Source organism: Homo sapiens, chromosome 1 (genome assembly GCF_000001405.40).
Source record: "Homo sapiens chromosome 1, GRCh38.p14 Primary Assembly".
Lineage (NCBI taxonomy): Eukaryota > Metazoa > Chordata > Mammalia > Primates > Hominidae > Homo > Homo sapiens.
In genome coordinates, this window is record NC_000001.11 from 56,715,630 (window position 1) to 56,854,415 (window position 138,786).

Below are 138,786 nucleotides of genomic sequence, written 5' to 3' on the forward strand. Positions count from 1 at the left end.
CTGAAAACCAAAGCATTGATAGGGCTGGGCTGTGGAGGAGAATCTGTTTCCAGTTGCATTGAGTTGTTGGCAGAATTTCATTCCATGGTGCTGTAGGATTGAGGTCCCTGTTGCCTTTTTGGCTGTTGGCTAGGAATCATTTAAAGCTTCTAGAGGCCATCATCCCTTGGCCCTTGGCTCCCTTCATCTTCAAAACCAGCAACAAGTGGCTTATGGGTTGGATCTCTTCTTCCTTCTCTTCAACTACATGTTTCTGACTTGCTGAGACTGACTTTACTGCCTTCCTTTTCAAATTTTAAGGGCTTATGTGATTAAGTTGGGCCCACCTGGACTATGTGCTTTTTGAAAAGCATACTTTAGCCCTCATGAAAAAGAAAAATGCAAGCATATTAAAATCAGGATATACAGGTAAAGATTTCAATTTGCTTTTTCTAAACTTGAAGGAAAAGAATGGATTTGTTTTTATTAGTGAAAATATTTTTTATTTCCTAAATTGCATAGATAATAGATGCTTCCTGTAGGAAATTTGAAAAGTGAAGGAAATTTAAAGAATCAGAAAAATCTCACCCATAATAAGAGGCAGCCACTTCTTAGTTTTGTTATTGTATGTTCATATTTTTCCTCTTCCATTTCTTCCCCCTAGAATATACCTTTTAAAAGTTTTGAAGATTTGCAGGAGAGGGCCTGGTCAAGAAGGTTGCTATGACATCTTAGAAGAGTGAGTATATCACAGAGAAACTCAGAAGCGGGAAGGGAGGTCTTGGGACATCTTAAGGTTGCTGGAGGGCCTGGCCTATATGTCAGTGAGTTTATGAGTAGGCCAGTGTTAAGCCTCTGTTACAGTAAAGTGCTTTAGTATGCTGCCTTTTATCTGATGATGCCATTATCTTTACTATATTTTTATACAAAATTGAAAATAAAAGGTAAACTTAGTCTTTCCATTGAAGCTTTATGCTCAATTAGGGTTTCTAGGAGACAGATGACATCTGCTTAGAATATTACTGAAGTCTTAGTTATGGTGTTTACATTTTGAAACCTTGCAGATTAATAATGTGAAAAATATAGTTTTGATGCTTTGATTCCAAGAATGGAGGAAATGTGACTGATATTAGTGAAATAGAAACATAACTGCATTAAGTATGGATAGAAAGGATAGAAAAACAATCATTTTTTTCTAAAAACCTATACCATATCAATAAATAATAGTTAGGTACTAGTTTATATTAGACAAAATAGTTTATACTTTAGTATACCATATTTAATAGGCTTTTAACCCTGAACATTTTTCTGTCTATGCAAAAAAATTACTTAACAGCCATTCTTTCAAGTCTTACAATTTGAATTTTAAAAATGTATTTTTGTTTTCAGCATCTTCCAACTTCAGAAAAAGCCAGGTACAAAAATGACACCACTTATACAGTAGTGTGTATTCAGGATTTTAGACTACTTTTATATTATTACATTATAGCATAACAACTACCCTGTGAAGTAGACGAGATGAGAGTTATTAGCTCTGTTTTTTTTTTTTTTAATTATTATTTATCTTTTTTTTAGACGGAATCTCGCTCTGTCACCCAGTCTGGAGTGCAGTGGCGTGATTTCAACTCACTGCAACCTCCGTCTCCCAGGTTCAAGCGATTCTCCTGTCTCAGCCTCCTGAGTAGCTGGAATTACAGGCGTGCACCAGCACACCCAGATAATTTTTGTATTTTTAGTAGAGACAGGGTTTCATCATATCGGCCAGGGTGGTATCGAACTCCTGACCTCAAGTGATCCACCCACCTCAGCCTCCCAAAGTACTGGGATTACAGGCGTGAGCCACTGCGCCCAGCCTAGCCCTGTTTTAATAATAAGGAAATTGAGATGCAAAGAGCTGAGTCAAATTAGAACAAGGGGCCATGTAATGAGGCAGAAAGTGCAGGGGACAAACCTATCTGAATTCAAATTTAGTCCCACTGTCACTCCAAGATTTAAAAGGCTTAATGGCTTGGTGAAGTGGCAAGAGTGATGTATGGTATATGATTCTCTGTTGGACAGGATTACTGCATGAAAGATTTCTGCTCAACATAGTCATATACTCTTCTTGCCCACAGACCATACTTAGCCTTGTCTTCTACAGTGCCTACAATTATTGTCCTGGAGAGCAGGAGAGGGCTGCAATTGCCTCTCACTGGGTAGTAGATTTAGTTCAGGGGGTCCAAACAGAGGAGTTTGGTCTCTAGTCTAAGCAGAAATAAATTTCCAATCTTTGGTACCAGCCTTAATTTCATCTCCCAGAAAGGAAGTCTCAAAGCCATTCCCTAATTCTCCTCCTCTCTCATCGCTACATCTAATTAGTCACCAAGACATTCTGTTTTACCTCTGTAATACCTCTAATGGGGCTCCTATACCATATATTTCTGTTGCTGCTGTCTTAAGCTGTAATGCCCTTTTGCCTAGAATATTGCAAAAACGATTACTCTCTCCTCTATTATCCATATTGGTGATTGCTTCCCATCCCCCAAATATTTGGCATTTTCTTCCTGTCCCCCAAATAATAACTGGCATTTTCTTCCTGCTTAACCCTTAAATGACTCCTTACTCTCTAAAGGAAAAGGTACAAGTGAAGTCTGTCACATTGTAGCCCCACCTTACCCCATGCCAAACAAACAGCTCTTGCCATTCCCCACCAGACAGACATTCTACACTCCATTTACTTTGAATTTCTTCATAATCAATCAATCACCAGACAGAGCATGGATCTTCCATCAATCATCTCTGTGCCTTGTCTAATAAATAAACATAACATATTTAAAGACGAAGCTTCAGTGTTACCTTCTCTGTAAAATATTTTTTAATCCTTTAGCTGTTCCATTCATATCTTGTTTAATTACGTTATTTGTAATAATCTCTACAGATCTCCTTCTCTAAACTCTGAACTTTTTGAATATCTTTGATTCCTGTCTTTTAGAATAAGTTTGGCCTTTATTGACAAATGTCATTTGGAACATGAAAAGGAAGATAAAAGAACCTAGAAGCTTAAAAAAAAAATGGCCTCAATATAAAGAACAAGGCCATGGAAACAAATTCCATCACACTTGTGAAGGCCAGAATAACCCTGCTTAAAGAACTGAGTGAAATTCTTCAGTTTTTCAGCGCTGAAAAAGCCACTTTCAAAAATTTTAAACTGTTAAATGCATATGTAGAATTTATTTCTCTTATTGACATGCAGTGCACCTCATTTAAAAAACAGAATAGATGTCAGCTTTTAAATTTTTATTTAATTCCATATAAATGAAAGTACATATGAATGCTATTATTTGAATAGTTATTTGGGCATAGACAAAATAATGACAATTGTTCTTATTTTGGACAAAAAGATGTTTTAAAGTAATACAGCATATATATTATTTTGTTAAATACATTTGGGCACTTCTTAAAATGATGGGTGAATTTAGGAATAAATTATTTTTCTGCAAACTATTCCCAAAAGAAACAAATGTGGAACAGTATTCATATGAGTTTATTTTTGTGATAAAGTAAAAGGACATTTATACTTTTTTAAAGACTGAGCCATAATTAAGATTATACCTTAAACTTGAGTATTTAAAAGACCTTGGTTACACTGTTTACTGTTCAGAATTAAATTATACCAAGTTTGAGTGCACAACATCTAGAAATTACAAATGCTCATATACTAATATTAGAAGCAAACTAACCATCTGCACAACTGACTAGGTGCCATAAGGCATGATTTCTAACTTTGGATATGGCTCATTAAATAAGTGCTCAAATGCTAACACATACTGTTTCACATTCTCTTGAACTGACAGTGAAGTAGATACTGAAATAGACATTGAAAGATAACCTTTTAGGAGTAAAACCAACATCTAAATGTTGAGGATTTGTTTTTATTTTTCTCTTTTAAGTTCAGAACGAAAGTTTCCACAGATTCCACCATCTCAAAATTTTGACATGTAAACTGAAACTGATGTAACGCAGGACTAGGATCTTAGGACTAGTTCTCCTTTGTGCAGTCCATAGCATTTGATCTTGATTTTTCTAAGGTGACCAACTTTGATGCCTGTGAAAAAATAAAAATATGCAAACATTTTAAAATATAGGACAATGAAACAGTTGAGTGGGAGATTTCTAGGGAATTTCTGATCTAGTTTAATATGTTTGTGTTCTTTTAAAATGTTTATAAAGCTGTGTAGAGAAGTTTGATAGCATACTCAGGAGAGACAGTAATAAAGTCTCTTCCAACATAATCCTTATAGAATAGGGCACTGCATGTCTAATTTTTAAAACTTATCCTGAATTTCAATAAATTCAGTAGTCTTCTCTTGAGACTAATGTATACAACAATGTATTAGGAACTCATGATTTAAAGTATAAAATCAAACAGCTTACTTGAAATCTAGATGTTCAATGAGCACATATCCATCTAATAGAAACAAAAGTCACCGTTAATTTGAAAGTTATAGAGAAAATGTTTTTTTAAAGCATTTTAAGATTTTTTAAAAAGAATGAAATATTATGAAAGATAAGCAAATAAACTTACATTTGCCTTTAGAATTACGACATATCACTAGATTTTGTTCGGTGGTATCAATGACTTCCAATTCTTCTCCAGGACTTATTGGCAAATCAAATATTCCATTTCTTGAATTATTGGAACAGGCCACTGCTGTATTGATGACAATAATCTCTTTGTCGTACTGAAATGAGAAATTACTAATCAGACCATTCTTGCATAGTTGTTATTTTTCATAACAAAATTAATGGAGGATATAATATAGTAACTTCAAAATTAACTCAAGATACTATTGACTAGTTAAATAACACATACAGGAAGAGAAAATAGGAAAGTATGCAGTTAAAGGAAAGTCGTTTAAGAAAATAATAGTAAAATGGTGCAATCTCACATTTGTTTGGTATGATTATACTTTCAAAGTGTTTTCACAACCATTATTATTATTTTTTCTCTCAAATCTTTTTTAAAATTATTCTTTTTAGGTATGGGGTACATGTGCAGGATGTGCAGGTTTGTTGCATAGGTAAATGTGTGCCATAGTGGTTTACTGCACCTGTCAACCCATCACCTAGGTATTAAGCCCAGCATGCATTAGCCATCCTTTCTAATACTCTCCCTCCCCGCACCCTATCCCCAGACAGACCCCAGTGTTTGCACAACCGTTATTTAATTGTACTAGAATGAGCCCTGCTGGATGAGGTTGTAACATAGGTATGAATTAAGCACCATAGATGGTAGTTAACTGTTCCATTACTAAAACCTCTGTGTAGTGCCTTAAAGCTTATAATATTCTTACATACCTATCATTTCTAGATGACACTCTTTCCATGCTTTTTCTCTGTGTGAGCTTATGTATTCTTATATATAGCTATACTACATGTTATTTCAAAGTAGTAGGAATTGACTGTATCCAGTTGGGGGCAATTCCCAGTCTCCTTTTGTATTCACAGGCAGGCAGGCATTTTGTTAGAAACTCCTGAGAAATTCAATTCCTGACCTTGGGTATCTTTTCCTGACAAACTGACCTATACATCTGCAGCACATCACTTTCTAATGCACTGAAATCTGTTGACCACAAATAAATAGTTCCAGAATACGCAGCTTAGATTACAGGTACCTACTTCTCCAAATTAGTGTGACCAAATATCTCCTTTTGCCCAGGGTATTGTCTGTTTATAACTAATGTATCTATCTATAACTATTTATTATTATGATTAAGAGTGCCTCCTTCCACTCTTAGAAGTGTCCTGTGTTTGGATCATATATTACAAGATCAACCTATACCAAATGAGATCAGAAATACAAGACAGATTTTTCCTTTACTTAAAGTAATCGCTTCCTTACTGGCTTTTTTATCCTTTACAGGCCATTACTCACTGTGAATTCATAGTGATTTCTTAAAATACAAATCTAATTGGTCACCCTTCTATTTACAAAGTTCTAAAAACTCCTTATTGCTTTCAAGATGAGATCCACACTGCTTAGCTCGACATTTGGGGTCCATTGCATACTGTCATTCCCCATCCCTCTATCTTTGTCCCCTTTACTGAAGCTGCATCAAGCTACATGACAATCCTTGAATACATGCTGTTTACTTGAAATACTCTTATGTCTCTTAACCACTTCACATGAAGACTGTTATGACTGCCATATATAATTTACTGTCTTAACTATGCTTTATATCTATTCCTATTATAGAATTTAATAACATACTGTCTTATCAAATGAAAATAGTAGACAGTCTTATTCATCTTTGTACCCCCAGTGCCTGGCACAAGTGAGCTATACAACGTTTTATGATTTGAGCTGGACAAAAATTATTGAAATGGCCTATCAAGGAAACCCACTACAGGTAATAAGAATGGAATTATACACATATACAGGAAATGGAATATCTTTCACACATGAAACAATAAAAAACACACAGAGGTGGAAAAAAGGATTGGATGGAATATAAGGGTCTTTTCAACAAGTAATTGCCTCACTGTTGTTTTTCAATTAATCAAGTAACATCAGGGTTGCAGTAGATAATAACATATCACAATTTCTAGATATAGTAACCCCAATCAGCTTTGGTTCAAACAGGAATTATCAGTGATGATGAGAGATTTGTGTACATTCCTATTTTAGTTCATCTCAAAAAATATTTTATGCATGTTTACAAAATGCTAAGCAGCCTTATTATGCTCTGCACATGGATATAAACATAAATAAAATAACCATTGTCCTCTAGGAGCTCATAGTGTAATATGATGAACATGTAATTCCAATTACTTTAATGTGTGATAAGCTAGAGATTGCTCAAGTATATAGGTAAACAGAAGAAGAGTAATTTATTTAATTAGAAGATTTGGGCAAGTCTTCCTGGAGAAGAGGAGATGCCTCGACTGGGTCTTGATAAATGAACGAGCTAGTCAGATACAGAAAAGTGCAAAGGTGTACCAGAGAGTTGGAATAGACCAAGGAAGCACTTAGAGGGATGAAATAGCAAGACAAAGATAGAGGTGGAGGTTCATTCGAGGGACAGAACTATGAGCAGTTTGTTGCCAAAGCAGAAAGTGCAAGGCAAAGAGTGGCAAGAGATAAAGCCAGGAAGATATGCAAAGATCAGGACATAAAGAGCTTTCTATGCCATGTTAAGAAGCCTAAACTTTAACCATTTTGCAAGGGGGAATTTTTGAAAAATTTTAGGCAGCATAGTGACTATGAGGAGGATGCACACTTTGTCTCTCTCAGTCCAGTGTCTAGCACATGGAAGGTGCTCAGTATGTTTCATAGTTAATAATCCTCACTTTGACAATATATGAAATCAGGGAAGTTTGAGCTTTAGAATAATGAAAAAATGTCCCATGGACTCTTAATAACAGAATAAGAAGGCAGAGAGCTTCGGATGCTGCATCATTCATTTGTTCATTTTGTCATTCATTTGCTTGTTTATTTAGGCATTCATTTACCAAACACTGTGCTTACAGTTTTATGTCAGGCCCTGGGGAACAAACTTGAATGAGACAGGGTTTCTTTCTCAAAAAGGACTCAAGAGATTAATTAAAGATTCACAGACACACACACACACACACACGCACACACACACACAAATGCTTTAATACAACTAATCAGTGTTACAAAAGACGTGTAAAATAGACATATAAAATGTGCTGAAGGAGTAACTTAACCTGGACGAGTTAGGGAGGAGTGGGTGACATTTGAACAGAGCCTTCAAGAACAACTTAGGAGTTTTTCCAGGAAGAAGGAATAGCATGGACAGACATAACAATATAGAAATGTACCAGGAAAAAATAGGAATGAAATGCTGGCTTTTTGTGTCAAAGATCATGTCTGTATCTCAGAGAGGCAGAGGCACAGCATACTTACAGATTTTTTTTTTAAATGAAAGCTCCTAGCTGTTAATATTGCTAATTTTTACCTTCAGAAGAGAACGTACCTTAAACCTTTCTCTAAATAGTTTTTCTTCTCTTTTCATTCTGTTCTTTTCTAAGTTTTGCTTCTTGGTTTTGAAGAAATTTCTAGGAGAGAAACTAGCAAGAAATGTGCAGGTAGGGTAAAACGTACTATAATAAAACTTTTTAAGTTTCTGAGCCTACGAAGTCACTTCATTTCAGGATAAATTCAGGTATAATTTTTTGTGATCATAATTTTATATAAAATAATACACAAAGTCACGCATCTGTATTTGTGTATATGTACACACACGTATGTAGGTTCATAATACAAATACACACATATATTTCCATTAGAGCAAATTGTCAAACAACTGATCAGGGTAATGTCAATTGCTTTTCGCTACAATTAAAAAAATATTTTTGATGGCAAGATAATAACGGGATAAAATCACATTGGTTAAACAAATGAAGGTAAACAAGAAACTTGTCTGAATGAGACTTAGAGATATAACTTTTTCTTTTTTTTAGGTTTAGGAAATTTATAAATGTTCCCATTCACCTTCAGACTATTTAATGGAAACCAGTAAGAATAAGTAAGCAGCTTACTTTGTGTGGTTTTCTAAGTTGTTAAACCTAATTGGGGATCACAAGTCTACATGGTTCAATCGAAGAGCTCTCCAGTTTGCTGAATGTTTTGGAGGATGAATACCATTAAGAAAATAAAGAAAGATGCCACAAAACGTGTGAGAATTTCAGCACTTAAAAATAAATAACCCTACAGAAGAAGCTGATTATACTCTTAGTCCTCCCTCTTGCTCTTCACATGAGATTTGGTTCTTCTTTTTAGCAGTTCAATGTATTGACAGAAGTAAAAAAGTCAACCAAGTCCTGTTAGTCTTATTCCTAAGTGTCCCCTACATTTGTTTATTTCCAAGATTACAGCCACTGCCATATTTCAGATTATCACTACTTATTGCCTGAGATGCCATCTTCGTCTTACCTCACCTTCCTCAAATTCATTGGTGTATCTGCCTGCAGAGTCATTTTTCTAAAATTTAGTTATGTCACTCTCTTGCTTAAAACCTTTCAATTTCTCTCTATTGCCAATAGGATAAAGTCTAAATTCATTAGCATTTTATAATCTGGCCTGATCATCTTTCCAGCTTCATCAGCTGCCCATTTCCCTACACATTACAATGTCTACTTGGGTCATCTTAGAAAGTGGGTTATCCTTTTCATGCTGTTATACATGGGATACTGCTATGGTTTGGATATTTGATTCCTCCAAACCTCATGTTGACATTTGGTCCCTAATGTTGGAGGTGGGGCCTAATGGGAGATGTTTGGGTCATGGGGTTGTCTCCCTCATGAATGGCTTGCTACTGTCCTCTTGGTAATGAGTGAGTTACCACTCTCACAGTTTCCTAGAGCCTGGCATCTCATTTGTTAAAATGAGCCTGGCACCTCACTTGTCTGTCTCTCTTCCTTTATAGCCATGTGATGTCTGCACATTCTCCTTCACCTTCTGCCATGAGTAGAAGCAGCCTGAGGCCTTCACCGAAGCAGATGCCAATGTCATGCTTCTTGTACAGTCTACAGAACCATGAACTAAATAAACCTCTTTTCTTTATAAATTACCCAGCCTCAGGTGTTCCTTTATAGCAACACAAACAGACTAAGACAGATAACCTTAGCCAACTTTTCTTTAAACTTGCCATCATCTTTGATTGATAAAAGAATAATAAAAGGGTTGAACTAATACTTCTTACTTACTGTTAGAATACATTATGGTAGAAATCATTTTAAAAATGATACAGAAATTGATACAGAAATAACTAGCCTTACAGTAATGTTTTCTAATTTACTTGGTTCAGAATAAAATTATACTGTTATATCACTCTGTTGTAAAAAAATAAAAAGGCACTGGAAAATTGTTTCCTAAGAAGACTTATTTGTAGTTATCAACATACTAAAAAGCTTTTTGGGGGGCAGATCAAAAATGTTACTAATAGTTCATCTCTTGGAATTCTGTTTTGTTATGCTGTGCAAATGTATGTAAAAGTATGAAGTTTAAGATAGAAAGCTGCTTTTCTAGTCTGTTAATACATCTTTCCAGCCTGAGAAAAATAAATTACATCAAGTCTAAACTTAAAGAAAATAAACTTACGAGAAGGGCCATCCAATGCCATCCTCTGAATCTCAGACACTAATGTCTGGTTTCCTTTGGTGCACCCCAGTAGGACTTTTCTAACAGGTTTCCCAGAGCAGACAGACTACACAATGTTCACATGTCAGTGACTATTTAAGCAAATATTTCCCCAAGTCATTTGTAGAGAAAGTACCTCATATCCTGCCCCATGTCCTAGCAATTGAGAAGATGGGATCAGAGAGCAGTAAGTAACCACCTGCCTCAGTAAAAACATCCTCTCACAACCACTTGGGAAATTTAATTACATGAATGCAGGTTAGATCTTGACTCAGTAAAACATTTTCTTGTAAAATTCTAACACTAATTGTAGTCATAACTAGAATTATATTTTAGGGAAATTAGTCTTACTATATGATACCTAACTTTTTTTTTCTCAAAGTTACATTTAAGTTCTAATTAGTGTTTTATTTACATTATATCTTAGAGAGGGAAGTTCTTACACCTAAAAGAAAACTGGAAATTTGTCATTGTTTGAAAATGGCTTACTTGAAATCTCTCACTTCCTATCCACCAAAAGTAGGGAGGAAGATGATGAAGATACATGGGTATGACACTTAATATTTTTATATTCTTTGTCCCTTTTAATCCTCTCAACTGTACCATGATGTAGGTGTTGTTATTCTCATCTTGTAGATGAAACAGCTGAGAATCAAATTTCATTACTTATCTGAGGCCACACAGCTAGTAAGAGGTATAAATTGCAGCAGATAAGCTATAATAGAAGTGCCTCTGTGTTCCCACCTTTCTGATTCTTCAGCACCGTTTTTCTCTTTTTTTTCCTTTGGTGTCAGAAACTTGGGCTTCCACATTTTCAGTTTATCTTCATCTCTGAGGAGAAATATATTTTGAGCAAGTAAATTAAGACTGAATTATATATTCATGGAACCATCAACACTTCATGGGCAATTATGTTTTACAAAAAATTAAAAAGTCATCTAGAAATATATTTTGATAATCCATGGAAAGGCCATATAATAAATATTTTAGGCTTTGCAGGCCATATTATCTCTATGGCAGCTCTTCAACTCTACTGTTGCAACTTTATACACAGAAACAAGTGGCAGGCCATATTTGGTCCTCAGGCCATAGTTTGCTGACCCCTGATGTGTGGTAATCCAAATTTGAATCCAGATGCAAGAGATCAGCCTGCTTATAATCACATTTCATCTCCTTTATGAGCCTCAGTTTTGTTTTGTTTTTTTTTTTGCCTCTAAAATATGAACAATGTAACTGAACTCCATTGTGAAACAAGGCTAAGCCAACTAGCATGTAACATTAGTGATTCCAGGCAAAAGAGAATGCAGGGAAGGGAGAAGGTATTTATTATAGAAAGAACTAGTACTTTTTAGCATGTATGTGTCAGGTCTTATGCTAAGCATCTTACATATGTTAACTCATTTGGTTTTCAAAGTAAGTATTGCAACAATCCTTTAAACTGATCACTCAAAGTTTTACAGTACAAGGGAGGAAATGGATGAGCAGAGAGAATGAAATGGATAATCATAGTGGTATGACCACTTTGGAAAACAAGTTGGCATTTTCTTATGAATTTGCATTCCCTATAATTTGCATTTTTTCCCCTTCTAAGTATATCTTCTAGAAAAATTCCTGCACACATTCACAGGAGCTGTAAGAATATCTGTGGCAGTATTATTTGTAAGGGCCCCAAATTAGGATCTACCTCAATACTTATCAACAATCGAATGGATAAATGAATTATGGTATACACATACAATGGAATACTATAGAACATTAAAATGAAAGGAAAAATGAAATATTATATTTGAATAAAAAAGTTACATAACTCTATATACAGTGTCTCATTTTCATAATGTTCAAATCCCAAATGAAACAATATTTGTATCATATGTTTGTTAAAACTATTTTTATTTTGAACAAGGAAATGAAAACACCAAATTTATGAGAACAGTCACCTTGAGGGAAAGGATACATGAAGTATACAAGGGAAAGAGGCCAAGGTATTGGTTATGTTCTAGTTCTTAAGTCGAATGATAGGTTCAGGGCAATTCGTTTTACCATGTTTTACCATGCTTTACAACTTTTTGTTTTCTTTTGATTTTTACAAATGATTTTTTAAGAAAAAGAATTTATCCAGATTCAGTGCTATGCACTTGTAGTTCCAGCTACTTGGAGGCTGAAGTGAGAGGATTGCTTGAGACAGGAGCTCAAAGTGCAGTGTGCTATGATCACGCCTGTGAATAGCCACTGCATTTCAACCTGGGCAACATAGTAAGACCTCATCTCAAACAAAAGAGAAAAAGAATTTATTCCTTACCCTAACTTGATATTTCAGGGTTCTCTTCCATCTTATGCCAAATTACATTTCCTGTTTGTAACACCACTTTCCTGATCATATATGCCTTATGGTCCAACACAACTTCCCAAACACAAGTGTTTTCCATTTACAGTTGTCTACTCCCCCTCTTACCCCTCCCTTTTCTCTCATCTTCTTTTGCTCCCAGTCTTCACCTGTCAAAACGTTACCTGTCTTTCCTGTTTCAGCTTGGCACAAAGATTTTTGATCGCCTAAATAACAGTAATGCGTACCTATTCTGAGCTTCCAGGTTATCTTGCACATTTTTATAGCAGGTCCTTCTTTGTTAACTAATTTATCAAATTATGTTTTGGTATCAGGCACGTGATACAGATATGAAAGCCACAGTCCCTACCTCAAAGAGTTCCCAGTCTAGCAGATGAGAAAGTCAAGAAAACAGACCATTACAATTCTGAGAAAAATATCTTGATAAAAAAGGGAGTACCTAACTTAAATAGATAAAGTTAGACAGGGCTTCTTAGAAAAAGTGAAATCTGAATTCAATTTTAAATAACGAGGGATAAAATAGCCAGGCAAAAAACATGGCAAAGTGTGTTACAGGTAGAACTATTCTTTTCTTCTTAAATTATCACCTTCTTGAAGAGGCTTTCCACTGCTATCCATACTTTAAAACCCCTACCATCACAAACCCTATATCCACTCTCTTTCAAAAAATCCTGTTTCAAAGCAACCAAATTCCAATGTGTAATTATAGACTTATTTTTTCATTTGTTTATTGATTTAGTCACTCTAAGCCCACAGGAGTAGGAATTATATCTCTTTTGTTCACTGCTCTATACCCAACACCTAGCACAGTGCCTTGCACAAAGGACATGTTCAATAAATATTTGTTGAATGAATTGATGAAGTTGGAACAAATGTGAAGGTTTGGAAATGCTGGACAGCATATCCGGTCTAAGGAACTCCAAGTAGTACAGTATGGATGGAACACAGGAATAGTGGGTAAGCAGGAAGAACAGGCGAGGCTAAGAGGTTGCCAGGGGCTGGATTATGAATAAATTTTATGTCTTCCTAAGCAGTTTTGACTTCATTCTGAAAGTGATGGTTAACCACCAAACAGTTTTCAGCTGTTGGGTGGCAGGTGGTCACATTTGCACTTAAGAAAGTTTGGAGAATAAACTGAAATGGAGGTAAGATGGCCATTCAGGGAGTTGTAGTAATCTGGTTGAGAAACAATAAGACTGAATTGTGGCTGTGCATTGGGGATGGGAAAAGTGGGAACAGTTTGAGTTATTGGAAGAGAGTGATGGGAAGGGAAAGGCACAAGAGGAGAAGGAATAACAGATAACCTAGGGTTTCAGCCTGAGCAACTGTGTGTTTATTGAAACAGTCACCAACATAGAGATCAAAAGGACCAGATTTGGGGCTCCATCTTCAGTGGACCCAACACTGGAGCACCCAGATATATAAAGCAAATATTATTAGGTCAAAAGGGAGAGATACACCTCAATACAATAATAGTTGGGAGACTTCAACATCCAACTCTAAGCAGATTATCTAGAAAGAAAAACAGCAAACATCCTATTTAAACTGCACCATAGACCAAATGGACTTAACAGACATCTACAGAACTTAATAGACATCTACAGAACATGTTACTCATGTTCTGTATAGTACACATTCTTTTCATTATTAATGGAACATTCTCCAGAACTGTTCATAAGTTAGGACACAAAACAAGTATCAACAAGTTTTTAAAAATCAAAATCATATCAAGTATCTCATCTGAGCACAGTGGATTAAAACTAAACATCAATAACAAGAGGAACATTTGAAACTAAACAAATATATGGAAATTAAACAACATGCTCCTGAACAACCAATGGGTGAAGGAAGAAATTAAGGATAATACTTAAAAATTCTTTGAAACAAATGAAAATAGAAACACAACATATCAAACTTATAGGACACAGCAAAAACAATATTAAGAGGCAAGTTTATAGCAATAAATGCCTACATCAAAAACTAGAAAGATTTCAAAAAACAATCTAATGATTTGTCTCAAAGAATTAGAAAAGGAAGAACAAACCAAATCCAAAGTTAGTAGAAGAAAAGAAATAATAAAGATCAAAGCTGACATAAACAAAATTTAGATAAAAAATACAAAAGATCAATGAAACAAAAAGCTGGTGTTTTGAAAAGAAACAAAATTGACAAACCATTACCTAGACTAGAGAGAGAGATGGGGTGAGAAGGAGAGGGGAGGGGAGGGAGGAGGGGAGGGGAGAGGGAAGGGGAGAAGGAAAGGTAAACGGGAGGAGAGGGGGAAAGGTAAAGGGAAGTGGAGGGGAGGGGAAGGAGGAGAGGGAGGGGAGGGGGAGAGGGAGGGGATGGCAAGTTCAGGTAAATAAAGTCAAAGTGAAAAAAGAGACATTACTTAGAGACCACTGTGAGCAACTATCTGCTAACAAATGGGAAAACCTGGAGGAAATAGCTAAATTCATGGAAATATACAACCTACTGAGATTGAACCAAGAAAAAATTAAAAAACTTGAAAAGACCAATAAAAGTGATGAGATTGAATCAGTAATAAAGAGTCTCCCAAAAAAGAAAAGTCTAGGACTAGATGGCTTCCCTGCTGAATTCTACTGAACCTTTAAAAAAGAATTAATACCAAATCTTCTCAAACTATTCCAAAACATTGAAGCAGAATGAACTCTTCCTAACTCATTCTATGAGGCCAGCATAACCCTGATACCAAAAGCAGACAAGGATACGAAAAAGAAAATTACAGGTCGATATCCCTGATGAACATAGACACAAAAATCTTCAACAAAATATTAGCAAACTCAATACAACAGCACATCAAAAAGATAATACACCATGATGTAGTGTGATATATCCCAGAAATGCAAGAACATATTAGTGGGATATATCCCTGAGCCCAGGAAGTCAAGGCTGCAGTGAATCATGATCATGCCACCACTGCACTCCAGCCTGAGTGACAGAGTGAGACCCTGTTACAAAAACAAAACAAAACAAAACAAAAAAACCCAACTCACTCCCAGGACATCCTTCCTGCACACAACCAGGCTGCTGTTCCTCTGTAGCCTCACACACTGACCCCTGGGCTCACTTGGTGAGCACATCCCCAGAAAGAGGGTAGGTGGCAGGAAAGATCGCTGGCTTGGGGGCAGGCCACCTGGATCTCAGACCTACCTCTGTACTCAATAGCGTGGACAAGTTAGTTACCCTTAGCCTTGATGTTATCATCTGAGACAATTTAAAATATTTTTTTAAATTATAAAAATAGAGATGGGGTCCCACTATGTTGCCCAGGCTGGTCTCAAACTCTTGAGCTCAAGCAATCCTCCCACTTCTGCCTCCCAAAGAGCTAGGTTTAGAGGCATGAGCCACTGCACCTGGCCAACTGGGAACCATTCTAATCTATCATGGAGGGTTACTGTGATAGAAAGGGAAGTATCAGGCTGGGGAGATTTCAGCTCAGCTCATGAATCACTGGCTTCATCATGTGAAGCCGGAAATTCTCTAGCCATCATCCCCTCCATGGTCATATTGATGCCCATCAATCAGACCACCAGGAACATGCCTGCAGTCAACAAAGTTGGGTCATTCAACATAGGCAAATCAATAAATGTGAAACATCACTGCAACAGAATGAAGAACAAAACCATATGATAATTTCAATAGATGCAGAAAAAGCATTTGTCAAAATTCAACATCCTTTCATAATAAAAGCTCTCAATAAATTAGGCATAGAAGAAAAGTACCTCAACATAATAAAGGCCATATATAACAAACCCACAGCTAACATCTTACCTAACAGGGAAAAGCTTCCAGCTTTTCTGGAATAAGACATGGATGCCCACTCTCTCCATTCTTATTCAACAAAGTACTAGAAGTTCCAGCAGGATCAATGAGGCAAGAGAAAGAAATAAAGGACATCAAAATGAGAAAGGAGGAAGTAAAATTGCCCCTGTTTGCAGACGACATGATCTTATATCTAGAAAAATCTAACAACTTTACCAAGAGACTCTTAGAACTGATAAATTCAGTAAAGTTTTAGGATACAAAATCAACATATAAAAATTAGTAGCGTTTCTATACATGAACAATGAACTAGCTGAAAATGAGATCAAGAAGGCAATCTGGTTTATAATAGCTGCAAAAAACAAAAATACATAGGAATAAATTTAGCCAAGGAGGTGAAAGACTTCTACAAAGAAAATGACACAACACTGATGAAATAAATTGTAGATGATGTAAACAAATGGAAGGACATCTCATGCTCATAGATTGGAAGAATTAATATTGTTAAAATGACCATATTACCCAAGGCAATCTACAGATTCAATGCAATCCCCATCAAAATACCAATGCCTTTCTTCACAGAAATAGAAAACACAATCTTAGAATTTGTATGGAATCACAAAAGACCCCAAGTAGCTGAAGCAATTCTGAGCAAAAGAACAAATCTGTATAAAGCACAGTACCAGACTTCAAAACATTCTACAAAGCTCTAGTAATCAAAACAGCACAGTGTTGGCATAAAACAGACACACAAACCAATGGAACAGAATAGATAACCCAGAAATTAATCCATGTATCTACAGCCAACTGCTTTTGACAAAAACTCCAAGAACACTCAATGGGGGAAGTACAGTCTTTTCAGTAAATGGTGCTAGGAAAACTGGATATCCATATACAGAAGAATAAAACTAGACCCCCCCACCCACCACTTACACTATACAAAAATCAAACAAAAATAGATCAAAGACTTAAAATGTAAGGCCCAAACCTCTAAAACTATTAGAAGAAAACAGGGGAAACACTTCAGGACATTGGTCTAGGAAAAGGTTTTATGACTAAGACCTCAGTAGCACAAGTAACAAAGCAAAAATCAACAAATGGGATTTCAGCAATCTAAAAAGCTTCTGCACAGTAAAAGAAACAATCAACAGAGTGAAAAGACAACTTACAGAATGGAGAAAAATATTCACAAACTATTAATCTGACAGGTGATTAATATCCAGAATATACAAGGAACTCAAACAGCAAAACAGAAAAAAAAATTCAATTAAAAAATGGGCAAATGAACAGACATTTCTCAAAAGATGACATTAAAATGACCAATAGTTTATTTGGGTAGAGGTGTTTATAGTATTCTGATGGTAGTTTGTATTTCTGTGGGATTGGTGGTGATATCCCCTTTATCATTTTTTATTGCATCTATTTGATTCTTCTCTATTTTCTTCTTTATTAGTCTTGCTAGTGGTCTATCAATTTTGTTGATCTTTTCAAAAAACCAGCTCCTGGATTCATTGATTTTTTGAAGGTTTTTTTGTGTGTCTCTATCTCCTTCAGTTCTGTTCTGATCTTAGTTATTTCTTGCCTTCTGCTAGCTTTTGAATTTGTTTGCTCTTGTTTCTCTAGTTCTTTTAATTGTGAAGTTAGGGTGTCGATTTTAGATCTTTCCTTCTTTCTCTTGTGGGCATTTAGTGGTATAAATTTCCCTCTACACACTGCTTTAAATGTGTCCCAGAGATTCTGGTACGTTGTGTCTTTGTTCTCATTGGTTTCAAAGAACATCTTTATTTACCCAGTAATCATTCAGAAACAAGTTGTTCAGTTTCCATGCAGTTGTGCAGTTTTGAATGAGTTTCTTAATCCTGAGTTCTAATTTGATTGTACTGTGGTCTGAGAGGCAGTTTGTTATGATTTCTGTTCTTTCACATTTGCTGAGGAGTGCTTTACTTCCAATTATGTGATTAATTTTAGAATAAGTGCGATGTGGTGCTGAGAATAATGTATATTCTGTTGATTTGGGGTGGAGAGTTCTGTAGATGTCTATTAGGTCCACTTGGTGCAGAGCTGAGTTCAAGTCCTGGATATCTTTTTTAACCTTCTGTCTCATTGATCTGTTTAATATTTACAGTGGGGTGTTAAAATCTCCCATTATTATTGTGTGGGAGTCTAAGTCTCTTTGTAGGTCCCTAAGGACTTGCTTTATGAATCTGGGTGCTCCTGTATTGGGTGCATATATATTTAGGATAGTTAGCTCTTCTTGTTGAATTGATCCCTTTACCATAATGTAATGGCCTTCTTTGTGTCTTTTGATCTTTGTTGGTTTAAAGTCTGTTTTATCTGACGCTAGGATTGCAACCCCTGCTTTTTTTGCTTTCCATTTTCTTGGTAGATCTTCCTCCATCCCTTTATTTTGATCCTATGTGTGTCTTTGCACATGAGATGGGTCTCCTGAATACAGCACACTGATGGGTCTTGACTCTCTATCCAATTTGCCAGTCTGTGTCTTTTAAATAGCAAAGACTTGGAACCAACCCAAATGTCCATCAATGATAGACTGGATTAAGAAAACATGGCACATATACACAATGGAATACTATGCAACCATAAAAAGGATGAGTTCATGTCCTTTGCAGGGACATGGAATGAAGCTGGAAACCATCATCCTCAGCAAACTATCACAAGGATAGGAAACCAAACACCGCATGTTCTCACTCATAGGTAGGAATTGAACAATGAGAACACTTGGACACAGGGTGGGGAACATCACACACTGGGGCTTGTCAGGCGGTGAGGGGCTGGGGGAGGGATAGCATTAGGAGAAATACTTAATGTAAATGATGAGTTGATGGGTGCAGCAAACCAACATGGCACACATGTATACCTGTGTAACAAACCTTCACATTGTGCACTTGTACCCTAGAACTTAAAGTATAATAAAAAATAAATAAAATAAAATGACCAATAAACATATTTTAAAATGTTCAACATCACTAATCACCAGGGAAATGCAAATCAAAACCACAATGAGGTATCATTTCATCCCTGTTAGGATGGCATTCATCAAAAGGACAAAAAAAAAATCACATGCTAGCAAGGATGTGGAGAATAGGAAATTCTCTTCATTCTTAGTGGGAATATAAATAGTACAGCACCTATGAATAACAGTATGGAGGTTCCTAAAAAACTACAAATAGAACTATCATATGATTCAGCAGTTCCATTGCTGGGTATTAATCCAAAGGAAATGAAATCAGTATATCAAAGAGACATCTATGCTCCCATGTTTATTGCAGCACTATATGCAATAGCCAACATATGGAATCAACTTAGGTATCCAACATCAAATGAATGGTAAAGAAAATGTGATAAACATACACATGGCAGAGCACTATTCAGCCATAAAAAAGAATGAAATCATGTCATTCACAGCAACATGGATAGAAGTGGAGGACATTATGTTAAGTGAAATAAGCCAGGAATAGAAAGTTAAGCACGACATGTTCTCACTCATATATGAAAGCTAAGAAAGGTTGCTGTCATAGAAATAAAGAGTAGAACAGAGGATGCTAAAGGCTGGGAAAGTAGGGAATAGAGAGAGATTAGTTCAGGATACAATATACAGTGAGATATGAGGAATATGTTCTAGTGTTCTATACCACTGATATGGTCAGGCTTTGTGTCTCCACTAAACCTCACCTTGAATTGTAATCCCCATGTGTCGAGGGAGGGAGGTGACTGGAGGTGTAGGCAGTTTCCTACATAGTGTTCTCATTATAGTGAATGAGTTCTCATGAGTTCTGATGGCTTTATAAGGGGTTCTTTCCCCTTCACTTTCTCTTCTCTCTCTTGCCTGCCACCATGTAATATGTGCCTCTTCCCCTTCTGCCATGATTGTAAGTTTCCTGAGGCCTCACCAGCCACGCGGAACTGCGAGTCAATTAAGCTTCTTTCCTTTATTAATTACCTAGTCTCAGGTATTTCTTTATAGCAGTGTAAAAATGGGCTAATACAACTACCATAGGATGACTATAGTTAACAATAATATATCATATAGTTTTAAATAGCTAGAAGGGAGATATTGAATATTCCCAACACAAAGAAATGATAAATGTTTGATGATGAATATGCTAATTACCTTTATCTTATCACTATATATTTTGTGTATCAAAACATCACTATCTACCTGGAAAATATGTACAATTATTATATGTCAACTTAAAAATAACATCAAATAACAAAGAAATAATAACATAGAAACCTAGGGAAAAACTAGTATTTTTTTTCCTTTGGAGGATGGCATAGTTCATATTTTAAGATATAGAGAAGACAAATAAAGGCTTAAAAGTATCTGTTGGATTTAACAAAGGAGTTATTAGTGACCTTACCAAAAATAAGTTCAATTGTATAATAGGAAACCTAATTGCAGTGAGCAAGGAAAGATGAATCAAACATGAAGAGAGGAGACTTTTATTTTTAACCAATTGATTAAGAGGGAAAGTATAAATAATAAGTGACTGGAGAGGGAGCATCAAACTTAAGGATGGCTTTTTTTTTTTTTTTTTTTGGAACAGAGCCTGTCTCCATTGCCCAGGCTGGAGTCTAGTGGTGTGATCCCGGCTCACTACAACCTCTGCCTCAAAGGCTCAAGCCATCCTCCCACTTCAGCCTCCTGAATAGCTGGGACTACAGGCATGTGCCACCATGCCTGGCTAGTTTAGTAGAGATGGGATTTTGCCATGTTTCTCAGGCTTGTCTTGAACTCCTAGACTCAGGCAATCCACCTACCTCTGCCTCTCAAAGTGCTGGGATTACAGGCATGAGCCACTGCATGCAGCCATCTTTTTTGATAAATTATAGTTATTTAGTCCTTGAATACAGACGTTCTGTCACATAGTGCTTGCTATCCTTCATGTTGTCATGTACATTGGAGATAATTTAAAAAATGTGTTGAAATGAGTTTCAAGTCTGAATTCAAAAATAAAAAACAGAAACAAACTCAAAACCTCCAATGCCTTTTGTGGTCACCTACCACTTTTGGATCATATATGTTATTCAGTGTTTTCCCCTCTTAGTGAGAAGACTATCTTAAGTTGACTTTTCATTCAATCTCCAAGGATCTGAAAAGATGGTTCTGTGATCATAATTAAGAAAGCATCAGGAAATGGGTCAAATATCAGCAGGGATGACCAATAAGGTAAATTACTTACTTTGACTCTTTTTCACTCAGGTCTACATCATCATAAATAATAACTTCCTGAGACTTAAGTTCTAGGGTCAAGACAGAATCAAAATAGTCCATTATTAAGCATGGTTTATATAAGCACTGACTTTCCAAATTATACTCAATTACCTAATTATCCAGGTGCATCTTCAGGTCTGTTTTAGCAAAATCTGATCATAAAATACAGATAGGCTAGAAGAATCAAAGAATAAAAATATTCTCTATTTGGGAAGAAATTCAACTGAAAGATTAAAAAAAAGTGTGATGTCCCAGTATCTCAAAACATATATATTTATATTAATTTGCTTTTACATAGAGTTCCAGAAAAATATGAGTTGCTCAAAGAGTCATTTTTAGACTAAGTTCCCATCTTTCTGGAATTGAACAAATATGCTATACTGCTAGAATAGTGAGAGGTCTTTTCTTAACTCCTAGGGGGGAGAAACAGCTTAATAGAACAGTAATGTTGATTTTTCTTCCATGGTTTTTATTTCAAATCATTGGCAATTGCTCCTATACAATAATCTTGCATAATGTTGAATCTGACTCAGTGCATAATAATAATTAGGCATTTTCATTTTAGGATATTCACATTCCTTGGCACTCTACATAGAATTACATGATTTTCATTTGATTCACCACTGAACAAGTTTGAGACCTTCTAGTATAATTATTCATAATTATTCACTCCCTTATTTTATTAAATACCTTCAAATGTGGGTGGGGATACAATGCATGCCTATTCTAGGTCAGCTTTTTTCTTTTAAACACAGACCAAGGATATGTTGAGATGTGGGATTTTATCAGGTATATATAATTGTCATTTGTCTTTTAGTTCAGCAAACTCATATTTATGAAATATAATATACTTTTGAATTGTCAAGTTCGAGTGACATCCAGGTAGCCACATAGCTAGAACCCCTAAACAAAAACTAACAAACAACAGAACACATGACCCTCTTTTATTGACAAATTCAATGTACTGAACGTGTATTGACAGCCTACTATGTGTCAAGCACCGTGCTAATTTATGCACTATTATTTTAATGGAAAAGCAAACAACATTCCAATGATCCATTCTCAATTCAGTTAGTTTGCTGGTGGCAATGTGATCATATTCAGTTAGTGTCTTAATTAGGATGAAGGATATCAAGTCCTTCAAAAGGCAGTATGGTAGAATGCAAAATGCATGAGTTTCATAGTCAGAGAGCCTGGAATACAAATCCTGGATCACTTAAATATGGTCCTACAGCTTCTCTAAAAAGGGATGATAACATTTATTTTTCTGGGATTTTAAGAGGAACACATCTGCCCCAGGGCATGGTATGTAGTAGGTACTTGAGAAACACTACTCATCTTCTCCAAAGTAAAAAAATACTTCCGTGTGAAACATCTTCTTTGATTTTGGTAGAGCAATTTTTCATCAAATGTGGGAATGCAGGAAGGGTTACCATTTCTCTTTCCCTGCCTCTGAATATACAAAAGCTGAGTACTTTTGGTCTGCAATAAGCAAATGGCACTTACCTAAATCAGGCAGCAAAATGGAAAATGCACTGTTGATTGACAAAAGACACAAAAGAGTTAAGGAAAAAAACCATGTTTGGAAAGATGAGCTGACAGATCTCCAATAACATATTGATGATGCTGGATTGCCCTTCTTGCCCTGGTATTCTCTGACTCCAAGTAAAAATAGTTTCTCTGGTATTAACAGATGTCACAAGATGTGCACAAGATGTTATGGGAACACAAAGGAAATGGGTAATCCAGGTTTGGGAAGAGAAGTTCAGGGGAGACATTCAATAAGGGACAATATTTGATCGAATTTTAAGGGAAAACTAGAACTTTGAGAACAAAAGAAGGCTGGAGGAGGGCAGGTACATTCCAGACCATGAGAATGTCATGTTCAAAGCATGGAGGCATGAGACACCATGGCAGAGTCTGAGATCTATAGCTATGTGGATGGGATGGTAGTGAGAGTAATTTTAGTGAGAGACAGAACTAGAGAAGTAGAATGGGGACAGCCATGAAGTATTTACTTGCCAGGGTAAGGAACTGGATATTTATTCTAAACGTAGTATGTAGCCAATGAATAGTTTTGAGAGAAAGGTAATCAGATTTGCATATTTAAAACATTAGCATTCTCATCTTGATCAAATATTATGGGACTGCCGGTTATCATGCCAATAATTTTCTCTCAGAAAACATCTAATCTGCTAAGGCCAGGGTCTGCCTTTGTGCATAGGGTCTCGCTGACCACACTCCCTCTTCTTCCATATCAGGACTACAATTTATAAACCTCATGTTTTGTAGGGTCTCTTGGTAGATCTAGATCCAATTGACAGTTGAACTTAAAGCCACAAAACTCTGAGGCTTTATAATCAAAAAGAACTTCAGGGTAGAACAACATAATTCCATCTCACTATAGGTAATTACCTTGGGCAAATTATTTTAGCATCTTCTGCCCTCACAAAATACATCTCTATGTCTGTATATCTACACAGATGTTCCCAGCCTTACAATGGTTTGACTCCCAATTTTTCTGCTTTACAGTGGTGTGAAAGCAATACGCATTCAGTAGAAACCTACTTCAAGTATCCTTAAGACCATTCTTTTTCCACTTTCAGTACAGTATTCAATAAATTACATGAGATAGTCAACACTTTTTATAGACAGGCTTTGTGTTAGATGCTTTTGCCCAACTGTAGGCTGATGTAAATATTCCAAGCATGTTTAAGATGAGCTAGGCTAAGCGATGATGTTTGGTAGATGTATTAAATGGACTTTTAACTTAACATATTTTAGAGTTGCAATGAGTTTATTGAGACACAACCCCATCATAAATTGAGGTGCACCTGAATATCTACATCTATATCTATCTATTGCCTGCAAAGCGTCTCCAGGGTCCCCCTTCCATTATATGCAGGAGAAAAGTGGAATGCTGTGGGTGTATAAAGGAAGTGATATGCCCACAGTTGTACATGGAATAAATGGCAGAACTGGTACTAGAATATAGAATCCAGGTCCCCTCACATCTCTTTCTAGTGCTAGTGAATTTGGAACCTCTCTCAAAACTGGCAGTTAGCCTAGGTTATCTCAGAGGATCTTTTCCAGGTCTAAGACCTTGCAATACACGAACTGTTCAGCTGAGCAGCTCATCTCCCCCTTCCACATATTGCTGCTCTCAAGGGAGATAAATTAAATATGGAACAGTAGACAAATAAAAACTACTGGGGCTTGTAGGGCCCCAAAAGCATAAAAGGACATGGTAAGTAATGCTTAGTGGTAACAACAGGAATAGGATGTTAAGGCTGATGAGGAAAGTTTCCTTTCTGGACTTCGCTTAAGATTTTCCCTCTACCCTTATTTTCAACCCTTTCTCTGCCATTTTTTCAAAGGAGCATGCCACTTTCTCATTAATTAGTCTCTGTGCATGTAGTTCAATCAAAAATTCACAAGAAAGGGGCAGATGATGGCCAGACCCTTGGTTTTAGTTTCTGATATCCCCTTCACTGTTTCTGAGATTGGATGGAGAACATCAACTTGTGTATCTACCAGGTTAATCCCCTCGTGGAAAGGGATTTAAAGGGACTTTTTACCTTAAGTTTTCTTTCGACTTGGTTTTCTTTATTTTAAATCTATCCTTTTCTTTCTTGAAGAATTGCTGCAGTCTTTTGAGTGCTTCTTTTCCATCTAAACTGAGAGGAATCACAGGATATAAGTAACATGGCATTTAAGAGAGTACTAGAGATAGAAGGCTGTTGTATTATAAAATCAAATGCCACATGTTCTCACTTGTAAGTGGGAGCTAAACAATAGGTATACATGGTCATAAAGATGGAAATAACCGACACTGGGGACTCCAAAAAGCGGGAGGGTGGGAGGAAGAATGAAGGTTGGAAAGTTCCCTATTGGGTAAATGTTCACTGTTTGGGTAATGGGTAGACTAGAAGCCCATACCTCATCATTAGGCAATATATTTATGTATCAAACCTGCACAGGTACCTCTGAGTCCATAAAAAAAATAAAGAACCAGAGGCTTTGTTTTCATGTCCAAAACACATCTCACTCAAGAAAGAGCAAGAAGATGCCTTATTGAGTTCTATGCTTTTCTTTGTTTAGATGTGATATGAAGTTGCACACACCAGTCAACTATGAAGGGAGTAATGATATTTCAAGACAAACTACTGCAAGTAATCTCTATTTTGCAGATTTTATGAAGCAGTCTTCCCTTTAGAGGAAAAGATAACTCAGGGAAATGTACTTTACAAACTGTGCTAGAAATACGTTATAGAAAATCCTGACTCTTGAAATTCTTATCATTGATTTTTAATTTACTGAATAATATAGCAGTGATGGTACATTGATTACCCAGCTGATGATTACAATTCTGTCAAATATCCTTTTGGGGCCTTTAGGGGGTAGAGTGAGGGAATGATATACCCACATCGTGCCAACCAGCATGCCCAGTTCAGGGTCTTTTTCCCCTTGAACCCTTAAACTCCTTGCTTTTGACCATTGCCGTTTTCTTTTCCACAACATGTCCTTAATAACTAAACTTGTAGAATAATACCCATCTGAACAAATTTTATTCTTGATAACACTGAATCACACTACATGTTATATTAAGCCCAAATCCCGGAGATAGCCTTACTAACTTACAGAGACACAGGTAAGTCATAACCATTAATTTGTTCCTGGAAAAACAGCTATAAAATTGAAGCAAGTTTTATTAATATTTACATCTCTTTTATTACTTATTTTCTAACCCAATATCAAAATCATTTACTCTGGGAAATGGGTATTTCTCAAAAGCGAGAACAATGTGATTTAATATTGATAGTATATGATTGTACACAATTACAAGTATCCTATTGATCACAATTGTAATATTACAATAGGTTATCATAACTCTCAGTGTGAATCTTTCCTAAAAGATGATGATGGGAGTCGGGGGTGGCAGTGGGGCTGGGGGGCGGATGGTGGGTCCTCACTGAAACTCTGGCTTTACTAGACTAACAGGAAGTCATTAGCCTACAAAGCCAAGAAAGAGAGAAACTCACTCTATCTTTGGGTAGTTGTTCTTTGTTTTGTAGACATCTTCATACAGTTCTCTATTTTCTTCTGAAATTAGAAGAAAACCCTACTTATATTCATTATAATAGCAATAGTTCAGATTCATATTTAACAAAAAGTATTAGATACTTACTAGATGCTAGGTACTTTGATCTTTCTTTTGTTAAATAGTTTTTACTGAAACTCACCCACATGTTTTTAAAAGCATATGGTAAAAATACTTAAACCTCTATAAAAGTATGTATAAATGAAAATTAAGACTCATTTCCACCTGATTCCAAATTTGAACTGATTTAGTCAAAGAAAGTTGGTTCTTCAATAGATTCCTTCCTTCCACCCTCCCTCCTTCCTGTATTTAATACATAACAATCAGAATTTACTAAGCATCAGGCATTGCGCTGAATGCTGGGGCAACCATGGAAAATGAGATATATCTTGAATAATCTCTCCCTTCACAGCATGGCTTTGGCCTAGCCCAACACATAAGCTTAACATACACAGTTATACTTTAATTCAATCCTGAAACAGAGTCTAATGGAAAGAATTTTGAATATCAGGGTCAGGATTTTTAGGTTCAAAACTCAACTTTAACACACAATGATCTTAGAGGAGTCACTTCTCTATGTTTCAATTTTCTTTTTAAAATGAGTGTACTGGGTTTAATGATATTTAAGGTTGTTTTTCCCTCTAAACTTCTGAGATTCTAAGATCAATCAGAGTAACATTTGATTCTCTCCACTCCATTGCTTTTTCTTTTTCTAAAATTTATTTTAAAATTGACAAATAATAATTATATATACTTATGATATATAACATGTTTTGATAATTGTATACATAGTGGAATGACTAAGTCAAGCCAGTTAATGTATTCATTACCTCACATATTTTTTGTGGTGAGAATTTTAAAATCTACTCTCAGCAATTTTCAAGTATATAATACTTTTGTTATTAACTATAATCACTGTTGTACTATAAACTTCCTGAAGGTACTTCTCCTAATTGAAATTTTGTATCCTTTGACCAATACCTCCCCATTACTTTTTCATTCATGAATTCCTTCATTCAACAGATTTTTTTGAATATCTAACATGTACTTGGCATTATGCTAGGGGCTGGAGAAAATGGTATGTATAAAGAAGGTAATAATCTAGGAGGGGAGACATTAATTAAAAAGTCACATAAGTATAAAATTACAACTGTGACAAGTACTATGAAAAAGAAGTCCATGGTACTATGAGATTGTACACCAAGGAGAATATTCCCTGTGGAAATAATGATTGAGCTGAGATTAGAAGATTAAGAGTCAGTGAAACAAAGGTACCCAGGGGAGGAAAGAGCATTCCGGAAAGGGAGGGAAAAGCATATGAAAATATCCTGCTGTTGGAGCTTGGCAAATTATACAAGCTAAAAGAAGGTCAGCATAACTGGGTCTCAAAGATGAAGATTGAGTACAGTGTGAGATGAGGCTCCAGAGGTCTGTAGGGGTAGGTTAGTCAAGGACTCTAGATCATGTCAGAAGCCAATCTTAAAAGTATTGGAAAGCCAAGAAAGTGTTTTAAGTAAAAACAGTCCTATAATCAGACTTACACTGTGAAAAGATCAGGAAGGAAGTAAACTCACTTTTACCATAAGAATGCTCTTACCAGCATCTTCATGTTCCTGATTCTAAATGCATTTATTAGCACATACCTTGGTATTGCTGTTAGCACATATCTTGGTATTGCTTCTCTTAGCTTCCCACAAATTGGCATTATTAAAATATGAATAATTAAAAGACATCTTATCACTAATCAGCCATAGAAGCATTCTGCAATTCCTACTGGCAACTTCAGAAATGTCTTCCTATACTTACCACTACTTGAGGCAAGTGAGCTAGAGTAGTTCAGCTTCGGTCTATGGGAGAAAATAACAAAGACCATTATTGTACCTTTAAAGTCTCATCACATTCATCTTGCTGAAAGACTGGAATGTTACTTACACCTCTTTCCTGGAGTACTCGACATCATCATATATCTCCTCCGAGATGGAACTTGTCTTAGAGACCCCTAGGTCTGGAGTTTCTTTAGTTGACTCCAAAACCTCCAGATGCCCACCTGAAAGGAAACCAGAAAACCTGAAAAACATCACATCAGCTGCCATCATAAAGTCATTCACACACATCACTGGCAGTGGAGGCAAGCATAAGAAAAGGCAGATTAAATGGGCTAAAATTGGATTACAGTCTTGGTATGTATGATCCTTGGGCAAGCCACTTCACTTTGTAGAGCCTCAGTTATGATTCTCTGAAGTTGAGGATAATGATGCTAACACCGAATCATGTGGTTTTGGCAAGGATTAAATACATATTTATGAAGGGTGCTGGTTACCTAGTAAACTAGTAACTCCCTTCTTTGATGGTTCTTCCTTTAATCCCTGACCTCAAACTTTGAAGTCTACCAGGGTACATCCCTGGGGCTTATCTCTCTACATCTAGATGATCTTATCCAGTCTTACGGCAGTTCTTAAAGCAAAATTTCTCAGACAAGTCGATTGAGCACATATCAATATATATTATTCATTAATTCATTCTGGAGTTAGCCAGAAGATAGTGTGCCAGGTTAACAAATGTATAGGGATTGTTTGCACAAGTAGATGCTGGCTTACTTCACAGAGTTGTAAACTTGTCATAACCATAAAACTGCCACCTCTTTATCTGTTGGCATAGGTTAATATTTAGGGTATGGGTAATTCATAGCCATATTCAGATATGAACTATTAATCAGAAATAGAAAGTAATATACTTGAGAAATAAACAACAAGCACATTAACTGGTATCTATTAATTAAATGAACCAAGCAATAAGATTTTATCCTCTGACAAGAAGTCAGTGAGCGTGTAGGCCCCAAACCATCTCAATGAATGTCAGCTCTCAGAGGCATAAGGTCCTACTTTTTCTCAAGGAGTTATCAGTAAATTTCTCCAATACAAAATAAAGATGCTGAACACACACAGTTTCTTCTTAGTCTGCAGCATTTATTTCCTTCCTCAATCCTTCCTTTTGGCTGAAGCAAATGCAAAAGTTTATGCCTTCATTTTAAAAACACTGACGACTCTCAAATTTACATCTCCAATTTAGACATCTCTCATGAATTCCAGATACTTTATCAGCCTTCACACCATTTCCTTTTGGTTGTCTAAACATATTACATTCCAAACCAAAATCATAATTTCTCTCTGCAAGTTTGCTCTTCCTGAAGTTTATTCAATCTCATAAAAGGGGCAATTCCATCCTTTATGTTGCTCAGGCCCAAAACCTTGGAGACATCCTCGATTCATTTCTCTCTCATTTCTCACTTCCAATCCAAAGCCATCTGTCCACTGTAGTTTCAAATTATATTCCGATTTCAAATACATCTCAGCAATTCTACCATAGTATCCTCCTCCAAGCTACCACCATTTCTCACCTAAATTATTGCAATAACCTCCTAACCGGTCTCCCCGATTTATCTCACATTTTATTTTCAAGACAGAAGCCAGATGATTTTTTAAAATGCAAATCAGGTCATGCCTTTCTTGTACTTGCAAAAGCTTTCAGTGGTTTTAAAAATCTCATTTATGGTAAATGCTAAAGTTCTTGCAGTGATCTACAGAAGTCCCTTGTTATTTCTGTGACCCCATCTCCTACTATACTCTTCCTCGGTTACTCTGTTCTAGCCACACTGGCCTCCTTGCAGCTCCTCCAACATATCTGGCCAACTTCTGCCTCAGGGATTTGCACTTTTTTTCTCTTCCTAGGTCATTCATATCCTAGATACACATATGGCTCTCTTCCTCAACTACTTGAGGTTTTTGAAGTAATCTATGAGCACTTTAAAATGGCAACCTCTATCACCTCTACCTGCTTCTTTAATTCTCTTAGCTTGCTTTATTTTTTCATATTTACTATTAATACCATTCAATATAGATCTTTTATTATTTATTGTCCGTCTCCTCTGATCCGAAAGTAACCTCTGTGAGAAAAGGAATTTTTGCCTGTTCACTGCTATACACCCCCATTTCCTAGAACAGTGCTGGGCACATAAAAAGTACTTAATATATTTGAATTTCGAATGATTTGAATGCATGTGTCTTCTCACTGGTGAATTTAGTGCATTACATTTATAGTGTTTACTGATATTTTTAAATTTTTATCTATTATCTTAGTACATATTTTTATTTGTTCCATGTTTTTCTTATCTTCATCTGACTAAAGTTTCTTCTCTTTCTGCCATTCTGTTTTCTTTTCTATTTGTTTTCTTTCATTTGTTATCTTTTAATAGTTACCCACAAGAGTGACCACTGTCCTGACTTCTAATACCAGCGGTACTTATTTTTGAATGTTTTAATAATGGAATAATTTAGTATGCACTCTATGGTGTCACCTACTTTCCTTCAATATTATGTTTGTGAGATTCATCAATATTGTTGCAAATAGTTTTTTTTGCTCATTCAGATGACTTTATTCTATTGTGTGAATAGGTTACCATTTATTTATCCATTCTACTTTTTATGGGCATCTGGACAGTTTCCAATTTGGGGCTATTACAAAAAGTTTTGCTATAAGCATTTTGTATGTGTGTTTTGGTGCATTAAACTGTGCACTTATATTGGGATATATACATAAGTACTGAATTGCTAGGTCATAGGATATGCATTATGTTCAACCTTAGTACTGCTAAACAGTTTTCCAAAATGGTTGTCCCAGCTTACAATCTCCACAGTGAATGAGAGCTTTAGTTGCTCCATATCTTTACTAACACTTGATATTTTTAGTCTTTTTTATTGTAGCCAATTTGGTAGCAGAATTGAATTTTCATAGTGTATTTGCCTTTTGGATGGTCTCTTTGGGGAAGGGCTGTTTCAATATTTTTCTAATTTCACTATATTTCTTTTATAAAAAATTGATTTCTAGTTTATGTTTTCTGAATACCAAGCATTCACAGATGTATATTCCAAATATGAGTCATTTATCAAATATGTATATATTTGATACATAAACGGTATATGTAAATAATGGAAATATCTTCTCCGACCCAGTGACTTACCTTCTCACTCTTTTTTAACTTTTTTTTTTTATTTTACTTTAAGTTCTGAGATACATGTGCAGAATATGCAGGTTAGTTGTGCCATGGTGGTTTGCTGCACCAATCAACTCGTCATCTAGGTTTTAAGCCCCGCATGCACTAAGTATTTGTCCTAATGCTCTCTGTCCCCTTGCCTCCCACCCCTGACAGGCCCCAGTATGTGATGTTCCCTTCCCTGTGTACATGCGTTCCTCATTGTTCAACTCCCACTTATGAGTGAGAATGTGTGGTGTTGGGTTTTCTGTTCCTATATTAGTTTGCTGAGAATGATGGCTTCCAGCTTCACCCATGTCCTTGCAAAGGACATGAACTCATTCTTTTTTATGGCTGCATAGTATTCCATGGTATATATGTGCCACATTTTCTTTATCCAGTCTATCATTGATGGATTGTTTCCAAGTCTTTGCTATTGTAAATAGTGCTGCAATAAACATACGTGTGCATGTATCTTTATAGTAGAATTATTTATAATCCTTTGGGTATATACCCAGTAATGGGATTGCTGGGTCAAATGGTATTTCTGGTTCTAGATCCTTGAGGAATCACCACGCTGTCTTCCACAATCGTTGAACTAATTTACACTCTGACCAACAGTGTAAAAGCATTCCTATTTCTCCACAGCCTCACCAGCATCTGTTGTTTCCTGACTTTTTGATAACTGTCATTCTAACTGGCGTGAGATGGTATCTCATTGTGGTTTTGATTTGGATTTCTCTAATGACCAGTGATGATGAGCTTTTTTTCATATGTTTGTTGGCTACATAAATGTCTTCTTTTGAGAAGTGTCTGTTCATATCCTTTGCCCACTTTTTGATGGGGTTGTTTTATTCTTGTAAATTTGTTTAAGTTTCTTGTAGATTCTGGATATTAGACCTTTGTCAGATGGATAGATTCCAAAAATTCCCTCTCATTCTGAAGGTTGCCTGTTCACTCTGATGATAGTTGCTTTTGCTGTGCAGAAGCTCTTTAGTTTAATTAGATCCCATTGGTCAATTTTGGCTGTTGTTGCAATTGCTTTTGGTGTTTTAGTCATGAAGCCTTTGTCCATGCCTATGTCCTGAATGGTATTGCCTAGGTTTTCTTCTTGGGTTTTTATGGTTTTAAGTTTTCCATTTAAGTCTTTAATCCCTCTTGAGTTAATTTTTATGTAAGGTGTGAGGAAGGGGTCCAGTTTCTGTTTTCCGCATGTGGCTAGCCAGTTTTCCCAGCACCATTTATCAAACAGGAAATCCTTTCCTTATTGCTTGTTTTTGTCAGGTTTGTCAAAGATCATATGGTTGTACATGTGTGATGTTACCTTCTCACTCTTTTAACGGTATATTTTAATGATTGTATCCTAGCTCTTCTAATTCTTTCAAGGCTAAAGCAAATTAATACCATTACTCTCTTCCCAAACAATTATCAACCTTAGGACACTTTAATCACCTTCTCAATATAAGCACTATGAATGTTCAATATTTTATAATATTTTGCTCCTTCCTCAATTTGACGTTATTTTGTTGAATTAATGCTTTTGCTTAACTTTTTTTCTTGCATCCACAACTTTCTATCTGTGATTATCTTCCTTCTGCCTGAAGTACATGCTTTAGAATTTCCTTCAGTGCATTTTATCTGGACAATAAAATGTCCCAGTTTTTATTTGTCTGACAACATCTTATTTTTCTTTCATTTGTGAAAGGCATTTTTATGAGACATAAAATTTCAGGTAGATATTTAATCTCTTTCAGCAAAATTATATTCTTGTTACACAGGAGAAATCAGCAGTCAGAACTCAGTTGTGTTTTTTTTTTTTGTGGGTGATTGGTTTTTCCCCTTTGTCTGTTTTTAAGGTCTTTTAAGATATTCTCTTATTCTTTAATGTTCTTCATTTTGCATGGCTAGGCATAGATTTCTGTTTTTTATCCTGCTTGAGAACTTTAGGGTTCCTGGCTTTGCAAATTTATCTCTCTCAACAATTTTGGAAAATTCTCAGATAGTATTTGTTTTATCTATTATTTCCTCTTCCTCACTTTTCCAGTATCCTTTTATGGAATTCTGATTTTTCTGATTTTATTACAATTTTAGACTTTTCACTTTACCTTCCATGACTTTTATCCTCTCTTTTACTCTTTTTAAAATCATTTTTCCCTATAGAATGAATTTTGGATAATTTCTTTAGATTTATCTTTTAGTTCACTAATTTTCTCTTCAACTATAGGTAATGTGATATAAAATGTAATCATTGGCATTTTATCAATTTATCAATTATTATTTTTTCCTTTTCAAATATTTTTAAAATATGGCTATTCTCTATTCATATTATCCTCTATTTTAAAAACATATTAAACATCTTATGTGTTATACCTGATAATCCTAATATCTGCAATATCTTGTAGGTTGGTTCTGCTATCTGTTCCACTGGTTTTCCCTCACTGTGAGTTGTTTCCTTGTGTTTGGTTATTTTTGACTATCAATTGTTAACATGTAAAGAATATTTTGAGGGGATTATTTGAAATCTGGGATGAAACTAAATAGGGATTTGGATCTCAGCAAAAATCATCAAGGCAAAAGTTAGCTTTGGCATGCACCTCCCAGGTTTCCTGGTTACTGCCGGCCTGTGGGTGCTTTTCTTTATAAATCAGTTCTGTGGTACTTTTATGAATGTTTTAAAAAATTTATTCTTCACTTTGTTTTAGTCAAGAGAGTCATTCATATTGCCTAGTCCACCATATTTTTAGACACTGAAGTTTGATTAATCCTTTCATTCTACAAAATTAAATTGGGTTTCTCCTGTGTGCTCGATACTTAGCCAGGTTACAGAGATACAGAAAAAAAATACCAAATGGTCTGTGATTTCAAGGTGCCTACGGCGTGCCATGGGAGATAACACATAAATCATGAATTGCAATGTAAGGCATGGTATAATTTTTCAAAATAAAAATAAATGAAAAAGACTAATAGTTACTTAATATATGATCCAGAAACTTTATATGCATTGACAAATAGCCTTAGGAAATTAGTAGTAGTATCACCATTTGCACATGAAAGTAAGTACATTTTCCAAAATCACGGGGTTAGTATAGAAATGCTTTATTCCAGATCCTATGACTGTGGCCGTTCTGTTGCTATTGAAGTGTCAACTGAAAGGGTAGCAAAACCAGGAGTGGAAAAAGTGATACCAAGTCACTATGATATTGTTTGTGTCCCTGGATCCAACCATGGCTAGACTTTCTGCTAGGTGAACCTCCTTTTCTTTTTGTGTTTAACATAGTATGGTTTGATCACTGTTGCTTCCAATCAAGGGTACCGACTAACACGCAGGTAAAATGCAACCTGAATAAAGTCAACAAATGATACCATAGTGTATCACCAGTACATGTCAATGATGATGTGAGCCTAGACAACAGGAGCTAGTATATATATAAAAAAAAGAACAAACATTTGCTGAGTACCTATCATATAATATACTGTCAGATTTGGTCCTCATAAAAGCCCTGTGAGGTCCATATTATGATGATCTCTTTTTATAAATGAAGAAATTGAGTTGCAGGAATATGAAGTCACTTACCACACAGCTTACTAAGTATTAGAGCTTAGGTTTGAACTCAAGACTTCTGCTTTTCAATTCAGTGTTTTTTTCCACTACTGCACAGCTTCCTCACTAGGGCAAGTTGCTTGGCACAAAATAGATGTTCAATAAATATTGGTAAAATAAATTAAAATTTTGGCCATGCTCAGCTATAAAACAAATTGTAATGATGAAGAAGATCAGAAAGAAATGCAACTTACAGTGGCCTTGGGAGTGCCTGGCCAGCTTTGGGCCCTCAGGGCAGGGATTTGTCTGGATGATGTCAATCATGGCCTCTTGCTTTCCAGCCAACATGTTCCTTCTACCTGTGTGGACGTTGGTCATCTGAATTTTTTCAGGTGTCCCTTCACAGGCATCTACCTAAACATATGCAAAAGGGAGAATACTGTAGGGCTGTGACTTACCTAATCAGTTCTTTGCTTACTTGTACAGTTTTTCATTCATTCCTCATGGATAACAATTATTTATCATTTATTTAACATTGAATAATATCTTACTAGACTCTAAGTTTCCTGAAGGTGCATACTATATCCTTCATTACCTCTGAATGTTCAATGAATGCCTGGCACAGAGGCAGCTCACAGGAAGCAGTCAGGATACAGGGTGTACTGACTATAGGGCAGGCTTTTTATATTCCATATAACTTAATCATCATGATACCTCATGAGAAAAGTATCATCAGTTCTCTTGATAAAGAGTTTAGAGAGGTTGAGTAACTGGTCACTGGTTCCACAGTTAGTAATCTACCTAGGCAGGACTTGACCCCAGAACCTTGTTCCAAGGGATGCTATGTATTCCTTTTCATTTCCTTCTTTTTGCCTACATTTTGTCTTCCCACCCACCATTCTTCTGTTCCTTCTCACTTCTTTCTTCACTCCCTTTCTCTAGCATTTGTCAAGCACTTACAGAAGGCAAGACAACATGCTAAGCTCTAGAAGTAGAGACAGAGTTTCTTAACACATTGGTCTTGGAGATAATGCATGCAAATGATTAATTAGGGTATAATGTGATGAGTGTTATTTACAGCAGTATTGCTCACTGTCTTGGAAACAGAGAGGATGAGGAGGTTGGTTCTCTTGGCTGGGAGATGGGTTAGAGAAGACCTCGAAAAGCAGATTTTATTAAATTGTATTTTCCAAATGTCAGTAGGAGATTGACAGAGTGGATAAAGGAGTATCTGGCAGATAAATCAGCACAAAAAAAAGGCACAGGGGATTTGGGGAAGTGTTTGTGTCCTTATAAGGGTAGCAAGGAGGCTGCTGATAAGGTAAGAGTTGAAGGAAAAAGATAAGGGAAGACAGCCTGGCGATGAGGTTGAAAAGGTAAATGAGAATAGGGCTGAGTTATGAAGGGTCTTGCATGCAAAGCAAAGAGTTTGGGCTTTATTTCTTAACCATTAGGAGTCAGGCCAGGGAAAACCCTGATCACATTTACATTTCAAAATGTTCTGGATAGACTGACAGGACGAGACCCTGGAGAGAGAGAAAATTAGAGTATTTTTGGCCATCTAACTGTTTTATAATTGTCCAATGAGAGAAAGGTAATTGTCCTTCTGACTACAACAGAGTAGAGATGAGGATTGACTATGATAATACATTTGAAAGTACTTGGGAAAAGCTAATGTAATTAATAGACATAAGGAGTGGATTATCCTGAGTTTTGGGTGGAATCTTAGGGAAACTGTCAGAAGAATAAGAGGAGGGGCATTCTTTTAGGTCATAGTACCAAGAATTAAATGTATAAATGGGGAAAATTGACAAGAAAGTAATGAAGTCAGTATTTTGCAGAAATATAGTGACCACCATCCTTCAATGTAGTCCCATAATGAAAGCAGCCCCTCATTCACCTAACATATTCTAAATCACATTTAACAATTTCTGGAACCCAAACTCACTCCATAAAAGAAGGAAGTGACTCTTCGTTAGTAGTTTGAGCCCATATCTGGCTTACGCCACATAGCCAGCATTGAAAAAGAGCAGAGCTTGTGATTTTTCATGGCTAATATCCTTAGTCATGTATCTCTCCTGCCCTCTCATATGCTCCTAATCAAACCATTCCTGATCTCTAACTTGACAGCCATTGATGGCTTGGCTTTCACACCCAGTGCTGCTCCCCTGGCTCTGGACCTTGTCTTTCTTAATTAGCAACTTACTCCATCCTTTGAATTATGCTGCTTTCTGATGCTCTCTGAACACCCAACATGGTCCAGCCCAACCTCTGGACCTACATGCCAGTTCAGGCTCATACAGCCAACATGCTGTTTGACTTACCCTACTTCTGCAGATGGGACTGGGACAACTGCATCTTAAAAGATAGGCACATCTCAAACAGGTATCTAATGTGAGTACTGGCAATAGCCCTGGTGGTGTCTATTGTTTAAGCCTCCTGCCACCCAACTGCTTTGAAGCAGATGGGGTCAGTTGGATATGGATATACACACATTCACCATATTTAATATTAATGAAAGCAACAAGAATACATTTCATTTGTATGGTAGCTTATGGCTTATGAAACACTTTCTTGCACATTATTTTATCACCACAAACGAGGTAGAATTGGCATGGGAATGGGGATGGTAATTGGGTAGGAATCATTTATTTTCATTTATAGATGAGGTAACTGAGCTCAGAGACAAGTCACTCTTCTAAGCAGGGCCTTAGGGCACAACGTTTAAGGAAACTCTCACTCCAGGGTAGTGCAAGGGCAGGGATGGCACCTGAGAGTGGGTACTGCCTTATAGTTTGCACCCTGGGTTTCTTGTTGGACTTAATCTAGTCCCAGCCCTGCTTCTAAGGTCGGCTTCATGGCTAAAAAGTGGAAAATTAGGGGCTGGAGCTTAGTGTCATTGTTACATTTATTTCCTTGATACAATATCAAATGCCCATTGCCTTTTCTAACTCTGTCTCTCTGAAGAGCTCTCTCAGGCCATATAAAGTCACCCCCATGAACTGATCTGTTATATGTCTAAACTGCAGGAACCGTAGAACATAGGTACCTTGAAAACATGGTTTGAATATGGTTCCTTTTCTGTGTTTTTAGGTTTCAATTCACATGGTTGTTTTTCCTTCATTTTTTTATCTTCATGTTTAGCACTGAAATGTGAAGAGATACCAGGAAAAAAATGAAGCTTAGAGTGTTTAAATGATAGTGTACTGTCCAATCCTAAATGAAATGAATGGGAAAAATAGATTTGAACAAATATGAATCATTTATCTTAGATGAAGGGACTAGGATCAGATCAATTATATACATAGCTTCCTTGAGTTTCTGCCTGTTCCAATTAATGCCACAGTGTCAATTGCTGCTTAAAATCTTCTAACTCCCTATTGCCTATAGGATAAAACTTAAGTTTCATCGTGATCTGGCTCGTACCTTTCTTTCCAAACTCATCTCCTGCTGCTTTTTACCTCCACTTTGGCTTGAGTCTAGACTCTCATAATTCCTCAAACCCACCACCCTATTTGAGCAACTCTCCTTTTTTATTATTTTTCTTTAGACATGCCTTCCACATCTTATACTGCTGGTAAATACAATGCCCTTCATGATATAGCTAAATCATCTTACCTCTGAGAATGCTTCCCTGATTCTCCCAAGCAGTCATACCTTCTCTACTCTTCTAACACTTTGTTCTTCCATATTGTCTTACAATACATCTATCTATGGATCTATCTCCAGTCCCTCCACTTTGCCTTGTCAACCACTAAAAATCAAGGCAGAACTATCTTATTCACATGTGTAACTCCAGCATTAATGCTGTGTAATCCATGATAGGAAAAGCTGGTTTTTGCACCTCACTTCTGTGTTGTTAAACTTCCATAGCAGTGATAATATTTTATTGTGATTTCCTATTTATTTGGTCATTTTACCCTCCAAGTAACCCCTCACTCCCAACTACTCTGGCTTCCCCTCCCATCTTGGATCAAGGGTAGAAAATATATTCTATTCAGTTTTGTACCTCAGAATCTAGCAGCATCTGAAGAGTAAAAGCTCAATAAATGTTGAACTAAATAATGAATCATTTGACCTGTGCCTTACCATGTGACCAGCACTGTGTTAGTGCTACAAGGTATTTATGAAAGTCATAAATTTAGGGACAGGCAGGAACTCAGGGAGAGAGAGGAAGGTAGCCCATCCAGCTAAAGCAGGTTTTCTCCATGATTCAGCACACGTTTTTAGATTCAACCAGGAAATTTTGATATTTGCTTCTCCAGAGCTCATCAACCATGCTTTTTAAAAATATATTAGAATAACTCCAGGGAGAAGGGCTAGAAACAGACTCTGAAGAGGCAGGTAAGAGCACTACTATGTGCCAGGGCATTCCTCTGGACCCAAGAAGTGTGAGAGGTACCAGGAACACCAAAAACATTAAAACATTGGCCCTACATACAAGGAGCTCCCAGACAGGAAGGGGAGTAGGGAGGGGAGGATGAATTCTCATGTTAGCAAACTACATACAGTGGCATTTGTGCAAACATACTGTGCAAACAGACCTTACAGTGGTACCACAGGCAAGGGATTGGTCACTTCTCTCAGGGAGTGGAATGAAGGAAGGGTTCATACATGAGGGGTGCTTGATGGATTAGTAGAAGCTTGCCAGACTGTTAAATTGGGGTGAATCAATGACTTAAAAGAGCAAAGGCAAAGAGACTTCAAACAGCATGGTGCATTTCAGAAATTGTCAGTTCTTTGGAATTCATGTTATTATTATTTTCCTGTTTGAGTGTGTGACTCTCCCACTAATTCAGGAGATCCTGAAAGCAATAGCGAGGTCTCCATCACTGCCAAAGCCCCACTGGTGAGCACATATCTGGCACATGTTGGGTACTCAGTAAATGTTTGCTGAGTGCAGCATGGGCTAGAACAAGATAAGAGGGGGAGGCAAGGCAGGATCATGGATCACTTCCTCTGTACTAGGCACCTTGCAAGGTGCCGGGGAAACTGAACCAGGCTAGCTCAGTTTGGAAACATAGCTGGCCCATAGAGGAAAACTAGTTCAGTCATCAGAAAGTCAGTGCTTGGACAGGTGCTTTTCTTTTGAAAGATAAAACTCACCTAGGTTCTGGATAGGGAAAATTCTTCCCAGGCTGAAAGTAAAGTGGAAAATGGTTATTTTCATAAATCAACCTGAATCAGGCTCTGTTGTTTGGTTACAGATCATTAGAGACTACACCAAAAGGTGAGGGGGATGAAGCCTCAGTAGAGAGCAAAGGCAGACACTGACCACAGAAAGTTCCAGGAACTGTTGCAGTGGGGCTGAAGATCAATCAGAAATGAAAACAAGCATTTCTGAAGTTATAGGTCATGCCCAAAGGAATGTATGATGTGACTCAGAAAAATTGTTGTATGCACACCTTTCCCAAAATGCATCGGAAACGTAAATAACTTCTAAATCCTATGAGAAAATATGAATTTGTGGGATTTAAGCAATATTTTACTGGGCAAATTGGTATTCACAAGTGCACAAGTAATGCTGGAATTTCTCCGTTACTCGCTGATCATGTGCCCTGTGATCACCGCTCAAATCTTGCAGGATCTAGATTTGGCTCCATTAAAATTATGTCCCAATGATCACAATGTAGCCCCTCATTTATTCAGTGATTATAGATCTGGTGACATTCATTATTTGGAATCTGTCTAAGAACTCTGAGAAGAATAGAAAATATCTAAGCATCTAAAATGCCATCACAAAATCCAGGTATCATAGCTCATTATACTCTCCTTTGAGGGCAGCCCTGGAAACCATTATTCAGAGACTATTGGTTCTTATTTTACACATAATTCTAGCAAATTAGATGCAGCACTGGTAGAATGACAAGTCAGACAGACCTTGTTTTATATCTTTGTTACATGATTTACAGGTTACTAAACCTCTCTGAACCTTAATGTCATCTGTAATATGGGAGCAGTGATATCAGCTCACAGGGTAACTATAAGGGTTAAGCACTACTGTCTATGCACAAGTGCTATCACACCAGAGGGACTTGGTACATGTTTGACCACATGAAAAACTCATTGCTAGACACAAAGATCGTGACAGTAGAAAAAAAGGGAAAAGAATACAAAAAACTGACTTGTGGTAGTTTGGTGTGAAGGGAACTAGTTCTTCTGCAAAGGCTCAAGAGCATCTCAAAAGAAGAGCATAAACTATGTTGACTCAGTCCCTTATAGTCAAGAATATTCCAAGTCATTAAGAAAGGAAGAGATCAGATTCCACTCACTGAGCTTAAAAATACAGAGATAAACACAAAACATGTATGAGAGTTAAAAGATTTAAAAATTAAAAATAATTGTATGTTTTACTTAAAACAGAAAATTGGGATAAAATGGGATAAAATTCATTTACTTGGCAAGTTCATTTGTGCAGAACAGTTTATTATTTGTTGATGTTGCCAGGTACATGAAGCATTTTAATAGGCTATTTCTACTGCCATTAATAGAAATAATAATCATTCATATTTTTCTAGTGACAAAGTGTATCCACAAATGAATAATCCTTACCAGCAAGCATAAGAGAACCAAAACAGAGAGATGAAGGATCTAGACTAAATGTACCCAGTGAGAAAAGAGTAGAACCTTAACTGATCCCATTAAAACACTGGGTAAGGGCCTTCTATGAGCTTACACAGTGCTTACATACTGTGTTTGCCTTACTTCTCCCAGATATTCAGTGAAACAAGTATTGGTCCCTTTATTTATTGAGCATCTGCTACTGCAGATACAGTAACCACAAGACATATGCTTCCTGTCCTCATGGAAAATATGCCTTTTCTTTCCTTCTTTTCTTTCTTTTCTTTTCTTTTCCTTTCTTTCTTTCTTTTTCTTTCTTTCCTCTTTCCTTCCTTCCTTCTTTCTTTCTTTCTTTCTTTCTTTCTTTCTTTCTTTCTTTCTTTCATTCTTTCTTTCTTTCTTTCTTTTCATTCTTTCTTTTTCTTTTTTTTTTGATACAGGGTCTCAGTCTGTCTACTGCCCAGGCTAAAGTGTAGTGGTACAATATCGGCTCGCTGCAACCTCCACCTCCTGGGCTTAAACGGTCCTCCTGCCTCAGCCTCTCGAGTAGCTGGGACTACAGGCATATACCACCACTCCTGGCTAATTTTTGTATTTTTTTTTTTTTTTGTAGGGACAGTATTTCACCATGTTGCCCAGGCTGGTCTTGAACTCATGGGCTCAAGTGATCTGTCTGCCTTGGCCTCCCAAAGTGCTAGGCTTATAGGCATGAGCCACTATGCCTGGCCAAGAATACACCATTTTATAGAGGACACATCTAAGTCTCAGAGAGGTGAAATGCTCTGTTTCAAGCACTTACTAATAAGCTGTATACCTTCATTTATCTTATTTTCATTCTCACAAGGACCTCAGATGTGAGTTCTTTATTATCCCCATTTTGCAGGTGAGGAAATGGGCATTCAAGATCACATAGCCAGGAGTTGGGATTGAGGCCAGCAGTGATTCTGCTTGGGCCCTAATCAGGTTGCTATGCTGCCTCCAGGTGGCACCTGACACCATGTCTAGCAGGAGCCCAGAAAGCATGCCCTAAGGGGTCTGAAAGCCAGGATATACAAACCTGGATTGTGCCATAGAACTCTTCTCACTGGAAGTCATAGTTATTAAAAGCTAGTTGTCACTGCCCACCACAGAAAAGGGCTATGGATGAATTGGGACCATTTCCTCCCATCCTATCACACATTTTTGTCTCTGACAGTAACAGGGCTCAAAGTGCAGACTCTTAGAAGCTGGAGTCTGGAAAATCCTCAGAAATAGGAGGAAAAATGAAAACAAAGACATTTTTTCCCTCTAAAAGATACTACTTTAGAATCAACCTTGCATGCTTATTTTACTTTTAGTTACAATGTTGGTAAGGAGAAACAATACCTTTTGGAGTTCTTCAATTCCAACTTCATAAGTTGCTAAAGTAAACATAAAAAAATTATTTCAAGGCAGCTGATCCACCCATTTCTTATAGCACCCAGGATTAAAGCAGTTATAAAAGATTCCAGAATTCAGTTTTCTCACCTTTAAGAACATCAGACTATGTAAAGCTCTATCTAGAAAGTTTGGGAAATTATGGGGTCAGTGATCATGGTTTTAATTTCTGTGGGGATTTCCAGAATGGAATTTACAGTCGATGAAGCATGTGAAACCATTTCAGTTTCCTGTTTTGGCAAACAGATACACACTCCATGCTTAAAAGAAAGCACTAAAATTTAGTGGCAGCTCAGAAGGCAAACGTGAAAGGAAAGGAAAAGGAAAAAGCCTAAATCCCACTTCAACAAAATGAATTCTCTATCATGCCCCAAAGTGCTCTGTTCCACAGCCATTTTTATTTCCTTAAATACAGTTTGAAAACACGAGCACACCAACTAAGGCTGACCCACCTTTTGACTTTTCCAATAGTTCTGTGGATTTTATTTAATGACATGATGCCAATCTTAATTACAGTCATGCATCGCTTAACAATGGGGATCTGTTCTGAGAAATGCATCCTTAGGTGATTTCATCATCACGTGAATACCATAGAACATACTTATACAAACCTAGACGGTATAGCCTACTACCTTCCTAGGATATAGGGTATGGCCTATTGCTCCCAGGCAACAAAACTGCATAGCATGTTACTGTACTGAATACTGTAGGTAATTGTAACACAGTTATAGATAGTTGTGTATCTAAACATAGAAAAGGTACAGTAAAAATACAGTATTATCATCTTATGGGACCACGGCTGGATACACAATTCATTGTTAACTGAAACATTGTGTAGCACATGACTATATTAATAAATACAAGTAATGACAAGAATTTGAGTTCAAACACTGTTCTGCCACTCCTACATAGGGTGTTTCAGACAAATTACTTCATTTCTTTGAGCCTCAGCTTGCTCATCTATAAAAATTGACCAATTGGTACCTGCCTTACAGAGTTAATGGGGAGATTCAAGGAAATAATTTAAGAAATTTGGCCAGGTGTGGTGGCTCATGCCTGTAATCCCAGCACTTAGGGAGGCCAAGGCAGGTGGATCACAAGGTCAGGAGTTCAAGACCAGCCTGGCCAAGAGAGTGAAACACTATCTCCACTAAAAATACAAAAATTAGTCAGGCACAGTGGCAGGCCTATAATCCCAGCTACTCTGGAGGCTGAGGCAGGAGAATTGCTTTAACCAGGGAGGCAGAGGATGCAGTGAGCCGAGATCGCGCTACTGTATTCCAGCCTGGGCAACACAGTGAGACTCCATCACAAAAAAAAAAAAAAAAGGAAATTTAACATACCTAGCAGAACACTGGACATTGTATAGAAAATGGCAATGTTTTTTGATAAAATTGCTTGGTTGGTTTTCTTTGCTTAAAAGTTATTTATAAAAGTTTTATCCCTACTGTTAATGAACATATGTGCATAAAAGGACTCCTCCCTCTGTTTTTCTCTTTCTTGCTGCTAAAGTCCTGAAGCTTTAGAAAACTGACTGAACAATATGTTGCATTTCCAAGCTTTTATTATTCTAAACATATAATACACTGACAAAATCAATGAAATGCTAGGTTTTGTTTAGGGACTGTCAGCATATAATTGTTGACACAGACCTAAAATTCTACATGGATAATTAATAATATGTATTTCAACTTGGGTAATTGTACACATAATACTTTAAATTAGGTAATTGTACACTTATTAATACTTTAAAAATACCTGTTTGTGATACAGTTTGCCCAATATCCATTCCTGATATGAATTTGCTTTCCAATTTTAAAAATAATAATCTCCTCCTTTCTACTCCAATTTATTTACTTGTCTATGCTTTTCAAAAACAAATCATGAGCTCATTTGCTTCTCCTAACCACCTTGAGATGGATATTATTACTTATTCTGTCTTAGAAATGATGAAACCAAAGCCAGGAGAAGCCTTACTTGCCATGGCTAGTAAACAAAGATAATACACATTCAATTAATAACGTATTCATAATGTTGTTACTGCTTTTTAACAAAGTGGAGGTTCTTTCGTGGCAAGCTAAGCTATCCAAACTTAGGTAGGAATTCCAACATATATTCCAAGGTAGGAATATAGAGGATAAAGGGCTACATCCCAAAGGATCAGAAATGGACTAGGAATTATGACAAGAGCATGTGATCTGCAGCATCAGAGTCCTCGCTTACTTTCTGCACAGAGTTATATAACCCTCTCTCCACTGATTAGTTTTATTGTGCAGGCAGAGAAAGGACAAATATCTGAAGATGGTCCTCAGCAATCCTCCAACTGCTAGTGTCACAACACGGTCATGTCTTGGAGGCCTTTTGTTCCTTCTCCTCATCCTGTCTGTATGATCTTGGAAAAGTCCCATTACCTCTTTTACACCTGGAGGTGAAATGTTTATTACTAACATAATAAAAATAATAATTTAAAAGAAACTAACATTTTTTATACTTATAGATAGCAGGCACTATGCCAAGCATTTAAATGCATTATTTCATTTAATTCTCAATGACAATCACTACTAATATTCCAATTTTACTGACGAGGAAACAGCCAGCCAGACAAGTGAAGTAAATTGTCTAAGATCACTCAGGTAAGAAACGGCTTGCAAATTTTCTTCCATCCATGGCTTTATTAATTTAAATGGAATGTTATGCAGAAGTGTAAACACAAGTCTGAAGGTATCTGCGAGAGTCTCCAAGACTCTTCAAAAAATTCTCTGGGGCCTAGAAGTACAGTCTGCAAAGCACTAGTCTATATGACCTCTGAGGACAATTCTGCAGAGCTTTTAGAACAGCCTGAATCATGTATGCCCAATGCCAAGTTCTGTATAAAAGAGATGAAACCTCACCAAAGGCACCAGTGCTGAGCTAAGCACTAAACAAGGATGGTCTTCCCTGTTTTCTTGGCCTTGTTCAAGGGACAGTCACCCAAAGGCAACAGCAAAAGCCAACCACCTTGACCTCTTTCTCCTTCCTTCCCTCTCTCCTTCCCTTCCGTCTCTCTCTCCCTGCCTCTTTGAAAGGTATCATTTAGATGTCTCACCTTTGGTGTACAAAAAACAAAGAGGAAACATTCATTTTAAGTTAACTTTTGTATAAGGTGTGAGACTTAAGCCAAAGTTTATTTTCGTTTACCTATGGCAATTGGTCCAACACCATTTTTTAAAAGGCTGTGTTTCTTCTATTGAGCTGCCTTTACATCTTTGTTAAAAAAAATAACAACAACAGTTGGGCATATCTGTATAATTCTATTTCTGAATTCTCAATTCTGTTCCATTGTTCTACGTGTCTCTCTTTGCCAATACCAGATAGTCTTGATTATTATACTGATAATTCTTAAAACTGATATACTAATGCCTCCCTTTTATTTTTCAAAATTGTTTTTAGGTATTCTAACTCCTTTGCCTTTCTATATGCATTTTAGGATAATCTTGTCTGTATCTGCAGAAGATCCTACTGGGATTTTTATAGGAATTTTATTAAACCTGTGTATCATTTTGAGATAATTGACATTTTTACTGTTAATTTTACTGTGTTGTGTCTTCCGATCCATAAACATGGTATGTCTCTCCACTTATTTAGATTTTCTTTGATTTAATCAGAATTTTATAGCTTTAAGCTTTTAGGCCTTATCATGCTTTGTAGGATTTAAATATAAACACATATCTATTTTTAAGCAATTATAAATGATATATTTTTCAATTTCAGTATTTGTATGTTCATTCCTGATATACAGAAATATAATTGATTTTTTTGTACATTTATTTTGTATCCTACAATCTTTCTGAAATCATTTATTAGTTCTAGGAGGGTTTTTGTGTGCTTTTTTGGTAAATTTCTTGGGAATTTCTATCTAGATAATCATGCCACTGTGAATAGATAGTTTTATTTATTCCTTTTCTATCTGTATACATTTTATTTCCTTTGCTTGCCTTATTGCACTAGCTAGAACGTCCAGCACTATGTTGAATAGCAATGGTAACTGCAGACATCCTTGCCTTGTTACCGGTAGTAGGGGAAAAGCATTCAGTGTTTCACCATTAAGTATCATGATTAGCTGTAGGCTTGCTGTACATGTTCTTAATCAAGTTGAGGAAGACAATAGAGTCCCCATCTATTCCTATTTTATGACAGTTTTTTAAATCATAAATGGAGGTTGTATTTTGTTAAATTATTTTCTGCACAGATTGTCTAATTTTTCTTCTTTATCCTGCCAATATGGTGATTTTGTTGATTTTTGAATATTGAACCAGCTTTGCATCTCTGCACCCTTATATACCACAACCAAATGAAGAATAAATCACACTTGATCATAAAGAATAATTCATTTTCTATGTTGCTGAATTCTATTTGCTAATATTTTGTTGAGGAGTTTTATGACTATGCTAATTAAGGATATTGATCTGAAGTTTTCTTCTTTTGTACTGCCTTTGTCTAGTTTTGATATCATGGTCATGGTAATACTAGCTTTAAAAAAATGTGTTTTCTCCTCCATTTTTGGGAAAGATTGTATAAAATTGGTATTAATTCATCTTTAAATGCCTGATAGAATTTTTCAGGGAAATCACCTGACTTAGAGTTCATTTTGGGGGAGTTTTTAAACTATGCATTCAGTTTTTCTTGAGAGTTACAGGGCTAATCAAATTATTTATTTTGAGTGAGTTGTGGTAATTTGTGCTTTTTGAGGAATTGTTCCTTTTTTTATCTAAGTTGTTAAGTTTAAATGTGGAGAGTTGTTCATAATATTCCCTTATTATTGTTTTGATATCTACAGAGTCTATAATGATATCCCTGCTTCAGTCTTAATATTATATCTTTTTTCTGTTTCTTTTTCAGCCTTGCTAGAAGTTTATCTATTTTTTCAGCCTTGCTAGACGTTTATCAATTTTTTCAACCTTGCTAGAAGTTTGTCAATTTTATTGATTTTTTTTCAAAGAACACATCTTTAATTCCACTGATTTTCTCTATTGTTTTTTGTTTTCATTTCATTTCATTTATTTCTAATCTTATCCTTATTGTTTCCTTCCTGCTACTTGCTTTCAAGAATTTTTCTCTGTCTTTAAGAAGTTTGATTATGACTCTTCGCGAGATTGCATTTCTTTTAGATTTGCTTGGTTTCTTGAATCTGTTGTCATATTATGTCTATTTTTTTTTTTTTTTAGATGGAGTTTTGCTCTTATTGCCCAGGCTGGAGTGCGATGGTGTGATCTCAGCTCACTGCCACCTCTGCCTCCTGGGTTCAAGAGGTTCTCCTGCCTCAGCCTCCCAAGTAGCTAGAATTACAGGTGTCCACTGCCACACCCAGCTAATTTTTTTTGTATTTTTAGTAGAGACGAGGTTTCACCATGTTGGCCAGGTTGGCCTTGAACTCCTGACCTTAGGTGATCCACTCGCCTCGGCCTTCCAGAGTGCTGGGATTACAGGTGTGAGGCACCGCTCCTGACCCATATTATGTCTTTTGCCAAACTGGGGGAGTTTTCAGTCACTATTTCTCCAAGTACTTCTTCAGTCATGCACGCCTTCTCTTCTCTTTCCAGAAGTCTAATGACATGAATGTTAAATCTTTTGTTATAGTCTCACAATTTTTTGAAGCTCTTTTCATTTTTTTTTTCAGTTTATTTTCTCCTTGTTCAGATTTGGTAGTTACTATTGTTTATTTTTAAGTCATTGACTCTTTTGTCCCTCCATTCTGCTGTTGAGCACATCCACTGACCTTTTTATTTTTTAGTTCTAACATTGTCATTTTTTTTTTTTACATTTCTCTTTCTCTATAGAGACATTTTATTTCTTTGATAAGACTTTTCTTCATTTATTTCAAGCATGTCCATAACTATGCATTGGAAAATTTTATAAAAGCTGCTTTAAAGTCTTAGTCAGAAAATTCTAGTATTTCAGCCATCTCAATTTTGGCAGATATATTTTTTTTTTCAGCTTCAGCTGCCGTAACAAAATACCATAAATTGCATGGCTAATAAATAACAGAAATTTATTCCTCACAGTTCTGGAGGCTGGAAGTTCCAAGATCAAAGTGACAACAGATTCCTGGTTCATAGACAGCTGTCTTCTCACTGTGCCCTCATATGGAGAAGAAGAAAGCAATCTTTATTGGGATGCTTGTAAAGACACTAATCCCATTTGAGAGGGCTCCACCCTCATGACCTCATGTAATACTAACTACCTCCTAAAGATCTCACCTCCTAAATACCATCGCATTGGGGGTAGGTTTTCAGCATTTTAGAGGTAACAAGCAATCAGTTCATAACAATACCCAAGTGAGAAAACAGCACCTCATCACTGCTGGGCAGAAGTAGGAAGGAGTTTGGCTCTCCAGTAGGCTTCTGCTGATAACATCTTAGCTGGAAAGAGTAGGAGTGCCCTGTTATTACTTCCCATATGGCCTTTGCTGACACTACAAGGAGAGGGTGGCCTTCTTACTGCTGGGTGGTTATGAAGATCCTTTCTACTAGGTCTCCTCTGACACCATCCTTTGAGGTAGGGAGAAGGGCATCTTGTTACTGCTGGAAGGGGAGTGAAAGTCAAAGTTCCTCACATAATCTTTATGGACACTAAGTGGAATTTTATTACCACCTGGCAGGGGTGGAAATCCCAGCTCCCTACTTGACCTTCTCTGACATCACTCCAGTGGAGGAGTTGGGTGCATCATTGCAGCCTGCTGAGGGTAGATGTCCAAGCTCCCCATTCAGCATTGCTGTTGGTGGTGGGCCACATTTTTTTCTATGATGTTTGGCTGGAGTAGACTAGTTATTGTCTAGAGGTTTTCTGTCTTTCTAGGTTGCCCTTTTCCTGGTCGTTTGGCTAGAAAGAGCAGGCTTCAGCTGAAGCTGTTGTTGTGCCCACTGGTGTTTCTGAGTTGCTAACTTTTTTACCTCCAAAACTGACATATTCGAGGCAAGAAGAAAACCAGGGAACTCACCACCTTATCCTTCCTTGGGGCCTGATGTCCCTAGCTGGTCTACCTTCTTCTCTCTACCTTTCAGAGTCATCTAGTCTTCTTATGTTTGTTTTACATACATAATGCCTGGGGCTTTTAGCTGTACTTAGCAGGAGCAATAGGACAAAAGTACATCTGTTCCATCTTCCCAGAAACAGAGGTCCACTTCACTTGAAATGAGCTACTTGCAGGGGGGTGGATTCTAGGGGCATCACGTGGTCCAGAGAGAGAAGGAGCAGGCTCTGATTGGAGCATCCATTTGGCTCTGTGAATTCTTAGCCTTGTAGAAGGACATATAGTTGGAACGTGGCCCAAATGGTGCCCACTGCCTTTCTTTCAAAGTGTGGTCTGTAGACCAGCAGCATTGATATCACCAAGGAACTTGTTAGAAATGCACAATCTCAGACTCCATACCGGAGCTGCTGAACCAGAATCTACATTTTAACAAGATCCCTGCATGACTTGTATGAACGCTAGAAATTGAGAAGCCCTGCTCTAAAGAAGGGGTCCATATACTCTGAGTATGGGGCAGCACTGCATTTTGGGGGTGCTGGGCAGGGTCAAGAGTTGCTCTTCCTATGGCTAGTATTTTACAAACCATTTAGGAGAATCTAGACTGCCCAGTCTAAAAGAGAGGCAGTTTTTCTAATAGTTCTCCAACCCCTTATTTCTTTTTTTTTCTTTTTTTTTTGAGACGGAGTCTCGCTCTGTCGCCTAGGCTGGAGTGCAGTGGCGCGATCTCGGCTCATTGCAAGCTCCGCCTCCCAGGTTCAAGCCATTCTCCTGCCTCAGCCTCCCGAGTAGCTGGGACCACAGTCTCCCACCACCACCACACCTGGCTAAATTTTTTGTATTTTTAGTAGAGACGGGGTTTCACCGTGTTAGCCAGGATGGTCTCGATCTCCTGATATCGTGATCCGCCCATCTCGGCCTCCCAAAATGCTGGGATTACAGGCGTGAGCCACTGCGCCCGGTCCCAACTCCTTATTTCTTGAGGGAGAAGAGGGAAATTTCAGTAGGTCCTGATCCTTACCTCATGAACTTCCTAAGTATGTATTCCCAGGAAAATGACTTCCTTTCCCAGAACCTTGAGGTTCTTGTCTATACAATGAAGAAGTTTTTAGCCCTGCTTTCAGGGAAGCCAAACTTCCTTGAATAAGAAGTAGCATAAACTTGTGGAAAAAGCATAGAATTTAGAGGTAGCCTGAGCCTGTTTCACATTATAACTCTATTCCATGTTATATTTATGGCCTCGTGCAACTCAATCTTTCTGATGTTCAGTTTCCTGTATCAAACATTAGGGGTGATCAAACCACTCTATCAGCAGGGCTGTACATGGGGAACCTAACACAGAACTACAGTATCCTATAGTACAAGCTCACTAAATACTAGTGTTTATTCCAGCACTAAAATGTGTGCCTTTTATAGAGAACTGGCTGATACTATAGGCAGAACAAGGACATTGTACCTTGTAGAAATGCAATAATCTCTGCTCCCTCATCTTTTTACATGAGAAGGTCTCTTTACTCACAAAAATGTCCCGAGCATTGTCAGCAATGCCAGAGGCAGGAAGACTTAGCTCTGAGCCAGTGGTCAGATCCATTAAATAAATCCCCTGCTCCTATTCAGACTGAACACAGGGGCCTAATTCTCATGGTCTGTTATCTCACTCTCCACACACCAAGTAACCAGGGAACTTCAAGAAAGACACCAGGAGAAAAGAGATGAAGTTTCTATAGGAAGAGAAGGAAGAAAAATGAATCATCATATCTTGATTTTCCCTCCCTCATATCTACAAAAGGCAAAGCAGCTGAGTCGATTGGTAAAGGGGAGAAAAGAAGAGGCTGGGAAGGCAGCAATAGCTATTGTGAGATAGCACTGATGCCCAGCTGGATTTATTTATATTTTTAAGAGACCAGACACAGAAAAAAAAAAGAAAAAGAAATAAGATGGTTGTGCAGGATGGCTGTGCATTTTTAAACTTACAGTTAGCTAAAGGGAAAATATCATTTTTGACACATTTTCATTCCACACAGGGTTACACTATTAATTGGCTTAGCAGACTTACGATCAGCAATTTCTTTTGCAGTGCACAGGTTAATGGAGTTGCCAGAGTGTCTCAGATATGAAATTGTTGCCTCGTAATTATGTGGTTCTTCAAATTCTGCATTGAAAAGCCTGGAGAAAAAAGGGTTACTTAAAATGTAACATTTTTAAAAACATATTTTGAAAGCTTTTTGTATTTTTTCCTCATTAGAGAAATAATATGTGTGTCTGGCCAATATGGTGACCTAAGCATATATGGGAGGCACACTACCCCTACTCCAAATGCATAAGAATTCTAGATGAAAGATGGCAATGCAAAGACTTGTGTAAAGATTATACAGTCCACACAGAAATCAATAAAGCAAAATCCCCAGGTGCCAGACATACAGAGGAAATTCACAATTAAAGATGCAAGTGAGAACTGCAGTCAAGGAACACAAAGGGAAATTGAGACCAGATAAAGAGAAATCTTAATGACTGGGCAGCTGGGGATTTAATGTCTGAGTCAGAAGGTAAGTCTGAACCATAAGCCTCATCTGAATAGGAAACTGAAATGGAGCTATCAGCATCAAGTCCAGAGTTACAATATGCTGTTCCATCTGTAAAACGAGTACTAAACGTATCCGTCCACTCTCCCAGGGAATGAGCTTGGAAGTTTGCTATCTGACTATGGCCATAGGAACTGAAAGAGTCACCAATGAGAAATCAGAAACTTGAAAACCCAGCACCAAATACAGAGGTGGGGTTTAATAAACAATCTGCTCATTTCAGAGACACAAAGCCAAAATTGATGATTGAAATTCAAATCCCTCTTCTAAAGGCAAATCTGAAATTATTCTGTAAAGATGCTTCCACAATCCACGGCACCTGTAGTTTCCAAAGAAAACAAATTCCCACTCAAAATAAGCTGATAGTGAAAACTGAAAATCACACAAGGAGATGAGCTGCAGTAAGATAGTCAGAAGGCATAACTAATGGGGGACCTAAATAATAGAATAACATGAACGTTAATTTAAAATACATGTGTTTTTAGTATTCCAAGAAATAAAGTGAAGAATAAAAGCCATTAGGTAAAAACAAGAGACTGAGGGAAAAGAATGCCCTATAGATTTGGAGAAAGGAGTTATAGAGATCATAAAATATAGTTCTTAAGATAAAAAATTTAATGTAGAGGCTGAAAAGTAGACTAGATGCAGCAGTAGAAGGAATTGGTGAATTATTATCATTAGTATTATTATTATATATTTTTTGAGACAGGTTCTCATCCTGTCACCCAGGCTGGAGTACAGTGGCGCAATCTCAGCTCACTGCAGCCTCAACCTCCCAGGCTCAAGCAATCCACACACCTCAGCCTCCTGAATAGCTGGGACTACAGTTGTGTGCCACCACACCCAGATAATTTTTCTGTGTGTTTGTAGAAAGGAAGCCTCGCCATATTGCCCAGGCTGGTCTCGAACTCCTAGGCTCAAGTGATCCACCTGCCTTGGCCTCCCAAAAGTACTAAGATTACAGTCATGAGCCACTGGCCTAGAATTGGTGAATTATTTAGATATGAGGACGTTACCCAGAATGTAGCATAGAGAGATAAAGAGATAGAAAATATTTAAAAAGAAGAGATAGGGAGGATAGAATGAGAAAGTCCAACATACATATATTAAGGATTATAAAAAGAAAGAAGAAAGAGAATGATGTAAAGGAGTCAATATTCAAATTATAATAGCTATACTATTATTTTCCATAATAATAATATGGAAAGTAGTGGAAGAGGGCTATGAAAATTATTCTCAAGTCTTTGCATTATTTACGAGCAGGATGGAGATTTTGATTAACATTAGACTTTGTAAATTATAGATGTCAAAATTTAATTGTAACTACTAAAAAAATAGAAATAGAATATTTAACTTCTAAACTGGCAGAAGGGAAAAATGCAATGAGAAAGCTTAAATATTTTTTAAAAAGGAGGAAAGAAAAAAATGCAATTATAGAAATTGCATAGTAAATCTTAATTGGGAAAATTCCAAATAGGTCAAGGATTGTAATAAATGTACATAGATTAAGCTATTCCAATAAAATAAAGAGTATCTGAATTGATATATTTTTTAAAAGCAGCAGACAAGCCAAAGATCCAAGGTAAATGGATGGAAAAGACATACAAATCAAATAGTACCAAAGAAAACTGAAGCAGGTATATTAATATTAGACCAACTTCAGTGTGACTGATGAAGAAAATGAGAAAGGGTACACACGAATGCGTATACACCGACACAAATTAGAGATAAGAAAGGAAACAAAACTAGAGATAGTTTTAGGCTTTCAGAAATCTAAGAAAGTGTTATGATCAGCTCTCTACCAGTAACTTTAAAAATTTAGAGAAAATTGGCAACTTTATGGGGAAGTAGAAAATTACCATACCGACTGAGAAAGAAACACAAAAACTAATAGGCCAATAAATCATTAAAGAACTTTTATCAGTAGTACACACCTCCACTCTTCCCTGTACCTACCTCCACCCTAACTCGCCTCTCTTCTTGCTCTCTACCAAATAGTTTTATAGACAAGTTTTAATGAGCTGTTTTAGAGGATAGAAAAAGAGGAAAAGCTACGCTACTCGTTTTAAGAAGATAATACAATTTTGAAATGAAGACTACAAAATGATCAAAGAATAAGAGAAAATTTACTCCAATCTCACTTCAGAGATTTTAGCCCAAATTCACTAAATGCTGAAAAATGAATTAATCAGTTTTAAAAATAACTCAAGAATAACTGAAATTTATTCCGAGACCTCAAGGATGGCTTAACATCAGAAAATCTATTATTGTAATTAATCACATTGTTTCAATAAAAGTGAAAAAGGTTATTTTAATATGCAAAAAAGCATTCCAGGGAGATAAACGCTCTTCACTAGATTACCCTCCAACAAATAACATACTTAATAGTAAAGTGTAACAAATAATATTTAGACTCTATCAGGAACTTTGGCAATAAGAAAAAGACAAACCCATAGAAAATTGGACGAAAGTATATTCCAGTCATCACTGAAGAGTCAAATTGAATAGCTTATAAAGGTAAACTCCTAACCTCATAGTGAACAGGGAAATGGAAATCAAGATAACGAAAATTTAGTTCACATTCATCAGATTAGCTAGAATCTCAGTTTGAAAATAATACCTTATTTGGCAAGAATATGGAGAAATAGGAAATCTTTACACTGCTTTGAGAGTATGAATTGTCACAACCATTTTGGAGAATAATTTTTCAATATCTAGTAACACTGAAGTTGATTAGTTAGTATTGTTTAGCAATTCTACTTCTAAGTAAATAGCTTTGAGAAACTTGCTTATATTTACCTACAAATATAGGAGAATGATTACTGAAGCATTATTTGAAATGGTAAAAATTTACAACAATCTGCATGTTCCTTAGCGAGAAAATGCATAAACAAATTGGGATGTGTTCATATGAGGAAATACAATACAGCAATTATGATGAACAAATGACATATACATCAACATAGATAGAATATGAAAACACAGCTTCGTAAAAAAAAGTTGCAGAAGGATAACATAAGGTGTCATTTATACAAAAATTTAAAAACTATATCCTTAACAGATACATGAGTTTATAGCTCAAACGTAAGAACATACTAAATGGATACACTCACAAATTCATGATTGGAGTTGCCTCTGCAAAGGGAGAAAGGGAAATGGAATTATGGAGTAAATTCATAATCTTTTCCCCTCTGTACTGTCCGCATTTGGTATGAGGTAGTTCCATTTGCTATAGATGCAGTTGAAGGGGACTAGAGTTAGGGTTAGGGTTAGGGTTAAAGGTGAGGTTAGAGTTGAAGCGACTTCAGCTGCATCACAACTACATCACAGCACATGTGGATAGTATCAAAGAGAAAAAATTACACATAACCTCTGAACGTTAATACAAACGAGGTCTTAGCATTTGGTAGTCTTCCTGATTTTTCATTTATATGTGTATTCACATAGTTGTTAGACAGTGAAAAAGTTGGAGTTCTCTTTTTTCCCCTCATTTATTATAATCATAAGCACATTCCACCCAATTGTTTTCTCTCCGTTGACTATTTTGCATATTTTCTAGTTTTTTTTGCATAGTTGCATATTTTCTAGAAAATATTTTGCATATTTTCTAGTTTTCTTTTGTGTATATTCTCTGTAATAATTCTAAAGATGTAATAGTTCATTTTGCTGAAAAAGAAAAATTATAAACTCCAATGCATCAGTAACTTCTCTCATATTTTTGTTCCCCTCCCCCTTCATAAAGTAATCAAGAGAAACTTTCTTAAATTATAGGCTATGCCATAGAGCTCATGCTTCAATGGCCTAACAATCTCATTTGGTCTATGGTAAATTAATTTTATTAATAAGAAACAATTTGGGGAAAAATTGAAAGATGTCTAATCAATTTCTTAGACCACTTTGGTCAAAAATGAATAAATATCTCATTTCAGATAATTATAAAGAAAATTTTACCAAAGTTTCCAAAAAGGCATCTTTAGGATCAATTGTCTTTGCAGAGAATCAGTGCTGGGATTATTGTTAAGAGGAAAAAAGAAGGTTGCAGATGTATTTTAACCTCCTTTTTTGTTACCTGAGAATGTCTTTTACCTTTATCCCTGGTCCATTAAAACTAGATCTGAGATCCACCTTGATTTCATACAATGTGGATCAATATACAGAACTTGGATTGGAGGGACGAAATAACTCTATGATTTAAATCTATGCTTCAACTTCTTTATTTCCACATTTATGAAAAATGTGTCTACAGGACTATAGACACTACTGGGAGGCAGCACAGAATATGAGACAGACCTGGAACATGGGGTCAGACAGATTTGAATTTGAATCCTAGCTCTCTTCTACATTCTAGTTATAAAGAACTGGGTAAATACCTTAAGCCTCCATTTCCTGCTCTATAAAACAGTTATAATAAAATCTACTTTAAAGGCGTATTATGGATATTGAATGAAATATTTGCCCTCTGCACATAGGCATTCCACAAAAGTGTGCTGGTAATATTAGTGTATTAGAGGACAGAAATATTGTATTTTAAAATAAGTTTTGAGGTTTACATCTTGTAAAATTTTTTATTAGTGGCATAGCATCAGGTTTCTAACTTTTCTTACTTCCTTACAGAAAACCTCCAGTTATTTATACACTACATTATAAAACGTTAATGTTTCTTAGTGATATTTTCGACATTATCTATGTTCAAGAAGCAAACACAGCTCCTTAAATGCAATATAAGTGTTAAAGATGATTTACAAAACCAGAAAATTTCTAATTTTGTTTGGACTCCTGGAAATCCTATCTTCAAAAATAAATGTTTAAACAAATGGGATCTCTCTAGCTAAAGCATGGACAAGTGACCTCTCATGGTTGTTTCCATTTGCCATGTCTACCTCTGGTCCACAGCCCTGAAAGGTCCCCGCAGAATCCCTCATTGTCCTTTGGAGAATAATTAGTTAACCTCTGTATTAGGCTGTACGCTCTAGAGAAGTTGCTCATGCACCTCATTCAAACATCTGTCCACTTGGTCAAACAGTGAGATTATTAATCACATTAATAGCTACCATTTCTTGAGGGCTTACCATGTGTTAGACACCGTGCATAGATTCATTATATGCACCTCTCATTGGCTGTGTGGTCTTGAGCAGTCATTTAGGTTCTCAGAGCCTTCATTTCCTCATAGAGTCACTGTGAGGGTTTAGTGTGGGAATAACTGAATCACAATGTGGAAAATGCCTGACAGGCGAGTTTCCTTTCACAGGAGAAGACTCCTGTGCCACACTGCATGATGATGACTCAAAAAGTTTCATTGGAAGAAAGTTCTAGAAGATCTAAAGAAGAGCTTTCATTAAGTAGAAAGATTGAGACTTGAACAACAAAACCTGTTAGCCATACTTGTATATTTATTTTGTTAGGTTGAAAACACAGTTTCTTCCACTTAATATTTCAATGGGCCATGCATTTTGGAGACAGGATGAACAGGAGTAGCTTAGTCAGCATTTGCTCTGTGTAACATTCTACAGGTTCCTGGTGACAAGGGAATGTGACACCATCTGATTTCTCAATTGTCCAAAGTCCCAAACTGGACAAATTTCTATTTCCAGTAAACAAATTAAGAATACCCTACTCATAGCCCTTCACCCTAAGAAATCCTTCCCTTGAATGAAATGATTGGTGATTAAACTTTTAAAAGTGACATCCATACTAAATAAAATGGATCTCAAAATTCATTTGTGCCAGGTTCAAAAAAATATATGATGAATTTGGAGTGATTTTTTTTCATAAGCTACTAAAACTTGTTTCGTATACATATTAGATAATGGTTAGAGATGAACAATCAATGAATCAGTAGAGCAGAATGATTCAGAGAAACATAGGCTTCAGAAAGACAGAGGTGGCAGTGAATCTCACCTCTACCAGTCTGTGACCTTGGGTGGGTGGTTCGACCTAAGTCTCTTCACCCTTTAATCCTCTTTATATGAGAATGAAATGATATAATTTATGCCATGCTTAGCGTAGTGCTTGGCATAAAGCGTTTGCTACTTCTGCTTCCACTAGTACTACTTCCACTTTCACTTTTGTACTATTTTCCCTTTTACAATTCTACTACTTGTCCTTTCGAATTCTACCACCACCTTCACCACTAGTTCTCCTGCTTCTACCATTTTACAGAACACACACATATGTGTGCATACATATACATCTTTTTATGTAATATATATTTTCATTTGTGTATATATGTTTTTACATAAATATACGTACATGTATACACGCATACACACAATCCTACCACCACATGTACCATAACCTTACTGTGATGGTTAATATTGAGTGTCGACTTGATTGGATTGAAGGATGCAAAGTATTGTGCCAGGGTGTGTCTGTGAGGGTATTACCAAAGGGGATTAACATTTGAGTCAATGGACTGGGAGAGGAAGACCCACCCTTAATCTGTGTGGGCACAATCTAATCAGCTGCTAGTGCAACTAGAATAAAATAATAGACTGCCTGAGTCTTCTGGCCTCTATCTTTCTCCCATGCTGGATGCTTCCTGCCCTCAAACATTGGACTCCAAGTTCTTCAGCTTTTGGACTCTTGGACTTAAACCAGTGGTTTGCCAGGGCTCTCAGGCCTTCAGCCACAGACTGAAGGCTGCACTGTCAGCCTTCAAAAAGTAGGGATACTTTTGAGATTTTGGAATTTGGACTGGCTTCCTTGCTCCTCAGCTTGCAGATGGCCTATTGTGGGACTTCACCTTGTGATCATGTGAGTCAATACTCCTTAATAATCTCTCGTTTATATATACATCTACCCTATTAGTCCTGTCCTTCTAGAGAACCCTGACTAATCCACTTACCAATTCTACTATGACTTCTACTACAACAACATACAACAAATAGAGCTTCTCTCAGCCCTGGGCACTAGGTATTTCTTTTTTCTATTCATGTATATGTAACCCAGTTATTTCTACAAAGGACCACAAAACCATGATCACCAAGTAAATGTTATTAAAGTGCCACATAACCTTACAAAATATGCCGTCCACTCTGGCTTTAACTTAACTCTGAAGCTACATTGTCAAACCATTGATCTCATTCATAAGGCAGGCATGGGAAGGCATGTAAATCATAATAACAGCTGATAATTGTTACCTGCCAAGCACTGTTTCAATTACATGTATCAATCTTTGGCTCTATGAAATAGATACTATTATTCTTTCCACAATCAGATGAAGAAACTGAAGCATGATGCAAGCTCACAGAGTAGTTAGCAGCAGAGATAAGAAGCCAGATATTTGAATCCAGATATTTGAATCTGAAGTCTTAACCATTATGCTATATACCATCTTACACAGGGGATGTACTGGTTGAAGTCAAACATGGCATGAATAGATCACACCGTAATGGAAGTCATCAAAGAAAGAGGTCATCAGAGTATACAGCAAGGAGGATTCCAAAGGACTGACCAGACTATTAGCTAGAGACATAATGAGAGAAAAGTATGTCTGCTAGTGGTATAAAAGAGAAGCTCTCAGATTTCTCATTCATTAAGTTACATGCTATTATTCACTCTTCAAACAAACTATATTCATGTTAATTTTATATGCATTATCTCACATAATCCTCTCAGTAGCAGTATGAGGCATTCTACAGTTGAGGAAACTGAGGCTTGGAGATATTCAGTAACTTGCCCAAGATAGCACTGCTAAGTAGCAGAGGTGGGTCTGGAAACCACACCTTCTGATTCCTAGTCCATTGGTTCTCTCCTCTGCACTACAAGTCACTCTAGAACTGAGGGAAAACTGAAAAATGAAAATAATGAAGCACCAGACGATGGTGAAGGTCAAGGAGCCTGTGAGTGGGCTTTGGACAATATTTTTCCAACCTTTGTTAGGCTGACCCAAGAGTTCACAGATCAATTCTTTTATATATTAGTTATTTATATGGGGAAAATGTTATGGGGAAGTTCTTTTTCTTGTCTTTGCCTGACATTATCACCTATAAAATGAAAAATATTACCATTTAACCTATAATTTGAGGTTAAGGTGGAACCAGTGGATCAGGGTGAATTTGGGAATGACTTTCTAAAAGCACTTTGTCTTCTAAGTGTTTTAGGAAGTCACACAACAACTAAAGCAGACTCTTTTTTTTCCCATTCATCTAGGAACAAGATCTGATAAAGCAGATTCCTAATAAACCAGTCAAAACTTCAACAGCATGAAACAAAATGACCACGAGCCCTCATTTTGATCACTAGTCAAATTTTAAAATATCTTTGTTTCAAATTTCAGAGTGTCTTCTTTGAGGTGCACTAACATCTGACCCCATTTATTTTACGGAGAGGGAAGTGAGGTCACCCTCTGAACTAGTGGTAGGCTTTTAAATAGGAGCCTGGTCTCCTGACTGCCTGTTCTGCCACCTACAGCATTCGACCTTGATACAGACAAACACTGCTATTACAAACAAACAACAAATCTCTGCCATTTATTAAGAGCTTACAACATCGGAATTCCACTTTGCTGAATTAGAGATATTTATCTCAATCCTCACAACATCCCTGGGGGAAGGATTTGATTTCACTATTTCCTATATTAGAAAATAGAAGGCCCAGGCCGGGCGCGGTGGCTCACGCCTGTAATCCCAGCACTTTGGGAGGCCGAGGCGGGCGGATCACGAGGTCAGGAGATCGAGACCATCCCGGCTAAAACGGTGAAACCCCGTCTCTACTAAAAAATACAAAAAATTAGCCGGGCGTAGTGGCGGGCGCCTGTGGTCCCAGCTACTTGGGAGGCTGAGGCAGGAGAATGGCGGGAACCCGGGAGGCGGAGCTTGCAGTGAGCCGAGATCCCGCCACTGCACTCCAGCCTGGGCGACAGAGCGAGACTCCGTCTCAAAAACAAAAAAAAAAAAAAAAAAAAAAAAAAAAAAAAAAAGAAAATAGAAGGCCCAGAGATATCAAATAACTTTCCCAGGATCACACAGCTAGTGTGTGGAGCTCAAACTATGAATCCAAGGTTATCTGACTCCTAAATCAATGCCCTTAACTTCATGTAACATACTCCCTGGATCTTCTAATTTTTAATTCATTCAATTTAAACACACTTTAATTATGCAGCTGGTAAGAAAGAAATATTAGACCATCTCTCTGCTTTTGAAGAATTTATAATTTAGTCAGGGAAATGAGATACACCCAGGGAAACAGAAAATCACAAAAATAGACTGGATATACTTGAGTCTTAAGCCGAGTGCTGTCTAAGTCCATTCTATTCTTCAGCCAACATTTATTGAACAACTATTAAATGCTGTATGCCCCCTTCCCCATATACACCTTACCACTACACACTCTAATCATGTCAAATTACCCATAGTTCTTGAACACATGAGGCTGTTTCCTGCCTCTTCGCTTCTGTCCACGTTTCATCTGCTTATAATGACCTTATCACCAACATCCTCTGTGCAAACTCATATTTTTTCTCCTAAAATTCTGATTGTCATTATCCATGGCCCTTCTATAGTCTATTCTCCACACAGCAGCCAAGATGATCTTCTCAAAATATAATTCAGACCTTGTCACAATCCTGCTTAAGACTTTCCAGAGGCATCCTATGGTTTTTAATAATTTTTTTAAAAAAAGAACCACTAAGCTCTCCACCTTTATGATCTCATCCCTTCCCATGTCTCCAAGGTCCTGTACTACCATTCTCTTCCTCACTCATCACTCTCCAATCACACTGGCCTCCTGTCTACTTTACAAGGATGCAGTGCTCTCTACTACCTCGAAGACTTGGCAAAGGCTGCTCCTGCTATGTAGAATGGTTTCTGTATGACCAACTCTTTCTCAACCACCAGGTCTCACCTCTGTCCCCTTTGGCAAGGCCCTTCTTCAGCCAACTTTCCCAAACAGCCCTCCTTCCCACCTATTTCTGTACACCACAATACTTGTTGTATACCCTTCTCAGTCACTGTTATAGTCTTGAAATTACTTTATTACTCTTTGTAACTAGTTTAATTTTCTCTCTCTTGCTCTGGGATCTTGAATATCACTTGCTGCTCAGTACCCATTGCCTCATCCAGTGTCTGGCACATTGTAGGCTCCCAGTTAGCAACTGGTTTTTTGTTTTTATCCTTTTCTGATGCTCATACAAAAACACTGGGAACTCTTTGACAGGTAGATGATGTCACATCATTAATTTTTGTCATTGAGCTCCCCCTCTCTGTCAGGTACTGTTCTAGAATATAAAAATAAATAGCAGTCAATGTCCTTAAACTCAGGGTTCTCATGGTCTAGAAAAACATAAAAAATAAATCAATCAAATGAATATTATCAATCAAAGCATTCATAAAAAATAACAGGAAAATAAAGCAGAATCATATATGAAATAGCGTCTTGGGTGAGGGAACACGTGCTATAGCCAGGAAAGCTGACATTTCAGCATATATCATTGCCTCATACCATATTTGTTATTTATTTTTCTTCCCAACTAAAATATATACTTAATGAGGGCAGACACTTTGTGTTCATTTCCTGCCGCATTTCCAGCATCTAGAAAAATGGCGGGCACATAGTTGGAGTTCAATAATTATTGAATGAATAAATAAAAAATGAATTCTGCATGACGAGAAGGAGCCATCAGGTGACGATCTGGGAGAAGATGACACACACAAGAAAATATAAGTACTTCTGATTGGTCAGGGAAGTTTGTTGTGTTTGATGATTAGCCAAAGGCCAGTCCATGGGTGGAAGACAGCAAACAAGGGTGAGAGGGCTTAGGAGAGGAGTTTGGAGAATAACCAGTGATCAAAACCCATAAGAAACCTATAAGAATATATATAGGTATAAAGAAGTATAAGGAAGCATATTCTTGGCCCTGGGAAAAGTACAACATTTTTGAATTTTATTCCAAATATAAAATGGATGCTAAGAGCTCAATGATTAGTTTAATTAAATATTTAATTCAAAAACTAATGAGTCCAAAGAAGAGGAGAGAAGAAAGGAGCGTGCCTCTCATGTGGGCTAATAAATCAGAACAAGCTTCTTGGTAGGGTGTCACTTGGAGCTGAACGCTAGACCAAGAAGGAGCAAAGGAAAGAGGATCTCATGTGAGTCCCCGCTCTCACATGGCAGTAGCCCTTACCTAATATGCAAGGGCAAAGGAAGTGCTCAGATTGTCCTAATTAGTTAGCTTTAATATTCGAGGGATATAATATTGGACATGCAAACCAAGGCAAAATGTATACAGAACAGAATCTTGAAATGTTTTATTTACATAAAAGCTAGTGGAAGATGATATCATTCTTTCCATCCATCCTTCTCCCCATCATTTTGTTTATCTGTTATTCCACTGGCCCATCACTCAGTCATTCGATAATTATTGCTTTCATGCCCACTGTTTACTAGGTCTTGTAAAAATAAAGGTGAAAAATATATATGATCCTTCTTTCATGGAATTTGCAGTCTAATAGGTATCTCCAAAAGCACTTCATGGTGGAAAAATTCTGGCTGAGTCAGAATAACGTAGCTGAAAATCTTTAATTTGGTTCTGAGTTCATATCCCAAATAAACTCTGAAACAGGGCAAGCCATGGTTTCTCACCTATAAAATGACAATACTAATATTGTGTATATTCACTAATGTTCAATATTCAATATACTAATACTAATAATAATATTGCCATTTTATAGGTGGCAATTAGTATTGCCTCCTAAGATAGTCATTGGTCTAGAATGAGTCTAACAGATATAAAAGGGCTCAGCAATGCTCAGCATGTGGTCATACACAAACAGTAGTTTCTATTCAACCTTACTAAATAAACCTTTGTACAAAACTAGGCCCCAAGTCTGCAACTTGTGATTGTCTGTTTCTTTCTCAATCATGACTTTTCTGGCTTATCATCTGAATGCCACTGAAGAGAAAAAGCAAGGCTTAGTTCCAAAACCTTTCATATTTTAGCTCCACCCTAGGCCAGCCTCCCTCACACAGATCCCTCTGCACAGAAAATGAAATCCTAAGGCAGGCGTTCAAGAACACCTGCTCAAAGCATATCCAGGCTCGATGTGTAGAGCAAGCCATGAGTCTATTAAGCCTTGCCCTCTTTTGTTGTAGGTAAAGTGTTGTTTGAATCCTCATTAAGGCAGCCTGGGGTGATAGTTGAGAGGCTGTGCTCTGGATCCAGGCTGACCAGGTCAAGCCCTGGTGCTGCTGATCCAGTTGCATCACCCTGGATGACTTCACCTGACTCTCCATGGTCAGAGAGCGCACAAAGCACTTACTGTACTTCATGGGTGGTTGTAGCTGGGAGTTGTAAAATGAGAGAGAGGACATAAGGTACAACTCTTTATCTATGGAAAGTGCTCAATAAATAGAAGTTATAGGTGAGATTTTTTTTTAAGGAGGAATATTTGAAAACAAAAAAGAAGAGAAAAACTCAGTAAATTCACTGCTCCTTGTGAAAAACAGGCCAATCAGTGGCCCTGTTGTGTCCCTGAAGTCCAATTAAAAAGGGATAATAAGAAATTATTGAAGTGGCTTAAGCTGAAACTACCTGAATGTTCTGAGTCTGAAACTCTACAGGCAGGACACAGGCTTCAAAAAATTCATTCTCTTCATTCTTTCCTGTAGCGATTCAATTTATCCCAGCGTGCTGGGACTTCCTGGCCTGCTTTCACCTCTTGAATATCACCACAAGGAGGCTGTTTTGTTGTTCGTCAATCAGGTCAGGTCTGTACCAGTCTTAATTACCTGAAGTGCAGCCATTCAGGAAAGAGCACTGTAGTTGCAAACAATTTTAAAACTAGCCTTAAGTGATTCTGTTGTACATGTACAAAGGCACAATGACATGCTTTTTGTTGTTGCTGTTATTAAGTAGAAAACAAGCTCAAAGTCCTTTCAGGAAGGATCCTTCTTGTCTTGCACTGATTTTGTGCTAAGCACTTCACCTGTGTTAATATCAACAATGATGGGAACAGCAAATAACCTCCATATTGTCCTAGATTCCTCTCTTTCCCTCACATCTCACTCCCCACAGCTGATCCAGCAATTGCTGTTTTCCTTCCAAACAAATCTTTAATCCGTCAACTTTTTTATTTCATTTTGACTACCCTGTCCGTGTTAAGTTACTTAACTTCTCTGTGACTCAGTGTCCTCATCTATAAAATGGGACAGTACTATCTGCTCCTTAAAATTGTCATAAATGAAATCATGTATAAAGTACTTAGAATAAACACTGAGTGTGTGTTGCTAGTTTTACAGTGGTTGCTGTAATGGCTTTCCAGGACGTCTTTCTGTTTCCACCTTTTCCCATGAAATTTATTATTTATACAGCATCCAGAATGATCTTTACAAAAGAAGTGTCAGCTCATGTCACTTCCTGGCTTAAAACTCTCCAATGTCTTCCCAATGCATTTAGAGCAAAATCCAAATTACTTCCACAGCTCACAAGATACTCCACCTCCATTTCCTGAGCTCACTGCACTTTAGCCAAGATTCCAACCCCTTTCTCCTTTAAAATGTCCTAAGCGTGGTTCTCCCTTTAGTCTTTGTGCCAGTTATTTTCTTTCCTGGGATGTTCATCTCCTAGATCTTCCTTTAACTGGGCTGGGTCCTTATTCAGTTCTCAACTCAATGCTACTATCTCAGAGAGGTCTTTCTTTGATCGATTTATAGTAGATGTACATATTTTCAGGGTAATATGATATTTTAATACATTCGTACGATGTGTAAAGTTCAAATCAGGGTGATTGAAATATCTATCACAATTTTCTTTATGTTAAGAACATTCAAATTATTCACTTCTAGCTATTTTGAAATGTACAATAGATTATTGTTAATTATTGTCACTCTACTGATCTATCGAACACTAGTTCTTATTTCTTCTATTTAACTGTTTAATTGTACCCATTAATCAATCAGAGAGGCCTTTCTTGACCATCCTAAGCTTTATTTCACTCTCAAACTCTCATTATTATCCTAATACTCTTAAATTTTTGTTTATAGTACTTATTACGATGAAAATAAGTACTGTAAATGCATTTTTTTGGTTACAGTGTTGTTGTAATCATCATTATTTTACTTGAAGGCCTTTGATAAGGCATCTATTCCTCACTTCCACAGGATCAGCCACTCCCCACTGCCTGACACGGGTCCTAGAGACAGTCACATGATCTGCCCAGCCCTAGAAGACATTGTGTTTCCCACTCTGCTTGGGGTAGAAACTGCAAAAACACAAATACAAATATGTGTTTCCAAGTACTAGGCATAAAAGAAGTCATCGGAAAGATTCAAAATAAGCTTATCAGCTTTTAATAAAAGCTGATAGACTTATTTTAAAAGCTTATGAGCATTTAAAGACTATCATCAAAGTGAAAACACAAAATTAAAAACTTCAAGAGAGAAAATGGTAAACTCTTGAGAATTCACCCACAGACCCTCCCCTAAGAAACACTGCTGTCATCTTCCTACTCCCAAAATAAACAGCACCTCCTTTATGTGTCTGAGTCAGATTCCCTGAATCAGGACTATCTCTGACACTTCTTAATGAGAGAAAAGCCATATTTATAGCTAATGAATAAAATATTAGCCAACTCTGCTAAGTACTGACAGAGACCAGTGCTGATTGCTGCCCTGGGACTAATCTACTTTGCTCACACAAATAGGGACTGCTTATTCAAGAGGGATGCCAGCCAGCTTGGTTTGCATAAAAGAGTGATGACAAAGAATAATCTCCAAAGAGCCATCTCACTGTTGGAAACTAATGAGACATTAATATTTCAGAGGTAACAAGGGATGGAGAGGCCAAGGTTTAGAGAAACTGAGACTCATTGAGTTTGTGTTTTCCATGCTTGATATAATTTATCTCACTTGGCTTTGATGACAATAAAGTAAATAATAATATTGTGCCCACTTTACAGATGTGTGTATCGAAGATCTGAGCTGTTAAATGGCTTGTCTAAGGTATGGAAGAGGGGTTTAAATCTATGCCAATGTGACTTTAGAACCTGCACTTGTTCCTTTATACAATGTCACCTCTCATGTTTTAGACACAAAGAGGTCCAGAAATGAAAGATGGCTATTGTAAGTGTGCTGGGTTAAGATGATTAAAATATGTATATATAGAAATACAGCTAGAACACAAAGACTCCTGTTTTATACATTATGGTTGAAAATAATGAGAGTTTTAATTTAGAGAAGAATGTAGTCTTTAGATGTTTTAAGAATTGTCACATAAAGAGGGGGTAAATATGATGTCTGTTGTACCAAAGAGTGTATCTTAGACATACGGTTGAGAGTTTGGGTAGGGAGGTCTATTCTTTTTCCAGATCAACTTGAAGGACTTTGAAATAAATAAATAAACAAAGAAGCGTGTGTGTGTGTGTATGCATGTTATTTTATTTTGTACACTGCTATATTTTCAATGTATGTAAATGTTTGGCCCATAGTGGATGCTCAATAAATACATGTTGAATGAATAGAATTGGCTCTGATGAAGAAAAATATAAGGCTCTCAAGGTGTTGAGCTCCTCATCAATGAATTTTTGAAGAGACTAAAGTTCTGAGCATAGATTCTTGCCCTTGCTGGGAGGTTACATAACAGCTAAGCAAGGTTTATTGAACACTCTCTAGATGCTAGGCCCTGCCCTAAACACTTCAAGATCATTATTTTATTTACCCTCACCACACTAGTATGAGTTAGGTAATAACAACATCATCATTTCACAAAAGTAGAAACTGAGTAGATCTTAAGATGTAGACCTTTAAGATGATTAAAATACATATCCAAAGAAATACAGCTAGAACACAAAGACTCCTGTTTTATACATTATGGTTGAAAATAATGAGAGTTTTAATTTGGAGAAGAATGTAGTCCTTAGATGTTTTAAGAATTTTGCAGAAGTTTTTTTTCTGTTTTAAGGTTTGCAGAAGCTAAAGCATTTTCCCAAGATTACACAGATGTTAAGTTCTAGGGGTGGGATCAAAACCCAGGCTTTCATTAACTTTGTGCTATGTGGCTTGGCTACATGAGATTATCAGCACATTCCCTTCCAGTAATGAGAGCCTACGTATACCATTTATAATTTAATCTCTGAATTGAAGATTAATACCTTGATCATGGATGATATTCTTCCCAAATGAGCACCAGTTTCCAGGGAAGTTATAGTTAAAGCTATTGCACATTATGACATTTACTTGTTCAAACTCACTTATCATTGGCAAGATAAAGTCTCAACTTTTTACCATGGCACTTAATGCATTTTAGGATCCAACCTCATCTCTTAATTTTATACATTAGAATATTTTTTGTCTGTGTATTTCCTTCTCTTTAGAGTCTCCTTTTGTCTGTTTATTTCCTTCCCAACCTCCTTGCTTTCAAACATGTTCTATCTCTATAATAAAAATCCATTGGTCTGTCTATCTGTTTGTCCATCTGTCCATTCATTCATCCACCCATCAACTACATCTCAGATCAACTACATGTCAGAACGGTGTTTATATCAGGGAACAATACCCTGCCTTACCACTTGATAGTCTCACAAAAGAGAACACATAAGTAAACCTATCTAATTCGTACCTATTATGCAGGATACAGGCCCAGTTCTTTCATCTCCCATGAAGGTGCCCTAAGTTTTCTGGCCCCTCTTTATCTCTTTTGCCTGTCACTCTTTCAGCGCTATGGCCCACATCATAATCACTGTTTAGTGAAACCTCATTTCAGACGGAGGTTAGCTTCCAAAATCAGCATGAAAGGACAGAACAGTCAAAATGGCCCCTGTAAATCCCTTAGGAAGATGGTGCCATGTGGAGACTGACTAATGGGCCATCACAGCAAGTTTATCCTCCATGTTGAAACAGATTGCCGTTTCTTTGATTTAAATGCCAGAGAAGAGGTCAGCTTAGATTAGAACCAATCTGTAGGAAAAATGTGTATCTAGTTAAACACAGCAGTCACCTTACACTCAATCCTACTGAGATGCTCACAATATGAAAGAACAAAGAGCAAGTGAGAGCACAGCAGAACACTGTCCCTTCACACTGTCATACTGGGACCTATGTTCATTGAGTAAACGGTGCAAACCATTGCCTGAGCCAGTTAGATTATTCTCTCTCTTTCACATAAATACGCATAGAACACGTCTCCACTGACCTGTCTTGTGCTGTCATTTAACTCTTTCAAAGGGATGACTAACCCAGGAGTTCCCAGAGCACATGAATTGCGTCTAACACCACACTACCAGTTCCTTGTTGAATAAGATTGTCTTATCAATTCCCTGTTGTACAAGATCCTCTGTGATGTGGTTCCTGTTTACCTCTATAATCCCGTTTCTATACCATTTCTATACTTTCTACACTCTAAGTGTACTTATTTCTAGTTTCCACAAATTAAACATGTTGCTTCACACCTCCTGCCTCTACCTAGAGTGTCCCTTCCCATGCTGTGCTGCAAATGTGCATCTTCAGTACTCATTTCAAATGTTTCCTCTTCGGGGATAGGTTGACTGGATCAATACCCCATTCTTCACTCCTTCCTGCATCCCTGCTTTTTGCCATGAAACTTTCAGCACCCTCCCACTCTGCTTCTGGGCTTGGCCATATTACTTGCTTGGACCAATAAGATGTCAGCAACTGCAACACAGTAAAGGCTTGAAAAGTACTGGTGTGATTGGGCTTGTCTTGCTTGTTAGCAGCGACTGTAGGAGAGTGCCCCTGGGCTAGCTTGCTGGATGAGGAGAGACAGATGGTGCCAAGTCAAGGTGCCCACCATCCCAGCCAACACAATCCTAGATCAGCCAACTGTTAAGCTTCCCCTCAACATGTGAGCCACCCCAGCCAATATTGCAAAGTTGCCTAGATAGCCTGCAGTCTACTGCAAACATATGAGCAAACCCAGCTGACCCCAGCCCAGATCAGCTGTACTCCACAGACTCATGTATGCTATGAAAGTTTTTTGGTTATTATGTAGCATTACTCTAGCAATGGAGAACTGATACTTCTTTAAAGACTTCCTTGACCCTCCCAAGAAGATGTAACAACTTCCTCCTTAGTGCAGCCTCTGAATCTTGTCCTTTCCTCTATTACAAAACTTAACACACTTTACCATTGTAAACATTTGATAAAGGAATAAGTAATATGATTATTTATTGTTAAGTTTGGATCTCCTTCTGAGACTAACCTTTTTGAGAACAGGAACATCTTTGTGTGGGAGGTGAGGTATATAATCAGTGTAGTTATGGCACATCTGGGTTGGAATCATGGCTCAGCAAGTGGCAAACTTTCTGAGCCCAAGTATCTTGAGCTGTAAAATGTGAGCGGCAGCAGCAACTGTGCAGCCCTCTTGAGAGAACAGAATGAGAAATCTGTATAAAGTAGCCAGTTGAGTGCCTGACACATCAAAGGTCTCAATAGATATTATTTGGTTAAGTGAGTTAAATGAACTGACACTTCTGTGGCAAAATTCTTAGAAGGAGTACACCAAAAATAGAACATCCTTTATCCTATTACCAATTCCTAACATCACACCAGCTGCCCAGAGCATTCTTTAGCCTCTAATTCAATTTATGACTATGAAGGGTGATGTTTCAATTTACTGAACCCAAGTGTGTAATAAAAAAAGGACCTCTGAGGACTATCTTTGCAACTTAACATCAGTACGTGTTAAATGCAATTTATTTAATCTTTTCTTTACAACAAAAGTTACACTTTGTTGCTTATAAGTTCACTGCTTCTGAAACCCTTCTGAGAAATACAGATTCTTGGTTTGTGCTAATTGCCTGCTCTGGAGCAGTCTAAGTAGCCTCTGTGGTGGGCTACGTTCCTACACAACTAAGGAGCATGTACTTACCTCTCTGGAGACAGGGAGCCCTCTTCCACAGTCACTGCAAGAGAAAGAGGCGGAATGAAAAAGAGGCATTTGCAGCAGCCTGGTTAAAGTGAATGATGCTTGTGTGATGACTTGATCCCACAGATAATGTGGAGAGTGGAAGCTTGCCTGTGCCTGAAACATCCCTTACCTCCACCCCAGCACCCAGGGGATGCCTGTCCCTGCATTGCAGCACTCACCCACACTTTACAGTACAATTTCTTATTTATGGGTACAATCTCTTGCATTAGACTTTGACCTCCTTAAAGACCAGAACCCCTGTGGGGTTTATCTCTTAATCTCTCATTTCCATCACAGGACATGGTACAGAGATTATAGCTGCTCAATGTTTGTTTCAAATAAACTTGGACATTTACAGAGCACTTCCTGGTATACCAAGCACTATTTAAGCCCTTTCCGGGCATCATGTCTCATTATCCTCACAATAATCCTAAGAGATCAGTGGTATCCCCATTTTACAGATAAGGAAATTATCCCTATTTTATAGATAAGGAAAATGAGGCTCAGTGATTAACAAACCCAAACTTAAATAGCTAGTGAGTTCAGAAGCTGGGATCTACAAAGCCCATTTTATGGCAAAAGACTTAGTACTTTGTTCTATGTTGCTGACAAACCTTCTTCTCATTCAGAGAGAATATTTGAGGCCTGAATTATTTAATGTTTATAAAAATCACACTTATCCTTCTTTGATTTGGAGCTGTCCATATCAGTAAAGTATACTTATAAGAGCCTATCTCCCCATATAGAATTTTCTTTTAGGATAAGACTTAAGATGACTTGTAGCAGTGGTTCTCAAAGTGTGGTCCATGGACCAGCAGCCTCAGCAACCTCTGGGAACTTGTTAAAAGGCAAATTATCAAGCTCCAACTCAGACCAACTGAACCAGAAACTGAGAATGGAGCCCAGCAATCTATGTTTTAAAAAGTCCTCTAGGTGATTCTGATGTACACTCAAGTTTGAGAATCATGAAGTCAGAGTAATTTAACCATGAAGTTGCCCAAAGCAGTTAAAATGAACAAAGACTGTGTTAGCTGTCTCAGTGTACCTGCCATCTGCTGGTGCTGATGGCCACAGTAAAACAAATGTTAGCACAGCAGTACATTTTGTCCCAAAGTGTATGTTCATCTTGTGTTTCATTAGAGCAAACATAAGCTAAGGCATTTAAAATGTCAACAAGATCAGATTGTGGTGGGAGTGGTGAGGGATGAGAGGTGTTCCTTTAAATAGAAGAAGACACAAAATAGCACAGAAAAATGGCTTCCAAAGATGTTTCAGTTTCTGGAAGGGATCAGAGGGTTGGGGGTTGCAGGCTTTCAGTTAATTACCAAAAGCAGATTATGGAGGCCTGAGGGGCTCCCCCTAAGGATTTCAGGTCAAGTTCACACTGACTTTCTCCCTTTTCACTCCCTCCCCACTTCTCCTGCACAAATGGATTGTGTTGACAACACAGGTTTGCAGGAAACACAAAGGTTCAGTGACTCCCTGCTCAGCGACTTTCTGTTTTCTTCCTCTTGGACAGATTCCCAGTGATCAAATGCAGTGCTCTCAGGGGAAGTGGGCTGGTCTAGGAGCGATAAAGGGCCAATTCCCACAGAGACATCGTTTCATGGGCAAGCTGCCACAGCCTCTAGATGAGAATAAGCAGTGATGGATGTCCAGCCTCATGGAAAAGCAGCAGCGGCATCGTCACCTGGGAGAGGATGTGGAGACGGAGGTGACTCCTGGTTGGCCTTGTGTAGGGCCCTGTGCATTTCCTTACCTTCCCCCTGAGTCTTGGGAACAGCAGCTGGCTGCCTCTGAAAGGCCTGGAGGTTCACGATGGGAGGTCTTGAAGGCTTTGGGGGAGGAGGACCCAGGGAGTCGATGGAGGGCAATGGCTTTGTTTTGGGAAGGTGGTGATGCCTGACATCTGGCTGTTTTTCTGAACACAAGACAGTAAAAAATGTAAGTTATGATTATTTTCATTTCATAGCTTGTGGGTAAAACTGGTTTCCTTGCCTCCATCTAAGTCCCGTCCAATCTATTCTCCACCCAACAGCTAGAGTGCCCTGATCAATACATAAACCTGATCAGTTGCCATGCTGCTGCTTTAAGGATTTCCTCAGCATGACATTGGTTACTCCATCTCTGCCATTTCTACACCACACAGCACCCATCTGTGTTTCTAGATTCTTTGTTTGGCATATTATATGTCTTGCTTCCCCCCACTTAAAGCCCAAATATTTTTCACACACATCACTGGCTTCTCCATTCTCCGTATTTGATTTAGATAGCCTTAAAAAGCTCTCATATATCCAAAATTTTGTTCATGTTTTTCTTGGTTCTGGAACACTTTTCCCTTTCTTGGCAAACTTCAATTCATTCTTTTAAGGCTCTGCTCCAATGACACCTCCTCTAGAAAGCTTTTCTTGATTTCTCACAGGAATCAAGGCCAGAATCAACCTCTGATTTGTATCCCTGTAGCACATTGTTAATACCCTTACATCAATATCATGGCACATTGGAGGCACTGGTCTATGTTCCCATTTAACAAAGGCTTCTGTGGGTGGGGATGGTTTTGTATTGATCCCCCAGCACCAAGCACAGGGCCTACCTCATAGGAGAGAGGCTGTGACTATTTACTGAAAGTGTTCTTCAAGCACTTATGACATGCAAATAAGTGGCTCTATAAAAAGGAATAAGAATTGATCTGGGATTTCCAGGGCTCATAGCCTAGGACTGGCTTCAAGGCTGACTTTGTGATATCTGGGCACCTGTGTCCTGGAATTTTCCAGGAAAGTTCCAATTTTACATATATTTGTCCTCTGCAGTCTTAAATCCAACTCCAACAGAAAGTCCAATATTATATATGAAAATCATATCTGCCCTTTACAGTGAAAATAGCACAAAATCTTATGTAATCCAACTGCTTTGATTTTTCATTTATGTAAGACAGTAGTTGACTACATGGGCCATTCATGTGAAAACTTAAGAAGTGGCCTAGCATTTTGCATATACTCCTGGGAGACTTCCTGCTCTCCTCCACAAGCTGGAAGGGAGGGAAAGCTTCCTTATTGCTCCACCCACAGCGGGTTACATCCCCAGAAACTCGGGCCCAAAGTTCCTCTCTTCTTAGGCTTGAATTACAAGTAGCGTTGTCAAAAACTTCAGTCATTATCAAATTAGGAAGAAGACATAGTGAATACTAATTATCACTAATTGGGCTCAGAGTTTTTACCAGGCACTGTGCTAAGTAGTTTACATCCGTTATCTCACTTAACTTTCTCAGTAGCTCCATCTGGTAGATAATACATTCTTCTTTCCTTTCTCTCATCCATCTTTCTTCCCATACATCTTTCTTCCCATCTGTCTTTTCTTCTTCCTCATCCCTTCATCAATAACTATTTATTTACTATATTCCAGGTATTGTTCTAGGAAGTGGGGATAGAGTTGAGAACAAGAACATGTATATTCCTACCTTCAGGAATTTTTATTCTAATAACAAGAGACTGATGATAAACAAGTAAACAAATAAACAAGAGCATTACAGAGATCCATTAGTTCTATGAAGGAAATAAGGTAGGATGACAAGTGTGAGCTGTTGATGATGAGGCAGTACACTTTATAGAGAGAGGTTAGAGAAAGCTGACCTCGGAAAGTTTTTTTTGAACTTAGGCCTAAATGCAGCTACAAAAGCTTAAAGAAAAGAGTTTTTGAGGAAGAGGGAATGGCAAGTGCAAAGGTCCTGAGGCTTGACAAAGCTTATTTAAGGAACAGCAAGAAATCTAGTGTGTTGACTATGGGCAGAGAGCTCGGGGAAGACAGGTAGGAGATAAGTCAGACACAAAGCAGGGACCAGCATGCAGGGCCATGAAGACCACAAAGCAAGTAGTTTAGATTCTATTCCAAGTACAAACAGAAACCATACAAGGTTGTAAGGAGATTCATCCATCCAGCCTTCCATCCATTTAATCAATCATTCAACAAATTTTTTTTTAGGACTTATTCAATCTGGCGTTTTTCTTCTAGGTGCTAGGGATATGGTAGTAAAAAACTACAGTCCTTATCTTTTTTTTTTTTTTAGACAGGATCTTGCTCTGTTGCCCAGGCTGGAGTGAAGTGGTACAATTTTGGCTCACTACAACCTCTGCCTCCCAGGTTCAAGCAATTCTTGTGTCTCAGCTTCCCGAGTAGCTGGGATTACAGGCACAGGCCACCATGTCCAGCTAATTTTTGTATTTTTAATAGAGATGGGGTTTTGCCATATTAGCCAGGCTGGTTTTGAACTCCTGAACTCTGCCCACCTTGGCCTACAAAAATGTTGGGATAACAGGCATAAGCCACCGTGCCCAGCCAGTCCTTATCCTTTCATAACTTAGATAATACTAAGGTGAACCAAGAGCTTGGTGGCAAAACCAAGAGCTTGCCGACAGATTCAGTGTGTAGAATGAGGGAGGAGAAGGGAAATAGAGCATGGCTCGTAAGTTTTGGCCTGAGAAATTAGGAGAATAATTGTGTTGTTTACCAAGACAGATGATTGGTGACAGATTTGAGTTATAAGAGAGCACTCAGGCTCTAAGAATCTATATAAATTGCCTAAATTCATGCAGCTTGTCAGAAGTCGAGCTAGGATTCAAATCCAAGTTTTTCCAAAAGCTATCTCACAAAGCAATTCCAGGAGATTAAGCACTTTACTCAAACCCGAGGTTACAATTTAGCAGATGGGCCTAGAATATCACGTGGAGAGTCTGGAGCCACATTTCCCAGGTCATATACATAACCACTCTGAATCAACAGGTTTTCAAGTAGAAAAACATGATGACACCTCCCTAGCCCCTGTCCCATGGGGATCACGTTTGTTACCTGGGGCCTGACTGGCAAGCTCACACTCATAGATGGGCTGGCAGGGGCTGCTTGCCGGGCTCCTCTCAGGAGGTGGGTTTTCCCAGCTTTTTCTGATATGTTGAGAAATTACAAAAGAGGGATCTTCAGAGACGTTATGTAATATTTTGGGGGCCACCACGTGCTTCTGGGAAGGAAGAGTCTGGGCTCCTTTTGTTTCCAGCTTTTTCCTGGGTTCCTCTGGAGTAAGCCCCATGCCTTTTTGCCCTTCCAGATGGATGGCCTTACTTCCATAGTTGGCAAGGAGAAGGGCTGAAGACATTTCACTTTTCTGAGATGAAACCTTCTCCCAGTTCCAGAGTTTGTTTCTGAAGCTATTGGCCACCATTACTTTTTCCTTAGTGATTATCTCAACATTTGATTGAGTCACCTCTAACAGCAGAGAAGCCTTCTGTGAACTTGTTGCAGAACATACAGTAGACTTTCCCAGAGGCCCTGGGGAGTTAGAACATTTTGGAATTTCACTCTTCTGAGCCAACTTTATTTTCTGAGGTTGAAGAGGCTGGGACTCACTACTGGAACAGTATGGTGTGCGCTGCTTGTGGTTGGATGAGAGGGGTTTCCCATTGGCCAAAATTTGAGTTGACTGTGTGCCTCCAATGTCACCCTTTGGAGAAACACCTGCTGGGAATTTAATAGGTCCTGGAAGAGGTGGAGCATCAAGATTTTGAAATTTGGCTCGAAGTTCCTTGAAGTTTCTTACCCCTTCCTAAGGCAAAGAATAATCAAACAAACAAACAAAAACAAAAACAAACAAACAACAACAACAAAAACAAGTGTCTCATTATTCCAAGAAAAAAAGTCAGTGTGATTAGATCTCACTGATCTCACCATGTTAAGGGACTCTAACTGCTGATATAACGCAATTGCTTCTGGGCAATGTTAGCCAGCAATGCTATTGTCTATATGAGATACAATGAAAACACTATCTCTTTCTTAAACACTCCAGGGATGTTTAATTTTCACACAGCACATAAAGAACACCTATATACAGTACTAAAAACAGTGGAGAAACCCCTTGATACAAACTTTTGATGGCTCCCCACAACCTATAAAAATAAATTCCAAACTGCTTTATACAGAATTCAAGGTTCTTCACAATGAGGTCCACCAAAAGGTGGTGGAATTATGATCTCCAACCACAGCCAAACACAACTACCCTTAAACCAAACAGAACTGTTTACAATTTTCTTAGACCCTCCTACTCTCTATCACCTGGAGTTTGGTTTGTGTTCTTGCTTCACAAAATGCATCCCCATCAGCTTGTCAACACCTTTCTTGCACTTCGCTGCCTACTAATCCATCAATATTTCACCTAGGGAACTTAATTCAATATGCAAAAAAAATATAACTCCATTAAAAAATGGACAAAGGACATAAACAGAAAACCAACTACTGCATGTTCTCACTTACAAGTAGGAGCTAAACACTGAGTACACATGGACATAAAGATGAAAACAAAAGGCACTGGAGACTATGAGAGGGGTGAAGGAACGAAGGGGCATAAAGTTTGAAAAATTACCTATTGGGTACTATGTTCACTACCTAGGTGATGGAATCATTCATACACTAAACCTCAGTGACACACAATTTACCCATGTAACAAACATGTGCCTGTACTTCCTGAACCTAAAACGAAAGTTGAAAAAAAAAAAAAAAAAAAAAAGCTTTCACCTGTGGATGACAGACACAGCTAACTTCTTTCCTGTCTCCTTGGTACTTCCATAGCTTTTTATATCTTGGCTGTTGAACTTAATGCTATGGTATGGAGAAAAGAACAAACTTTGGAACTAGACAGACTTATGTTCACATGAAGACTCCACTCTTTATCCTCTAGGGAAATACTCTGAGAAACTTGATCTTCCCTCTAAGTGCTTTATAAAAATAAGTTGTCAAACAGTAGCAGTATTAGGGCCATTATAAGTGAAATGTCCATTACAGTGCCTGACACATAGTAGGCCCATGATAAAGAAAAGTTCTTTATAAGAGGCTAGATGACGCTCTTGCATTTTTAACTCCCCTTGGAAAATGATCATGCTCTTCCCTCTAAATTCAGCTCCAATTTGGTATATGAAAATTGTGGTAGTAATGGGAGCCCAATCTTTGCGGCAGAGGAAGGAGCATGACTGGGTTTATACAGTGAGTTGATTGGTGGTCCGGCCAGGTAGGTGTAGGCTTACCTCCTGCTCCATGCTCTTCCTGCTGGTCCTTCTTCCTCCCACTAAACTGCATTAGATTTTGTAAATGTGTTCTGTCATCTTTTGCTTTCGCAGGAAGTAGGACAATGTCTAATGGAGCCATTGCAAAAAATAAGAGCCACTATCCTCTCCTGATCATCTTAAAGGTTTTTTAATTTCATTTACACAGACCATCTCCATGGCAGTGACTTTTGATTTTGCCAGCTTAGGAAATGTTGGGCGACCTTTTCTCACCATATTTACAGTTGACTCACACCTGCCTTCTGAAGATTTTGGAAGGGAGGAAAATTGAACAAGAAGCATGAAGCAAGTGTCAGGGAGCTTAAGTACATGCACTCTCTCTCCTTTTTCATCTCTCTGTTCTCTCTTTATCTCTCTAACACACACACACACGCACAGGCACACGCACACACATAGCCAGCAGACAAGTTAATTTAACCACACTTTCTCTCCCCTGACGTGGCAGAAGCCAGCACTGGGCATGAAATCAGGAGATCTGAGTGTGAAACTCCACTTATCCATTTTCCACTTACGTGCCTTGGGCAATTCACTTCACTTTGTTGAGCCTTATTTTCCTCACTATGAAATGAAACTTATATTTCTGACAGCAGTTCAGGGTTATTGTAAGAATCAAATGAGATAACACACATACACACCTCAGTGATAAATATTTTTTATATTGTGGTAAAATACACATAAAACACTGCCTACATAACACTGCCAAACTGTACACTTAGAGATCTTAACCATCTCTAAGTGTACAGTTTGGCAGTGTTATGTAGGTTCACATTGTTGTGTAACCAATCTCCAGAACTCTTTTCATCTTGCAAAAATAAAACTCCATATCCATTAAATAAGTCCATATTCCACCCTCTCATTCTACACTCTGTCTCTGAATTTGACTATTCTAGGTACTGTATAAGAGGAATCATAGAGTATTTGTCTTTTTGTAACTGTCTTATTTCACTTATTACAATGGCCTCAAGGTTTAGCCATGTTGAAGCATGTGTTAGAATTTCCTTCCTTTTTAAGGCTAAATAATATATCATAGTGTATATATAACACATCCTGTTTATCCATTCATCCGTCAATGGAGAGTCAGATTGCTTCTATATCTTAGCTATTATGAATGATGCTTCTATAAACATAGGTGTACAGATATCTCATTGAGATCCTATCTTCAGTCCTTTTGGTTGTGTTCCCAGAAGTGAAATTGCTGGACTATATGGTAATTCTATTTTTAATTTTTGAGGAGCCTCCCTTCTGTTTTCCATAGCAACTGCACCATTTTACATTCTCACCAACAGTGTACAGGGGTTCCAATTTCTCCACATCTTCACCAACACTTTTTTTTTTTTACAATAGCCATCCTAATGGTTATGAGTTTGTCAGTGGTTAATATTTTTAAAGTAATATAATGATTATTTTCAGTTCTTCACTATTTGAAGCCACATGGACAACTACTGTACAATGTTGTTGCTTAGATTTTAGTCTCTGTAGGATTAATTAAGCAAAGCCCTAGTATGAAATAGAATTATGGATTTGATAACCTCCAAACCAAGGTCCTGTGCAAGGATCACTAGTTCAGCGGGGAGCAAACCTGATTATACCTGGCTCTTTACTCTTTCAACGCATGTTCATTAAGTATCTACATACAGACCAAACATTGTTTTAGACAGTCAAGGGCTCTGTTGTAATGTCAACGAGAGACAGAAAATAAGCAATTACACAAGAAAATATTAGAGACAAAGTGCTATGTGGAGAATTAAGCAGATGATGCAATAGTGACTGGGTGTCTACCACTGACTTTCAGAGCTACAGTAGAAAAGTAATTTCTTCTCTCTAGCTCAGCCATACATCAAATTAATGGTTGGTTTGGGTGATCTCCGAAGCCCCTTCCAGCACTAATATTTAGATTTTATTTTCCTTACAATTGATGGGAAATAGATGTGATGCCTTTTGTTTTTTATTATCCATCACCCATAGGTGGAAGTTCAGGTTTGAGGACATGAGGAAAACTGCATGAAGATGGTTTGGGAGGTGGCCATAGGGTCCTTCTGGTTAAAACCATGCCCCATTTTTCAGCTGCCGCAGCTAGTCAATCCCCAAATCCCACTGATCTGAACTCTTAAGCAGCCCGTGAGCACCTCCCTTCGATTCTTCCTCACTTACTGCTTCGAATGACTTCTTGATGGACTCTCTGCTTCCATTCTGAGCCCCTGTAATCCACCATTTACTCAGCTGTTAGACAAACCTCTTTAAAAACAAATCTGATCATGTAAGTCCCTTACGTGTTTTAAAACCTTCAATTTAGCATCCTCAAAGCTTTCAAATAAGCTCAAATTCTTTTGCTTAGCACATAAGACCCATCCTAATCCCGACCCTCTTAATGCTCCAACGTCACATTGGGCCTCCCCCCAACATGCTTTCTTCCTTCTAGCCTCACTAAATTGCTGACATTCTCCCAAACCTGTTTTGCCCTTTCATGTAGCTGTAACTTTGAATGTGCTGCCTGCAATGCTCATCTTTCTCTCTAATTTCTTGAACTAGCACATTCCTGCTCGTTCAAAATTTAACTCGTGTCATCTCAAAATATTTGTTGGTTGCCTACTATGCACTAGGCACTAGGGTTACAAAGATGAATGAGGCAACCCCAACCTTTCAGAACTCAGAAAATGAAGGAGACAGACACAAATTGGTTGTTTTAACATAATACAGGGAATTATTAAATATATGGCACAAAGTCTGTGGAGGGAACATAGAAAAGGGGCTTATGATGCAAACCTGGTTGCCAAGCAGGTTTCCTAGAGGAGATTCCCCAGCTTAAACAGTCAGCCAAGCAAAGAACAGAGGAAGGCAGCCCAGAGCATGAACACAGAAGGCACAATCTTGGAAACAGCATGATGTATATGAGAAGCAGCAGCAATTTCACATAACTGAAGCCCCAGTGCACAGTGTATGAGGCTGGAGAAGAAAGGAGAGGCCAAGTCTTAATGTCATCGGGCTTAATCTTCACAGTGGGTGAGGAACTACTGATGGGTTTCCTGGTGAGCAGCTAAAGGCAATTTCTAACTGATTCCTCTTTCATGACCATTCTAGGTAAAGCAGCATCTCTCCTTCACTCTCTACCTACCTTACCCTGGGTATACACTGGCTCATCCAACCCTTTCTTGTGAGCCTTCCCCTGGCACAGAGCCTGGGAAGCTTGGAACTACCACGCCCAGGCACTCTTTTATCTGGAATTTTGCCCAACAGAGGTGTCCATAGCTTGGTAAATGAGGCCCTGAGGGTGTGGCCGCTCAGGGAATAGCATGTGCTTTGGGGAGCAGCTGTGGCAGAGGTTCCTGTGCTACGTGGTGGGTAGCAGCATCGATGGATTCACATAGGAACTGCCCCATTCCCTTAGCTCTAGCATCTAAGCTTCTTGCCAGTTCTGGAAATTCCTAAAATAATTTCTTGTAAATCCTTTTCCATTCATATTTACAATAACAGGTTTGAGTATCTGCAACGACAACAACAAAACACACTGGCCGATACAGCCTGGTTTGTTTTTCTTTATAGCACCTATCAAAACCCATCAGATGGTCTGTCTACCTCCATCAGAATGTAAACTCTTTGAAGGTGGGTACTTTGTTTGTATTTCAGTATTTGCCCACTGCTGTAGTGCCAGTGCCTCAATAAAAATGCGGTGAAGGAATGAATCCTTAATTCACTAGTCTTTCTGAACCCCTTTAAGACAGGGCCAGTATCCTATTTATGTTGGTATCCCCAGCAGTGGCAGAAGTGACCCACGAAATCCTTGGTGAATGAATGAGTCAGTGAATAGATATTTAGAAAAGTTAGCTGGTTCACATAATGCAGGAACCGTAACTCAGCAGAATCTTAATTTTTTCCTGTGTCATCTTTGTGAAAGCAGATTAGAATGCCCATGGAAACAAATGATCTAATTGCTATCATGTCAAAAGACAGCCCTAAAAATAGCCCTGGAAAATAGCCTGGTACTTTTGATTTGTACTGGGCAAGCCTCAAATACCCATCTGGGAAGTACAGGCCAAAACAATTCGAGAGATATTGTGGGAACAACCTAAGATAAAAGACAGTGGTGTCCTCTAAACAGAAGGGGTTTATCTCTTTGATATGGAAATTAAGCAAGGAGGAAGCAGCCAACAAAAACAAAGACATTGCTATTTCAGAAGAATGGAGAGACCAGAGTAAAATAGTTAGAAGTCTGAATCTCAGCTCTTCAAGTGTGGCATTGTTATATTTAGATGAATGTATTTCATCACTAGGAAAAAAGACTCCATCAAACAGATGCCTTTTATTCAATGTTTATGTTACAGGAATCTAAGGAATAATGATAATAATAATAATAACAAAAATGGGCAAACACATGATATTACCATATACCAGGCACTGTTCTAAGCACTTCATATACATTCACTAATTTAAACCCATGTATTCTCAGGTTACAGACAAGGATAGTGAGGCATCGAGGGCCTATGTGACTTGTCCAAGGTCACGCAGCAAGGAAGGGTCAAAGCTAGCAATCAAACTCATACAACCTGGCTTTGAGTCCCATATGCTCTATTCTGGAATCCTCTAACCCAAGAATTTGCTTGGTGGGTCTAGAAACTTCTTTGGCTAATAATTTTCTAGAAACAAGCTAATACCTGATTACATGAGCATAAATGCTGTAACCTCCTCTTCTTGGGAAGATATTTTCCCCTTTGCTAGTTTCAGAGATAACTATATTTTTTTCTATCCTCATCATCCTTAACAACACTTATATATGATGTCTTAATTAATTTCCACAATAACCCCACCAATTAGGCGATTGTTACTGACCCTGTATTATAGATAGACTAAGAGAGAGGTTAAGTAACTTTCCCCAGTTTACATAGTTAGAGAATTTAAATCCAAGTCTGTGTAACTCCAGGACTGCTTTTATTTATTCTGCAATAAATATACAAATATATTGACAAATATACCTTTCTTATAAATTTAGCTTCAATTTAAAATTCTTCTATTAATTCATAAAAATATCATAATCAATTTTGTATATGTCACATTTACTTTAGAGATTATGTTAAAAATGTAGCTCTAATCACACCATTGAAACAAACAAAAATCCCAGGAAGCCAATTTGCATTGGCTTTTAAGACACTTTCTCAGACTTTTTATTTATTTATACCGACATGAGCAAAACATTTTACTTAATATAACTGGCATAGTTTTAAAAATTTTAATAAATTACATGGCCATTGTGACCATGTATCTTGGGTTTTTCAAGGTAGTTTTGATTTAATGTAATTTAAAAGGTGATGGGAAAATTCAGAACCAAAGAACAAAACTCAGTATTATACCCTTTCAAAGTAAATTTGGAAATGATAATAAATTCTGTGTCAAATCACGTTTTGATCTCTGCTTTATAAAGCATGGCACAGACAGTTATTTCATCCTCTCCTGAGTTTACCCTGCTGCCACGGGCTGCTAGGTAACCCTCTCTATGTCACCGCTCTCTGCCTTAACATCTACAATGGCATTCATTGCACTGCACAGCAAGCTGCCTTGGACAAGGACTGCAGGTGCTCAATAAGTTAATAGTGACTTGGTGAGTGAATGCGGTCATAAAAATATATATAAAGTAAGTTCCAAAAGGAGAAGATACTATTTCTATGCACATTTCCTAATTGGAAAATAAAGGTTAACTCATTTCTGAATGTCTGCACATTGCTAACTGTTGCCTTCCACAGGGAGAAACAATGGCAACGTCAACAGCAATGGTTTATCACAAGTCTGAACATTCCTCTGTGGTAAGCAAATCCAAGAGCCTTAAGGAATATGTAAACTCAAAATCCAAGGCAAAGAGAAGGCAGCAGAAGCCAACAAATTACGTGCCCAGGAAGAGAGGCAGTAGTAACTGTCAAATCCTATCTAAGATGGAAAGAAGTAGAAGTCGATTAAATATAGCATCTGAGTCACCCTTCATGACTAAAAGGGCTTCAATTCAACCTTCACTACTATAAGAGCTATAATAATGGTGAAACTGTCTGTATTCTTGGTACCAATGATTAATTCCTATGAAGGGATAGGAACAACAGAACTGAACTGACACTGTAGTTGTTAGTTAAGGTTAAAGCTTAAGGTTAGAAAGATTAAAAGCTTCCTATGTAAAGGCAAAAAAATAAATAAATTAATTAATTAAATAAAATAAAATAATTGCACCCCCATTATCTGTCAGGTCACATGAGTACTTTTCACCTCCAGGTTGGGTATGAGCAAGAATACCAGCTCCATTAAATGTGTGACCTTGAACATGCTACTAAATCTCTCTGCATCTGTAAAATGGGGCCAATAATACTCACCACATGGGGTGTAAGGTTTCAGTTAAGTGTTACAAAGTCCCTAAGTGCCCAGCCCCTGGCCAGTGCTCTTGGTGAGACTGCGCCTCCTCTAGTTGCAAGCACATATGCCACCTGCTGTCCCTCAGCCATGACACTGCCTACTGCAGACAGCAAAGGCAGCCCAGAGTCTTGATGGTCCTAATACACCACATGCTTTCCTCACCTCAATACCCCATGCATTACCACTAATGCTGCCTAAGCCCCCATCCTGAGTGGTAGGCGATAGTTAGCCGATGACTTGTCTTCCCCTAAAACATCAGGCCAGTGAGACTTACATCCCCATTTACCTTGGTCACCATGAGAAAACGAAGCTGGTCTGTTAACAAAGGGCCTTATTCCCCACAGACCTCTATAGTATCGCCAATTGAATCCCATTTCTCACCCTTCCCTGACCACCCTAACCCTCAGTCTGCAAAATTCCTCATGTCCTCAAGCTCTTCTATGAACTTGCCCTCTACCTTTTTGCTCTAACTCGAACTCATCTCTCTCCTGAAGAAATGGCTCTTCTTGTGCTCTCCCAAGCATGGCTTTCTTCTTCCACTCTCCTCTATTCCTGGGTCAGGAAGTGGAGTAAAGTGTTTTCTTAGCTCATCACTGCTGCTTTCAAATTATTTTTTCTTCCTCAATAAGACCAACTCCTGCAAAGGGCATATCAAACTAAACCTACTGCTTCCCATTGATGTCTTCCACAATATTCCTGATCACTCCCTTTTATTTATTAAAGATTTAAGCACCCAGCTCACTCCTCTCTATTACTACTCTCATGACAATAAGCAAATTCCAAATCCATGCAGGTAATCCTTCCAACACTTTGGCCTCATTTCTGATGATCTCATCTTTCACCCTACTTTAGACACTAATTTCCACAGATACACCTTAGACCCTGCTATGAGTAATAAATGAACCGTCTCCACCACATCAATCTCAAGTACCCTACTCCTGGACACCCCCTTTCATCTTACCCACTTGCCTTTTCTGGTGCCCCAACTCCAGCAATGCATTAGCCTCATGGGCCTTAGCACTGTTTCTCTACTATCCGGTCCCATCTTCATTTCCCTATGTACCCAGATTGGGTTCCATAGACCATCATGAGAATCAGTCTCTGGAATACATCTTAATTCTTGCCTATCTCCCACTCCACAGTTACTTGGGTATGTGTAAAAGGCATGAAATGTGCCTAGAACTCTAACCTTGGTTAAACATTCTTCCTACTCTTTATTTGTACCAGAGGCAGAATTAAACCCAGGGTAGCTCCTATCTACTTTGCAGTTTTTAGGGGCTGGAATTGTCTATTAGAGTGGGAGCATGCAGAAACTTGGAGTCCAAGTGAAGGAGTTAGGATTTTATTCCATAGGCAATGGGGAGCCTCTAAAAGTTGCAAGCAGGAGAACACAGTGGGCAACTCCTACTCATTCAAGTCTCATGTAAGGCACTGCTTTCCCAATCCTCCTGGCTTCTTCCCCATCTGGAACAAGTACCTCTCTCTGCTTACTTCTGTTTTGGTGCTTATCATATTCTATCTTATCATAACTACTTACTGGTCTGCCTCTCCCACTAAACCTCATCTTTTTCAATACAAGGACTATGCCTTTCCATCATTGTATCTTCGGCTGATAGCTGGGCTGGAGCAATTCGAAACACTTCATCCCCATTTAGTGAAGGTAGTTATGCAGGCAATTACCTAACCATAAATACAGTGCATGGTGTAAATGAAAATTAGTGAAGAATTAGTTTAGCTTGGCCCATTCAGGAAATCCTTCCTAAAGGAAGTAAGATTGAAGGATGAGTGAGTTTCCATTGTAGAGAAAAGGGCTATCAAGACATTTTAGGCTAAAGGAACAGCATAGACACAGGCATGGAGGTGTGCCGTTCCATTGTATTTTCAGATTGGAGCAGCTAGAGTAAAAATTGAGTTGAGCAGAAGAAAGAAAGCCATTATTCTTCCCAGGAGCCTTCAAAGGTTTAGGGACTTCAAAGCCTTCTTTCAATGAAGTAATGAAGAATCTCAATTGCCTTTTCAAGGCAATAAGAGAGGAGGAAATATTTTGGTGTAGGGAACCCTTCGGTGGATTTCAGATCATATCACCTTGCACTTTCTTGTCTGCATGTGCCTACACTCCTTGTCATGAAGGCCTTTCTGTCCATCCATCACCAATTACAGAGCCATTAGAACTTTCATCTAAGAATTCCAATAGTACATTAACATCAACACAATCATCTTCCTAGCATCAACATGAAAATTTGTGTGTTAGCAGCCTCTCTATAAAATCTCTTCCATCCATTTCTTTCCCTGCACAAGACCCCAGTCTTCATGTCTTCCTCTTTCTTTGAAACATTGCTTGGATTCTCTGAGATTTAGTTTCAGCACCAATTTAGGTCTACAATCCTTACAAAATCCTCTGACCAAGTATACTTTGGAATTCAAATTTTTTCCAGTTTTAGAAAGGTAATATATTACAAATTCTGTATACGTAAATCCTAGTGTGGTCTGAGACAGCATGCTGTGATCAAACATGTTACCATTTCTATAGTAAAACATATTAATGTTCATATAATGCAAGATAAATAAAGACCATAAATTGTCTCATGTTGGTTCAGGCAGGCTTTTGAAACCAAAAATGTTATGAAAAATTAGTGGGTTTCAGAGCTTATTGGATTTTGGAATTGTGGGTAACGAGATCATGAACTTTTCCCTAACCACTTCCTCACATTTTCTTAAGAAGGAAGAAGAAAAAGCAAAACAATTATTCAGCTCCAGGCATAATCAATGGTAGCTGGACTGATAGTTATTCCCTGGTTCAGCATGTTGTCTTCTGCTACTTAGATTTTTGCAATCATTTTCTAACTGGTAACCCAGCCTCACACAAAAATGTTGCAGGGATCTGATGGCTCTAAAATACAATTCCAGTCTAAAATGTCACTCCATTTAAAAAAATAATATAGTGTTTCACAAGTATCTATCAGTTAAAGTGCTAATTCCTTCACCTCCTTGATCTGGTCCCAAACCGCCACCACACAGCTTTATGTTGCAGTCACGTAGAACTCCTGGGCTCCCTCTAGTGTGGGCCTTGTTTTCCTGCATCCCATCACAGCCCATGCTTCACCTGCCATCTGGCATGTCCAGAATGTCATAGCACGAAATCTACTGTCCAAATTTTACTCATTCTTCTAGGCACAGCTTACATGCTTCCACCATCAATGGCCCCTTCAAAGCTTAACCTCTTTCTCCTCAGACCTCTTCTGGCAATTGTTCTTAATCCTGGCTGTGCATGGGAATATCCTGGGGACTCCTGAGCCTGCCCCACTGAAATAGAAGCTCCGAGGAGTCCATATTTTATAAATAACCTTGAGTGCTTACTGTGAGGCCAGCTCAGCACCTGGTCCAAGGAACGGATTTGAAAACATGTCTTACAGCACTTCATCTGCAAATCTCTTTTGGTCTTATGCCCTTTGCCACTTTCCATATCCTACTACAATTATTCAAGTAGATGCTTCATCTGCCCTATATTCCATGAACTCCTTGAGGTCAGGTAGAAATACATGCTCACCTTTGTGGAGCCTACAGTTTCAAGCATGAAAATTTGCTCCTAGTAATACTCAATAAGTATTTACCAAACTAACAGCAAATGAAATGAGTGAATATATTTCTGGAGTAATAACCTCCTGAGGGGATGATCTTTTAAAAGGCTTTCTTTGAGAACTACAAATTAATTTCATGCCAATGATGCATCTAAAGCGCAGGTTCAGGTCAGATGCAGTGGCTCATGCCTGTAATCCCAGCACATTGGGAAGTTGAGGTGAGCAGATCACTGGAGGTCAGGAGTTCAAGACCAGCCTGGCCAACATGGTGAAACCTCATCTCTACTAAAAATACAAAACAAAAATTAGCTGGGCATGACGGTACATGCATGTAGTCCCAGCTACTCGGGAGGCTGAGTGGGGAGGATGGCTTGAACCCAGGAGGCAGAGGTTGCAGTGAGCCGAGATGGCACCACTACACTTCAACCTGAGTGACAGAGTGAGACTCCATCTCAATAAATAAATAAATAAATACATAAATAAATAAATAAAGTGCAGGTTCAATCACGCCACTCCTCTGCTTAAAATCTTTCAATGGCTCCTTGTTACCTTATTGGTAAATCATACATTCCTTAGCCAAACACATAAGGTCTTCTCTGATCTTTTCCTGTCTACAGCTCCAGCTTCATTTCCCACCACTTCCTGCCTCTAACTCACCCCTGCAGTAAAACTGAACTTGCCTCTGTGCATCTGCTGTTGCCCCTGCCCGGAATGCCCTTCCTGCTTTTCTTTGCCTGGCTAAATGTATTCATCTTTTGAGATTTTTTAGCTGAGTTACCAATCCCTCCGAGCAGCTTTTTCCAGTTCTTAGGTTGGGCCAACTGTCTGTACTTGCTCCATTTTAGTACCTTCTGCTTCCCTCTGTCTTTCCACTTATCTAATTTTGTTGATTAAAGTGATTTACATACGTGTCTGCTTTACCACACCCCACTCGCACATGTAGATCAGATTTTCTTTTCACTTGTGCTTCTGTCACTGTGTCTAGGCACACAGAGAGTAGATGGACGATACGTGTCCTTTTGAATTAAACTGAGAAGATTAGAAAGCATTTGTTGTATATTTGTGGGTAGGGTAACTGGGGAAAAATTGGGAGTAATTCTTGATAAAAGAAAATGAAAGGTGCTTATTATGTTAATGCATTTCCAGGCACTGCACATAGCAGCTTGTGTATGTTGTCGTGTATGTTGTCTCAATTACCATAATCCTTACAACTGGCTTCTGAGCTGTGCCCCCTGAAGATGACAAAAGTCAGGATCAGAGCTTTCTGAAGCTTACCAGGACACATAGCAAATGGGTGCTAAGCCAAGATCTGAACCCAGCCCTGACACCAAAGCCTGTTGATATGGTTTGGCTGTGTCCTCACCAAAATCTCATCTTGAATTCCCACATGTTGTGGGAGGTACCCAGTGGGAGGTAATTGAATCACGGGGGCAAATCTTTCCTGTGCTGCTCTCATGATAGTGAATAAGTCTCAAGAGATCTGATGGTTTTATAAAGGTGTGCTCCCCTGCATAAATTCTCTCTCTCTTTGCCTGCTGCCATCCATGTAAGATGTGACTTGCTCCTCCTTGCCTTCTGCCATGATTGTGAGGCCTCCCCAGCCATATGGAACTGTAAGTCCATTAAACCCCTTTTGCTGTATAAATTACCCAGTCTTTATCAGCATGTCTTTATCAGCAGCATGAAAATGGACTAATACATCTGTGGTGTTTTAAAATCAACTCTATGCTATACGACATGCCTTTTCCTTAATAACAGTGTTTCCTCTCATCTTTTCCAGACTCATCCAACAATTATTTGTTGTATTCCTATTACAGGTAACATAAATGCATGAGGCAGACACAGGCCTTGCTGTCCTGGGGTTCACAGTCTCATGGAAAAGATGGACACATAAACAGACGATGACAACACCTTGAGGTCCCTGCTGTGATGGAGCAGCACCAGAGGCAGGACAGGGAACACCTAACCAGACTGGGGACAGAGAGAACTTTCCAGAGAAAGTGAGACAGACATAAAGAACAAATAGGAACTTGGCTGTCAAAAGGGGGAATGAGATTATATTAGGTTGGTGCAAAGTAATTGTGGTTTTTGCCATTGAAAGTAATGGTAGAGGAGATGGCATTTCAAAGACCTGAACCTGAGAGAGTCTGGCATGTGTGGGTTTCTGGAGTGGGGAGTGTGGCTGAAATGTGAGATGAGAAGGAGAAATAGGGCTAGGGTGGCCCCTTGAAAGGTCTCACAGGCCACTAGAAACAAACTTAACAACACAAATTTACATATTTATGGTTCAAAATTCCTTCACAGAATATACTGGGAGATCATGAATATCAAAATGATATTTTGCAACCTTCAAATCCCCTCACTCAAGGCACAGGCCTATAGAGAACCCCCAAAGCAAAGTGAAAAACAAAGGGAGATAACTATTCATTGCAAACAAATGGGGTTTATGATGTCTTTTAGGAAATCAGCCAAAACCAAAAAATGCTATGGGTTGATATTGCTTCGATACTAAAACTTAAGCAACATTTAACTGCATTTTGTGGTGAGGGTAAGGGTTTCAGAGGAAAAATTGGGCCATATATACCCTCAGGTGCCAAGTTCAAAATATAGCTTTCAGCAAAAGGCTCAAGTTTAACTTAGTTGGCAGCCTGGGGATCACGGCCTGAAGTCAGAATTTATGATCTCTGCAAACATGCCAAGTCCTCCAACAACCCAATTACAGCCCATCCCTGATTACATGCCCCACACTCACTCAGCATTGCAACTTGGGCCTAGAACAGGAGGCTTCACTAGAAACTGCCTGCCAGGGAGCTGGAAAAACCGACCACAGAGCGTCCTTATTTGAAAGGGTTTCCTGCTCTCCCTGCTGCCCTCTCCTGCTGCAGACAGAACAGTCACTCAGTGTCTTTTAGGTTTATGACAGTTTTATTTAAAGTGCAATTTAATGAAAACTGAAAAAAGAAGGGTTGAATAACCTCTGTGAGCCACTTTATTGCTTTTACTCCACAGCTATGATGTAAACTCCTCAGCCGATGTGGCCATTTTAATTTCTTAGATTTGTTTTCTATATTAGAGTCCCAGCTGCATGAAGAAACAGTAAAAGAAATCAGAGACACCATTCTAAATGCATCTGGGGCAGGTTTTACAGGTGTTAGATGTTTTTGCTTTTTAAAGAAGATAAAGGAGCCCCTGTCTGGTTTTCTGTCTATTCAGGACCCTATTTTTCCAATACTAGCAATGGAAGTCATTTTTAAGATCTGGAGTGCCAATCATTATCATCATGCTCATCATTATTGCCTCTGCTACTTCTATGTCACCCATTACCACACCCCACTAATTACTGAGCTTGCACCACTGCAGTAGATGCAGTGCATCTCCACTTCAGAGATAGAACCTCAGATTCTTCTAACAACCCAGCAAGATTGGTAAGCGTTGGAATTCCCGTTTTATAGATAAAGAAACTGAGGCTTGGAGAGAAAGTAAGTTTGGCTTAGGGATTGAAAACTATGCTCTGGACTTTGGAATCAGATATCTGTGTTTGGATCCCTGCCCTTTCATTTTCAGCTAGATGATTTTAACTTTCATTCCCATCAATAAAATGGCAACAATAATAGTATTTACTGTATTGCCAATTAATTCAGACAATCCAAGTTAAGTGTGAATCACAGTACTTGGTAAATAGTATATTTTCTAGAAATGTGAGCTACTTATGATTATTATTGCCATCATTATTATTACTGGTGTTGTCAAAGTTTGCATTGTTGTCAAGAGGTAAGTTTGGATTTAACAATGAGGTCAGATTCCAATACTCAAGATTGTTTTACTATACCACACTGGGTTAGGCCCTTTTCATACATTATTTTGTTTACTCTGCCACTATACAGCATTAGAGAAGTGATGAACTCCATTTTACAGATGAAGAAATTAAAGCTGGAGGGTTCAAGTCAACTTACTTGACTAAGACCAAAGAGCTAGTAAATAGCAGAACTAGACCCACTGACCTTGATCCCCTAGCTCTTTCTAGTATACTCCTACAGCCTCAATTCTTGGCTGCAAGCAGTCAAGAAATGCAACTAAAGGGTGTTTGAAAGACCCTTTATCTGGGACAAAATGTTTTCAGCCAAAATTGATGCTTGACAGCCTTTCTGCTTTCTAAATATGTATTCTTCTAATCCACTCAGTAAACCTCAGGATCTTCTTTACTCCAAGAACTTACAAAGCCAGACCTTCTTGTGAGAAAGGTTTACAGCAGCAATTAGTTACACACCAATACCTGACAAAGACTCCTGGCACCAGCTCCCAATTTCCTTCACCTTGGGAGGTTGCCAGCTGTGAGGGGCCAGCAACACATTCTGCAGCCTAGCTGGTTTCTTAGGAAAGAAGCATCCTTGGCCCTTTGGAGGAAACCATGCACTGCTAGCTTTAAAGAGAAACTGTGTACTGTATGCTGTAATAGAAAAGCATTAACTAGGAGAGCACTGAGTAGATCTGTATTCTAAGGTCACGTTATATCTCATCCCCATCTGTGAAATGGATATGCTGGTTTACAGCAGAGATTTCACTAATGATCCTTGCATGGAGAGAAAGCCGAATGATGGTAATCTTTGTCTAGACTTCCTGCCTGCCTTCTTCATTCATTAGCTTAATCAATAAATATTAATCCTCTATATTAGATGTGAACCCAAGCTACCAAGTTGTGCATCTATTATGTTGTTACACACACACATACACATATATAGATATAAATATAGCATACAATAGTTCTACATCACTATTCACATTGTGATCACAGAGACCATTCACATTGGCCACCATGTGAACAGCACCTATTGGAGTTGTGCAACTCAGTGGCCCCACTGCAGACTTCAGTGGTGACAGTGGTGAACAAATGTTCTCTGCTCTCACAGAACTTCTAGGCAAATGGGTAACTTTAAAGGTCTACAGAGATCATTCGTTCAATTACTAGTTCAGTGCCAACTATGTACAAGGTATTCTTCTAGACATGTGAAAATGCACTGTAAATTGTAAAACATAATACAAGTATATTATTAACAGCTATTTTCCTCTTCTCTCTCCCTCTGAATTTTTTTTTCTCTACATCCAGTCTTACCTCTTCTAGTTCATCCACTTCACTAGATTTGCTCTTCCTTTATTCCCTCTTGGGTTTCCTAACATAGTGACCAGAGCAGAGAAGACACTGTGAATATTTGCTGAAGGAATGAATGCCTCCATGCTTTTGCACACATGTCACTCTCTTTCCAGAATGCTCTTACCCATGTTTATTGTCTGAAAAATATTTGTTTTACTTGACTCAACCCAGCTGCAAGTCCCCAAGGAAACTTTCCATCAGGGATGCAGTGAGGGGTGGCCACTCCCTGTGCTCCTAGAGCTCCTGTCCCTGCTCCATTGCAGTGTTTATTACACTCTAATTGTTTTTTTACATTTTTTCCCCTTCCTCCCTAGACTAGGAGCAACTTCAAGTGCAGCAATAGGGTTAAGAACATGGGCTTTGGATTTAAAAGTCTTAAGGTGAAATCCTACCTCTCCGAATTCTGACTCTTTCACCTTTACAAAGCTATTTCACTTCTCTCTTTTCCTACCTCCTGATCAGTGAAGTGGGGATACAGCTTTTCACATCCTAGGAATGCCATAGACATTAACCTTGGCCTGGTGCCTGACACAAAGCAAACCCACGATAATGATATTTTGTTGAAGATAGTTGTGATATGGATAAAGAGAGAGGAGAGAAAGAAGGAGGAGGAAGGGGAGAAGGAAGAGAAAGAGGAGGGGGAAGAGGGAAAGAAGGAAGAAGAGGAAGACAGTGATTATCATGATGATCATGGTGATTTTTAGTGATGAAATGACTGTGGCAGAGTACATGTTCAGTAAATATGTTCAGAATTAATCAACCTGATGGTTTCAGATGGAAAAATTGTATCAGTTCTGTTAGGTGGCATTTTAGTTTCCAGTAATAGAAATGCTCCAATTTTGCCTCCTTCTTCTGCACTCACGGACATGAACTCATTCCATGAAGTTTTCTTGGAGTTTTCACTCCAGTCTGTACCCCTTGGCTCTAGTCATTCTGTGAAACTACCCTATGAAGTACCCTCTTCCCCTCACTCCCCTGTTTCCCACCGAGGCAGCTAACAATGCTAGTACAGAACAAGGGGCATGGGACCCACTCTGTAAACATTTAGTTCTGCTCTGTTTAGACTTAGACTCAATTCACACACCCATTTTCCACTCCCTCCCAGAGGCTACCTTTTTCTCTCAGCAAAATCTGAAAGATATCAAAGAGAATTTTAGCAAGATTTTTCTTTAAATAAAGGGCTAAGGAAACCAAATGGAGATGGCCTTGAGTTGGTCATATGGGCACTGGGTCAGACTTTGTTACTTAGCTGAGAGATGCCAGTTTCATGTAAAGAGCCAGAATAATTGAAGGGCAAAATGCATCAGGCACTGCTGCCTGGAACGCACAGCTTAATGGAACTTTAACAGAGATTTTTCTTTGGGTTAATTAACAAGAGGAAATAATAAGACTCTAATGTCAGGTGATGTTGTCATTTTTCTGATTTTTTGGAAGGGAGTTGTATTTGGAATACATTGCCCCTTTCCACGATCCTTCACATCCTCTGTGTTTCTCTATCACTGTATTTACCATCTTTTATTATCAATATCTGTTTACTTTTCTGTTTCTCAGTAGATGGTGAACTCCTTCAGTGGATATCATCATCATCAACAGCAACAGCAGCAAGAGCTAACACTCACTGAGCGCAGGTATGCACCGGGCATGATTCTAAATGTTCTCTATATATTAAATCATAGATGCTCTAGGGGAGGGACCGTCATCAGGCAGGTAGAATCAGAGAGGTCAAATAACTTGCCAAAGTTCACACAGCCAAAAAGTGGTAGCACTGGGATTCAAACCCAGAAGCTGAAGGTTTAAAGCACACATTCTATACGAGTTTCTCTCTCTCAGAAACTCTAGAATAGTGGTATTGTAACCAAGAAATTTAGCTTCAAAATGCATTTTAAAAGTTTTTCCTTTCTTGCTTTCAGCCTTGAAACACACTTTAAAACTTTCTTTCCCTCCCTTCCCACCTGACACTCCCTTGCACTGCCAGCTTATCTAATTATGTGCTTACTTAGAAATTCCAGGGGCTAATCTTGAAACAAACCAGCCCATGGCGACCCAGCTGTGAAATTCCAGAGATTACCTCCAGGCAGTTTGTCAACAACCCAGCCATTGTTGAGATGATGCCAGCCCTTGCTCCAGGTGGACCATGACTCAAGACAGTCACTGGAACAAGACAGGGTTGTCACAGCAAGTACCACAGACTATGTGGCTCAAACAAGAGAAATGTATTGCCTTACACAGGCATGAGTGGCAAAGACCAAAGTCACCCAGAGGTCTTGAGACTCCCAATCCAATGCTATTTCGTCCAAACCACAACTTGGAGAAAAGGTTGTTGTAATGGACCAAACAAACAAACAAACAAACAAACAAAAACAGCAGCAACATACACTTTTGGATGATTTTTTTAAAAGGGTGTGGAAGGTGGTTCTTCCCTGTTAATCTTTTAAAAGTTTAAGTGATAATGCTGCTTTGTTTTTCTACATCGACTTTTCAGTTGTTAAAAACCTTTCCTAACCATTTTTTTTTCCTTTTTCTTTCTTGCCTAAGATCACACTCTGGTCTTTGAGGTAAGCCATTGGCTAATTCATCAAAAGTGGAGGGTAGAGGGCTCAGAAAGTGGTTTGAATTCTGATGTCAGCTCTGCTACAAATTTTGGATTGGAGAATTTTGATTATATCAACAACTATGAATATTAGTCTAGGATTTTATCCTTTTCATAGTACTTTCAAATACATTATTCTATATAATTTTGTAGACAAGTAGTTATTATTAGACACACTTAGAGATGGGAAATCTGAAACTCACAGAAGATAAGTGATTTGCTCAAGGTCATATTTCAAGTAGATGACAGACCTAGACTCAAATTCAGGTTTCCAGTTTAAAGATTTTTTTAAAAACCTCTGTCCTATATGCCATTCACCATGACTATGGTAAAAAGAACCAAACTAACGGTTAGGAATGGGGACTCTGGAGTTAGACACAGTTTGAATTTGAATACTGATTCTACTCTGTCTGTAAAATGGGGAAGATGATTAACAGTAACAATACCATGAAGAGTAATAAGTAAAACCACCACTTTTTCCAGTATTATGATACAAAATTGCTTAATTATTATTTCTGAAGCACTTTATTTGTAACTTCTCTGTATTTAATAGGTCCTAACAAAATGTTTCATTATTTTGATTAATCTTTAAAAATCTCCCCAGGGGCTTGTTATTTCAGGTTTTACAGATGTGAAAAGCTAAAACCCAGAAGTCAGTGATCAGGGAGGAACACTGACCATGGTCGCAGGATCATTTCTGTCCGTTTTCCATGCTGAGGGGCAATAAACACTTCTCAGATTTCTTCTCTTGGGAAAGGTCAAAATAACAACATGATATAAAACACTTCCCAGGTTGATGGGGGAAGAGTAGTGCACACAGTTATTTACATAAATTCTCTCATTTTATTTGCTGATACGGTTCACTTATTAGTTGCTAGGATTGTCACAGCAAGTACCACAGACTATGTGGCTTCAACAAGAGAAATGTATTGCCTTACAGTTCTAGAGGCAAAAGTCCAAGATCAAGATGCTAGCAGGGTTGGTTCTTTTCTGAGGGTTGTTGGGGAAGGATCTGTACCAGACCTCTCTCCTTGGCTTGTAGATGGCTGTCTTCATGTTCACATGGTGTCTTCCCTGTATCTTCACATTGTCTCACCACTGTGCATCTCTCCAGGCTCAAATTCCCCCATTTTATAAGGACATCAGTCATACTGGATTAACCCTACTCATGAACTCACTTTAACTTGATGTATTAGTCCGTTCTTACGCTGCTAATAAAGACATACCTGAGACTGGGTAATTTATAAAGAAAAAGAGGCTTAATGGACTCCCAGTTCCACATGGCTGGGGAAGCCTCACAATCATGGTAGAAGGCAAAGGAGGAAGGGAAAAGGCATGTCCTACATGGCAGCAGGTAAGAGAGTGTGTGCAGGGAAACTGCCTTTTATAAAACCATCAGCTCTCATGAGACTTATTCACTATCACGAGAACATCACAGGAAAAACCCACCCCCATGATTCAATTACCTCCTGCCAGGTCCCTCCCATGAAACATGAGGATTATGGGAGCTACAGTTCAAGATGAAATTTGGGTGGGAACACAGCCAAAATATATCACTTGATCTCCTCTGTAAAGAACCTGTCTTCAAATAAGGTCACATTCTGAGGTGCTGGGGGTTAGGACTTCAACATGAGTTTGGGAGGGGTGGGTGACACAATTTGACCCATAAGAGTCCACCTGTTATTACTATAAGTTATTGTTTGTAGAATTAACTGCACTTTGAGTTCATGGAGCTGTTCTAAGCTCTTTAAACATATTAATTTATTCAAACCTTGGTTGAATGTTAAGATATAGGTACTATTTTTTCCTTTATAAATGAGATAACTGGGACACAGACAAATTAATTAACTTGCTCAACACTGAACAACTAGTAAACAGTGGAGCCAGAAATGTAAACCAGTCATGCTGGCTCAGAGTCTGTGCTCTTAAGCACCAGGATTTTCTGCCTCTGTGAGCAAGAAAAAATCCTTGCTCTCTGGGATCTCACAGTCTAGACCTGGGTCTGATCAAAGGGCCTAGGGTCTCTTGCAAGGCAGGGAAAGACCAACTGTGGCCAAGGGGTAGGGAAGGTTTCTCAAGGAGGTGTTGTCTGAGCTGAGTCATAAATGAAGTGATGTTCAGCACTCTGAAGAAGAGAATGTGCATGGAGATGCAGCAGGCTAGGAAACTGGAACATGAGGGATGTGGTGCGGGTGAGGAGGCTCGAGTTAGAGTATACAGGGCAGGCACCAGAGTGCCTCGGCTTTATCATCCAGGCCACAGAGCTTGGGCTGTACTCTGTGGGCAATGGGGAACAACTGGAGAAAATCTGGCAGTAGACTGACATGATCAGATTTTCCTTTTAGGACCATTTCTCCCCAGGGGAAATGTGGGTGTGTGGTTTGGAGAAGGGAAGATTTGACTCAATGGGAAAGTAATGCCAGGCTAAATGCTGAAGTCAGCATTGCTGCATAAGGCTGGCTGAAAAGGACATCAGCCCTCCAGTAGTACAGGTCACTTAATGTGTCACTGTCAAGGACTAAACAACACAATTCAAGAGGACTCTGAGGTGCAGCATCTCAGCAAAGATGAACAGGATGTGCCCAGTCTTTTGGACTTGTGACTAATTGTGTGATCTTTCCTTTTCTCCTTCTCAGAAATTCTCCCAGAACTCACAAAAAGCCTCACCCTAAATTATCTGAACTTAACCCAGGCCCAGTCTACTCTCCCAAGAACAAGCTAGTTAAGAGCAGACCATCCTTATAGTACAGATCCTCTCAGCAGGTCCACTTGTGTAGATGTTACCCTATCTTGTGACTTATTCCTTAAAAATGGAATTATTCATGAAAAACCCTCCAAAATTGCTCTTGAAGCCTACATGGGGTTTCACAGACATTTAGACCTGGGTTCTGTCAAAAATAAGCCAGGCGTGACCTTGGGAACATACTGCCATCCCAGAATGTCAGAGCATGACAAGACCTCAGTGATATTTAGTTGGACCTCCCATCTTAGAGGTGAAGCCTCTCAGTGGCTCTCTTGGCTTACAGGATAAAGTATATATGGCATTGAAGGCCTTTCAATATCCAGATCCTATTTGCTTATTGGGATTCCACTCTGGATACTCTTTTTTTAAACTTTCTGCTCTAGTAGCACCTTGCTGCCAACTATCCCCAACTATCACCCTGCCATATTACCCATCTCTGCTGCTCCGCCCATGCTCTCCCTTCTGCCTTCTCCCCCTCCTTCACTCGAGCGTTCCCTGATGAAATGCCACTTCCTCCTCCTCTGACATTCAGCTAAGACACCAGCTTCTCTAAGGAGCCCAGGATGAACCCCACCCCTTGTCAAGCATCCATACTCAGTGCTTCCATCAAAGCTTGTGCCTTCCTCCATCAATCTACTTTTCATCAAATATGAAAATTGTCTGTTTCCTTGACACTCTTCCCGGCAAAGCTGAACAACTAGATGGCATCTAGGATAGGGCCCTTCTCAGAAATTCCAAGATAGGGCCTGAGAGTAGAGTCTACTGAGGAGATCTGACTCTGAGTTTACCCTCAAATTGAACAAGAACATTCATGGAGCAGCCACTGTAAATGGGGCACACTGGATAAGTCGTTATGAAGTGTGTTGGCATTTTCTGCCTCTGTGGCTCAAATTTCCCTGTAAAATGGGAGTTTCCAGACTGGTTGGTATTTGAGAACTCTCCCACCTCCTATATTTTATAATTCCATGACTTGTGCAAATCACTTATAAGAGGCAAAAGTAAACTTAAGTATACTTCAACTACAACTCCAATGCTCATTCATCAAAAATTCAAGCACCATTTTGTAAGCTCCCTGACTGGCCAGCTCTCCCAGCTCAAAAATGCTACAATTATCCCTTGCAATGACTGTATAACTAAGTGAAAACCTACCTGGCTGAGGGCATGCACTAGGCTATACCTCTGATTTAGGAAAAGAAAAACCCATCAACCTTTTTGGGTGTCTAAACTATACAATAAAACAAAATTCTATAGGGTTCACTTTAACCTTATGTCTATGGGAAGAGAATGACTTTTTAAATAACTACACAGAAAGAAGGATATATATAATTGTCCTGATATCTGTTAATGAAAACAAACCACCCCAAAACTGAGTGGCCTAAAACAAAAAGCATTTTTCTATATTTCACAATTTTGTGGGATAGGAATTTGGACGAGGCTCAGCTGAGTTCTCCCTCTGTTCCACAGGGTGTTGGTAAAAGTCATTTGGCTGCATCTCACCAGTGGCTGGTCTAGTCTGGAGGGTACTGATTTTAGTCTTGCAGGAATGGCTAGAAGGCTAGGCTTAGCTGTAACTGTCAAGCAGAATGTCTACATCACGTGTCTCTAGCCAGAAAGTATTGGGGTAGAGATTACTCACATGGGAGCTCAGGGCTGCAAGAGTAAGTGTTCTCATAAATGAGGTAGATGGGGTATGACCTTTTATGACACAGTCTCTGAAAGCACAGAGTGTCACATGTACCACACTGTATTGGTCAGAGTAGTCATGATTTCAACCAAGGGATGGGAACATGGGCACCACCTCTTCATGGGAAGATGTCAGAGAATGTGAGGCCAAGTTTTAAAATCCCCCATATAACACATACTAAACATCTACTACACACCCAGTGCTATTCTAGATAATGTAGATATATTATCAAGATGATACCTCCTGCCTGGGCCTCTTCCTTGAACTCTAAACCCACCTATGTAGACCCCCTAAACATATTACGTCTAAAACCAATTCCTAATCTGCTTTCAAACCTGCTCTGTGTTAAGTCATCTTGGTAAACCTTGATTCCACTCTTCCAGATGTTCCAGCTTTACAAGTTGGAGTCATCAACAATTTTCTTTTTTTTTTTTTTGTCTAATCCATTAGTAAATCCTGCTGACCCTACCTTTAATCTATTTCCAGCATCTGACCACTTCTAGCCACTTCATTGCTAAGACTGGTCTGAGCCACCAACCTCTCTTGCTTGGATTACTGCAATAATCTCCTACCTGGTCAGCCAGCTTCTGCACTTTCTGTCCCTAGTATCTATTTTCAAAACAGTAGTCAGATGATCCTTTTAAAATGTAAGCTGGATTGCGTCATTGCCTGGTCCACAATGCCCAGGTGGCTCTCCATTTCGCTCAGAGGAAATGCTTGAGTTTCAACAATGGCCTCCAGGGCCCTATATCATCTGACCCCACTCTCTGAACACTCCTTCACTTCCTCCAGCTCCAGTCATTCCTTGAAACACCCACGACCTTCTGCCTCAGGGCGTTTATATCTGCTGTTACTTCTCTGTAGAATGTTCTTCTCTAAGATATCCACACAGCCCATTAATTCCTATACCTTTTCCAAGTTTCTGCTCAAATGCCACCTTCCATTGACACCTTTCTTGAAATGGTCTCATTGAAAATAGCAGTCCCTCTTCCTGCCTGACCATCCTTATACCCTTCCCTGCTTTGTGTATCTACATTGCAGTTACTGCCATTTGACCCATATATAGATTTTTTTGTCTTCTCTCACTAGAATATGAGGTTTAGGAAGGCAGGTATCTTCAACCGTTTGGTTCACTGCTGCATCTGCAGCACCAAAGCAGGACCTGACCACACAAACCATGTCCTCAATAAATATATATTGAATAAATGAATATTTTGTTAATTTTAAAAAATGAAACCAATCCTTCTTTCAAGATGAGAAACCACTCTTATTTCTCTCTTGATTTTTTTCTCTCTCTGAGCAGTGAAAGTTATATAATCATATTAGCTTATCCCATAAAAATGTGATTAGCTAACAAACATGCTCTTTTGTACATTTTTGTCTAATTTGCCTAACATTCTTCCTGCTGTCCTATTGTAATCCTTGCTAGCGATGCTTGGCTTATAGTTGGCACTGACACATGTAAGCTCATGTCCCAGCTCTGCTGCCAGTGGTATGATACTGAGCAAGTGATAACATTGTCAGTTACCTCATCTACAATAAATGGGGCAATGGCATAGACCACACTGTATTGTCATCAGATAAACTGAAATAATGGATGCCAGTGCGGATCCTGGCCCATCAGAGATGGGGAAAATGTAAGTCAGTTTCCTTTTCTTACAAGCACGCTAAATCTATTCAGCCTGGCACTTTCCCGTCAAGGAGGAGTTTCTTAAAAATTGCTAAGTGGTATGGTCGAGGTGGGGGTGGCGGGGAGAACTCAGAGGAGGGAGATGAAGTCATACCAACATGCCCCTGCTCACCCCTTTCCAAAACTCAGCTATTTGGACTGGAGTGATTTGCCACAGAGAGAAACATGCCCTTTGCCCTGAGACAAAGGGGAGCTTTTCCTGACCAGCAAAAGCTAAAATGGATCCTCTGCCCTGATTTAAAACCAAACTTGTGGGTGAGAAGCCACATGATTCATGGGAGAAAATGACTTGACTCCAAATATATAATAAAAAGTATGGAAGCAACACACACACACACACACACACACACACACACACACACACACACATGCACACGCACATCAAAAGAAACTGACTTACTGAAGACGGAAATAGAGGAGAGTGGAGAATTGGAGAAGGAAAAAGGAAGATGTGGTCAGTCAGGCAAGACGTCTCCAACTGTGCCAACAGCACTCAGCCATCCAAGGGGCAGGGAATGCTGGCGTAGGGCAGGATACTTTTCCATACATCTCTATTTATACAAGCACCTCTGATAGTCTCACAAAGTAGTTATTGTACCAGTAATTCTCTTTCATGAGTGAGGGACCCAGGGCTCAGGATGACGGACACACTTGCCCCAGGCCACACAGTTAACAAGGAGCAGAACCCGGTCTAGAGCCACAAGCCACAAAAGAGCAATGCACAGCCGGCTTCCTAGCACCAAGCACTGCTCTCTGACCAGGAGGCCCGCTAATCACTGCAGAGGCCAGATACAGTCCACAAGGGCAAGTAAACACAGAGAGAAGCCAGCGGGCGCTTCAACGGAGGATCTGGGAATAGGTCAGGAGTCCAGCTGGCTGGGTAGAGCTAGGCCACATGCTGTCATTCCTCAGCACCTCCTGTCCCCTCACACTCCAGGTGGCACAGGACATGGCACACTCCTCTTCCCTCCCACCCGCCCTGAGCAAAGCCAGTGTGAGCAGAAATGCACTGGCTGACACCTGACATGTTTATTCCTGCCCAGGAGGCAGCACACACAAGCAGTTTTTCCCCAGGGCTCTCAAGTGGGAGGAACTTGTCCTGCAAGAAAAGACACACAGAAAGCCAGCAACAAAACTGAGACAGCCTTACCCCTTCCATTGCTTTCCTCCAAGGCAGAGTCAGGGAAACAAGCCCAGCCTCTCAGAGCTGGGTCCTGGGGCCAACAATCCGCTTTCCTCTGTCTCTGCTAGCCAGGGAGCAATCACTTCCCACAGGACACACCTGAGCCCAGGCTCCCCACCTGCCCCATCTGGGCCGAGGCTCCTCCCTTGCCTGGGGCTGGGCCAGGGCCGGCCGCCATCCTCCCAGCTTGGCTTAGACCAGCACCTGCAGGGGACTGGGGAGAGTACTCCACCTGCAGTCCTGCCAAGCCCACCTCTTCTCAGCAAGCGGCTCTTCCCGTTGCTCCCCTCCGGCTGGTCTGACAGTCACTCACTCTCCAGGGCATTTGTGCCCAGGCAGCAGGAGCTGTGAAGGAATGGGGATGGCAGGCTCCTGTTAGTACAGACCATGCAGGCTGGACAGTGTGATCCCCGTTAGTAACAACCTCTGCCAGCTCCGCCCCTGCAGACGGCTACTTAATTTCACAAACCCTTTCTCACGGTCAGGGAAACCAAAGCCCAGCAGGACAGCATGCCTAAGCCCACAGGGGGATTTAGTGGAGGCCAGAAAAGGAGTTAACATAAAGGAGCACCCTGTTTTTGGCCTGGTGTTTATTGAGGCATTTGGATTCCCATTTTAAAAGGTGAAGAATGGCCGGGTGCAGTGGCTCACACCTGCAATCCCAGCACTTTGGGAGGTCGAGGTGTGTGGATCACTTGAGGTCAGGAGTTTGAGACCAGCGTGGCCAACATGGTGAAACCCTGTCTCTACCAAAAATATAAAAAAAATTAGCCAGGTGTGGTAGTGGGTGCCTGTAATCCCAGCTACTTGGGAGGCTGAGGCAGGAGAATTGCTTGTACCTGGGAGGCAGACGTTGCAGTGAGCCGAGATCATGCCACTGCACTCCAGGGGGACAGAGTGAGACTCCGTCTCAAAAAAAAAAAAAAAAGTGAGGAAACTGAGTCTCAGAGAGATGGTAACACCTGCCCATGGTCACATAGGTAGTAACTAGAAGAGCCAGGGTTGGAACCCAGATCTGGCTGACTCTAAAGTGATTTTATTTTGCTGGGGTTATTTTTGTTTGTTTGTTTTTCTGACAGAGCTGGAGATGGAAACCCAAACCTCAGTTGCCAGTTTTGGGGCTTTCAGCTCTCCCGGGGTTGGGGATGGGCAGAGTGGGTGGCCTGCGCCCTGCTTTATGTGTAACCGGTGTGACTTTTCTTGCTTTGTCAAGTTCTTAGAAATCTTCTCCTGTCCTGACCAGGGAGAGGCGGGGTGGAGCACAGGTGAGGAGACCCCGCCTGAGGGCCATTTCCTCTAACAGGTGATTCCCAAACCTGGCTGATCACCAGAGCTGCCTGGGAATCTATCAAAAATACAGGATTCAAGTCCCAGACAAAACACTGCATCAATGCTTCTGGCCCAGGGACTGGCAGTTTGGGTTTTATAAAAGCCTTTGAGGTCTATGTATTTTAAACTTTATTAATGAATGACTCACAGTAAGATGTACCTTTTACATCCTTCCTCAACACACATACACATCAGCTAAAAGAAAAACTCCCCAAAGCAGTACTCACTCTTACCTTGTGTAATCGTGCTGATATTTTCCATTCTGTTCTGAGCCATGACATGCCATTGAATTAAATAAATGGTAGCACTTTCTTGACTTCATGACTCTCTGTTTGGCCAACACTGCTGTGTAGACTCTGCTCCCAGTCAGTTGGGGGGCCTATTTCTGAAGCTAAAGGGGACCCAGGCCAAAAGTCATCTGTAACTTTCCCTTAGCACTCTGGTTCATGCTCCTATGTGTATAAGTTTGTAAATAAAACAGTGGAGGAAGCTCTCGGGAGAACTTGGAGCCCTCCCCGCAGTCCCAACTGATAATTGGGCTGTCAAATTCCCTTTGCTCCTAGTGCAAGGGCTCCCCCTAGTGGCCTCAGGCCAGCCTACACTGGCAGAGTGGGTGGAGCAGGGCAGCAGGACTCTCATCTCCGCCTTCCTGGGAGGTCTGCGCATTTTGCTTTGGTTTCTGGCTAGTTACAGTGCTAGGTCCTAGGCACTAATCATTGGTAGCTGTTAGGGGTGGGTACTGTTTTGCCAGTCGGCTTAAGAGCTATGACTCTTGGAATGGCAGAGGATCCCTTGCTGTATGTCTTACGATCCTCTAGGTGCTAAACTCAGTTTCCCCACTAGCTGCTGGTCTTGGGAAAGTCAACTCTGAGATGTATGTTTCTCATCTGTAAAAGTAAACAAGAGTCTGGCAGCGTTGGCTTAAGGACAAATGGCCATGGGAAAATCTCCTGATAGGGTTGCTTAGCAATGAGTAAACACCAGTAATGTCAGTTCCTCTCTTTCTTTCCCCTCTCCTCCTCAATGGTTGGTGGCTGTGTCATTGTCAAAGTGCCCATGTAGCACTTGGATATACAAATGAAGTAGCATCATTTTATTTCCCTGTAATAATCCCAGTTTTCTCATGGGCCCCCATCCCATAAGTGGCAGATCCTTGTATTCATTTGCTATAAGGAGAACTCATACATGACTACATGGGAGGGTGAAGGCAGAAGAGGTGGGTACAAATTGCTGACATTGTGGGGAAAGTTTTGGATGGGAAATTTGAAGGTTGACCTAAGTTGCAACAGATATCACTACACCTTATGAATAAATATTTCAATTCAGTAAAGATGTATGAAATCCTGCTATATCCAAGGTGCTTTGGTGACCTCCTGCTAGCTTTAGGCCAGGGCAGATCTTACTGGCCTAAAGCCAGGAAGGTTCACTTAATCATGTATAAAGAAATGACTGACTGAGCACCTACTGCCTGCTGGGATCAGTGCCCCAGACCTTGCGAGCATCATTTTATTTAGTCCTTATTATGATCCTAATTTTCCAGCAGAGGAAACTGAGGCACATACAAGTTAAGTCTCCTCTTCAGGTAACACAACCAGTGGAAGATCAGAGACTTCAATCCAGGAAGGCTGACTTCAGAGACCATGCTCACAGGTGCTCTGTTTGCTTCTATTTAAATCGTAGAGAAATACAGAATCATAAACTCACAGCATTGGAGAGCTTGAAGGGTTCTTTGAAGCAGTTTTTTCCAAACTCAATTTTGAACGTAGTCTGTGAGAAAGCTTAGCAGATACTTAGGCTGAAGTTTGGCTCAAAATCTTCTAGATATTTCTAGTTGTTCAAGCCCCTAGTTCCAGTTTGCTCCTCTGCGTAGCAGGGATGACGTGCCATACTCTCCAAAAAGGGCCCATCCATTCTTCGGGGAACTGAGCAGCAGAAATCAGTATTTCCAGCACATTCTTAATGTTTCCAAACCTTACTTTCAATCTCAGATTCTGCTTGGAGCTCTGCAGTGTCTCCTATTATGTCTCAGTCTTTCCTCTCTCAGCAAACATATTACTTACACTTTGTATCATAAGCAATGGTGTGAAACAGAATACCCCGATGTAAAAAAAAAAAAAGGAGCATTTAAAACAGATCTGAAAATGGGAAATCACGTGTCCTCACCTCTTTCTAAGGTAAACTTTGAGCACTGTATGTTATATGATGACAAAGCCAGACTGTGTAGATTGATTGTCAGAGTTAGGCTGGTGCTGCTAGAGTAACCTATTATTAATATTATAATTCTTGTTGGTTAGATTAATCATTTCTGAGGATTTCCAGCACAACATGTAATTTATTTATGTATAATTTATATCCTGACTGCTTTCAAAAGGGAGAGAAGGAAAGATGAAAGAAGTGAAATTTATTGAGAGTCTATTGTGTAGCAGGCTACACAGTTGCATATATTTTCTTCTATTCCTCATGACAATGTTGTGAGATAAGAGATGCTATCTCTGGTTGATGAATGAAGAAAGTGAGGCTCAGAAAGGTTAGGCAGATGTCCTGGCCATGCGGAGAGTACAGTTCTGTTTCTCCATCTGAACTCTGCCCTGCCCTAATCCATTGCTCTTTCCTCCATTCCATGGCGGCTGCAAAAGGGGTTGAGGGAGTGGACCATTAAAAAAACAGGTAAAAAGGATGATATGAAATGAAGATAATAGCCATGTAGAAGACAGGGCAGGTGGGAAGCTAGGAAGGGATGGATAATCAGGACAGAAACATGGGACAATTCGTATAAGGTATACAATTATTTAAAGATAAAATATTTAAGGATAAAATGCCTAGAATTATCTTGGAGGTGTGTGGGTTCAAGAAAGGTCTTGCTTCCATTTTACCAGTTTTTGAAAAACATTTAATCCAGCTGATCTCTCCTTTGCCTTGAATGAAGCTCGCATCTCAATTTTGTGCTCATCTAAGTAAACATCTTAATAAGTGTGTAATAATATAGTAAGAGCTTTTTTGAAGGATGCTAAGCAAACATGACCAAGACAAGTTGCTTTTCTTTTAATTGTCTTTTAATAAGAATCTCAGCACCTGCTTTGAGCCAGGTGCTGTGCTTGGAGCTAGGGATGTAGCAACCCTTTTGGTTCTTGTAAAGAAATGGTCTTCCCCCACTAATGCCAGTTACATTATGTATGCATCACTCAGATGAATTATTAAGATGTTTTCTGATATGCTTGTCTTGTTGAGATCAAAGGAACGCCATTCCTCTGTGGGGAGAAGATGGGGCTTGCCTGGAAGTAAGAAATCTTTTCCAATGTCAATCACTCCCATGTTCCATCATCCAGAAAAGTGAGTCTTTAGACAGAAAACTCAAGCAGGGAACCCCCGTCTCTCTTTGGGTTTGTTTTTCTTGGGTCTGGACTTCAAGGCATAGACATACCACATGAAAGCCATGTTTAGAGGCTCAGAGTACTAGGATGTAGGAGTGGTAGGTCTCTCCACAAAATCCGCAGGTCAGTTGGTATCTTAGTCTGTTTGTGCTGCTACAGCAAAATACCTTAACTGTGTAATTTGTAAACAGCACAAATTTATTGCTCACAGTCGAGGAGTCTGGAGCAAGATGACTGCAGTTTTTGTGTCTCGTGAGGGCCACATATCTGGTGAGGGCCGGTCTCTGCTTCCAAGATGGCGCCTTGAACACTGCATCCTCCAGAGAACAGAAGGGCTCAAAAAGGCCCAGCTAGTTCTCTCTGGCTCTTTCATAAGGTATAAATCTCTTAAGGTTCAACATAAATTTTGGAGGAGACACAAACATTCAAACCATAGCAATTGGTATGTGACTTATGACTCATAATTTAGGTAGCTGATTTCACATATGTTGGAAAGTTCTATCAAAGTCTAAGAGTTTGAACTGTTTCTCCTTATGAGGAGTTGGGGAGGCATAGCTTCTCTCTCACACTCTTGCACACTCCCTTGCATGGACTTAAGGCAGGTATGTGCACATCCCAGTGTTTGCAAAGGCATGGCTCCTGCTCTCAGGAGTTGCTGTTTCCGACCCTTTGTCATCCTGAAAGCAGCCCTAGGGATCGTACCTCCTTTTCTGCTTTAATGTCTATTTTTCTTCCTCATGTAGCTACATTTACAGAGTGGCCAGCAGCCCAGGCTCACACTGCCAAGAGCTGGTGTGACAGCTTATAGGGAGGTGGGATGTGGCAGGCCCCACTACCATGGCCCCATGTGACAGATCTCAGTTGGCTAGTTCTGAATGAGGATGCTGGATGAAGACAAGCCATTTGGCCTTTGTTCATATTGCAAGGTAAGAGTCCTTTGTCATCAAAATGAAGGGCTCTTGGGAAAGGAGGTGGCCTGTGTCAATGAGATCCTGTTTCCCATTGTCTCCTAGAGCAGAAGATGCTACTCAAGCCACAGGGGAACAATCTGCATGCACATCAGCCAGGCGGAACTGAGCATGGAGGTCAGTGTATTCATTCAAAGGCATCTATTGCTGTGGCAGTTAATCACCTATATAAACATTTGTAGAATTGAATGACCTCATTTGATGCTCACAGCCAGCTAATAAAGAAGGCAGGGCACATAATGAGTCTCCATTTTACAAATGACAGAATAGCAGCTCAGAGAAAGGATTTCATCAGGGCAGGATTTGGGGAGTGTGGCATGTGGAAGAGGAGGAGGGAGTTGGGAGGTCTAGAGAAGAGTGCTATAAACAAGCAACAGAACCTGGAAGCTCCACGCTTGATGTGGTCACCCTGCTCACCTGCTCCCTTCCTTTCTCTTGGCTTCCACCTGCATCCTGCCCATGCCCACATCCATGTCTCTTCATCCATTCAGGAAATGCTTACCTAATTTCCACTATGGTCTAGGTTAGGCCAAGATACACAGCGGGGAACAAAATTCACACTATTCTCACCCTACGGAACCTGTAGTCTAGTTAGGGTGTAAGGCACTAAACAAACAGCTGAATCATATGAGTACTCATACCCTCAAGTGCCATGAAAAAAATAGGGAATACAATAACAAGCGCCCCCACTTTGTCAAAGACAGTCATGAAGTCCGGTCATTCCTGAATGTACTTACTCATTCATCCAACACATGTTTATTGAACACCTACTCAGTGTGTTGGGCTAGGCTTTGTTCTATGGATTGAGGACTCACAGTGACCCACAAAACCAACTACCTGCTGCATTTCTCCCTTGGGTGTTTCATAGATACCTCAAACTAAACAAGACCATAATTTAATCAATGATCTGACCCCCAAACCTGCTCCAAGCAGCATCAAGCTCATCCTCTTTCCTGAGCAGAAAACCTGGACTTTCCTGACTCCCATTGATCCTTCACCTCTCAAGTGCAGTGGACTACGCCTCACTCAACAGCGTTCAGTGAGCATGCCTGCTAGGCACGCATTCCCACAGTGGGTGCCCGATGGTCACTGGCACAAAGTAGGCATAATCTTTGCATCAAGGGAATGAGAGTCTAGCTTCACCTCAGGAGATGACTAGACCTCAGAAACATCCCTTCAATCAATGTGGTTCCCTCATTCCCCTCTATGGGGGGTTGTAGGTTTAGTCCTGGGAGGGGTACCCCCTGCCTTCAATCCCCCACCTCACACCAAATGAGTCTTCTTAGTTTTACCTGATTGATCTTCCCAAGACAAATCTGACCATGACACTCCACCATGGAAAACATCCTCTAACTCTCTAATGCCTACAGGGGCAAGTCCAAATCCTTCCCAGGACATACAAGACTCTTTAGAATCAGCCCCTTGGTGCTTCTCCAGCCTTGGCTCCCATCACTGGGCTCCCTATACTTGCTAGACTGAATTTCTTCATTTCTGAGCTCTCCATGCTGCATCTGGCCTCTGGATGTTGGCCTATCCCATTTTCTCTACCTGGAATGCTGTCCCTTGCATACCTGTTACCCACCTGTGCCATGTCCCTTAACCTTCCAGAGCTAGTGCCAGTGATGCCCCTGCATTGAGCCTTCTCTGATGACAGCAGAAGGTGATTTACTTAGTTCTGTATTTCCACAGTTCCTTCATCATTCATCCCATAATTGGTCTTGCAACAACACAACTGGTTTTATTCCTATCCATATGGTAGCCTCTGTGAGTCCTTCATAAACTCACCACCCTCCCAAGTATTTCTGAGGATCTTCAAAGGCAGTTTCCCAAGGGCCCCCAAGTCCGACTGTCAGCTGGACCCATCACAAGTGGCATTCACCATGGTCTTTCTTTCCAGCTCCAATCCAGGGCCCACAAAGCTGTTGGAGGAATTTCACTACTGCCACCAGAGGCCATCCATTATGACAACACCAGTGTTCTTGTGTGGGCTTGCATCAGACTAGGCATGAAGAACTTCTGGTGCATAAACTCATTTTATTTTCACAACAACTGTGAGTGGGCACTCACCCCCCATTTTACAGATGAGAAAGCCAAGACCCAGGGAAATGAGGGTCACGCAGATCAGGTTAAAAGGCTGGTCAGTGGGAGGGCTGGGGTTTGCCTTTGGTCAGCCCCATCCAGAACATGTATTCTTACCTGCTGTGCATGGGCCATACACTGAGCCTCTGGACTCCAGCTCAGCTCACCACCTTGCCTTTGTCCCTCTGCCCATGTGCCTGTCTCTGTCAAGTAGGCAGTGGGGCCTTCAAGGGCAGAAATTTGTTCTTACTCATTCTCTACCTAGCTCAGTGCTAACCCTACAATAACTGGTTTGTTTTTTTTTTTTTTTTTTTTTTTAATAAACATGTTACCTTTCTGGTGAGATTTCATTTGGTGGGATTATTTTCCTTTTCTCATTTTAGGTCTAAGCTTCTTCTCAATAGCTGGTCAGCCTCATTTACAGCCAAGGCTTTAGAAGGACCAAAGTGATTTGAGAGATGTATGGGTCAGGAAAGGGTAGAACCATCCTCCACTGTAGTGGGAGCGTTAACTGCTGGCCATTCCCAGATCCCTTTTAAATGCCTGGTTTCTATTCATTTGGCCTCCAGACCAATATGGAAATATAATAATGCTCTGGGCAGCACTGAGGAGACCATGCGGCCATGTGCTGGCCTCATGCATAGGGGAGCATTTCTGCAGCCAGCCTGTTATCCAAATCTTCCACTTTGGCCATGAATGTGCATCTTCTCATCATGTGCAAATTGCACTGGGCTCTAGGAATAACTGTAAATTGGCCTCACTCTGGCTAAAGTCACATATGAGACCTGAAGAGCAGAAGGATAATGGATCCTTTGCCATTGTCCTAAGGGCCCCTGCCAACACTCTCAGTTTTTCTGGATTCTCTAACTGTTCTGATTGTGATGATCTCACTCCACACCCAGTATCTCACCATCTGTCAGTGACACAGATGCTATGCAGGACTTGAGTGTGGGTTAACTTGAACAAGAGGACTGGGGATGGGGAACCTAGTTAGGAAAAGTGGATAACTTTCCCAGAGCCATGAAAGTGTCTTGGAAAGTATAAATATAAACATGATTTATGATAAGTAAACATGTTTCTCCATTCACCCATTCACTGGTTTTATTATTAAACCGACCATTCTCAGGAACTCCTGGATGGGGAGATGAGCTGATGTATCTGCCAGGGTCCAGTTAGGAAAACAGAAATCTTTCTACATATTGGAAGCAGGAAATTTAATATGGACAATTGGTTACACCAGGAGAGCTGTGAGGATACCCAGGGATTAGCAAGAGCTGGGAGCCACTAAGCTACAGGGACAAATTGGAGGTGGTGTATTAGGGTCTAGGAGCTAGAATCACTCAGAGGAAGCGTGAGAATCAGTAAGGGAAAGTAATGGCCACCTCTACCTTCTGAGGCTTCTAGAGAAGAGAAGAAGTACCCTGGCTTCTTCCTTCCTCCCATCTTTCAGTAGTCTCCTGTGAGTGCCTTCCATTGGCCAAGCCCAGACAGAAGCCAACTGATGCAGAAGCCTGAGACCTGCAGCCTGTAGGGGTCAGAGGTCCTGCCATATGGGGGAGAACAGGGCAGGGCTGAAGAATGCATCTGTGGGCAACCTCTCTCATGGCAGGCATAAGGGATACACATAATACAAGAGAAAACAGTAAATACCATAATTGACTTTTCTTAAGCCACTAGAGCAAAATAGAAGGAGCAATGATGTCCTTTTTTTGTGGAAGGAAAGGGTTCAGAAAGCTTTTTGGAGGAGATAGCATGAGCTGGGTCTTGATGAGGCATGAGAGTTTGACATGAAAGCAGGGAGAGGCTGTTTCAGAAGAGGCAACAGTGTGATCGGGGCACAGCTTCTGGAATGGGTCTGGCATTCTCAGGGAGCAGAGAGAACTCTGGCTCTGGCAGAAGTGCAGGGTGTGTCAGGAAAGCCATCCCAGGAGGGAAAGACTACACATCCCAGAATGTGTAGCCACAATGCGCGCTTTGAATTGTGTGCTGAGGACTTCAGATTTAGCCTGTAGGCTGGGAGAATTCTGCTGCAGGGTGGCTGAAAGAGGGTGGTCCAGATCATCTTGGATGTAGGGGAAGAGTGTGACACCCTGCCGCCTTCCTGTGTCTCCTTCTCCTCCCTGCTCTTCCTCCTCCTCTTCTATTAAGCAAATGGAAAACTCATGCACCCTCCTGAGTGTTTGCTCTTCAACATTTATTCTAATGCCGGGATCCAAAATATTTTTGTAACTCTCCATGGACAGTTGCCTTCAGATCCTAAGATATGTTATTTAAGAAGACAAATCTTTGCTTTGGATTTGCAAACATAGATTCAGTTGTGGTTTTCTTTTCTTCTTTTTCATTTTTTTGAAACATTACAGGGGCTTGGGAATTAAATCAGATGCATAATTCAGTTGATCAAGCCATTATGCTTTTTGTTAAAATTGAGGCATAATTAATACGAATTGAGCTGTGGCTCAAATATTCATTGGAATATGAAGTTCACCTCTCCAGGTGACTGCTCAGAAGAGCAGTACTCATTCGAATATCTAAGTAGTCTGTTTAAAAAATCAGTCTCATGATTTTATGATTAAGTATCATATGATTTACCTTAGGCATGAAGAGCAGAGGAGAAGAAAAATCCCTCCCATTTGTACAGAACCTTATGCTTTCTAAAACACTTGCACAAAATCAAAGGACAATACAAAGAAATAAAGAGGGAGGAAAAGCAGAAGAGCAAGGAATTAAATTATTCTTACAAAACTTTAAAAAAAAAAACACTGCACTGTCAAGAGAGACAGGAAGTCAAAATCTGAGCATATTTCAAGAAGTCGATATCTGAGGATATTTTAGGAAACTCATTGTCAGAGGTTAGGAAGTTGAAACCCATAATGTCCAGTTAACTTACAGATTTCTGAAAGGTTAAATGACCATTCTGAGTGATCACAAAATAATATTAACCATCTACCCCTACAACTTCTTTCTTACGTCAAGGGAAAAAAAACATACCAATTGTGGCACCCATTTTTGGTAGACTCGCTAGAATACACTTATCCCTGCTCCCCTTTCCCTCGGCTTTAAAACATTATTAAAAAAAAAAATGTGTGCTTTCATACTTCCCCCACTCCCACTTAAATCCCTCTGTGAGTTAAGGAAAAGCTGGTTCCTCCCCCTCCGTCCCTCCCCCCCTGCCTCCACCAATCAGATTCCCACCAGCCCCAAATGTGGGAACTGATTGGCAGTTCATCAGCACATATTCTCCATCTCAACAAAGGGATGGGTTCACTTGTAAGCATATGATCTAAGCCAGTCCAATCAGGGGATTTTTTTTCTCGAAATATTGGGATGGGGTTTCCTCTTGCCCTTAAAGCTCACTAGGAACATGTAGTAGCAGGAGCTGCTGACAGCCATCTTTGACCATCAGGGGAGTCAGGTTAAGAATGAAGCTTTACCAAGCAGAATAAAGAGTGGTCCTTGAGTTGCTGAATGGATTAAACCAGGTCTAAGGCTTCATCTAGGCTTGAAGTTTCCAGCTCTGGAAGCCAATAAAATCCCCTTTCAGTTCGCCCATTGGAGTTGGATCTTCTTTTTCTTACAAATAAAAACCTGGGTAATAGCCACAAAAATGCTCTTCCAGCATGAAAATATTGCTTGTGTGAAGCACAATGGCTTTTTTTTTTTTTTTTTTTGAGACGGAGTCTTGCTCTGTCGTCCAGGCTGGAGTGCAGTGGCGCCATCTCGGCTCACTGCAAGCTCCGCCTCCCAGGTTCATGCCATTCTCCTGCCTCAGCCTCCCGAGTAGCTGGGACTACAGGCGCCCGCCACCACGCCCGGCTAATTTTTTCTATTTTTAGTACAGACGGGGTTTCACCATGTTAGCTAGGATGGTCTCGATCTCCTGACCTCGTGATCCGCCCGCCTCGGCCTCCCAAAGTGCTGAGATTACAGGCGTGAGCCACCGCGCCCGGCCTCACGATAGCTTTTAAATCAGCATTTATTCAGCCCTGATAGATGCCAAATGTTTTCACATACATTGTTTTGTTGATTCTTTATATATTTACCCTATCTTTAGATGAGGAAATGGTGGCCCAGGGGGATTCAGTGACTTCCTTTAATAGTCAGGGTAGTTGAACCTGGCTGCTCTAACAAACAGTCATCATATCTCAGCACTTTACCATATATATGAGTATTTCCTGCTCACATCACAATCTAATGAGAATTAGGTGGCTTTCCTGGGTGGGTGTCCTTTAGATGATGATTCATGGATTTGGTTCACCTCCCTTGTGTGATCCTGACGTTTTGGAATATTTTGTTTCCGTTGGTGTGGATTTAGAGACAGAGTGTGTGAAAAATCTTCAGGGAAGCTTCAGAGGTAAGGCCTGGAAGTGTGGCATCACTTTTGCCCACGTCCTACTGTCCAGAATCTAGTAGCGTGGCCAACTGCAAGGGAGGCTGGGGAACAGTCTTCTTCGTGCCCAGAGGAAGAGGGCGAGCATCTCCCTGTCACCCCTGTGGAGGGCCATCCCAGGATCCCTCCTGGTGCAGCTTGTAAGTGGGGCCGGGATTCTAAGCTAACCGTCTCGTTCTACCGACTCCTTCCGCGTCTGTTTCTCTTGCTTCTCTTCCTTTTTCTCCTCCGCCTCCACCCCCCATACACAGTCGTATTTAGCTAATCCCCTCCATACGTAGTTACACTGCTTATGCAAAGGTCAGCTGATATTTCTTCCCTCAGTATCTTCTTAAGGGAAGAAGAAACCCCCAGCCCCCCTGACATTTGATAGAACCACAGAGGCTGTTGTTACTTGAGAAAAATGTTCACCACATAATAATGTATATGAGGAATTGATCATTTACTTACCCTCAAAGCAGATGGACTTTATAAGCAGAAGTGCTCTGTAATGCAGGCATGACTGGGAAGAACAAATCACATTTCTCTGTGTACTTAGGGGAGAAAGAATTAATTCAAATGCAGGGTCTGCCGCTTCAGGTCCATTTACGGAAGCCGCAATCCTGCACTATGACCACCAGGGGGAGCGCTAGGCCCATCCCTGCACAGGTAGCTATTTTTAGAGGTTGCTTCTAGCCTGGAGGAAGAAACGAAAGAAATAAAAGACTATGATACTTTTTTTTTTTAACCGGACCAACTTATAAATTATTTGTAAGTCCAATAAAAGGCAATTATCAACATTTCCTACTATTTCAGGAGTAATATATTCTATGTTAGAAAAAGATGCACTTTATTCCATGGCTATGATTCAGACAATGGGAAATTGGAGACAACCACAGCAAAAAAAAAAAAAAAAAAAAAAAAAAAAGATTGTTACCCTGTGTAAATCTTTGTCTTTAAAACCCAAATCAGAGGATGTGAATTCTGGCCCTAGTGGGCATGAGATATTTGCCCTGAAGGCTGTGGAATTTGATGGGCTGGGGAAGGCGACTGGAAGGTATGTGTGTGATGCGTGTGCAGTAACACTGTGTATAACTCTCATTCTTTCCACAGCACAAGGGAAGTGAGTCAGAGTACTCTTGTCCAAACAACTGAATAGTGAGCAATAGCAAATTGTTTTAGGAAATATAGTTTTATTATTTCTAACTCTGTAGGCATACAATATAATAATGAAGCTCAGAAGATATTCTCATATATGTATGTATATATATATACATACACACAGACATATATATATACACACAGAGAGAGAGAGAGAGAGAGAGAATGTGTGTGTGTGTGTGTGTGTGTGTGTGTGTGTGTGTGTGTGTGTGTGTGTTTCGCTATGTTGCCCAGGCTGGCCTCAAACTCCTGGGCTCAAGAAAATGTGTCCTCCTGCCTCAACCTCCCAAAGTGCTGGGATTACAGGTATGAATCACTACTTCCAGCCAGAAGAGATCCTCTTCTAATAAACAAAATTGTTGTTTTCAAAGAGCCCTCCTATTCTTTCCAATCAATTGTATGAGCATCACTCTCTTGCCAAGCAGCAGTGTCGTGTGATGGGACAAGCATGGTTCCTTGACTCCAGAAAAACAGAGCCTGAACCTTGCCTCTGTGAGTCAGTAAAACTGAGACTTTGGGCAAATAACTGAACCTCCTCCATCTTCGGTTTCTATAATACAATACCTATCTCCCAGAATGAACACAAACCTGGAATGAGACAGTATACATGAGTACCTAGCTCAATAAATGTTAGCTTTCTACTTTGATAAGGTCTCTTGTTTCCCTACAGATGGCAACAAATACATTTGAACAGAGTTGCTGGATTCTACATTGTCACATATTCTGAGTCTGTGGGCCTGGATGAATGAGGTTTTGCTTTGAAGCCATTGTAGGGATGAGGAGTGGGTGAAGGTGGACCCGCTCGGGTGTGGAGGCAGGCTTACCGAATCCCTTAGCTCTAAAGAAAAAGCATGTTTCCAGGGCTATGTGTTCTCCAGAGAACTGAGGCCCTTCACTGAGCTGAGAAGGCCTTTTTCTCAAGCACAGGGAACAAAGCAGCAGGCAGTGGGAATGTGAACCTGTAAACCAAGGCTCCCATCAGCTGCTGTGACTACTTGGAGACCTTTTCCTGACTGTGTGACAAGCAGAACAATAAGAGCTGATAAAGCTCAGAGCCTCTGCTGGGGCAAACGACTGAATGTTTGTGTGCCCCCCAGATTCATAAGTTGAATCCTAACCCCCGATGTGATGATATTTGGAGGCGGGGCCTTTGGATGGTGCTAAGGTTATGAGAGTGGAGCCCTTACAAATGGGATTAGTGCTATTATAAAAGGGGCCATGGCACTATTCACAATAGCAAAGACTTGGAACCAATCCAAATGTCCATCAATGATAGACTGGATTAAGAAAATGTGGCACATTTACACCATGGAATACTATGCAGCCATAAAAAAGGATGAGTTCATGTCCTTTGTAGGGACATGGATGAAGCTAGAAACCATCATTCTCAGCAAACTATCGCAGGGACAAAAAACCAAACACCACATGTTCTCACTCATAGGTGGGAATTGAACAATGAGAACACTTGGACACAGGAAGGGGAACACCACACACTGGGGCCTGTCGTAGGGTGGGGGGAGGGGGAAGGGATAGCATTAGGAGATATACCTAATGTAAATGACAAGTTGATGGGTGCAGCACACCAACTGGCACATGGATACATATGTAACAAACCTGCACATTTTGCACATGTACTCTAGAACTTAAAGTATAATATATAAAAAAAAGGGGGCCATGGAGAGCTACCTCACTGCTTCCACCATGTGAGGTTACAGTGAGAAGCTGGTGTCTGTGAACAAGGATGTGGGTTTTCACTAGACACTGAATCTGCTGGGGCCTTGATCTTGGACTTCCCAGCCTCTAGCAATGTGAGAAATAAAATGCTTGTTGTTTAAGCCACCAAGTCTATGAGTATTCTGGGTTATCATAGCCCGAATGGACTAAGATAGCTAGTGTCTAGGGAACTTGGAGGTGCAACGTGTAGAGCTTGGAAGAAGGTGAGTTGCAGGCATTCTGAAGATTACCAGGACTCTGGGGGTCAGCTCAGTGCTCCAGAAACAAGAAAAAGCTGACGCCCCTAGAGAAAAAGCCCATTTGCCACAAGGTTTGCCATCAGGCGGCACTGTGAGCCCAGCACCTGCTCCCCATTCACAGAACTGGTCTTGAACCACTCATTTCTACCCACCCATTCCTCCAGGCCTGATCCCTGTTTGTGAGCATTAGCCTAAGACCTCATGCTCATCTCTGCTGTTTATCCTTAGTACCCCTCCACACCTGTCCTCCACCTTTCTCAGCCGTTGTCTGTGCCCTGGGAGACTGCACCACCTGGACTTCTTTGCTGCCTGTTCAGGTTAGGAAGCTCCAGCAGGAGGTCCCAAAGTGAGATAAGAAGGAAGGTGAGGTATTTCTTCCCTGCCCCTCTTCCTACTTGGGCGTGAAACTCTGCCACTCCTGGTACCCTTCCAGCAACTGGAGCTCCCACCAACCCTCCTCATGGCCCCCATCCCCGTGGGGATCTAGTGATCATCTTTCCCCTGCCACCTTGCTCCTTCTACCATCTGTGTGGTAATGGCTTCCTGCTCTTGCTCCGTGCTGGGTGCTCCACTCTTCCTTGTCAATTCCCTCAACCCTATTCACAACTCCCTGAGATGTCTTGTCATTAAAATCTCTGCTTTTCAACCACCTGGGGTGAATTCTGTTTTCCACAAGGGCCCTGATTTATATATATCGCCTCTTCATAAATATTTATTTACATATATCTTGTTTTAGAAAGGAGCTAAGAACAATATATAAACTGTAAAATCACAAAAGTTAAAGTAAAATTTAAAACCGTGGGGACAAAGGCATAAATTGGAACCAAAGACAAAACTAAGAAAACTGCACAGCACCATAACTCCCCCATTTGCTTATTGGCGGCCACAAATGTAGCCCCTTGTTTTTTAGATGCCCACAGATAATGTACAGCCTCTGTTGAGTGCAGAGTCTACAAAATACCAATAAACCAAGTACCTCACACAAATACAACTCTACGGGACTATAGTATTAGCAGCATTCTCTTCGTCGTAATGAAAAGACTTTTATACGGAACAGCACCAGAAAGGGGAGGACTAGGTGAACGTGTTGCCATAAAGATGCCCTTGGCCATGAAGGAAAAGGGCATGTCCCAGGCATCTGAGAACAGGTGCCACAGTGTGGCCAGACCTTCCAGTCAAGGCACCTGGTCCAGGGCACCTGCAGAAATCTCAGCGTCAGGGCTTGCTGGCTCTGCAACCCAGTGGTCCACCATTAGCGCCGCTGACCTTTTTCTAACTATTGGTTTAACTCTGCTTCTCTTTCTGCCAACAGTTTGCTTCCTCAAATGTCCTTGGTCTTTCTCAGAGTTCTGGTTACTCAGGTTTCCACACTGCCGTAATTTTGTTTGCACATAACATCAGTTTATTCAGGGCCTCTGTTCTACCGCATAGCCTCTCTCTGGGCATTCAACCAGCCTCACTTTCTGCTACTGATTCTCCCTATATCTTTCAATTCAGGTTTTCCAGAGTGAAAATACGATTGGCCATATTTCTCTCCGGGCAGAACTTTCCATATTCGGTCACATCATAACTGGCGTTTGGTCAGGTGTCCAGCCTAGTGCATTCTGGGGGCTGCCAGGGTAGGTAGGGTCACAGGCTAAACATGACAGCTCAGGATTGTGGTGTGTGCAGGGCAGTTTCCTTTGGAAGAGGAAGATCAACCCATATAGACTGCATCATCTGGGCTCCACCAGTTCACAAGGAAAACCCTGTCAGTCATTTCTCACTCTTCATGAAGAGATTATGGATGATATGTGAACATCTGCTGATTCTGGTCTCCTGGACTTCCCTAGGAATCTCCATCACGGCTCTGTCCTCTGTAAAAAAAAAATTTCTACTGATCTACTCCAGCCCTGAAAGCAGAACCCAGACAACAGGGGGAATATGGCCTGGGCAAACACAGTAGATATTTGATTTTGGTGAGGTCATTGGTTCCTGAGCACGCCAGCGTGAGCTAGGGGCTACAAGACAAATGCTAACCACTCTCTGCTGGTGAGGACAGAGAAGAACTCTAGCTTGCAATGAACTCAGGACATGAAAAAGATGAGCTGTGGATGATGGCTCTGAAGGCCTCCAGCTGAGTGCGGCCAGGAAAGGCAAGCAATGTCACATAGCCAGTCTGGAGAGTGTGTCCTTCTGTAGTGTGGACAGCCATCAGAGAAGAACTTTCCCCAGGGAGTTTAGCATTGGTGAGTGCTGGCAGAGCTGGAGTTCTAACCCTGCCACGTATCAGCTGTGTGACTTTGGACAAATTACTTGATTCTTGAAGCTGTGTCTGCATATATAAAATGCAGACAGTAATATCTACTTTGAGGAGCTGAAGCAAGAAATACATGATAGAGTGGTTATGAAGCACTTGGAGACTAAGCTTTCAAAAACTGATAGTAATTTTTATAATTATGATTCTTGGTGGAGCTGCTGACCTGTTTTCTAATATTTGCAATAGGACTTGGGTTCCCAATGACTTGAGAATAAAGGAACCTTTCAAACCAAAATGAGGAATTGTGCCACTTATGATGAGGCAACCATAGCATTTTGGGTAGACAGGGCAGTGGTTTTAAGCAGAGGCTGGGGCTACGTACTTCATGCAGCTCAGTTGGTTGTGGGTTGAATAATCTATTGCAAGATCCAGATTTGGAGTTAAATTTTTTAAAAAGACAGTGGTACAAGAAAAGATAACAGGTCTCCCAAGAGGCATAGCAGGCTAGAAAGCATTTGTTGCATGGAGACACAAGGGTGGCTCAGTCCGTTATAGCATAACCCTGCCCCTCAAATCCTGGAGGTGGTGAGGGAAAGCGCAGGCAAGCTTGACCTCGTATTGGAGTTGCCATCTCTCACAATAGCCCTCTCCGCCAACATCTGAGATCCTTAGTTCCAGCAGGGTGTGAGCTCTGAATCACTGAACTCTATCTACCTATACCCTCTGGGGAGGGCTGCAGGAGGCCAGTGGCTTAGGACTTTTTTTTTTTCTGCCTCCTAGGGGAAAAACTGTTCCCCTTCAGCCAAAGGGGCCATTTCTGCAGTCAGAAGGGAAGGAGCCCTGCTCAGTCTTGCTGCCAGGTGCAGGCTGAATTATCTTGCAAGAGCAACTGGAGTCTACCTTGGCTGAAGTCAGTGAGGTCGTAAAATCACTTCCCTGAGGCACTGCAGCACCCAATTTGGAGATGAGTGGGGATTTACATGATTCAACGGAATGTTTCTTTCCAGTGTCAGGGCTCAGTCAGTCGTGAAGGAGGAATTTGTGAGCAAAGCTTACGGGCTGTGTTTGAGATTCATTCTTGTCCTTGTCCGGAGGGGCTGGAGGAGCAGTGGCAAAAAAAAAAAAAAAAAAAAAAAAAAAAGGCTAAATTTTCTGGGACAAGTAAAAGTAAATTATGCTCAGGGATAGGATTTATCTACTCCACTGGGACCTTGTGAGGCTCTCTTTACTGGGGCTGGGGGCTGAACCGAGAAAACTTTTCTAAGTCTAAATCCACAATGAAATGGACACTCAATTGCTGAATATTTATTATGATAGGTTAGGTGCTATGTTACGTCATTTACATAACATTTTCTCATTAGATTCTTACAAAAGATCTATGAAGTAGCTATTTTTGTCCTCGTCTTACAGATGAAGAAACTGAGGCTGAGAGAAATTAAATAATGAGCCCAAGATGATGCGGCCAGAAAGTTGCTCAGCTGACTCCATACTGCCCTACCCCAAGGTGACACTCCCTGGAGTTGTGGCTGGAATTCGCACCTGAACGTGTTTATTTCCAAATACATATCATGCAATCTAAGAACAAAATAAGCCAGTACGCTTACCTTGCACTTGGAGGCTCTGTGTGATCTCCCTAAAAACAGGTTAACAGGTAGCTGGAATTTGGGGAGAAGTTCTGTCTGTATGATTACCCTGTGGTTTAGTGGATAAAGCTGGAGATTGGAGTCCTCAACCAGGCAGAATTCAGATCCATGCTGATCCACTTACCAGGTATGGGATTTCAAGAAAGTCACTTATCCTTTCTGAGCCTCAGTTTCTTCATCTGTTTACATGGATTGCTAAAGGAACTCAGAGTGCTTGTCAATGCAATGGCCTTGCTGTATGGTATAGGCTCCTCAAATGTTAGGTTTTCCTCTCTTGTGGTTATCTATTGCTGTATAACCATTTCAAAACATAATGGCTTAAAATAAAACAATCCCTCATTTTGCTCAGTTAAGGTTAAGGCTCAGTGAGGACATCTTGTTCCTTCTTTATGCAACATTGGCTGGGGTGGCTCATGTGGGAATCCTCTTTCAAGATGGATCATTTGCATGGCTAGCAAAGCTGCTTGTCATTTCCTTTTGAGACGGGATATTTCCCTTGACCCCTTTGTAGGACTTGTGAAGGGGTGACTCATTTACTCAGCCCGGAGCTCTGAACCCCTCACAGGAGGGTGAACACATAGGTGATTGGGTGCAGGAGCCCATGCAAATGAATGCTGGAACAGGCCGGTTGCTCCTCTCTGGTGGGAGCAGGCTCTGTGCAGCCCTGCAGCAGGGTTCAAGCACATTACAATGTTCTTTTAGCTCTGCTATCTGGGAAGGGATGTCTGCAATCCCTGGAGCCCCAGAGGGTGTGTGTTACAATCAGTGCTCTTTTAACATTTGCTGTCCACGGATGGCTAAGTGTTTACTAGCTCAGTGGAGGGTCAAGGTGCCAGCCTTTTATACCCTGCCCTCTTGGTACCTGAGTTCTTGTCTGACGTTCAGGAAGAATCAGGTCACATGAACGAATTGAAGGGTGGTGAATGCGGAGGATTTTATTGAGTGGTGGAAGTGGTTCTCAGTGGGAAAGGGAGCTGGAAGGGAGACAGAGTGGGAATATAATCTTCTCCTGGAGTTCAGCTGTCCCCGGCCAAACTCTTTTCTGAAGTCCCTGTCAAGCTGTCCCTCTGAAATCAAGCTGCTTTTCTTCTACATCTGGCTGCTTCTTCTCTACTCTCCTTCTCTGCCACTCCATTCTGCTCTTCTGCCAGTGGAGCTTGGGATTTTTATGGGTACAGAGTGGGAGGCTGGTGGGGGGGCAGGGTGGTTTTGGAAAAGGCAACATTCAGGCAGGAAAACGAGCATGTGAATTTCTAATTTAGGGCCATGGGTCCAGGCTTGAGGGTGGAACCCTCGCCAGGGACCCACCCTCTTCTACCCAGTATTTCTCTGCCTCCTGTCCATATCACTTTCCACACTGGTCTGTTCACAGAGCAGCTTGTGCTTCCTCACAGTATGGTTGCTGGGTTAGAAGAGCAAGTGTCACAAGAAACAGAAAGTAGAAGCTGTCCATTTATTAAAGCCTGGACCTGGAAACTGGCACAGCACTACTTCTGCCACATTTTATTGGCCAAGAAGTCCCAGAACCTAGATTCAGGGGCAGGGGACATTAATGGGAGGAATATCAATTAGTTTTGGGATCAAGTTTTAAAACTACCATGCCACACTTTTCCCTCTGGCCTCAAATTGATTACATTTATTCTACATGCCAACTATACCCACTGCTTCCCAACACCCCCCAAAAAGCCTCATCCCATTATGGTGTTAGATTCAGGCTCAAGGTCCAGAATCCTGTCATTTAGTCAGGTTGAGATGCCAGTGAGGCTCCTGGGCGCAGTTCCTCAGATAAAGCTCCTTTTGATCAGAAGTCCTGTGCACTAAAGAGACAAGTCCTCTGCTTCCACTTACAATGGTGGGACAAACTCAAACCATCAGAGCAGCGGTGTTCAGTAGAAGCTGAGCTGCTGAGTCAGTCTGGTGGGCTGGGGGGTGTCTTGCAGCAGCCTCCTGCCATGGACTGAGCACAGGCTTTGCCACTAGATGTTCTGGCTTCCAATGTAGACTCTGCCACTGATTTTGTGGGTGGCAGTGAGTACGTCTTTCTGCGACTCAGAACCTTAATTCCCTTTTCCTTAAAATGGGAATAATAATCTGCGCTTCACAGGTCTTTGTGGGGTTTAAATAATGTGTTGTACTTGAAATTGCCTGGTAAAATGCATGGCCTATACTAGGTCATCAATATGAGAATAAATTGGGCATAATGATATTTATTTCACAGCAAGAATGCAAGACTCAAAGTAAATGAAAGAGATTTGTAAACTGTACAAGTTTTATGAAAGACTAATGTGTGTTTGTTTCTTTTGTTAACATCCATTGGCTGCTTCCTAGTTGAGGCCCCAGCATCAGCAGTGAGGGGTACCCTCTGCCCTGGGGCCAGTGACAGCTTGGTCTCTGAGGCAAAAGCTGGGAAAGGGAGCTGCTAGCTGCACATGAACCAAAAGTCATGAGACTCTATCCCTTTCCTTTTATGGTTGCCTTTGCTCTGAAGCCACCAGATTTCACCCACATGGGATTACACCAAAATGTATCAATCCAGCCTTTGGTGCTAGAGAAAATTTCTGTAGGGGATAATTAGATGAATCTACATTGTAGCCAAAAGGTCAGAGCAGCAGTGAGTGGGTGGGTGGCCATATGGTTTCTGTTTCTAAGAGTCAAAGATGAAGTAGAAGTAATACCGGCTTAGAAGTAGGCAAACCAGGCCAGGCGCGGTAGCTCACGCCTGTAATCCCAGAACTTTGGGAGGCTGAGGCAGGTGGATCATAAGTTCGAGAGATCAAGACCATCCTGGCCAACATGGTGAAACCCCATCTCTACTAAAAATATAAAAATTAGCTGGTTGTGGGGGCGCGTGCCTATAGTCCCAGCTACTTGGGAGGCTGAGGCAGGAGAATGGCTGCAACCCGGGAGGCAGAGGTTGCAGTGAACCGAGATCATGCCACTGCACTTCAGCCTGGTGACAGAGCGAGACTCTGTCAAAAAAAAAGTAGGCAGATCAGGGTTCAAATCCAGATACTGTCTCTTTTGACTATGTGGTGTGGGAAAGTCCTCTCACCCACAGGATCCTCAGCTTTCTCACCTGATATGTAGGAAAATAATCATCCCAGCTGATGTAGTTGTAGAAAGCACCGAGGCAATGCATGTGAAGAGCTCAGAGCTCGCTTCATTGCCTGATGCAGAGGCAGTGCCAAGCAGATGCTACTTTATTATTATTGGGAGAGCATGGGATAATAGTATTCCCCTCATGGGCAGGTATAAGGATTGGATAAATTGCATTCAGAGCATTTCCCAAGAACTAGACATGTAGAAAGTGCTCAGGAAATAGTGGCTGCTGCCATTAATAATTTTAATTTTAGCAACAACAGTGTTAATCACACTCAACTAACAATCTTTCAAAGTTTCTATAAGCTTGGAGATGAGTAGGTTTGAATTATGTATACAGATGCCATGTGAAAGATTTCTTCTGCAAGAGACTGGTGTATAAACAATTTACTTGCACAAAACAAGGAAATAAAAAATATTAACAGAAAAGGAGCCATACTGAGACCAGCACCCACAATTTTGTTGATGTTTCACATGAAAAAGTGCACAATAAAATCTCCATTTTGAAGATGTTGCTCAATTTTTTAGACAAAGAGAAATACTAAGTGGAACAGGCTTACTGAACAGTTCAAACTGGGGCCACAAACCAGATATGGTTTTATTTATTTTCCAGTCACTGCCTTCAGCTAAGCTCTGTCTAAATCCACTTTCCCATATCTTATTGGTAAATCCATAGCTTTTTGGTCACTTTCAGCAACATGGATAAAATCACTCTAGTATTTCAGCCTCCTCGTCCTAAACATGGTACTCCGTGGTCCCTACCTAACCCTCCTTGTGTGGGCTACTCCATCAAGTCTCCTGCCTTCAGAAACCAGAAGAGAAGTAGGCACCAGTTTCTATGCTTCTATACGTTCCCAAACTCCAAGAGACCTCTTTTAAGAACTTTCTTACACTCTTCCCCTCCATGTCAAGGTGGTCCTGGGCTGAGACCTCACATTCTGCAGCTCAGTGGACAGCAGACTGGGGAATATAATGCTTCATGGGTGAGCTATTGATACAATAAGGCTGTCTAACACTTAATCCAACACCTAGTAGTTTAGACCACACTCTTTCTCAGATCTGTGGCTGGCTGAGCAGCCTGGCTTCAGGCTATGGCGGGTGGAGATCAGCTGATTGAGTCTGGATTTGACTGAGCAACTCTAATTCAAGCTGAAGGTATGCAGGTTTGCTGGGCCCTTCTGTTCCATGTGCCTCTTTTCCTCCAGGATAGAGGGATACCTGAGGCATGTTCTTTCTATGATGACAACAGAGACGTAAAAGGGCACCTCTAAGTATCGTGACCTCACATGACTATATTCAAGAACATGAAGGGAAATGAGGATTCTCCCTGCACATCTCTTTGTTTCCATGCCTTCAGAAACCAGAAGAGAAGTAGGCACCAGTTTCTATAAGTTCCCAAACTTATAGGGTGGTAGTTTTCCTTAGAAGTTACCCAACAGATTTTCCTCTGTATCTTATCCACCAGGACAGAGTCTCATGTCTATCTTCAAATGAATCTCTGGAAAAGTGAAAGCGATGACCATGGTGGGCTCAGAAAAATGCTTGTTGAGTGAATTGATTTTTATGGAAACAAGCAATCTTCGTTTAGGTTGCTAAACGAAGTGTCACTTCTGAGAACAAGCAAAATGCATGCCCAGGTTAGGGTAACTAAGTAAAAGGAAATGAGGAGGGAAGAGTAGGAAGAAGGATCCTGCTTTATGTTTGTTGCCAGCTCATCTACTGAAACACAATTGTGGTTTCAGTAACACAGAGTGATAATATGCTCAGAGTTTGAGGGCTACGCGAGAGCTTCCCAAGCCTGGGGGTCCTTATTTCATATTCAAGAAAATAAAAGCAGTGGCAGTAAGGAAGTTAATTATAACTGTAATAACAATGTGTTATAATTAGCTATGAATAATAATTAGCTATTTTTAATACTTAGGTAGTACCAATTAAGTGCAGGCACTTTCTTAAGAGCTTCCTAAATATGAATTCATTATTATGTATTGCTCATGAAGACTGCAGTGGCCAGCTGGCCTCAATGAACCACACTTTCTGATATTCACACCCTTGGATGGTCCCTCCCACATTGATCCTAGGGTTGGCTTGCAATTTGCCTTCACCAGTGGGACATTGACAAGTGTAATATAAGCACAATAATTATCTTTTGGGAGTCAGCTGCTATGCTGTAAAGAAGCTTAAGCTAGACTCCTGAATGATGAGAGGCCACGTGCAGAGAAACCCTATGCAATGAAAGGCTATCTTTCATGTCCCAGCCCCATTTTACCTCTCAGCTGAACAGCCTTCCACAGAATCCTGAGAAATAATAAGCCAATGTTGTTTCCAGCCACTGAGTTTTTAGGCAGTTTGTTATACCGCAGTAGAAATTTAAATAATTGGTACAACGAATGTGTGCAAATTCCTTGGGCAATTTATGTGAATGACTTTCTTTTCCTTTCTTACTATTTGTGATCAGCCAGAAAAAGCTAAGGGGAAGATTATGAGCCTCACAGGGCTCATTTATTCATTCATTCAACACATATTGATTGCATGCCTGCTCTGTGCCAGGCAGTGTGCTGGGGTACCACTGTGAGTAAACAGCCCCTGCCTTCGTGATGCATATAATTTATGACACAAATCCCTCCTCCCTGATGCCGCTCTGAAAAAATGAGTAGTGACCCCCTCAAATATATCATTTGTTTTCTTAATAACCTATTATGCATCTGTCGCTCATCTAAATTTGGCATTAATCTGCTTGTTATGTCAAAGACAGGGGCCTAGTCAGACTCTGAGGTCAGGTTAACTTGGCCTCAAATCCTCTCTCCCTCCTGCCTCCTTTTGGCCTCAGTTTCCTTCTTTTTGGATTGGGTATAAGAATTCCCACTTAAAGCCACCCTAAGGAAGGCAGGAAAAGCACAAGTGCTCAATAAATGTTCATTCTTTTCTCTCTTCTTTCATGGATTGAATAACTACATTCAATTTCAGGGCAGTTTTCATCAGAGGGCAGTTCATGGGCATCTTGTCTGGACCTCTCCTGTTTTCTAGGATGCTGATGCTGACAAGAATTTTGCACCAAGCTCTCCTAATGCTCTCTACCCCCCTGACTCCCTGATCCTATGCAGTGGGCGGCTGAGCCTGTGATCCTGGATGCAGGGCCCCTCGTCGACAGAGCATTACAAAAGACTCTCATGTACATTATCTCAATTACTCTTTCCAGCAGGCCCGCGAGGCAGGTGTGCTTAGCCTCATTTTATAGGCGAGATACCCAAGGCTCAGAGAGCTAAAGTGACTTTTGCAAGGTTACAAAGACAATTAGTGGCTGAGCTTGCCTTGAAACCCAGGTGCCCTACCTCCTGCCTTAAGGTTTTTCTAGTCTCTTTGCACTGCCTCCCTGCCATGCCACACCCCACTGCCTAGTGCTACATCACAAAGACCTGTGAAAAGTGAAACCCAGAGCGTTCTCAAGAAATGGAGGCACAAATGCACAGTTATTGTTTTTCTTGCAACTGTGTACGTGGGGGGCATTAACATTCACCCAGGAGCTGCTGAAATCCGCTCAACCAGAACAAGGCTGGTGAGGAGAGAACTGACCAAATTTGTTTACAGGGGGCTAATCTGGCTCTGTCTCTCACTCCACACAGCCTGGGAGAAAGTCTAATTACAGCCTGACAGCCCAGAGTGTCTCATGGGAAGACGAATCTTGAATAAAAGTATGAAAATAGACTTGAATGGTGTGTGTGTGTGTGTGTGTATTTGTTTCCTGGTCCTGCAGTTCTAAGAGGGATTTCTGAGATAAGGATTATATAAGCCTAAGGTTGCCTACTGGAGGAGGCAGTGGAGATAAGCTAACCCTTAGGTGTGGACCCTGAAGTCCGGAGAAGTCACATGACTGTCCCAAGTTCCTGCAATGGGGTCTTGATACAGGTTAGCATAAGAATCCAGGTGCCTAACTCTGGAGATTCTGAGTTCCCTCCGGGGAGTCCCCAAGGGCTTCCCCTTGTGTGGCAGGTGCATGGTGTTCCAGGTCCTGGGAGTTGGTCTCTAACCTGGTTTCTTGGCTTCTGATCCCAACTCCCCGATCCCTGCCCCTCACTGCATCCTCCAAGAGGATCCCAGAGTGCAAAGTACAAATCTGATCAGGAGGCTCCACAGCCTCAATTCATTCAGTTGTACCTCCATGTCCTTAGGGATGAAATACATATCTGAGTCTTAGCAAAAACCAACAACAAAAAACCAAAACCACAAAACCCAAAGTTGATGGATGTGGCTTTGCCTGTCCTGCCAATCCTTCTCAAGGTATACTTAGTTCTAGCCCTCCAGATAGCTGGTTGAGCCCCAAGATGGCCATGCTCTTTGGTGCCTTACTGGATTTGCTTATTCTATTCTCAATGTCTGGGATGTTTGCTCTTTCTTCCTCTCTCTGTTTAAAGCAACTTCTGCATCAACCAAGCTCCTATCCCCTTCCTTCTGCTTCCTTCAAAGCATAAGTCTCACATCAGCAGCTGTTTGTGGCTGCTCCCAGTTTGGCCATCTGCAGCTCTCCATGGCACACTCACCCCTAGGCATGGCATGGTGATGGGCAGGGGATGTGTTCTCTTTATCTCTGAGTGTTCAATGTCCACCACAGTGTCTAACCCTAAGCCTTGATGGAATGAATGCAATAACTGATTGCCATGTGCATTATATCACTGACTATAACATAATAGTGAAAAACTTGTCAGCACTCCCACAGCTCAGGTTCTGACTGATCAATCCATTGGGTCACTATTGCTCTGAGACTTAAAGGCTACAATTTCTTTAAGGGTCTCATTTAAAATGTAAATACTCATGGGCTGACAATATAAAGATGCCTCAAATACATAGAAAAATGGCACACACACACACAGTGGTCTACGTCAGTTTCTCAGTGCCATTACTTGTGCCGTTACTGATTGTGCCATTACTGATTCTTCAGATGGCATCTTGGGCACCGCTAAGAGTAAGCCCAACCCAAATAGCCATAGGTTGGTATTTCTGGAATAGAGAATCCTGACAGAAAGGATGGTGTATTCATCCATTTTGTGCAGTTGATAAATATACCCAAGACTGGGAAGAAAAAGAGGTTTAATTGGACTTATAGTTCCACATGGCTGGGGAGACTTCAGAATCATGGCAGGAGGCAAAAGGCACTTCTTACACGGCAGTGGCAAGAGAAAATGAGGAAGATGCAAAAGCAGAAACCCCTGATAAAACCATCAGATCTTGTGAGACTTATTCACTACCATAAGAACAGTATGGGGGGAACCGCCCTCATGATTCAAATTATCTCCTACCGGGTCCTTCCCACAACACGTGGGAATTATGGGAGTACAATTCAAGATCCGATCTGAGTAGGGACATGGAGCCAAACCATATCATTCCACCTCTGGCCCCTTGAAATCTCATGTTCTCACATTTCAAAATCAGTCATGCCTTCCCAACAGCCCCCAAAGTCTTAACTCATTTCAGCATTAACCCAAAAGTCCACAGTCCAAAGTCTCATCTGAGACAAGTCAAGTCCCTTCTGCCTATGAGTCTGTAAAATCAAAATCTAATTACTTCCTAGATACAATGGGGGTACAGGTATTGAGTAAATACAGCCATTCCAAATGGGAGAAATTGGCCAAAACAAAGTGGTTACAGGGCCCATGCAAGTCCAAAATCCAGCAGGTCAGTCAAATTTTAAAGCTCCAAAATTATCTCCTTTGACTGCACGTCTCACATCCAGGTCACACTGATGCAAGAGGTGGGTTCCCATGGTCTTGGGCAGCTCTGCCTATGTGACTTTGCAGGGTACAGCCTCCCTCCCAGCTGCTTTCACAGGCTGGCATTGAGTGTCTGTGGCTTTTCCAGGCAAGTGGTGCAAGCTGTCAGTGGATCAACCATTCTAGGGTCTGGAGGATGGTGGTCCTCTTCTCACAGCTTCACGAGGTGGTGCCCCAGTAGGGACTCTGACCCCACATTTCCCTTCTGCACTACCCTAGCGGAGGTTCTCCATGAGCACCCTGCCTCTGCAGCAAACTTCTGCCTGTCATCCAGGTGTTTCCATACATCTTCTGAAATCTAGATGGAGGCCCCCAAATCCCAATTCTTGACTACTGTGCCCTCTCAGTCTCAATACCATGTGGAAGCTGCCAAGGTTTGGGGCTTACACCCTCTGAAGTCATGGCGTGAGCTGTGCATTGGCCCCTTTCAACCATGGCTGGAGAGGCTGGGATGCAGGGCACCAAGTGTACACCACATGTACACAGCATGGTGACCCTGCGCCCAGACCACAAAACCATTTTCTCCTAGGCCTTCAGGACTGTGTTGGGAGGGGCTGCCATGAAGACCTCCGACATGCCCTGGAGACATTTTCCCCATTGTCTTAGGGATTAACATTCAGGTCCTCGTTACTTATGCAAATTTCTGCAGCCATCTTGAATTTCTCCCTAGAAAATGGGTTTTTCTTTTTTATCACATCATCGGGCTGCAAATTTTCTGAACTTTTATGCTCTGCTTCCCTTACAAAGCTGAATGCCTTTAACTGCACCCAAGTCACATCTTCAATGCTTTGCTGCTTAGACATTTCTTCCACCAGATACCCTAAATCATCTTTCTCAAGTTCAAAGTTCCACACATTCCTAGGGCAGGGGCCAACGCTGCAGGTCTCTTTGCTAAAACATGACAAGAGTCACCTTTGCTCCAGTTTTCAACAAGTTCCTCATCTCCATCTTAGACCACCTCAGCCTGGACCTTATTGTCCACATCGCTATCAGGCTTTTTGTCAAAGCCATTCAACAAATCTCTAGGAAATTCCAAACTTTCCCACATTTTCCTGTCTTCTTCTGAGCCCTCCAAACTGTTCCAGCCTCTGCCTGTTACCCAGTTCCAAAGTCATTTCCACATTTTTGGGTATCTTTTCAGCAACGCCCCACTCTGCTGGTACCAATTTACGGCATTAGTCTGTTTTCACTCTGCTAATAAAGACATACCTGAGACTGGGAAGGAAAAGAGGTTTAACTGGACTTACAGTTCCACATAGCTAGGGAGGCCTCCGAATCATGGTGGGAGGTGAAAGGCATTTCTTACATGGTGGCAGCAAGAGAAAATGAGGAAGATGCAAAAGTGAAAACTCCTGATAAAACCATCAGATCTCGTGAGACTTATTCACTACCACGAGAACAGTATGGGGGAGACCGCCCCTATGATTCAAATTATCTTCCACCACGTCCCTTCCACCACATGTGGGAATTATGGGAGTACAATTCAAAATGAGATTTGGGTGGGGACATGGAGTCAAACCACATCAGGTGAGAAGTGAAAAGATTACAAAGAAAAACAGCATGCATTACGATTTTGCCTGGAAATGCTTGCTCATTCGGGTAAATTCAGTAAATATCAATTAGGTACTGTGTGTGTATATATGATATATATCTGTATGCATATACACACTTATATATATTTATAAACCCAATAATCATCAGACCCACTATATAGGAGGAATGATGAAGCCATAGTGGTGAAACAACTTGCCCAAAGTTGCAAGAATGGTTCATGGCTGTGCTGGGATTTCAATCCAGTTAGGTTTAGACCTAAAAACTGAAATCTTCCTGTAACTGTATAAAACATGCACCTGCTATCTGTCAGCAGTGGAAATACAGAGATGATTTAAATCATGGTCTTTGCTCTCAAAAAGCTCGCAGGGTATCGGGAGAACAGAAAGTAACAGACATCTCAGTGTGGTGCTGGGAGGGAATGGAAGGTTGGAAACTGTGGGAGAAGGCGATGTGACCAGGGACATTGTTTAGAATAGCCTGCTCATGGTGACCACACGAAACCAACTGACTTCTAGTGAGCTTTAGGATTGTTTTTAACATCTCCGCACACAGCGTGCTCCCTTATTGCTTGCACCAGGGGCAGATGAAGCCAGCCTGGCTATGGAGAGCTAGTTTCACTCACTGACTCTCAAATATCTGGTTCACAAAGACTTTGGGCCAGGCATAGTCTTGCCTTCCAGAAGTTCACAGAAATCACAAGCAGGATGAAGGACGATCCATCAAGTCAGTTGTCTTTTAAAGCGAGTGGTATGGCCTGGCACTGTGGGAACAGAGAGGGCTATGCTGCACCAAGCTGTGAGTGAAGGCACCACAGAGAAGGAGACAATTGACCAGTGGATAGGCCCGGAGAATTTGCTCAGGTTCAAAATTAACTCTGTTTTTATTGCAGCCAAATTCCGACACAGATTTTTTGAAGGACCACCCAGATTTGGCCGGAGCTGCTAACAATGCTGAATGCCTCTTTGAGAAAAGGTCTTTAATTTCTATTTTAATGAGCCAGACAGTGACTCCCTCTCATCCACCCCCTGAAATGCAAATACAAAGCTTCAGTATGAAGTAGGGAGCAGCAGGCACGCATTAGCCCATTCGTTGTTAAGCCTCTGATTGAGACCAATTACTAAACCAGCCCCGCTTCATTTCCAGTCGAAAACCCACTGTTAATGTCTGTTGGCTGCTACCAGGGACTGATGAGGTAATCAGGAGGAAAAGCAGATATAATAGATGTGTAATCTTACAAATGGTGAAGAAGGGACGATGGGGAAGGCAGTGGGCAGGAGATGCTCATTTGCTAATTGCAGACTTTGTACCAGGTACTGTGCTGAATATTTTTGCAGGCTTCTCCAGTGAGGGTGCAGGATATCATCTCCCAGTATACCCACACACCCACCCACACATATACACATACATACACAGCCCCCAGAGAGATACCTTAAGCAAACCCACAAAACTGTATGTTCAGCCATCCATGTTGACCAACCAGTTAGCTGCACAGAGAAACTTTATGTCTTCTATGACCACGGTTAGATTGGCCACGTCCATGTTGAAGTTGCTACTTTGAGTTGCTCTCAAAGTTTTCAACCCTTTAGATGCCATCATGGTACTGGAACTTGCGTAGAAGCAGCCCCTCTACCATGTTGCCACCTGGGATCTACAGCTGGAGTCATTCTATTAGCTTCTGCTGGTTGCATCGTTCTGCCAGAGGGGTTCACAATCAGTCCAAGGAACCAGCACACAGATTTCTCACATCCTCCCTCCAATAGTCTCTTTGCCAGATCCCTCCTTTCTTCCACTTTCTCTTTTCTTGGTACTTAAATGAAAGCTCTCATGCATATGAATGGGGAAAAATAGATTGTGAGAAGGGGGAGCATTGTTTGAATAAAACAGCAACAGCTGCTCAAAATGCCCAGTTGTGAATAGATTTCTTCATTTAGTGTTTAAATATCTTCATTTTAGATATTTAAATATCTTTAGATTAAATATCCTCATTTGGTGCTTGATCCTATCCTGTTAGATAGGTATTATTTTATCCATTTTACAGATGAAGAAACTAAGGCTAGGAGACAACAACTGGCTAGTGGCACTTTCTGATCTAAAGCTGTGTTTTTTCCACTCCAGCACATTGCCTCCATTTGCACTACAGAATTTAGATCTCCTATTTGGACTGGGCCAGCACGGGGGGGAACGTGGCGCAGAGCTTCTAAAAGCTTTGCAGAGAGCACAGATCTGGATGTCACCCCGTGGGAGCAGTCTGAGCCAACATAGGACATGTTCCTTTCTGAGGTCATAACTCACAGGCTGACTTAGATAGTGAAAAGTGTTTCCCTAAGACAGGCAATGTGTTTTCAAAATGAATTGCCATCTCCCTGTCTGTTCTGCGTGGTATTTTATAACTATCTATCTTTGATAACAAAATGCTACAATTAAGGTGGAATCCACATATGCAAACCTAACAATTTTTTGGCATTTCCCATTCATCTTAGAACAGTTGGGCTGAAAGCAGATAGATGCCCCTCCCCCATCCCAGTGCAGGCATGCACACATGCACACACACACTCACTCATAGAGGCACTGAACACTCACTCCACTCACTCCCATTTCTTATTAGCTTTTCTCCTTTGATTTCATCCTGTGATGATTTTGCTTTCTTTGTCCCCTAGAAATTATATTCGTTCTCTGCTAAAGCATAATAGATCATCAGACTTGGAGCTGGAAGGCCCAGGCCTTAGTCCTGATATACCACTTAGCAGTTGCACCAGACCAAAAAGATCTGAAGTTTTGCAGTTGGACGGATTATAAATCCATGACTCCAAGACTCGCCTGCTGTGTGATTGCAGGCAAATTACTTAACCACCCTGAATTTCAATATCCTTATTTTCAAAACTGCATTAGTATTACTGGCCTTCCACGGTTGCTGTGAAGATTAAGTAGACATGTAAGGTGGCAGGCACTGGGCTTGGGATTCCAAACATCTTAGTTTCATTTTCCCCCTCAATCGCTATCTGTCTGACTCTCAAGATTCTCTTCAGGATAACGATTTTTTTTTTTTTTTTTTGAGCTAGGGTCTGGCTCTGACACCCAGGCAGGAGCACAGTGGCGTGATCTTGGTTCACAAGATCTGATGATCCTCCCACCTCTGCCTCCGAGCTCAGGTGATCCTCCCACCTCAGCCTCCCAAGTATCTGGGACTACAAGTGTATGCCACCATGCTTGGCTAACTTTTGTATTTTTTGTGGAGACAGGGTTTCACCATGTTGCCCAGGATAGGATAATGATTTTTAATCTCATGAGATTATTTTGAGAATCAAATGAGAAAATATGTCTAATCATATTCTGAAATAGTAATCTATTTTTAATTGCTTATTTGCTTATTCACTCAATCAACAACAATTTCCTATTAAAGATTTTATTGTTAAGTGATATGGATGATTATAAATAAGAATCAGACACAGAACTTACACTAAAGACATGTTCATTCTCCAGTTACGCCCTGCTCCCCTAGAAGAATATGAAACAAAAATTATAAGTGCTGCTAGCACATTTATGAGGTTGAGCTTCCAAGCAGACACCTTTTAGATGGAGCCACCAGCAAAAGATCCATGATGGATCTGACATTTGAGAAGATGCTTGGCAAAAAGGGAGGAGATGACGGATGAAGATAGTTCAGATGGAAGGCCCAGTGTGAGCAAAGCCACAGCAGCAGCAAAGCATGAGGAAGGTGAAGGGAACCTAGACTATGCTGTGGGGGATCATTGCAGAGTTGTGGTTGATAAGGCTGCAAAAATGGGCTGGGACTCATTTATGGAGGAATTTGGACTTTTACTCTTAGAGATAATGGGGGAGCCACTGCAGCTTTCTGAGTAGGACAGTGATGTTGTCAGAGATTGTTTCCTTGATGATGAATCCAGCAGTGCTAGAGAGGGAGGGTTGAAGTGAGAAGTGGAGGCCCACTAGGAGTGGGTAATGAGAGTTACAGAGAGATGAGGCCCTGATATGGATCAAAGACAGTGAGGATGAAGGAGAGAAGCTTGGCAGGAAAATATTACAGAGGAATATGGTGGGGTATAAGGGACCGTGCTGGGGGTGGGGTGGGAGAGGTGATAAAGGTTAAGGAAGAGTCCTAAAGCCATTGAGGGCTTGGGTAAGGAGAAAAGACATCAGAGACATTTAGAGAAGGAGCTGCTTTAAGAAGGAAGACCCGATTGCTTTTATTTCAGGGATCAGGGGAAGGCAGACCAGTTTTTCTGTGGGGCAGTGTTTCCCAGCCTAGGTACTCTTGATATTTTGGGCCAGACAATTTTTTGTCCTGGGCACTGTAGGATGTGTGGCAGCATCCCTGGCCTTTACGCACTAGGTGCCAGTAGCACAACTCCCCAAGTTGTGATAACATAAATATCTCTGAACATTGCCAAATATCCCCTGAGGGCAAAATCACCCCCAGTGGAGGACACTGTTGTAGCGGAGGTTGTCTCCTCATGAGAAAAGCTGTGGGAGGAGTGGGGGAACTTGAGCTACACTTCCCAGGGGGCTCTGTGGATCTGTTTCAGGAACTTTGACTACGGATGAGAAAGGATGGAAGTTGGTAGAAAGAGGTGGCCTCCAGATGTGCCATCCTGAACTGGCCCCAGGGTGTCCAGATAGAATACCCTCCATTGTCCTCCATATCTTCAGTGAAAGCAAAATGAAATGCTAGTCACGCTGGAATATTGTGGAGCAAACAGAAAGTGTGGTTTTCAAAGTAGGGTAGAACTGAGGCCAAGAGGACCAAGGAGTCAAAATGAAAAGAGGTAGGAGAAAGAGAGACACAGAAATCACAGGCTCCGGGGACTTCCCAGGACCCAGAATCCACATTTACTTCTGTCAAGTTTACCAAAATCTCTGAGAAAAGGGAGATGATAACAATTTGGTGCCTTTAAAAAAATCTCCGCATTTAAATCAGAAACACATTTTCTTAAGCATACAAGTCATTCATTAAAATTTCTCCTAACTTTGAGATCAGTAATGATACTACTGGACAGTCCTGCTAATGAGAGAATCTAAATATTCCCAAGGATATTGAGACAGCTATACAACCTTGGGCAAGTTAGTTACTTTCTCTGGGCCTCCATTTCTTCATCTTCATTAATTCCATCTAAATGGAATTAATAATTTCCATCTCATATCCCTGCTATGAAAATTAAATAAGACATATGAAATGCCTGCCACATAGTAGCCATTAAATTATTGTCTGTGTATCTATCCATCATCTATGTATTTACCTACCTATCTATCCATCCATCTCAATTTAATTTAATTTATGTCTTGAAGAGTAAGAGATTTTAGGCAGGTATGGCACCATTAGTCCTGATGTGTGGTTTTATTGACATTATAATTCTAGAGAGTGCTTCTGGAGATGTCTATTTAAGACATTTGGCCCCCTCAATAAACAGATACCCTGGATCTCAATGATGCCCAATGTCTGTATGAAAAGTGGAAAGTCCATTGAATTACACATATATTTCAGGATTTAGATGTTTGGCAACGTACAGTAGAACCTTCATGTAATGGTTAGCATTTCCTA

At 40.0% G+C, this 138,786-nt stretch overlaps 1 protein-coding gene across 20 annotated transcripts, besides 4 other annotated features; it reads right to left on the reverse strand.

Annotated features, from left to right (window-relative positions):
• Positions 1–3,159: 3,159 nt before the first annotated feature.
• Positions 3,160–111,285, reverse strand: FYB2 (FYN binding protein 2). Of its 20 annotated transcripts, XM_047448402.1 has the most exons (22): positions 111,139–111,285; positions 103,939–104,030; positions 76,427–77,174; positions 73,344–73,505; positions 71,546–71,579; positions 52,200–52,309; positions 49,177–49,254; positions 43,087–43,121; positions 40,267–40,298; positions 38,210–38,306; positions 35,415–35,574; positions 28,523–28,637; positions 28,397–28,437; positions 26,532–26,592; positions 25,068–25,166; positions 22,996–23,024; positions 21,458–21,518; positions 10,868–10,954; positions 7,959–8,052; positions 4,544–4,700; positions 4,393–4,426; positions 3,160–4,063 (listed from the first exon to the last, which is right to left on the reverse strand). In XM_047448402.1, exons 3-22 carry the CDS (start codon positions 76,791–76,793, stop codon positions 4,042–4,044), a joined length of 1,875 nt encoding a protein of 624 aa, XP_047304358.1. In that variant the 5' UTR covers positions 76,794–77,174; positions 103,939–104,030; positions 111,139–111,285; the 3' UTR covers positions 3,160–4,041. The 20 variants fall into 20 exon arrangements, 15 of the variants coding, with proteins under 15 accessions (XP_047304358.1, XP_047304357.1, XP_011539200.1 ...); XM_047448401.1 differs by lacking the exon at positions 111,139–111,285 and having other exon boundaries at positions 103,939–104,090; XM_011540898.2 differs by lacking the exons at positions 103,939–104,030; positions 111,139–111,285 and adding an exon at positions 103,653–103,775.
• Positions 48,982–49,536: an enhancer, noted in NCBI's record as "NANOG hESC enhancer chr1:57230284-57230838 (GRCh37/hg19 assembly coordinates)". NCBI's record gives its function as "activates a minimal SCP1, AML or CMV promoter by ChIP-STARR-seq in naive H9 embryonic stem cells {active_cell/tissue: H9 hESC(naive)}" and the evidence as "EXISTENCE:reporter gene assay evidence [ECO:0000049][PMID:30033119]".
• Positions 64,443–64,612: an enhancer, noted in NCBI's record as "experimental_8694 CRE fragment used in MPRA reporter constructs". NCBI's record gives its function as "activates a minimal promoter by MPRAs in K562 erythroleukemia cells, with activity observed for both the introgressed and non-introgressed 1:57245830 variant alleles {active_cell/tissue: K562}" and the evidence as "EXISTENCE:reporter gene assay evidence [ECO:0000049][PMID:34662402]".
• Positions 85,701–85,870: an enhancer, noted in NCBI's record as "experimental_8756 CRE fragment used in MPRA reporter constructs". NCBI's record gives its function as "activates a minimal promoter by MPRAs in K562 erythroleukemia cells, with activity observed for both the introgressed and non-introgressed 1:57267088 variant alleles {active_cell/tissue: K562}" and the evidence as "EXISTENCE:reporter gene assay evidence [ECO:0000049][PMID:34662402]".
• Positions 100,799–100,848: an enhancer, noted in NCBI's record as "active region_1079". NCBI's record gives its function as "activates an Ori minimal core promoter by ATAC-STARR-seq in GM12878 lymphoblastoid cells {active_cell/tissue: GM12878}" and the evidence as "EXISTENCE:reporter gene assay evidence [ECO:0000049][PMID:35858748]".

Bases quoted from the DNA above. Each gene is read 5' to 3' on its own strand.
- FYB2 (XM_011540898.2), bottom strand. The intron at 8,053-10,867 runs GTGGGAACACAG...ATTTCTTGCTAG, and splicing joins GGTGCTGAAGAATCAGAAAG to TTTCTCTCCTAGAAATTTCT. The intron at 4,427-4,543 runs GTAAGTTTATTT...TGTTTCTATTAG, and splicing joins TCGTAATTCTAAAGGCAAAT to ATGGATATGTGCTCATTGAA.